This window comes from Rhinopithecus bieti, unplaced genomic scaffold (genome assembly GCF_001698545.2).
Source record: "Rhinopithecus bieti isolate Rb0 unplaced genomic scaffold, ASM169854v2 scaffold_12049, whole genome shotgun sequence".
NCBI lineage: Eukaryota > Metazoa > Chordata > Mammalia > Primates > Cercopithecidae > Rhinopithecus > Rhinopithecus bieti.
The window spans coordinates 2,908,861-3,048,569 of record NW_016807278.1 but is presented as its reverse complement, the minus strand read 5'-3'; the positions used below and the strand labels follow the sequence as shown (position 1 = coordinate 3,048,569).

The 139,709-nt window shown below is 48.7% G+C and overlaps 1 protein-coding gene and 2 long non-coding RNA genes across 9 annotated transcripts; 2 read left to right on the top strand and 1 right to left on the bottom strand.

Moving 5' to 3' along the window:
* The first annotated feature begins 22,217 nt into the window (after positions 1-22,217).
* LOC108535186 (uncharacterized) lies at positions 22,218-55,412 on the top strand. Of its 3 annotated transcripts, XR_001887158.1 has the most exons (3): positions 22,218-22,320; positions 53,623-53,691; positions 53,821-55,412. It is a non-coding gene; the product is annotated as an uncharacterized LOC108535186 (long non-coding RNA). The 3 variants fall into 3 exon arrangements; XR_001887156.1 differs by lacking the exon at positions 53,623-53,691; XR_001887157.1 differs by lacking the exon at positions 22,218-22,320 and having other exon boundaries at positions 53,010-53,691.
* Positions 49,631-118,337, bottom strand: LRRN2 (leucine rich repeat neuronal 2). Of its 3 annotated transcripts, XM_017881018.1 has the most exons (4): positions 117,937-118,337; positions 68,575-68,695; positions 66,947-67,216; positions 49,631-52,677 (listed from the first exon to the last, which is right to left on the bottom strand). In XM_017881018.1, exon 4 carries the CDS (start codon positions 52,449-52,451, stop codon positions 50,310-50,312), a length of 2,142 nt encoding a protein of 713 aa, XP_017736507.1. In that variant the 5' UTR covers positions 52,452-52,677; positions 66,947-67,216; positions 68,575-68,695; positions 117,937-118,337; the 3' UTR covers positions 49,631-50,309. The 3 variants fall into 3 exon arrangements, with proteins under 3 accessions (XP_017736507.1, XP_017736508.1, XP_017736506.1); XM_017881019.1 differs by lacking the exons at positions 66,947-67,216; positions 68,575-68,695 and adding an exon at positions 112,919-113,009; XM_017881017.1 differs by lacking the exons at positions 66,947-67,216; positions 68,575-68,695 and having other exon boundaries at positions 49,632-52,677.
* LOC108535185 (uncharacterized) lies at positions 91,456-97,533 on the top strand. Of its 3 annotated transcripts, none has more exons than XR_001887155.1 (5): positions 91,456-91,909; positions 94,407-94,461; positions 94,934-95,022; positions 95,215-95,578; positions 96,617-97,533. It is a non-coding gene; the product is annotated as an uncharacterized LOC108535185 (long non-coding RNA). The 3 variants fall into 3 exon arrangements; XR_001887153.1 differs by having other exon boundaries at positions 94,404-94,461; XR_001887154.1 differs by having other exon boundaries at positions 91,463-91,909; positions 94,404-94,461; positions 95,215-95,285.
* Positions 118,338-139,709: the final 21,372 nt, after the last annotated feature.

The following is a 139,709-nucleotide window of genomic DNA, read 5'->3' as shown; positions in this document are numbered from 1 at the left end:
TTTTTTTTTTTTTTTTTTTTTTTTTTTTTTTTGAGACAAGGTCTCACTCTGTCGCCCATGCTGGAGTGCAGTAGCACAATCTCCACTCATTGCAACCTCCGCTTCCTGGGCTCAAGCAATTCTCGTGCCTCAGCCTTCCAAGTAACTGGGATTACAGGCGCACACCACCACACCCAGCTAATTTTTGTATTTTTAGTAGAGACAGGGTTTCACCATATTGACCAGGCTGGTCTCAAACTCCTGACCTCAAGTGATCCACCCGCCTTGGCCTCCCAAAGTGCTGGGATTACAGGCATGAGCCACTGTGCCTGACCATAAACATCTTTTTTTTTTTTTTTTGAGACAGAGTCTCACTATGTCACCTAGGCTGGAGGGCAATGGCATGATCTCGGCTCACTGCAATCTCTGCCTCCTAGGTTCAAGTGATTCTCCTGCCTCAGCCTCTCGAGTAGCTGGGATTATAGGCGTACACCACCACATCTGGCTAATTTTTGCATTTTTTGTAGAGATGGGGTTACACCAGGTTGGTCAGGCTGGTCTTGAACTCCTGACCTCAGTGATCCACCCACCTCGGCCTCCCAAAGTGCTGGGATTACAGGCATGAGCCACCGCGCCTGGCCTCATAAATATCTTTATAAGATGTTTATTGCTCACAATTCTAGAGGCTGAGATCAAGATCAAGGTGCTGGCAGATTCGGTGTCTGGTGAGAGCCCTTTCTTTATGGGTGGTGCTCTCTATGTGTCCTCACGTGGCAGAAGGGCAAACAGCCTTCCTCCAGCCTCTTGTATAAGGGCACTAGTCCCATTCATGAGGGTTCTGCCTTCATGATTTCATCATCTCCCAGAGTCCCCACCTCTTAATACTATCACCTTGGGAATTAAGTTTCAACATATGAATTTGGGGAGACACCAATATTCAGACCATAGCACAAGCCATGCAGCACCATAGACGGAATGCATGTGGAGGCTAGCACCAGAGAAGGTCATTTTCGGAGTTCACTCCATCTGGACCACCCTCTGGCATCCCCAGGGTCAGTCTGTAAGTCACAATTTTCTTATGTCTTTTCTATTCAGCCTCGGTGTCTGGATGCTCAGCCTAACCAAGTCAGCTTCCCATGTTTGGCTGAGACAAAGAGAACCCTGCTGGGCTAGGGGACCCAGGTAGTGTTGCTCAGGCATTGTCCCTTTTTTCTTTTCTTTTCTTTTTTTTTTTTTTTTTTTTGAGATGGAGTCTCGCTTTGTCGTCCAGAGTGGAGTGCAGTGGCACGATCTCGGCTCACTGCGACCTCTGCCTCTCGGGTTCAAGTGATTCTTGTGCCTGAACCTCCTGAGTAGCTGGGGTTACAGGTGTGCGCCACCACACCCAGCTAATTTTTGTATTTTTAGTAGAGACAGGGTTTTGCCATGTTGGCCAGGCTGGTCTCGAACTCCTGACCTCAGGTGATCCACCTGCCTCGGCCTCCCAAAGTGCTGGAGTTATCAGGTATTGTTCTTTAACCAACTTACCTGTAATACAACACTTCAGAATTGTGAATGCAGCAGTGTTTCCAGACTTTGGACTATCACAGATGAATAAAATAACCAAATACAACTATAAAAACCATATAGATGTATATATTTAATGGGGGCTTACATAGGATTGCCAGCCTTTACTTCATCAAACAAGTACATTTAAAAAAGAACAACAATTATTACTACTATCGTATATTATCACCATCCTTTTAAAAAGGAAAGGACTTTTATTTATTTATTTATTTATTTTTGAGAAGATGTCTTGCTCTGTCCCTCAGGCTGGAGTGCAGTGGCGCAATCTCAGCTCACTGCAACCTCCGCCTCCTGGGTTCAAGTGATTCTCTGCCTCAGCCTCTCAAGTAGCTTGGATTACAGGCACATGTCACCATGCCCGGGTAATTTTTGTATTTTCAGTAGAGACAGGGTTTCGCCATGTTGGCCAGGCTGGTCTCGAACTCCTGACCTCAGGTGATTCACCTGTCTCATCCCCCCTAAGTGCTGGGATTACAGACATGAGCCACCACACCCGGCTGGAAAAGACATTTTAATGCTACAAATGTAGGAAGAATATAATCTCCAATAATGGACAGTCTTTTGAAGGAAATCATTTAGCTTTGTCGAAAAACTGACCTCATTCTTATTTTTATAATTTCATCCCCCATGTGACATTCTTGTTACACACGCCTCAGCCCTCGGATGGGACTGGCACTTGGGTGCCTCTGGACTAGATTTCCACTTTTCATTTCTACTTTCTGTGCCTGTCTCCATGCTTTCTGCTTTGTGATGAAATGAGGATAGTCGCAATGTTAGAAAAAGTTGTGTGAGACTTTGAAATGGCAAGAGAAGATTGTTATTGGGCTTCCTGTCTGTTTGCCTGTGGGTTACCTCTGCCTTTCTTTCATCGTCTTTGAGCTATTTTATGACTCTGAAAACTGTAGAAAACTGATGATAATGCGAATTATTTTGTCCATAGAAATGTAAATTATATCAATTGGAAATGCAACTGATTATTGCTCTGTGAATATTGACCAGTTTTGTATCTATTAAGCAAATGTGAGCATTCCTGATGGCTTCTGTATGCATCTGCTCTTTGGATTCTTTTTTGAGCAGTCGTAACATCTTACTGGTTCCCTTACTAATCGATGAGTTAAATCATTGGCATGTCTGAATTTCATGTTTGTAAGAGGTTGTATTTATACAAGGGCCTTGATTCTTACCTTTTTTTTTTTTTTGTTTTTTTTGTTGGAGACGGAGTCTCACTCTGCTGCCCAGGCTGGAGTGCTGTGGCCGGATCTCAGCTCTGCAAGCTCCGCCTCCCGGGTTCACGCCATTCTCCTGCCTCAGCCTCCCGAGTAGCTGGGACTACAGGCGACCGCCACCTCGCCTGGCTAATTTTTTGTATTTTTTAGTAGAGACGGGGTTTCACCGTGTTAGCCAGGATGGTCTCGATCTCCTGATCTCATGATCCGCCCGTCTCGGCCTCCCAAAGTGCTGGGATTACAGGCTTGAGCCACCGCGCCCAGCGATTTTACCTTTAAACAGTTCTTTAACAATAACTCCCTCTGAAGGTTGTTTGTGAGGTAGAATGAGATCATGGATAAGAGAGTGCCTGGCTCAGGGCCTAAATTTGCCTCTCATAGTTGGGACTATCCTTGCTTTCTCTTGGTTTCTGGGCTCTAGGGCACCTTGCATTCTCACAAAAATAAGTACAATCTTTTAAATTACACTTTTCACATTGCAGCATTAGTAACTTTCACGAGAATTTTCACCTTTCAAAAGGAGACCCTAGGGAGACTATAATGCTTACCCAGAGGAATTCTTGCAATGGTGGAAATCCAGAGGGGTGTAGTACACAGGTGCCACAGATATTGGAGGCCACGGGCCTTTAAAATAACCTGCCTAGGTGCTATTCAGCTGCAGAGGGCAGTTCAGTTCCCTGACCTTCACCCCTTCCCCGATGTTGGAAGTGCTGACCTTACCATGCTAAGGAGAATGGTTACAACTTTATACCAGGATTTAAAAATACACACTTTATTAAATCCTCTCCTCAGCTAGGTGAACATGTTTATCCCTGTTGTTGAGAAACTAGGACAGGTTAAATGACTCACCCAAGGTTATACAGCTAGGAAGTTGTTGCGTCAGGATTTAAATCCAATGCCAGGGGCTGGGCCCAGTGGCTCACGCCTGTAATCCTAGCACATTGGGAGGCCGAGGAGGGTGGATCACCTGAGGTCAGGAGTTCGAGACCAGCCTGGCCAACATGGCCAAACCCCGTCTCAACGAAAAAAATACAAAAATTAGCCAGGTGTGGTGGGGGGGGGGGTGCCTCTAATCCCAGCTACTGGAGGCTGAGGCAGGAGAATCACTTGAACCTGGTGACGGCAGGGGAAGGGGTGGTGGAGGTAAGCCGAGATTGCGCCACTTCACTCCAGTCTGGGCGAAAGCGCGAAACTCCGTCTCAATAAATAAATAAATAATAAAATAAAATAAAATAAAATAAAATAAAATAAAATAAATCCAATGCCTGAATCCGAATCTCATGCTGTATCTGTGATTTGAGCCATGGAGCAGCCATTCTAATCAAGACTCTTTTTTTCTACTCCAAACTCATCACCGCTGCCGAAATCCACTGCCCAGGGTTACACCTGGGCAAGGACATTGCTCCAGTTGAAACTGAAATGACCTGGGAGACAAAACCCACTTTTGTGAAAATGTGTCAGAAAGAAATTGATCTGAACCTGAGAACAGGTTTTGATACAAGGACTGGGGTACAGCCCAGGGAGGGCCAGCAGAGGTAAGAAGACAGCTCCATCCAGCAGGAGCCTCTGTCCTCAGGGGACAGCGGGCAGGGGGTGGGTTGCCAGGAGAGGGAAGAAGCTGGGGAGGATCAAGGGAAGAAGTTAGCGGAAGAGCACTGAGAGTTCATGCCCGCTCTCCTGCTTGGGCCCTGATAACTGAGGAAGATTCAGGACAGAGAAAGAGGAGTTTACAGGTCTCAGGAACTGAGGTAGGCTACACCCAGTAAATTACTTCATAAAGGTCAACTAGCCAAAGCCACGCCCTCCTCTGTGGCCTGGGTCAAGTGGGGCAGACCAGGTGGATACTGGGATGGCCCAGAGGGCAGATAATGGACAATGAACCAGGCCAGGGCAGCGTCTCTGCTGGGCAGGGAAAACAGGAAGCCCAGGCACATGCAAGCCAGGTAAGTGGGTGTCTTGAAGATGGATGGGAGTTCCCAGACAGGAGTGACCTTTCCTTTCACCTCATCCAGCTAGACAGATGCAGTGGTTCCAAGGCCCCTTGTCATCTGCTGATTGCTTTGTGATTAATGCACAAGTCACTTATTCCTACCTCCTATCCCTGCTCCATTCTCCCCCAGGTCCTGGGCAGACTCTTCTGCCCTTAGGTAATTTACTTAGAAATGATTGTCCCTAGAATCTCTCCATGTGCTTTGTGTACAGATAGTGACCAGGTTCTGCATGTGATTTCCCTGTGGAATTCCATCCAAGGACAGACAGGTGAGTCACAGCACTACGGAGAGACTTAAATATCTGCAATGAACAGAGCAAGGCTCAGCCAGGGGCAGACTCAGTCCTGCAGGAATTGCCCTACTTCCTGCACAGTTTTGGGCTCAGCTGGAGAATAATGAGTTTGCACATGCTGGTCATTCACCAGAGCTGCCTGTGGGGTCTCAACAGAGTTCTACCTGGAAGGGACAGCTTAACTGTGGTTTATTTGGGAACCAGAGAAAAGCAGCTGGAAGGCTACTCTCAAGTCACCAACACCAAGCCAGGTAGACCCTATCCCCTACAAATACAAGAAGCCAATGTTCTCCAGTGGACATTATCACTTCGTTTTCACACATATTTTATTCACTTTGACCTGGGGCTCAAAACACAGACTGCATATAAAATGGGTTTGATGCTGATTTGGCTACATGGACTTCATAATTTATCAGAGCAGGAAAGACAGAATCATAAGCTGTTAACATTCATTCATTCAACAAATATTTACTGAACACCAGACAGGAGAGAGGGATTGCCTGTGTTAATTCATGGGGAAGAGCACATGATATTAATAATACTTAATGCTGTTCAGTTTTTCGTGCTGCAGCAGAAATTATTTAATTACCCTTTACCTCCACCCTGGCCTCCCTATCTTCCACTACAGAGCAGTTGAAAATGTTTTTGTTTGGCCAGGTGCAGTGGCTCATGCCTGTAATCCCAGCACTTTGGGAGGCCGAGGTGGGTGGATCACGAGGTCAGGAGATCGAGACCATCCTGGCTAACACGGTGAAACCCCATCTCTACTAAAAATATAAAAAATTAGCCGGGTGTGGTGGTGGGCGCCTGTAGTCCCAGTTACACGGGAGGCTGAGGCAGGAGAATGGCATGAACCCGGGAGGCGGAGCTTGCAGTGAGCCGAGATCGCGCCACTACACTCCAGCCTGGGCAACAGAGCAAGAATTCGTCTCAATTAAAAAAAAAAAAAAAAAAAAGAAAGAAAATGTTTTTGTTCAATATGGGGAAGCTTTGCAAGGTAAAGGACAGGCAGGACAGAAAGAATGCTCTATTTGCAAAACAAGGCTGCGGTGTGAGCTCTTGAAAGATAGAGCAAAGTTATGATAGTTGGAGGAACGTGAATTCCTCCAACAGACCAAACGGGAGCTTCAGAAAAAAATTAATCTGGTCACAGAATGTATCTGGCTTCAGACTTTTAAGGATGAAACTAGCTGTTGTGAGGATAGGAAGCCCACACTCAGAGCTCGGCCTGCCCTCTACAGAGCAGGCAGGCATTCCTTTCCCTGGGGACTACGCAGAAGACAAGGGCTTCTGAAGGTGTCCCACATGCAGACTCCCTCCTTCCCCACTTCACCCTCCTGCTTCCACACTCATCCCTCCCCCAGTGAGTGATGGCCAAATCCTCTCCACTTGCAGATGTGGCCTTGGGGGGACAGCACAAGGGGATGCACCCATGGGGCAGCAGCAGGTGGGGCCCATCTGGACTCACCACTGCTGTGGAAAGGGGCCCCGGCCAGCTGGTCCTGCGGGCTGGAGTTAGAGCAGTCGTAATGGGCTGTGTTACACAGTGTGCTCTTCTAATCAGATAGGTGTGGACATTAACTAATTAATGGCAGCACTGTGAGTTAAGTACCATGATGAGTGAATTTGACAGATGAAGTACAGAGAAGTTAAATGACTTGCTTGGGGTCTCACAGCTAGCAAGGGGTGGAACAGGGATTTGAATCTGGGCAGTTTGCCTCCAAAGTTCTCATAATTAACAATGATCCATTCTGCCCTCCTATCTGACCAATTCTCTTATGTTAGACTCTTTTGAATGCAAGTGACAGAAACCCAAGCTAAGGATGCTCCAGGCAAGGAAGCAGCATTTGCAAGGCTTGGAGACCCAAAAGAAGGAAAGCGGTCAGGGAGGGTTCTAAGTTACTGGAAAGAGAGACAGAGGGAAGTCACAGGAGGACCTTCAATTGGGTCAGGCACACAGAGGCAGGGGCTCGCCGCCATGGCCCGAGTTGAGGACGCCAGTTGTCACTGGGGCTGGGTGTGAGGAGAGACACCAGGGGACCAAGCATGGCCTGGAACCTGCTGCCTTCCTTGGCCTGCACTCTCACACCCTCCTCCTCCCAACTCTCCTCTCTTTCCTCATTTATTACTATTATATTTTTATTTTGTTGGTGGTTTTTCCAAATCTTTTTCCTGCTGCCAACTCCCCTGAAGAATGAGGGCTCTACAGAAGTAGCTTTGATCTGTTTCAGTGGCTCCCAGAGGGGCTGTCTCTGGTGCAGATTAAGTGTATAGTTTGACACCCGTCCCATTAGTCCTGTTCTTTTAATTAAAGATTCAGTAGGAGGATGGTGCTGTGGCTGGCATTGGGAGCCGGCAGGGGGCCACCGAGTACATTGAAGCCTTCTTTCTTTAGTAGGATTGCGTGCCTTGATTCATCTTTTTCCCCCTTTGCCACTCCCCACTTCCACCTCTGCTGGTTTTGACATTTGAATTCTCCCTTAATCCATACGGGATGCTGGCCATCTCAGGGAGGAGGGCAAGGCCAGCTGGCAACTTGGCCGAGCTCCTGTTGGACTGAGTGGTTTCCTCCTCGGGCTGCTGTGTGTGAACTTGAGTGAGTCATTCAACCTTCCTGGGTTTCTGTGTCCTAATGCATCAGGCAGGGCGACTTGTGACTGCTCCTCCTGACCTCCTGTACAGGGAGAGGCTACAGGACAAATGGAACCAAGAGGAGACCCAGAAGGCAGAGGCCCGAGCAGTGTGTCCCTGAGATGCCCAGGTCAGGGCATGCCTTACCCCTTCCCACCAGCAAAAGGTCCAGCTGCAAGGAGGTTCCAGCTCTTCCCTTGGAATCTGTTAGGCTTCTGTGGTTGGGCAATGGGTGCAGGGAGAAGAGACTGGAGATGATGCAGTGGCAGAGCATGGGGTGGTGCGGTGAAGGCTGTGGGCCCACAAACTTGCTCATATATACAATGCAGCTTCTCCTTCCCTCCCCTCCAGCCAGCTGTAGTGCTGATAATTGGGGTGGACAGTTGGTTTGGGAGCAGGAGGCAGGGAGGAGATGGGCAGAGCAGGAAGCAATAGGATGGGCCAGATAACCCTGGGACCTTTGTTCTATGACAGGCAAGTCAGCAGGATGTCAGGCCTGGCTTGGTCTTACACCCCTTCACTGAATGCCTGGGAGTCCCTGAGCACTGGGGCAGGAGCAGCCTTAGAGACTGTAAGGACAGTGTAACCGCCCAGTGGGTTCACCTTACCTGCTGCCTAGACAGCGGAATTACAATGGAGAAAGAGTAATTTATGCAGAGCCGGCTGCGCAGGAGACGGAGTTTTATTATCACTAGTATTATTATTATTAGTCTCCCCACGCATTCGAGCATTCGGGGATCAGAGTTTTTAAAGATAATTCGGTGGGTAGGGGCTTGGGAAGTGGGGAGTGCTGACTGGTCAGGTTGGAGATGGAATCATAGGGTGTCGGAGTGAGGTTTTCTTGCTGTTTTCTGATCCTGGGTGGGATGGCCGAACTGGTGGAGCCAGATTACTGGTCTGGGTGATGTCAGCTGATCCGTTGAGTACAAGGTCTGCAAAATATCTCAAGCACTCATCTTAGATTTTACAATAGTGATGTTATTCCCAGGAACCATTTGGGGAGGTTCAGACTCTTGGAGCCAGAGGCGACATGACCCCTAAACTGTAATTTCTAACCTTGTAGCTAATTTGTTAATCCTACAAAGGCAGACTGGTCCCTAGGCAAGAAGGGGCCCCCTGGACGCGCAGCCTATTAGATGGTAACTACGCAGAGAGGAAAGGGCCAACTTAGTCTGGATTCTGCCCCTCGTGCACTGTGTGCCCTTGGCCCAGACACTTTCCTTTTCTGGACCTGGTTTCCTCATCTGGGGTAACTACACCTGTCTGCTTGTGCCGCATGGGGTCAGAGGCTAAAATGGGGTCATTCTCTCTTTTCCGGGCATTAATAATTTAATTAAAACTAGTTCTTGACCCTGCTCAATAAGAGAGATTCTTAAGAGAGACTCTTAAATAAGAGATTCTTATTGAGAGAATCTCAATAAGAGAGATTCTTAAAAGAATAAGAGAGATTCTTAATTGATTCTTAAATCAATAAGAGAGATTCTTAAAAGAGCATTAAATTCTTAAATGCTCAAAAAGAGAGGCTAAAATGGGGTCATTCTCTCTTTTCCGGGCATTAATAATTTAATTAAAACTAGTTCTTGACCCTGCTCAAAAGAGAGATTCTTAAATTCTTAAAAGAATAAGAAAGATTCTTAAAAATAAAATTTAGAAGGTCTGAGTTTTACTAACCTACATCATTTTTCTGGGAACCCAGGAGGGTTCCCAGACTAGAGGGTGGGGCAAGGCCCTGTGAGATGTCTGACTAACACACCCACAAGGCCTAGAGTGCACCCACCCCTGGCTGCAAAGCCAGGAACATAGAGTCCATATGAGTCCTAGAGGGAAAAATGGTTTACGTTTATTGAAGGCTTTTAAAAGAATGTTCCAGATTCTCCATATCTGTTGTTTCATTGAAGTATGACCATCTCACCAATGGCTATTGTTGTACTCATTTTATTTGTGTTATGTTTTTGTTTTTTTGAGGCAGGATCTCACTCTTGTCACCCAGGCGAGAATGCAGTGGCACCATTACAGCTCACTGCAACCTCGACTTCCTGGGCTCCTCAATTCTCCCACCTCAGTCTCCCAAGTAGCTGGGACCACAGGTGTGTGCCACTGCACCTGGCTAAATGTTTGATTTTGTGTATCTTACTATGTTGCCCAGGCTGGTCTTGAACTCCTGGCCTCAAGCGATCCCCCCGCTTCAGCCTCCCAAGGTGCTGGGATTACAGGCATAAGCCACCATACCTGGCCTGGCCTCATTTTATACACAAGGAATTTGAGGCTTGGATAAAGTGTAATATGTCTTCACACGACCGGCAAGTGGCAGAGCCAGGACTCAAACCAGGGTTTGGTGGACTCCAAATCCCTCAGCCTCTGCTGCCTTGAGGCCTTGGCCAGATGGAGTTGTAGCAGGCGTGACCCTGCAGGGGCCTCAGAGCAAGGACTCCCCAGGTTTGCCAGATGGTGGCCTCAGAGAGGCCCAGGGAGCTGCTGGCCCCTCAGGAGCGGCTGGGGGCAGGACACGAGCTCTCTTGAGTCATCGCAGAGCTGAAGGAAGAGATGAAGTGAAGGGCACAGGGCTGTGGGGAGGCTGGTCAAGGCAGAGCTCAAGTCAGCTCCTCCTTTAGGAGCCTCCTGACACCCCTGGGGAGCTGTGCCTGACTGCACTTCTGCAACAGGCAGCCTGGCCTCTTTTAGGGCACGTATGTATGTTACTACATTTATGTTGTCATCTGTGGGTCGTAAAATTCCTCTAGGGATTCTCCCTCATTCCCTCGAAAAGTCCTTGAGAGCAGAGACCCTATTATGTGTTGCCCTAGGTACCTGGTAGACGCCTTTCAAAGATTAGTAGGTGATCAATGAATATTGTTGAGTGAGCTATTAATAATGATTATTCCTAAGACTGTAAAAGGTGACTTCCTATACATGATCTTATTTCCTCCTTCATTCAAATCCACGTACATTTGCTGAGCTTACAATAATATGCCTGGACTCTACTAGATTCTGGGCATGCAATGACAAATTAGACACCCTGTCTATGCCCAGGAACTTATGTCAAGGTGGGGAGAGTGCAGGAAAAAGACTGAAAAAGACAAAACCAAACCAAAACCGAAAGCACAGAAAATTGCAGTGTGTGCAGCCAGCGGTCAACAGGTGCTGGTGAAACCCAGAGGAGGAGGCTCCAGCCCAGTCTGGAGGGTTAGAGAAGGCTCCCAGGGGAGAGGAAGCTTTGTGTGCCAGGAAGGAGAGGGTCAGCCAAGTGAAGGGGAGGGAATGGGAGTGCTGGAGGCAGGGGAGCCTGTGGAAGACAGGACATATTCAATAGCTCAGTCCAGCAGCTGCCTGGTGTGCAGAGGGGAGTTCTGAAAAATGAAACAGGAAGAGGGAAGAATGGAAACCACACCTTTTATTGGAACATAGAGTGCTGTGTAATTTCTCAAAACACTTTCACATCAGTTATCTCCAATTAACCTAAAAACAACAGCAGCAGCAGCAGCAACAACGATGCTGAGCACTGACTGAGAGCCTGGCTTCCTCAGAGGGAGTTTACTGTGTGCTGCCTCTTTGGACCCTCACCACTGCCCTGCGAAGCACACGCTTTCCTCGCCTCCTCTGTCTGGAGGAGGGAACTGAGGCACAGAGAAAACCGGGCAGGGGAGGCCAGAGAAGGAGAGGGTGGCACCGTCATTCTCACTTTCCAGTGGAAGACACAGGGGTAAGTGGCAGGCGTCTGCTCCTGTGACTTACAGAATTCCCGGGACTCACACTCAGGCCTCTGGACTCCTAGCCTGGTGTTTTTCCTTGGGAGTTTCTGAACCCAAAAAAATGTCTGAAACAAAGCACACAACCAGATCGTGAGTGGAAATCCAGCTTCAGCTTCCCTGGTGTTTCTCCACGGTGATCCCCTGTGTCTGTCACTGAAGGAGCCAGGATGTCACCACCAATGGTAATGACCTGGGCTTTGAGTGGAGCATTTAACCTGTTCAGCAAGCTGTTGGAAGTGCAGACACCAGTCCTTCCCAGTCACAAACTACTCCAGTTGTTCCACCATCTGCATCCAGTTTCATTACTTAATTCACTTTGCAAAGTTAATCCAGTGATCCAAGCTCCTAAGTCTCCAGGTTGACTTCTACAGCTTCGCTTTCCCTCCACATCCAGCCTATGGCAGGCTTCTGGGTCAGCAAAGCAGCAGGAGCCTTTCTGTTGATTTCTTCTGGGAGGAGGCCATCTCAATAACCCTTTACAACCCATGAGGTCTCCTGATTTCCATGTGGTCTTGGAGTCCCCTGAGCTTTGGTTCACAGCACAAGCTCATTCCCCTCTGTGCTCCCCTCTCGCTGTGTGGAACCTTCTCTAATAGACTCACCTCTGGGGAGAGGATGTGCTCCTTTCTGGCCGCAGCTGCAGCCATTCCAATCTACATCAAAGCTCTCTTCTATCTCCATTTCTAAATGGTTTTGCTTTTTCTCTCTTTCTTCCGTCTCATGGGCAGCTCAGAGTACATCTGTGACAGTTCCACCCTTCTGCCCCAGCCCTGACCCCAACACCTTCCCTAACACTGCAAACAGCTTCACCCTTGGCCTCCTGCTGGATATGTGGTCAGTGGCCTACATTCCTCCCATTCATGCCCCTTTCTTTTCTCTCTCTCTCTTTTTTTTTTTTGAGACAGGGTCTTGCCCAGGCTGAAGCCCAAGTGGCATGATCAAGGCTCACCGAAGCCTCGACCTCCCAGGTTGAAGCCATCCACCCACCTCAGCCTCCAGAGTAACTGGGACCACAGATGTGCACCATGATGCCTGGCTAATTTTGTCTTTTCAAAAAATTTTTTGTAGAGCTGACAGGGTCTCACTATATTGCCCAGGCTGGTCTCGAACTCCTGGACTCAGGCAATCCTCTCACCTTGGCCTCCCAAAGTGCTGGGATTATAGTTGTGAGCCACCATACCTGGCCTGCATACCCTTTTCTATCTGGCTCTCTCAACTTTAAAATCTTTCTTGGTGGCTCCAGTTTGCCATGTCTCATGGTCCTGAAATGACCCCTGTCACTGAGGCAGGGAGCAGAGGAGACAGGGAATTTGTGCTGATGGTAAATGGATCTGGTTTGAATCCTGGCCACTGCCCACCAGCCATGTGACCAAGACTTAGCCATATTTTTTCCGGGTGTTATGCAGAGATAATGAGATCAAAACTGTAAGGCATCTAGTACTGACATAATAGGCTCTCAACAAATTGTAGCTATTTAAGTGTTAATAACAAATCCTTTTCAGATTGTTTCTATAACAGTGAATTTGCAAATAGTTGGAACCTCTGAAGTGCCTCCTCTCCTGGAATGGAAACCCCTTGAGGGCAGGGGCCTTGTCTGCCTATTCACAATGTCTGTCTAGCACACGGTAGGCTCTTAATATATATATTTATTTTTGATGAATGAATAATCTAGACTATCCTCAATTCTGATATCACGATTTCTTTCTAGTATTAAATTCCGAATTATAATACATGTTAATTGCAGAAAAATTGGAAAATATTTTTTAAAAATAGGAAAACAAAAAAATAGCTGTGATCCTAGTCCCTGGAGATAGCCACAGTTAGTATTTGGATATATTTCCCTGCAGCCTTTTTTTCTGTGCTTATGCATATTTCAAAAGGTTTATATTCTGACTTTTCAGTTAACATAAGGAGCATTTCCCTGTGTTACTAAATAATCTTCATAAACATAATTTTAAGTGCTACATACATTATTCTGTGCTATGAATGTATCATAATTTATGTAACCAATACCCAGTGGTTGATATTTAAGTTGTTTCCATTTTTCACCATTATAAATAAAGCTGCACTGAACATCCTTTTGCACAAATCTCTGTGTATATCTCTGAATTAAGATTTACTACCAAGAATAAATTCTACAAGTAAATTACGGATTTAACAGTGAACATGTTAAGACTCCAGGTAAATGTCTTGTTAAATGACTCTTCATAGAGGTTGCACTCATTGTCTGTCCTCCTGCTATCAAGGTATGAGAATTCTCACCTCCAGAATATTGTTTAAAATGAAAGACTCTTTGCCAAATGGAGACGTGAGACACAAAGTCTATTTTTTCATGATGATCACTCCTGTTTTTGACAAGCATGGTGCATTGAGGGGTCCTCAACTTGACATTTTGGACTAGATGGTTCCTGGTGTGAGGGGCTGCCCTATGCATTGTAGGACGTTTAGCAGCATCCCTGACCACCTACTAGATGTTAGTAGCACCCCATTTCCCCCAGTTATGATAACCAAAAATACATCCAGACATCGCCAAATGTCCTCTGGGGAACAAAACCACCCCTGCTTGAGAACAATGGAATTACACTGTATTAACTCTATTGGTTACAAGTAACAGAAACCAACTCTAAGCAAAAATAGGGACTCTGTGAGAAAAGTCTTAGGGTATCATGGAACCCAAAGGCATAGATGCAAGTGGGCCTCCCTCCTCTTTTCAGGGCTGCCTCATTCTTTTCTCTTGCTGTAGACTGGCTTTCTCTCTATTCTTGACTACAAGGAGGAAAATGGCCACCACTAACATTTCTGAAGTTTATATCCCTGTGTTTATGAGAAAGCCAGGCTACACTGGAGTCTCTCGGTTCCAAATGCTCAGGGAAGGACTCCAAGAGGCACAGCTTAGGTGGGCTACGCACAGCCGGTCCGATCAGTGTGGCTGTCGGGGGACAGGAGGGACACGTGGCTCCTGGAGATCTTGTTGTATCCATGTGGATGTGCCTGTATTTCTAGAAAAAGGCTGCTGGGCAGCTGATCCCTCAGGAGTCCTCTAGATGCCCACACAACAGCACACTGGACACTTTGCCTACAAGGACAGGGACTGTCTATCTCAATGGTGTCCGCTTCATAGTTCAGCCTAGACGTCCAGGCTTGGCTTGACGGTGACAATGCTCTGCCACCCAGGCTTTGGTTTAGGGGTCTCTTGGGGGTGGAGGGGCCAGTTCCTCTGTGACTGACTGGCTGACGCAGCTTACTTGAACAGGTCCAGCCTAGAGAGTCAACTTTAGAGACTGGCATTTGCAAGTGCGCAACGGTGTTTGACGGGGGACATAGATGACTGCTGGTCCTCCTTCATAAACTCGGCCTTGGAGTGTGCAGCCACTGAGGTACAGGAGTCCTGTGCTGTCCCTGCACTAATCAGAGTGCTCAAAATCCAGCCTCTGCCTTCAAGAAGGGAGCAGGTCAGTGTGCAGTCAGCACGACCCTGAGACCTAGCCCTGAGGACAAAGACTGTCCCCTGTGGGCACCTTGAGCTGTTGGTAAATGGGCAGAAAAGCAGGGCTGTTACCCAAACTCGTATTAGAGGAAGAGCATTCTCTTTCTCTCTCTCTCTCTCTCTCTCTCTCTCTCTCTCTCTCTCTCTCTCTTTTTGAGACAGTCTTGCTCTGTTGTCAAGCTGGAGTGCAGTGGCACGATCTCGGCTCACTGAAACCTCCGCCTCCTGGGTTCAAGTGATTCTCCTGCTTCAGCCTCCCTAGTAGCTGGGACTACAGGCATGCGCCATCACACCTGGCTAATTTTTGTATTTTCAGTAGAGATGGGGTTTCACCATGTTGGCCAGGATGGTCTCCATTTCTTGACCTCGTGATTTACCCGCCTTGGCCTCCCGAAGTGCTGGGATTACAGGTGTGAGCCACCATGCCCAGCCTAGCATCTTCTTCTGAAAGTCTTTCCAGCACACAGACACTATTCCTGCCCTCACCGCTCTGTGCCGTCTAGGACGGTCATTTCTCTCAGAGCTTCAGTTTCGTCATCAGAAATGAAATGATACCCGCCTTCGCTTCTTCATAGCATCTAAAAAGACATTTGATAGAAAAGTGCTTTCAAAAGCAGATTGCGGGCCGAGTGCAGTGGCTCACGCCTATAATCCCAACACTATGGGAGGCCAAGATGGGTGGAGTCCAGGAGCTCGAGACCAGTCTGGACAATATGGCAAAACCTTGTGTCTACAAAAAATACAAAAATCAGCCGAGGATGGTGGCACATGCTGGCAGTCCCAGCTACTCGGGAGTCTGGAGTGGGAGGATCACTTGAACCCAGGAGGCAGAGGTTGCGGTGAACTGAGATTGCACCACTGCACTCTAGGCTGGGTGACAGAGAGAGACCCTGTCTCAAAACAAACAAATAATAACAACAACAAAAAAAAGCAGATTGCAAAAGCAGTGCACATCTTCTTGTAATAAAGACGCTTATGATCATTATTTCACTTCTGGGGAAATTCTAACTCCTTGGTGCCACTTACTGCACAACAGAGGCAGAGCCTGGGGCAATGCTGCTTCTGAGCCATCCCTCTCAGACCTGGAGCTGGCTCCAGATTTCTGCTGCCTGAGAATATTTCAGGGAGGTTTGTCCTAGAAACTGAAAAACCTAAACATGAGTTGGGTTTTTATTCCCTGCGTGATCGTGGCCATGTTAATTAACCTCTCTGGGCTTCTATCTCAGCATCTGTGAAGTGGGCATAATAGTGACATCTATTTATAGGTCGTTTATGCCTGTCAAGCGCTTGTGCCTGGCACAGGGTAGGTGCTCACTCAGTGGCTGCTCTGCTTATTTATATCACAATGTGGCAGGCCCTGGGCCAGGTGCCAGGCACTGACAGATGAATAGAATGTAACCAGCCCTTAGGACACTTATGATTTACCAGAGGAGGTGGCACAAAAAGCATATTAAAAAGCAATGTGGCAAGTTAAATGGTAGTAATCCTACCAAGTGATAGTGCTCCTGGGATTGGGTTCCTCTCAGATGCTCCCCAGGGGCTAATGGAATGATGTCAGGTAAGGCAGGACACCAGGTAACACCCATTCTCCCAGGCTCTCTGCAGAGCAGGCAGCTTTTGGACCTACCTGCTTCAAGGAGCTGAAGAAATGCCTTCCTCCTCACCTCTCAGGCTCACAGGGAACATTTTTTAAAGTGAAAAACTCTTTTTTTAAAAAAAGTAGTTGTTCAATGTTTTCAACCCTAGGGTAATGGTTAGGGAGAGAGGACACCTTGTGGGTGGCCCACAACACAGTCAGTAACCTTATGCCACAAAGATTGCATATGACATAGAAAGGTACTTACGTTGTGCACCGAGGAGGCACTGACCTGTGCATTCCCAGCACCTCAGAACCGCTAGCTCTGTGCAAACCTGCCAGCCACCTGGGGCCCAGGAAAGCGGGGTGGGGGCCTTGATTCAGAAAAGGCAGAGACACTGCAGTCCTAGGGAGGGGTGGTGTCCACAGTCTGAGAGGGGCAGTGGAGCCCTCATGGGAAATGCAAAGCAGATGCAAGACCAAGCCCAGAGCCTGGCGGCAGTGGGAAGGGGTGGGGCAGGTGTGAGGCATTAGTTGGGGAGGGGTTTGCTAGGAAGAGGTGACTTCAGAAGGCATCTGCAGAGTGTGGTCTGGGACTCTGCTGGATGTGGCATGGCTTTGCCTCCCTCAACTCTGGTGTGTTAAAGAGGTAAAGGTCACACGTGCACATGGATGAGGACAGGGAAGAGACACAGGAAACCAAAACAGATTGGTTAGGGCTGTCGAAGAGTGGTTTGCTTATTTCGAGGCCTCTCCTCATTTCTCTTTTCCTTATCAGGATGTGTATGGCACCCACGTCCTCTCCATCTGCACCCGCAGCCACAGCCACAGCCACAGCCACAGCCAGTGCTATGTCCTGTTGCCACTCACATTCATACCTGCAACATGCACTTATACATGTGTTCGGATATTGGCGAAGAAGCTCCCTTTCCCACCTGGGTAAATGCTACCTTCCAGAAATTTGAAAAAAATGAGTGTCATTCCTGCTGGGTTGGTTCCCAGCAGGCCTTTGTCTTTCCTTCCCTCTCCTCCAGGCCCCTTTTCTTTCCTTTCCCTCCTCCACCTCTTTTCCTTTCTATTCTTCTCCTCCTCCTCCCTCCCAGCTGGTTCCCTATTTCCCTTGCCCCCTCAAACATCTCCCCTCTCTGCATCCCCACTCCCAATCTGCCAAACCCATCCCCACCTAAACATGTGGGCCGTGGAGTCTCTGACCAAGGTTTCCTTTCCCAACAGGGGGAGCCCGGGCTGGCTGCGATTTCATGGGGACAGGTAAGAAGGTGCAAACTTGGGGTTCAGAGGGAAGGTGGAGGGGTGGCTGGGATGCATGAGCTAGGGGTGGCAGTTTTTCCAAATTATACATTCAGGTCATGCGTGGAACCCTTGCAGAGACCTGACTTGCTGTTTTTCTATCTCTTCCTGGTGTGCCGGGCAGTCTCTCTGTGCTCATGGTTTAACTAGTCTTTCTTTATTTTTATTTTATTTTATTATGATTTTTTGAGACGGAGTCTCACTCTGTTGCCCAGGCTGGAGTGCAGTGGTGTGATCTCGGCTTGCTGCAACCTCTGCCTCCAAGGTTCAAGTAATTCTCCTGCCTCAGCCTCCCAAGTAGCTGGGATTATAGGCGCCCACCAACACGCCCAGCTAATTTTTGTATTTTTAGTAGAGACGGGGTTTTACCAGGTTGGCCAGGCTGGTCTTGAACTCCTGACCTCAGATGATCCACCCGCCTTGGCCTCCCAAAGTGATGGGATTACAGGCATGAGCCACTGCACCCGGCCACTCTTTTCTTTTCTTCTATTTCTTTTATTGGCTCTCTCTTTCTCTCTCTCTTTTTTTTTTAGATAGGGTCTTGCTCACTGTGTTGCCCAGGCTGGTCTTGAACTGCTGGACTCAAGCCATCCTCCTGCCTCAACTAACCGAGTAACTGGGATTACAGGTGAATGCCACAGCACCTGGTTGCTCATTTCCTTTTAGCGCTGAATAATATTCCATTGTCTGGATGTACCACAGTTTATTTATCCTTCCACCTACTGAAGGACACCTTGGTTGCTTCCAAGTTTTGGCAGCTAGGAACAAAGCTGCTATAAACATCTGTGTGTGGGTTTTTTTGTGGACATAAGTTTTCCTCTCATTTGGGTAAATACCAAGGAGTGCAACTGCTAGATTATATGGTGAAAGTATGTTTAGTTTTGTAAGAATCCGTGAAACTGTCTTCCAAAGTGGCTGTACCATTTTGCATCCCCACCAGAAATGAATGAGAGTTCCTGTTGCTCCACATCCTTACTAGCATTTGGTATTGTCAGTGTTCCAGATTTGGGGCATTCTAATGTATATAGTGGTATCACTTTGTTTTAATTTGCATTTCCCCAATGACATGTGACATGGAACATCTTTTCTTATGCTTATCTATCATTTTGGTGAGATGTCTATTAAGGTGTTTGGCTCAGTTTTTTCTTTTTCGTTTTTTTTTTTTTTTTTTTTTTTTTTGAGATAGAGTCTCACTCTCACCCAGGCTGGAGTGCAGTCGAGCAATCTTCGCTCACTGCAACCTCTGCCTCCTGGGTTCAAGCGATTCTCCTGCCTCAGCCTTCTGAGTAGCTGGGATTACAGGCACATGCCACCATGCCTGGCCAACTTTTGTATCTTTATTAGAGACGGGGATTTGCCATGTTAGCCAGGCTGGTTTTGAACCCCTGACCTCAGGTGATCCTCCCGCCTTGGCCTCCCAAAGTGCTGGGATTACAGGGGTGAGCCACCATATCTGGCCTTGGCTCAGTTTTTAATCAGGTGTTTGTTTTCTTATGGTTGAGTTTTAAGAATTCTTTATATAGTTTGGATCAGATATGTCTTTGGCAAATATTTCTCCTAGTCTGTGGCTTGTCCCCTCCTTCTCTTGACAGCGTCTTTTGCAAAGCAGTTTTTCATTTGAATGAAGTGCATCTTATCAGTCATCTCTGTCACGGATTGTACCTTTGGTTTTGTGTCTACTTTTATGTGGACTGTACCAGCCGCGGCCTCCTGACTCCCAACTCCCAACTCCTCTGCATTGCTTCATCTCCTGCCCTCCCTGCTCTGCACTTTGAGGATCTCTGCAGACTCCACTCACGTTGGCCTTTCAGTTCCAGACGGCCGGGCCTCTCCCCACCCCAGACTGCACCTGCTGTGCCCTTCTTCCCCAGTCAACTCCCACCATCCTTTGAAACTCAACTCAGTATCACTACCTCGGGATAGCCTTCCCTGATGTCTCAGTCCAACTCAGGCCCCGATTATATCTCCCCCAGCCACTGTACTTCCATTTCCTTCCATGTTTCACAGTCATAAGATGCAGTTTCCCTACAGCTTCAAGGGTTAAGTTCCATGAGAGCAGGTGGAATTTCTCTATTGGTTACTGTCTTATCCTTAGAATCTAGCACTGTGCTTTGCATATAGAAATAATTATCATTTTAATAGCAAAAGTATCTAATTCACCACGTGCCAGAAACCCTTCTAAACAGGTTATATATTTCACTCCTCTGCTCTTCTCAATACCTCTATGAGTATTTGGTTATCGCCAGTTTATAGACAAGATATCTGAGGCCCAGTTTGCTTGAGATCATACAGCTTGTAAGTGGAAAAGCTGGGTTCAAACCCAGACAATCTGGCTCCAGTGTTAATGTTCTTTATAATACTAGGTTGCTTCTCAAATGCAGTATATCTTCGTTGACTGAATGACAGCATGAGAGAGAAAGAGACAGAGACGATTAGGATATGGTAGGAGAATACAGTTGGTTAAAGACCAGAGTGAATGAAATTGCCATTTGCCTCTAGAGGGCCCCTGATGGTGGTTGGTTGACTGACTGATGTAGTCTGGAACAGGGACATGTAACCTGGCCCCAGCCTCTCTTTCCTTCTGGGGATGAACAGCCTGGGTCCTTCTCAAGGGACATGTTGGAAGGATGCCACAGGGTGCCACAGTACTGAGCTGCCTGGGGTAGAGACAGCCTGGGCTGCAGGTAATGACCACTGAGATGTGCAGGACACCATTGAAAAAGCTTCAGTCCATTGTCTCTAGCAGTTCTGACTCAGTTCCAGCCCTTTTTAGAGAAAGATACTGGATTGTCCAGGGGCCCCAAGGTCCTTGCCCCATTCCTGCATCTGATCCAGGCCCTGGCCACATCTGGGGCCTTGTTACCAACTTTTAGGGGCATTTCCTCAGCCTTCCCCAGTCACCGGGTGTTAGGAAATGTTGCTATCCAATTGTAATGTCCAAAAAGAATTTTCCCCGACAGTGAGAATATAATTGAGGGGCTTCAGGGAATGTTTTTCTCCTCCCCAGAGACACCTGGAGAGCATAACCTCCATCTACAGGGCTGCAGGGCTGGTTTTCCAAGCTTGTTCATTCAGCAAGTCAGGGCATTTCAGTTGTCCCTGCTTTTTTCTGCTTTTTCTTTGGAGACAGGGTCTCACTCTTTAGCCCAGCTGGAGTACCAAGTGGTCCTCACTGCAGCCTCGATCTCCTAGTATCAAGTAATCCTCCCACTTCAGCCCCCCAGGTAGCTGGGACTACAGGCACATGCCACCACACCCAGCCTCAGTTGTCCCTGCTCTTTAAAAGAGAAGAGAGGCAATTTTCATGCAGGAAGCAGGGACTTGGTGGGCCTCCAGAATGAGAACACAGGCTTTGAAAGGTACAAGAGGTGTGGAGAAGGTGCTGACTCACAGAGAAGCTGATGTGAAGCCAGAAGACCCCAGAAAAGATGGTGTTCACCTCAGAGCCTGCCAAGCTCCTAGAAAGCCTTGACCAAGATGGTGGCCTAGGATCCTGAGGAAGAAGTCAGGCCTCCTGAACCAGTCTAGATTCCTGGTTCCTGGAGTTATAAGGAAGGTGTGGCCAGGAAAATATAGGACAGGCAGACAGGCAGGGGAGGAATCTTGAGCCCGGATAAGAACCAGCTTTCCTTACCCAGGAATCTGGAGTGAGATTCCTGAGTCCCATTGCAGGAGGCCAGCAGATGGCTGGCACACACAAGTGCACAAATGCTCGCACCTTGAGAAGAGTTAAGGGAACAGGCTCCAGGAAGGTCAGATGCCTTTGGACCCAGAATGTTGGCAGCCTGATCCCTGAGCTTCTGTGGTTAACACCTACCCCTTAGAGGGGTGGGGCAAACAAAAGGAACTATGGTTTTGCGTGGTCTGGCAGTGCCAACCAATCTAACCATTTCTTCAGTGGGGTCAGAACTGAACTGGAACTTGGTGATAGGTCAGTTCACTGCTTTTGGATACTTCTGAGGAATTGTCCTTAACTTCTTAGAAAAGTACCCCTCACACCCTTTTTTCTGAGCTAGAGTCTCGCTCTGTCACCCAGGCTGGAGTGCAGTGGCGCAATCTCGACTCACCGCAACCTTTGCCTACCGGGTTCAAGCAATCCTCCCACCTCAGCCTCCTGAGCAGCTGGGATTACAGGCATGAACTACCAAGCCTTGATAATTTTTTTTGTATTTTTAGTAGAGATGGGGTTTCACCATATTGGTCAGGCTGGTCTCGAACTCCTGATCTCAAGTGATCCACCCACCTTGGCCTCCCAAGGTGCTGGGATTATAAGCCTGAGACACTGTGACCAGCTTGAAAAGTCTCTTTTAAAAATCTTGTTGTATTAGGGCATTCTTGCTATAAAGAAATGCCTGAGACTGGGTAAGTTATAAAGAAAGGTTTAATTGGCTCTTGTTTTTGCAGGCTATACGGGAAGCATGGCAGCATCTGCTTCTGGGGAGGCCTCAGAAAGCTTCCAATAAAGGCAAAAGGCAAAGGAGGAGCAGGCACAATGCATGGCAAGAGCAGGATCAAGTAAGTTGGTGGTGGGGGTGGGGGAAATGCCACACTTTTATTTCATTAATTTATTTTATTTTTTTGAGACAGTGTCTTGCTCTGGAGCACAGCGGCATCTCAGCTCACTGCAACCTCCACCTCCCGGGTTCAAGCAATTATCCTGCCTTAGCCTACCAAGTAGTTGGGATTACAGGTGCACACCACCATAGCCAGCTAATTTTTGTATTTTTAGTAGAGACAGGGTTTCACTATGTTGGCCAGGCTGGTCTCAAACTCCTGACCTCAGGTGATTCACCTACTTCAGCCTCCCCAAATGCTGGGATTACAGGCGTGAGCCACCGCACCTGGCCCACACACACTTTTAAATGACTAGATCTCGTGATAACTCATTCACTATCTCAAGGACTCACCAAGCCATGAGGATGATGAGAGATCCATCCCCATGACTCAAACACTTCCCACCAGGCCCTACCTCCAGCATTGAGGATTATAATTCATCATGAGATCTGGGTGGGGACAAATATCCAAACTATATTACTTGTCTTATTATGTTAAGAGAAAGAAGCCATTCATACATTAAATCCATTTATATGAAATTCAAGAACTGGCAACACAAATCTGGCAACAGAAATTAAAACAGTGGTGGTCTCTAGTGGAAATTTTCTAGGGTGATGTAAGTGTTTCCTACCTTGATTTAGATGTTGGTTACATGGGTGTATACATTTGTCTAAATGTGTTGAATGGTACACTTAAAATCTGTGCATTTTGCTGAACATAAATTATAATTATATCTCAAGCAAATAAACAAAATAACCTTTTCTCTCTGTCCTTGGGAAGAGGAGATTTTCCCACTCTTCTTCATTGTAGAAGGGTAGATGGCTGGGCCCCCAGGAAGCAGTTGAATGCAGTAGAAAACACAGGCTCTGATTCTGATTCTATTTTGCCATTTGTGGCCTTGGACAAGCTGATCTCCAATTTTCTAATCTTTAAAATGGGCTGGGAGAGTGTGGTGATGATGAAATGAGCTAATACAGTAAAGTGCCTGTCATATAGCTGGTGCCCAAGCAGCTCCTCCTGCAGGAAGCCTTCCCTGACTTCTCCAGACCTTGTCAGGTACCTTCATGTCCACACACCAGCCTTAATGCATGTGTCATTCAAAGCTATGTGTCAACAACAGTGCAGATCTTTGACAGTCACAGACTTTCGTGGGTATTTACTGAATAGTCAAACTGCAAATATGGAATCTGCAAATGCCAAGAGCCTACTATATTGGAATATTTTTATCTTTCTGGTCCCTACTCCCTCCTAGGCTTTCAGATCTTGAGGGTACAGCCTGGCTATTTCTCTGCTTTGCTTCTCCCCAGTTGTCAAAAGTGCTCAATAAATATTTGACCACCGAGTAAGTAACTTTTAAGTAAATTAGCACATGCATGAGTAATTGAATAAGTGCATGAAAGAATGTATACACTAGTGAATGTATGAATAATAGAATGAGACAATTAGTGCATAAGTGGGGGAAATAGATGAACGGTGAATCAAGAAATGAATAGAGAATTAAAGGAGTGAAGGTGAAGGAATGAATGAAGCAAAGCTGGTTGCCTTCCTTCCAAAGGGCTATGTGCTGGTGGTAATCAAAATGGGCCCATTCCAGAGCCCTGGGAAGAGTCAGAGCTGGTCCACTTGACAGGCAGCCACGAGTGACAGCCCAGACACTGGGGACCTCCAAATGTACTCATTCTGGAGACTTCTTCTTTCCTTCCAGACACTATCTGCCACCCTTCCATGGAGCTAGTGGTGCCAAGGGACTGTGAGGCAGGCCATGACTCCAGGGGGCAGGGACCTAAGTGTATGGCTGTCCTCTCTCTTCCCAAACCCTTGTCACAGGCCGTGAGGACCCGCTGCCTCCCCCGACGCCATGTTCCTGAGCAGATGTTTCTCCTGTCTTGTCAGCAACAGAGCGGCTGTCAGGAGTCTGCATTATTTATCTGCTCGGTAACGTTTACTGGGATTTAGTGTTTAATAACTGTCACTCCAATATATCTTTTCTTAATCCCTTCAGATCTGCTGCTGTAGCAACTTTAAATATTTATCAACACGGTTCGTGTGTTCGTTGGTTGGGTTGCAATTTTCTTGTAATTAAAGATTTACAAGACACTGCTCCAGACTTAGGAAGGATTGGTAGAGAGCAAAGCGGGAGGGGAGGAGAGCTCTGGCCTTGGAATCTGTTGCTTGGAATCCAAAGCTAGAGTTCATTCTCCTGGGAGAGGTGGAAGCTCATTCACTGGTTCCCATAAGCCCTCTCCTTTCCCTCTCTTTCACACAGCCCTGTCTTCAAAGTGGACTTCATGGTAAGATATAGACCAGGGTGTGGTTCTTCCTTCAGCTGGAGCCCCTGCTATGTGCCAGGCAGGGGCTAGGTGCTGAGGGACTGCAGGGAGCAGACATAAAAGGTCCCTGCTGACATGACGCTTCCATTCCAGTGGCAGAGACAGACAATACACAAGGAAACAAAGACATGTTTTAAAATCAGTTTAGATTTTGAAAAATGCAGATGTTGACTGAAGATGGGACCCTAGTATCAGAGTTCTTTATTGCAAGCAATAGAAATTAGTTCTGGAAAACTTAAGCAAAAAGAAATTTCTGGAAGGATAAGGGGAGTTCACAGGATCAAAGGAAAGAAGAAAAGAGAAAAAGAATAAAAGAAAGCAGAGGAACCAGGGTTATTTTGGGCATCTTTATGGCAGGGACTCAAAGACAGTCTCTTCAGGGGGTGGCCACTGGGACAAATATCTCCCAACAGTGTTCTGGGTTTGTGACACTTTGTTTAGAATTTGCAATCCAGGGACAAAGGGCTCTCACTCTTTGACCAAGAAAGAGCAGGATGTAGACCAGAGAATTGTGATTGACAGTTTCATCAGGACCGTATTCACTGGGGGAGGAGGAGTTATCCAAAGCAAGATCTGGCGATGCCACAGGAAGGGGTTCCAGGTGATGGACCTGGGCATGCTGAAACGTCAGTGTGCACTGTACAACAGGCCATTCTAAGCTATAACCAGGACAATGAGAGGAGCTGGGCCCATTAAGAGCTGGGGGAAGAGAGAGCAGCAGATGCAGAAGCCCCGTGGTGAGAAGAGCTCAGTGGATTTTCAACGGCCAAGGTGCTGGATTCTGCTTTCCCCCGCAGACTGAGCTTGAAAAATAAGTCCATCTCCAGTTTTCAGGGTCTCCCTGGGCCATGTCTGGGGACCAGAATTTTGTTTATTCCAAATGGAATAGGATAGAAGGCCCAGCTCTAGAGGGCTTCTCCCAGCTGCTGTGACAGGGAAGCCAGGGAGGGTGGAATTCTAGTTAAGTTGTGTTTCTGGGGGCCTGCAGTGGACCAGGTGTTAGGTTCTGTAGACCAAGAATGGATGAGATATGTCTACAGTTCTTAGAGCTCTTATCTTGTGGGAGAGGTAGCAATAGATTGTAGCAGGGCAGTGATAGAAGCTGGAGAGTTGATTTGAAACCTTCTTTCGCAAAACAAGTGTTTAATGCTACAAATTTCTCCATAAGTACTACTTTTGTGGCATCCCAGGGTTTTGCTGTTGTTATTGTTTTTGGTTTTTTAGGGACAGTGTCTCAAATCTCTATCACTCAGGCTGGAGTGCGGTGGTACAATCATGGCTCACTGCATCCTCCAACTCCTTGGCTCAAGCCGTCCTACTGCCTCAGCCTCCTAAGTAGCTAGGACTACAGGTACGTGCCAAGTGCCTGGGTAATGTTTTTTATTTTTATCTTTTGTAGAGATGGGGTCTTGCTCTGTTGTTCAGGTGCTAGTTTCAAACTCCTGGCCCCAAGTGATCCTCCTGTCTTGGCCTCCCAAAGCGCTGGGATTACAGGTGTGAGCCACTGTGCCCAGGTCAGTCCCACAGATTTGGCTATATTGTGTTTTTATTTTCACTCAATTCAAATTTTTTCCTAATTTCCCTTATCCTTGGCCTGTGGATTGCTTAGAATTTGTTATTTAGTTCCCAGATATTTAGGGATTTTCTAGTTACCTTTCTGTTATTGATTTCTAATTTATTTCCACTGTGGTCAGGGAATATATTTAGTGTGACATAAATCCTTTTCAATTTATTGAGTTTTTTTTTATGGCTCAGAAGATGATCTCTCGATACAAGTTGCATGTAGACTTGAAAAGAACGTGTCCTCTGTTGTTGGATGGAGTGTCCTTGAAATGTTCATTAGGTAAGTTGTTTGATAGTGTTCAAATCTTCTATATTCTTGCTAATTTTCTGACTACTTGCTCTATCAACTATTGAAAGAGGATATTAAAATCTCTGACTATAATTATGAGTTGGATTTGTCCATTTCTCCTTGCAGTTCTATCAGTTTTTGCTTCATATATTTTGGAGCTCTGTTAAAGGGTACATAAATGCTTAGAATAGGTATACAATAAGGAACTATTCAACCTAAGTATTATTGAGAAAGTTGAGAAACCAGGGTCTAGGGCTAATTATTACCCACTACGGAAGCAAGACTCTTGTATGTACTTTATCTAATGCCCCATGAATCATGGGGCTTTCCATTCTGGCCTGTAGGAACAGGCGCCATTCCCAGCTTGTGTGAGTGTTGAGCACTGTTCCCTTTCACTCTTTTTTTTTTTTTTTTTGAGACAGGGTCTGGCTCTGTTGCCCAGGTGCGAGTGCAGTGGTGCAATCATCACTGCAGCCTTGACCTTTTGGGCTTCAGCCTCCTCCCACCTCAGCCTCCCAAGTGGCTAGGACTACAAGCATGTGCCACTGTGCCCAGCTAAACTTTCATCCTTTCTTTTTCTTCTTTCTCTTTTTTTGAGATGGAGTCTTACTCTCTGGAGTGCACTGGTGAGATCTTGGCTCACTGCAACCTCTGCCTCCTGAGCTCAAGCGATTCTCCTACCTCAGCCTCCCAAGTAGCTGGGACTACAGGTGTAGTTCAGCTTATTTTTGTAATTTTAGTAGAGATGGGGTTTCACCATGTTGGCTAGGCTGGTCTCAAACTCCTGACCTCAGGTGATCTGCCCTCCTCGCTCTCCCAAAGTGCTGGAATTACAGGTGTGAGCCACCACGCCCGGCAAACTTTCATCCTTCCAGATGATTCTTTCCCCAGCTTTGCATAAATTCCTGACCTACATGTGCTGATTGGTACTCAGCTGAATACGTAAAGTCGGCGGAGGGGGGAGTCTCTTTAGATCTCCAGCATTCTCTCACTGTGCAGTGCTTTCCCCTCCAGTTTTCTTTCCTGTGAATTCTAGCTGCCTTGTAGCTAGAATCTCAGCATTGTCTCCTCCACTCAGGGAATCCATCAGGCCCCACTTGGGCCCCTCCTGCCTACCTGGAAGGTGGCCTGGAAACTCCCTTAAGACAGTAAGCTGGGGCAATCACAGGAGTGACCTTGTTTCTTTCCCATCTCTCAGGCATTATTGCCTTTCATTATCTGGTGCACTGTGTCTTATAAATGGTTGTTTCATAGATTTTGTAGGTTTTTGGTTGTTTTAGGTGGGAGGGCAAATCCTGTCTCTCTTACTCCATTTTGGTGGAAGGCCAGTCTCTTTGGATTTGGTAGACCAGTTTTCAGATGCTGTGTGGAACCTGCGGCAAACCCAACAGGAGAATCCCAGTGGAGATCCTGAGGCTTTGTTTGTTTCTTTTTTCTTTTTCTTTCTTTTATTTTTTTTGAGACAGAGTCTTGCTCTGTCACCCAGGCTGGAGTGCAGTGGCACAATTGCAACCTCTGACTCCTGGGTTCAAGCAATCTCCTGCCTCAGCCTCCTGAGTAGCTGGGACTACAGGTGCATGCCACCATGCCTGGCTAATTTTTAAAAATATTTTTAGTAGAGACAGGGTTTCACCATATTGGCCAGGCTGGTCTCGAACTCCTGACCTTGTGATTCACTCGCTTCGGCCTCCTAAAGTGCTGGGACTACAGGCATGAGCCATCATCCAGACTCACTCTTTCTTTCTTTCGTTCTCTTTCTTTCTCTCTCTCTCTCTCTCTCTTTTCTTTTCTTTCTTTCTTTCTTTCTTTCTTTCTTTCTTTCTTTCTTTCTTTCTTTCTTTCTTTCTTTCTTTCTTTCTTTCTTTCTTTCTCTTCTTTCTCTTCTCTCTCTTCTTTCCTCTTGCTTTTTATTGCCTATTCCGCTCATGTATAAGTCCCGAGGCTTTGTCATCAAGGACATACTCTCTTTCTCAGGTCATTATTCTCTTTTAAATAAATAGTTTAGGCTTTTTATTGGCCCTAATAAACTAAACCCCTGACCATTGGACACCACATGAGCATGCAACCCAAGCTACAGATCGTGATGAACCATGCCATGAATTCAGGCATGTCCAGTCACACTCTGTAATCAAGTGCGAGTGATATGAGTGGGACTCGGCCAAGCAGGTACCAATGGCTGGTGTAAATGGGATGAGCCACTCCCTTAAGCTCCAGTGTGCCTACTTCTGCTGCTCTGCTGCCTCTCCCTCAATCTGCACCTACGGCGGCACGCAGAGTTGACTGAGGAGGAAAACACCCACGACTACTTTGCAAAACTCTTCATGATATGTTGGTCCTCACTCAAAGTAAACTGCTCTAGCCTTCTAGCTCCATTCAGAAGAGCCTCTAAGTAGAGACCAGAAATCCTTCTAGTGGGCCATGCTTTGAGCAGTGCTGTTTGTTGACTACTTTACTTGGAAGGAGAGCTCACCTGAGGTAAGGCTCTTACTAAGGTACGTGCTTTGCTAATGGTTTGGCCAGATGATAAAAAATGTCGAAGGGGTAAGATTCAAGGATTGGTGACAAGGAAGTTTAGAAAAAAAGAGATGTGGATGGGCCTCCTAGAATGGCCAAAGAATATGAGAATATTTTTGTTTCACGTGGACATCTATGAACCTCCTATTGGTAGTCAGGTAGACAGGTAGACAAGGTGGTCTACTTTGAGGATGCTGATTAGCCTCTTCCTGCAGTGACCCAGGGTTTGCTCAGTGGGCTTATGGACAGAGTGGCCCTGATGGCTCAGTGGAGGGCTTGGTATAGGCTTAGCCACATGGACTCACCAAGACTAACCTGGTTACAGCCATTGTTGAATGCCCAACATTCTACAGCAGAAACCAACCCTGAGCTCCTGACTTGGTGCATAACGTGGGGGGACCAGCCTGCTGCTTCAGGCCAGGTTGGTTATTTCAGATCCCACCCATGGAAGAGTTATGCTTTGTCCTTCTGAAACATACACTCCCTGTGGAATGATGATCTCTGCCAACCAGTCACTTTTGTAATGATGGGGCCAGTCTGCAGACCATTTTTTGTTGCCTTTTTTTTCTGCCCAAGGAATAGATATCTGGTACACCAGGCTGTGGCAGATAGATCTTGCTACAATGGGCACATCATCAAAAGGGTCAAGCGACAACCTGTGAAGTGGTATGTCATCCAGAGCCAGCTACAGGAAGAAATGAATAGCCAAGTCTTGATACATTCATGCTTTGCACGGGGCTTAGTGTTTGTCATGTTGATGAGGTCATGGCAGCGTGGCAGTGTGTGTGCATGCATGTGTGCATGCCAACATCTCAACTTTCTGATCAGCTGGGGATGGTTCTTTTTTCTTTTCTTTTCTTTTCTTTTTGGAGATGGAGTTTTGCTCTTGTTGCCCAGGCTGGAGTGCAATGGCACAATCTCTGCTCACTGCAACCTCTGCATCCCAGGTTCAAGTGATTCTCCTGCCTCAGCCTCCCAAGTAGCTGGGATTACAGGCACCTACCACCATGCCCAGCTACTTTTTTGTATTTTTAGTAGAGACAGGGTTTCGCCATGTTGGCCAGGCTGGTCTTGAACTCCTGACCTCAGGTGATCCACCTGCCTTGGCCTCCCAAAGTGCTGGGATTACAGCATGAGCCACCGCACCCTTGCCTGGGCATGGCTTTAAGGCAAGGAATGAGTGAGGTAGTGAGGCAGTCTCTGACCCTTTGTCTATTCAGGGTCTAGTATACTTTCTGTCACAGGGTAGTTTCATTTGTTGGATGAGGAAAAGAAAAAAAAGGAAAGAATGAATGTATATATCCTTTGAGTCAGATGGGATCGCAGAGATTATCTAGTTCCTCCCCAACCACCGTGGGAGTCTCTTTGTTGGTATCCCTGACTGGTAGCCATCTAGCTTCTGCTTTTTATTTGTAGTAATAGTTAGTATGAGGCACTCCAGTTTATATGCTTTAATCTCACATAAATCTCAAAACCCAAGGAGGTATTATTACGCTTATGTGCCAACGCAGAAACTGAGTTTCCAGTAACTTCTTCGAATTGAAGCCACGTGTATCTGACTCTATAGCTTAAGCTCTTAAGCACTGTGCTGTACTGCCTTAATAAATACTGCGACAGAGGTCTCACCACCTCACAAGACACCCTGTGTTATCATTAGCCAGCTTTGGCTGTTAGAAAAATTTCTTCCCTTGAGTCGAAACAGAGCTCCCTGTAGCTCATACACACTGTTCTAAATGTCCCCTTTCAAACTTCTGAGAATGATGCCCCTCCCCATTCCATGTGATCATCCTACACTGTCTAAGGATGGCTCTCACGGGCCATCAAGGATGGAAGAATCCCGTCTAGACCTGTATGCTGGGGACCCTTGCTGAAGGAGCTCGAGTTTACCAATGTCCTTAGTATATGGCTCTCAGGCTGTGCAAGGTGCAGGTGGACCAGTACAGAGCATTTTAGGACCATTACCTCCTGTCTAGACACTGCGCTGTTATTAATACCATTTCACCTCGCATTAGCTTTTTTGGCAAGAGGAGTTATTCCATGGGTTGGCTGAATGACTGGAGCTTAGCTCAGAGCAGGAAATAATATGAGAGGGCAAGAGCAGCAGGCTCCCCTGGGTCTGGCTGGAGTCATGTGTGACTGTGGTCTCCAAGTCTAAGTGCTGGGGCAGTGAGGGAGGAGAGGGAGGTAGTGCACGAGCCGGGGGCTGCTCCTGGCTTGTGGGGTGATGCTTGACTATGGTTTCTTCTAGAGGGGAGCTGCAGTCTGGAGGACCTGTACACGTGTGTGTGTGCATGTACTGGCATGTCTGTGCGTGCGTGCGTGTGTGTGTGTGTGTGTGATGGAGCAGGGTCAGTTCCTAGAACAGCTGTGGAGCAACTGTCTTAGCCTCACCTATCTGGGACTTTCTGTTTTCACTTTGGGTGTGACTGAATTTCATTTCTCCGGGAAAACCATCTTGCAGACTGAACTGAACTCTGCTCATGAGATGGCTCCCGGATCTTCCGCCATTCTTCTGAGCCGCAGTGCAAAGAGATAGATAAGGAGGCTGCACCTACCTGGACGCCCAGCAGGTTCAAAAGGCCGGCTCTGGCAGCTTGCAGCACGCCTGTGAGGACTCGCCTGAGCCCTAGGCCTCCGCGCTGCCTGGGCTTGTCCCCCCAAGCCTGTGCGAGTGCGCTGGGGGTTACTGCTCTCCTCCCATGGAAATGGCCTCGGATTTCCTCTAATTAAGATTTAACATGGCTCCTGACAGATAGGAAGAATGAGGGCGAGAGGTCTTGGATACTTTATCTGACTTTCCTAAGTCCCAAAATAGGGAAGGGAAGGGGAGCCACAGTGTACTCGGGGGGGAGGGGACAGGCGGCGCAGAGGAAGTATGGGTGGGGCTTTGCTCTTCCTCACCCGCCACCTTGCTCTGTCAAGTCCCTCTCTTCTGAGGGACCCAGAGTGGCCATTGCGAGAGGGAGTCTGAAGAGCGGCAGTCCTCAGAGACCTTCGGAAACTCCCGCTGGGCCTCCCCGCCTGGAGGAGGGAAGGGAAGTTCTGTGTGCTTTCTTATCACAGGCTTTGCGCTCCCGAAGCATCATAGCTCTGCAGCCTGGTGTTTTGCCTGTAACTGGAGAAATGCTTGCTGCTTTGTCAACAGCAAAGCAATTTTACGTGTGATAGTAGAAAGAGGCTGAGATTCCAGTCTCAGCTGTGTGACCGTGGGTGGATCACCTAACATCTCTGAGCCTCGTGTTTCCCATCTGCCAACTGCGGAGACAAATACTGCTCTGCTCACCTCATGGGATTGTGGTGTGGACGGAGAAAGGCTCTGTGAATGGCCTTCCAAATGTGGGGGCCGTAGGGACGAGGATGATTACAGTGGTGGTGATGAGAGTGTTGGCACTGACATGCCAGTTTGCCAGCGGATGGCGGGCTGGGAGTTTACCTTTTGTCGCCACGGCTTGCATCCAGAGTTGTCAGTTTTAACGACTATTGTGGGAGACAGGGTCCCTTAGACAAGGACACGACGATGAGGCTGGTGCCAGGTCAGGAGTAATTAAGAGCATGCATATGTGCACACCTGCATTTTTTTCGAGGGTGGGGAGTGGGCTAGAAGTACCTTTGATGCTAAACAAATCTGGCTAGACTCTGGCCCTGGCCAGGCCGCCTGGCCACTTCTAGTCTAGGCCCTTTGGCATTAGAGAACCTTGACATACATGATTCCTATGAAATTTGTAACCATCTCGCGCCCTTCTCAATGGCATAGAAAGGACTTGCTGTGCTCTGCCATGGTGGGACTGCAGGGCCTGGGAGTCAAGAGAAGGATGGACTTGAATTTCTCAGCCTGGCTTTAGCCCAAAAGGACACTGGGCGGCAAGGTTTTCTCTCTAAACTGAAAGGTCTGTTTTATGTTCTGGGATCTCTGATCCAATGATCCCAGTCTATCCCCGGGTCAGGGGTAATGCCTGAGGTTGGCCACCAGGGCAAGGAGGGATCCAGCAGCTATCTGGGACTATGGAAAGCATCTTGGGCTTCCATTCCAACACTGTCCCTGGCTAGCTGGGTAACGAGGGTCCACATTTCACACACTTGCCACGGGAGAGGTTGGTGCTAGAGGGGAGAAGGGCTTGGGCTCGGGATTATGAGACTCTGGTTTGAATCCTGGACCTGGCATTGGGTAAGTCACATAAACTTTCTGGACCTCTGTTTCTTTGTCTAAATGTGAGGTTAAAACCCTTGACCGCAGCACAGAAGATGTTTTGGGCAGTGAAAGTACTCTGTAGGATACTATAATTAATGGTGGATACATGTCATTATACATTTATCCAAACCCACAGAATGTATAACATCAAGAGCAGCCCTAATGTGAACTGTAGACTTCGAGTGACAACGATGTGCCCATGTAGGTCATTGACTGTAACAAATGGATCACTCTGGTGGGGCACGGGGGAGGCTGTGAGCACGAGGGCAGGGCTGTGTGGGAACTCTCTGTACCATCTGTTCCATTTTGCCCTGAGCCTAAAACTGCTCTAAAAAATAAAGTCCATTAAAAAACAAGCAAACAAACACAAAGCAAAATAAAACAAGATCATGAATTGTTCGTGAATCATGAATTCAGAATTATACTTACTCTTCTGGTTAAAAACTTAACTTTGTATACTGCTTTAGATGACACAAACAACTCCCTACCTCCTGGGATTGTTGGGAGGATTGAAGATAGTGTGTAATAAACAATGTACTAACAGGGGCAATAATAATAACAACCTATAATAGTAGCTCTAGTTGTACAGAGACCCCTCCCCACCCCTCCCATCCTCTCCGGGACGGCATGGGAGTGAAAGGGCTAATAGATGTGGAAGTTCCTTGGGCATCTGCATGCTGTCTTTAGTTAAAATGACATGACAATAGTACTTACGTAAAATTTTCTAATCCTTTGTGTCCCTAGAACGTGAAGCTCTGGTGCCCTGGGGTGAGCACGAGCACTTCTGGATGGAGCCTTTCCTCCCCTCCTCTCCCCTGAATCATTGCTCTTCCCTTCTGTATGTTCCCAGTTCAGGGACTTGCTATTTATCAGCCACAGGAAAAGATTCAGGATGCTATAGGGGAGATTTTTGTCTTGCTAAGTCTCCATGCTCCACAGGGAATGGCCAATTAGAGTCCAGCCCAGACCCATACATCACTGTCACACCTGGCTCGTTGGGCCTCGGGGCCAGGCCGGCTCCCAGGGAGGCATCCATAGATCACAGCCATCTCCTAGCAAGAGGAAGAGGAGGTGTGGGTGGGGGGTGGGAGGTCGTGAGGGCTGGAGGGGCAGAACATGATCTTTGGTCAGAAGCTGGAAAGTCAGGGAGGAGCTTGAAGAAACCATGAATTCTTCATTACCAAGTGCCGTGTGGCAGGGGAAAGCCAGATAAATTTAAATATGCCCAATGACCCCGATCTTTGGAGTAGCTTTCCAAAGAAACTCAAGGGTTTGTTTTTCATTTGTGTGGTCTCCACCCCTTTTTTTGCCTACCCTCATTATCCATAATTTTTGGGAGGCACCAAAAGTCAAGAAAGAAATCGAAAGGTCTGGCTAACTTTTAACTTGACATGGTGGCAGGTTAGAGCCCTCTGTGGTCGTGTGGGTGGGAGGGGAGGTGGGAGTCTGATGCCCATCCACCACTCCCAGCTCTTATCATCCTCGTAGTTCAGTCCTTCATGTATTCACTCATTCACACACTCTTCAAAAAGCTTTTAATAGACACCTACACTGAACCAGGCCGTGTTCTGGGTGCTAGGGAAAAAAGTGGACAAGACTCTGCTCTCCTCATGGAACCGAGTATTCTAAGGACACAGCCAAGTCAGCAGACTACATCCCCAATATAATAAGTCCTATGGCTGTACTGAGAGGGGGTCCTGACTCAGAATTGGAGGACATCATGGAAGGCTTCCTGGAGGAAGTGCCATCTAGGCTGAAACCTAAAGGATGAGTAGAACTAACCAGATGAAAAGGACAGGAAAGAGGGTGGTGTGGAGAATACTCCAAGCTAAGAGAACACTGTGTATGAAGGCCCAAAGGAGACAGCGAGTGTGGTTTGTTCTAGCAACTGAAACACATTTAATGTGGCTGGATCTCAGAGTGACAGAGAGAGCCAGCATGAAATACTGAGGCCAGGTCATGCAGGGCTGTAATTGTGCAAGGCATTTGGACTTTAGTCTGAAGACAGTAAGGAGCCTCAGAAATGTTTAAAGCCAGGACATGGTAGCACCAGATTTGGATTTTAGAATGAGACTATTGGCTGCTAACTCTCCACCACAAAGCAGAGAGGCTGGGTTGGAGGATGTCATGGTGGATGGGGGAGAGGTGGCAGCGGCATTGCACCTCCATACCTGTTCCTGCACTTCCACACCTGTTCCCCCAAGTCCAGCCTCTCCTTTCATCTCCTTGCCCTTGCTGTGGCCCATGCAGCCAACTCAGGAGGAGGTGATGACCCACTGCTTCCTCATCCCAAATCTGTCTCACTGCTGTGGGAGCTGCTGTCTGAGACCGCTGCTCTTGGATATTTGTTTTACTCGTTGCCTTGGAAGCCCTGGTTTTCTTTGTTCCTCTCAGGGTTGCTGGAGGTCATGACTCCTCAGGGACTGGATAATGGCCATGAGATTTCTCCAGAAATGAAAATAGGGGGTTCTGAAGAGAAGGCAGAAAAGGGCTGAGATTGTGGGCCAAATGAGGTCTTGGGTTCTCTTTTCAAGGCCAGAGGTGCTGGGGCAGCCCCTAGTTCTCAAAGACTCAAACGCAAAGCAGCGTGGAGAAATGGAACCCTTGTGCACTGCTGGTGGGAATGTAAGATGATGCAGCTACCGTGGCAAACAATAAAAAATAGAATTACCATATGATCCAATAATCCTGCTTCTGGGCATCTATCCAAACAAATGGAAAACAGAGTCTTGAAGAGAGATATTTGCATATCCATGTTGATAGGAAACTTATTCACAGTAGGCAAGTGGTGGAAGCAACTCAGACACCCATCGGCAGATGAATGGATAAACCAAATGTGGTACGTACACACCAGGGAATATTACTCAGCCTTAAAAAGGAAGGAAAGTCTGACATGTTCTACAACATAGGTGAACCTTGAGGACAATATGCTAAGTGAAATAAAAGACAAATACTGTATGATTCCACTTACATGAAGTATCTAAAGCAGTCAGATTCATAGAGACAGAAAGTAGAACAGCGGTTGTCAGAGGCTGGGGCTTGGGGAGATGGGGAGTGGTGGCTTAATGGATACAGAATTCAGTTTTGTAAAATGAATAATTCAGGCTATTGGTTTACAATAATATGAACATACTTAGTACTATTGAACACTTATAAATGGTTAAGATGATAAATTTTGTTTTGTGCTTTTACCACCATTAAAATAAAAAAAGAAAGAAATTAGATGATTTACATTTTTTAAAAAAAGCAAAGCAGGGCTGGGCGCAATGGCTCACGTCTGCAATCCCAGCACTTTGGGAGGCCAAGGGATCGCTTGAGCCTAGAAGTTTGAGAGCAGCCCAGGTGACATGGTGAAAACCCATCTGTACAAAAAATACACAAATTAGCCAAGCACGGTGGTGCTTGCCTGTGGTCCCAGCTACTCAGGAGGCTGGGGTGGGAGGATTGCTTGAGCTCAGAAGGTCAAGGCTATAGTAAGCTATGGTCGTGCCACTGCACCCCAACCCGGGTGACAGTGTGAGACCCTGTCTCAAAAAACACAAACAAGGCTGGGCGTGGTGGCTCACACCTATAATCCCAGCACTTTGGGAGACTGAGGTGGGTAGATTACTTGAGGTCAGGATTTCGAGGCTAGCCTGGCCAACATAGCGAAACCACATCTCTACTAAAATACAAAAATTAGCCAGGCATGGTGGTTGTGTGCCTGTTGTCCCAGCTACTTGGGAGGCTGAGGCAGGAGAATCGCTTGAACCCGGGAGGCAGAGGTTGAAGTGAGCCTGGGCAAGAGAGTGAGACTCTGTTTCAAACAACAACAAATAACAACAACAACAAAAAACTAAAACACACACACACAAGCCACACACATACACAAAAACAAAACATAGAAACTGCCCTTTCTTTTAAAAAAAATAAATAAATAAACCAAAAAAAAGCAAAGTGAGGGTAAGGGTGGGGATGGGGTATGGACAGCTCTCCTTTCCTGGGGGCTATAGGAAGTGAGAGGTCAACCCTGACTCAGACTCCCCTCATTTGAGTAGCATTGATTCCCAGGCACTCTTTCCCCTGCCTGGGAATGGATGGGGACCCAGAGAGGCAGCTGGAGAAGAAGGCCCTGGGTGCTTAACTGGAACCAAAATGGCCAATAATCACAGCTGCCGTTTTCCCTAACTGCACCTCCTCCACACACATACCCCACTTCTTCTCTCCTCTCTGCATGTATTTATAACTTACTTTCCCCTTGGCATTCACCTTAGCCTATTTCTTCTGTATAAAAATAGTGGGGAGGCTGAGAGGTGGGAAACGCAATGTTCCTTTGGGTCCCACACCCATGAAGGTCTGCCTTCCTATTCCTGCGACCTGTTTTGCCTCTCTGGGGTCCCACTGGAGGCAGAGGATGTAAGGGATGGAAGCTGGGAAGCCTCCCTGCCCATACAGGGGAACGTTAGCATGGAGGGAAAGGTTGCTAATTGCTGCCGATTTCCTTTTCACTGAACGAAATGTGACTTTGCACTTCTCCATCCACCTGCTGGCTGAAGCAGCCGGACCTATGGGGGACCCTCAGCACAGGCCTGCTGGCCACACACCCAGATGGGCTGGACATAGGGCACCCGGGGGCTCGAGTGGTTTCTCAGATGTGCCCTCCTTCTCTACCTCCAGGGGTGCCTCTAGCCCTTGGCCTCCTCTGCCATGTGACCTGGTCCATTGCACGTCTGCGTTCCTGAGATCTTGACCATATACATCACAGTTTAATTCCTCAATATGCCTGGCATGTTAGATGTAGATTTTTGGGCCTCTCTTGACTGGAGTATGGTGGGTATCCATATAGGAGGCTGACAGGAAGGTGGCAGTGGTGATGGTGGATCTACATCCTTCTTCAAAAACAAGCCCATTCCCTCCTCCTTGGCAAAGCCTTCGCCAATCATTCTAGTCTTCTTGGACCTCCCCTTCTGAACTGTTAATCTGCGTTCCCCTTAATCTAACTCTTGATCATCGCTGACTTGTACTTGACATAGTATAGAAATTCTTTCACTGGTAATACTGGACTCCTTAACCAAGTGTTAGATTCCTGGAGGGAAACACTCTTCATTGCTTCCTTGATTTTTTGCAGCAAGACCTTTTTTTTTTAAGACAGAGTTTCTTTTTTTTTTTATGTTTTTTTTTTTTTTTATTATACTTTAAGATTCTAGGGTACATGTGCATAACGTGCAGGGTTGTTACATATGTATATTTGTGCCATGTTGGTGTGCTGCACCATCAACTGTCAGGCACCCATCAATTCATCATTTATACCATGTAATAAACTCCCCATGCAATCCCTCCCCCCTCCCCCCTCCCCATGATTAGGCCCCAAGTGGTGGATGTTCCCTTCCCGAGTCCAAGTGATCTCATTGTTCAGTCCCACCTATGAGTTAGAACATGCGGTTGTTTGGTTTTCCTTTCTTGTGACAGTTTGCTAAGAATGATGGTTTCCAGCTGCATCCATGTCCCTACAAAAGGATCGCAAACTCATCCTTTTTTTATGGCTGCATAGTATTCCAATTGGTATATGTGCCACATTTTCTTAATCCAGTCTGTCACAGATGGACATTTGGGTTGATTCCAAGTCTTTGCTGATTGTGAATAGTGCTGCAATAAGTGCTGCAATAAACATACGTGTGCATGTGTTAAGACAGAGTTTCACTCTCTCGCCCAGGCTGGAGTGCAGTGGTGCAATCTCAGCTCACTGCAACCTCTGCCTCCTGGGTTCAAGTGATTCTCCTGCCTCAGCCTCCTGAGTAGCTGAGACTACAGGTGCCCACCACCACGCCTGGCTAATTTTTGTGTTTTTAGTAGAGACGGGGTTTCACCATATTGGCCAGGCTGGTCTCGAACTCCTGACCCTGTGATCTGCCTGCCTCGGCCTCCGAAAGTGCTGGGATTACAGGTGTGTGCCACCGCACCCAGCCAATGCAGCAGGATCTTAAAGAGGGTCCTTGTTTTGCAAAAATATTGAGATGCTTCATTTTCCAAAGGCCTCTCAATTTTTGATACCCAGATCATTGACTTGGAGGTAACTATGTTATCATAATCCTCGTTGGTCTTCTCTTCTTCAGTTTAGTTGGTCCCCCCTAGCTCCTTATCGTTTCAATGGCTTTGTGGATGATGTAAAAATTTCTCTAACATTGATTTCATCAACCTCATTAAAATCTGCATTTTGGGAGGCAGGATATGCAATTTCACTTTGCAATTGGCTCGTGTATTTGTTTGTGGTGGTAGCCACCCATGACTAGCAGAGACCAATAAAGACCTTTGACACAATAGATTGGGTCAGGCTGAGGCTGGAGTTACACCAAAAGAATCTATTAGTGAGGGGTAAAGGGTAAATTGTGCTTGGTTCATTAGTGAATATTTTTGTGTTATGTTGACTTTAGCTTCCCAGCACAAGCTGTGAGAGCCAGAAAGTAAAGTAAATTTTCTTTTCCTCTGCCTTTCCCTCCCTCCTTCCTCCCTCCCTCCCTCCCTCCCTCTCTCTCTCTCTCTCTCTCTCTCTCTCTCTCTCTTTCTTTCTTTCTTTCTTTGAGACAGGGTTTCACTCTTATTGCCCAGGCTGGAGTGCAATGGCGCGATCTTGGCTCATTGCAACCTCCACCTCCTAGGTTCACATGATTCTCCTGCCTCAGCTGCCTGAGTAGCTGGGATTACAGGGGCCCACCACCATGCCTGGCTAATTTTTGTATTTTTAGTAGAGACAGGGTTTCACCATGTTGACCAGCTAGTCTTGAACTTCTGACCTCAGGTGATCCATCCATCTTGGTGTCCCAGAGTGCTGGGATTACAGGCATGAGCTACCACGTGTGGCAGTTAATTTTCATAGAGAGAACTTCTGTACTTTGATGGGATTAATGCACCCTTGATTTTTAGGCTGTATTTTCTCCTTACCACAGAAGGAATTTGGATATCTGCAGTCTAGTCATGTGGGAGGCCAAGCCTGGGATGAGGAGCTTCCAGAGTTTAGAGCTAATGAGTGGGGGTAACAGGGCAGTGGGTTTCAGTTGTCTAAGGAAGAACTTTCTAACAAGTAGCATTGTTAAGCTGGATGGGCTGCCTTGTGAAGTGATGTGCTTTCTGTCACTTAAAGTATGGATGCTGGCAAGAGATGATGGGGAGGTTGTGAAGACAACTGCTGTGGTGGGTGGGAGGTGGGGCTCAGGACCCTTCGGAATATGAGAGTCTATTACTCTACATCTTTTGTTCTTTGTTACCAACTCCTGAGGACAGCACTGAATTTGACTCATCCCTGCATCCCCAAGCACTTTGTGGGTGCCGTAATGGCAGCTGGGTTAATGATGACTGAGTGAAGGAGCGCCTGAGTGGATGAGCCACCGAGTGAATGAACCAGAGCTCATTTTCCACGTGGTCCTCAGCATCCACTCTAGAAGCCAAAGCCAAGGTTAGGCTTCACTCAGGTCTTCCCATGGGAGCCAGAGTGAGAGATGGGACCCTGGGGAAGGAGGAGGAGAGGGAGGCTCTCAGGACGGGGGTGGCTGGGTAGTTTATAAAGGGCATTGTAAATTTATTGAGCACTTAATTCAGTGACTCTCAACCTTGGCTGCATATGTAAGTCACCTGGGAGCTTTTCAAAAAGTGGTAATGTATGTATCTCACCCCTAGAGACCTGGATTTGATTGGTCTGCAGTGCTGAGCATCTGGATTTTTTAAAGCTCCCCAGGTGATTCTAATGCACAGCCAAGGTTGAGACCCACTACCTTACTATGTGCCAGGTGCTTTACAAGTTTTCTCATTTAATCTTCACAACAAGTTCATGAGTTAGGTCACTAGCTCTTGGTGTAGTCGCTGAAACAGCAATCGCTTGGGAACTTGTGTTAGAAATGCAAATTTCCAAGCCCCACTCCAGACTTAGGGAATTGGAAACTCTGAGATGAGGCCCAGCAATCTGTGTTTTTGCTACCCTCCAGGTGCTTCTGATGTGTGCTCAGGTTTGAGAACCTTTGAGTAAGGTAGTAGCCACCTATGGGTGAGGTGGGGAGGTTTGGTTACTAGCCCAAGGGTGTTACAGTAAGGGACAGTAAGTACAAAGCTGAGACACACCATACTGCTTGTGGGGAGGTCACTAGGGTCTCTTGATAGCCCTTGGTTGACTCTTTCTCCTCCTCTTCACTTGGTAGCAAAATTTAGCTCCATCTGGAGCTCAGTTGCTCTTGCCCTGGGGAAGCAAAGGGTAGACCACCCCAGGATTCACTCTAAAACAGTTGTATTAGGTGCTGAAAATAGCTTCTGGCAGATGGTGTGTGTAGAATGGGGGACTGGAGCAGAGCTGCACATGACATCTACAAAGTTGTGTGTGTTTGTGCGAGCACATGTAAGTGCACGTGTGAACACAGCCCATGTATTTGCATGTGTGCATGGTGGGGTCAGCGAGGTTGAGGAATTGGGGTAGGGGCATAAAGGAGAAACGGAACAGGATGGGTGATTCTAATCTACCCAAGATTAAAGAAGAGAAGAGCTTTAGACTAGGTTTCTCAGGGCACTAGGCTGAATCCACTGCCCTCACTGGGCACATAGTGATGGGACAGGTGTTGTTGACTGGCTGAGTGAGCTCTAACGTGATTCTCAGGAGTCAGAGACCCATGGATGATGTGGGGGATTGCAGTGAAATTCCAAAAAGCTTGGAGGTTTTGATGGGCTGAAAGCTTGAAGGTTAAGAGCCGACATAGGAGCCTGTGTTTTGCAAATGAAAACACTGGGAATTCACTTCATTTTCCTTATTTTAAAGGAAATGTCTATATACATAAATCTGGGTCCCATTTAGGTGTAGAGATGGTGAATGTTCATCAATCTAAACCTCCCTGGCAGACCCTCAAATTGTTGTGGGTGGTTCTGTTTCCCTTGGCAACTCCCAGCTGTAGTCTCAAATCCTGCAGCTGTATGATTCTTGCACCCTTTAATGCAGTAGTTCTTGACCTTTCTGGGTTTTGGACCTGTTTCCAAATCTTATTAAATCTAAAGTGCCCTCTCTCTGAAATTTTACATCTACATATACACAGAAAAATTGGTCAGCAATTCATGGAAGTCCATCTTTGACCCACTGACTCTAGTGGAGGGCCCTGAGAAAAACGGCCACCTGTCTTCCAGTGATCCTTAATTCAGCCCTTTCCTGAGTCAGGAGACCTGGGTTCTAGTTCCTCCTCCATCACTCACTGTAAAATGAATGGAGATAATGGTATTTGAGCCATTAGAAGGTAGGGGCCTAAACCAGATGTCTCCTTGAGGCTGGCTTCAGCTGAGAGAGCTTGGATTTTACCGATCAATGGTCTTAGAGCTCTGGAATGGTGAAGCACACACTCAGCCGTGGCTCCTCTGCCTAGCTCAGAGCCACTCCCATGCATCCTGGGACCACCCTGTGGGCTCTTGCTTCTGCCTGCCACACACACAGCTCCTATAATCCCCATTGGTGTAAACGATACCATCTCTTCTTTATCCTCTGTAGTTAGCCCCTGATTATTTCTGTTGAGTGTTACACACCCCTGAGAGGAGTACACGCCATCCACATCCTTGTTCTTTATGTAGAAGGTAGCGCGGTAACTGAACAGGGCGTGAGAATTCGGAGTGAGAGGACCTGGGTTCAAATTCCAGCTCTAACCTTATTAGTTGTGTGACCTTGGTATGTTATTTAAATATTTCAAGTCTCAGTCTCTTTATCTATAAAATGGGGATGATAATATCTGTTGGGCCTAACTTATTGAGCTATTACTAAGAGCAAGTGAGAAGGTCAATATTAATGAGCTTAGCCGTCCTCCAGAATAGACCACACATGATCCTTTTCACATAGGTTGAGTCTGGGTCTTTCTTCCTCCCTTGCAGGCTGGCAGCCTGGCCCTTTTGATTCATAAGGGTGGCAACTAAAATTTAAGGAATAGCTCCTTAGCGTTTTCCCAACCTACTAGTGTTCTGTCACGAAGAAAATTGCCATTTTCAAACAATGGCTCTTTCAGAGCTCTGAGACATCCAGAAGCAACACAAACCAGGTCTCTTTAAGTGTGCAGTGTCACTGAAGGTGGGAGAAGGAAACTATGGTGACTGGAATTTCTACAACCAGGTGGAGGGTTCTTTGGCTGGGGGCTGTAGATAAAGGAACCGAGAGAAACACAAAGGTTTGGAGTATATGGTGGAGGTGGAGGGTGGGGGTACTGATTCATGTCTGTAACAGGGCCATGGAAGGTCAAGAAGAGGCAGAAACAGCCTTTGGATGAGGATAAAGGAGAATGGCTTGGGAGGGCATTGTGTATGAGAATAACACGGGCCACTTGGCTAGGGGGAGACCATGGAGACCACGTTTTCTCATCAATGCTATATAACAGGCATGTAGATTAGGAAGCAGTGAGGGGCGACTCCTGCCATCTAGGCACTTGCTTGGTGCAGGGCTGAGCTCAGCGTTAAGCCTCTGATGAGTTCCTGACTTGCCCAGCTGACATCTAAGCTCAAAAGCAAAGGAAGCCCATGGGCAAAAGCTGTTCTGGACTTAATTCAGACCAACAAAAGAGAACTCATTGTTGAGGGGAGTGATCAGAGCCTCCAGAGGAAGCCACTACAGAATTTTAGAGTTGATAGGATGCAGGGAATGAAAAGGTGAGAATACAGAGTCAGACTTCTACAAAGCATGCTTCAAAACTTCAGAGAACGGAATCATCAGCTATGGTTCTCAAGAGAATATAGTTCAAGAGGTTTTAAAACTGAAGTCCTGACAATAAAGTCTCAAATTATCCTGAGTTAAAAAAAAAAAAAAAAAAAAAAGAGGGCAGCCTGTAAAAATAAAAGTGGCTGCACAGGGAGCTCTCCAGTGCATACAGATCTTAGAAGTCCTTCTGCTCTCCAAAACTTCTCACATACTTTGAAAGTACATACTTTTTTTTTTTTTAAGTTTTGAGACAGAGTCTTGCTCTGTCACCAGGCTGGAGTGTAGGGGCTCAATCTCAGCTCACTGCAACCTCTGCCTCCTAGGTTCAAGCGATTCTCCTACCTCAGTCTCCCATGTAGCTGGGATTACAGGCGCCTGCCACCAAGCCCAGCTAATTTTTGTATTTTAGTAGAGACGAGGTTTTGTCTTGTTGGCCAGGCTGGTCTCGAACTCCTGACCTCAGGTGATCTGCCTGCCTCAGCGTCCAAAAGTGCTGGGATTACAGATGTGAGCCACTGTGCCCGGCCGAAAGCATGTAAATTTGAATGCAGTAGGGTAGAGTGGTGAAAACAGGGCCTTTGGGATCAGACAGCATTTGAATTCTGGCTCTGCCACCTACTAGCTGTGCAACCTTGGATGGATGAATCATTTAACTTTTCTGAGCTCTAATATCTAAATCTGTAAAATGGGGATAATTGTACTCACTTGATAAGTTAGCTGTGAATGAAATGAAATGGCACCTGTGAAATTCCTACTACAGTGGCTTGCATGTAGTAAGTGCTTCATCAATATTAGCATTATTGCCATTCTACAAAATATTGGAGATGTTCTTAAACAAAGGGTAACTGCAAAAGAATAGTGCAAATGGGTAAGAATATACTGGATGGGTTAAAGGACAGGTTGCTCTGACACTTGTGAAAGCTGTGAAGAACACATAAGAATTCTTTGGGTAAAATCATCAAGCAGGAAGGTGGACGTCATGCCTGGACCTGTCAAAGTGTTGTTGATACTGATGGAAGAGCAGGATAATGACTTGCGTGTGTCACTGCTGTCTCCCTTGGAATGACGTGCTTTAACAACAAACACAATTAAGATGGAGTTGAAGGCCAATCAAGATCATTCCTCACCACCTTAAGTGAGTGTCATTCTCACTGCAGGGCACTGATAGAGCTTACAAATGTGGTGGTGGAGGCTTGATCTACATGAACTACTTAGGATAAGTACTTTGAAAAATCCTGGGGAAACGGAGAGGAGTCAGAAGCCTGCAAAAGGGCAAATGTGGCTTCAATTTTCAAAAACAGGGGAAAGGATAGACTTAGAAAGTACAAAGGTGCATTTAGCGTCCATCCTGGCAAAGTTCTAGAGGAAATTATTTAACTGAGGTGACAGTCCTGGTAGCCTCTTATCTGGCCTCTTCACTTCTGCCCTTGTGCACCCCAGACTCCCATGTTCTGTTCTCAGTCTAGCAACCAGAGGGATCCCTTTAAGTCAAATCACACCTTGTCTGCTCAGAACTCTCCATGGGCTCCCCCTCTTACTGAAAGGAAAAGCCAGTCCTTCCAGTGGTCTACAGGGCCCAACACCGCCACCTGCTGCTTCTCTGACAGCAGGTCTCTCGGGTACTTTTCCTCCACCTTGTCTTGCTCCGGCCATGCTAGCCTCCTTGCTCTTGGCCTTCACTCTTGCCATTCTCTCTGCCTGGATCATTCTTCCTCCAGACAACTGCTTAGTTCACTCCCCCATGTCTTTGCTGAAATGTTAACCTTCTCAATGAGGCCTTTTATGATCACCCAATCAAGGCCCCACTTACCTTTCCTGACACTTTTTTTCTCCCTAGTACTTATCCCCATTCAACATATTATATATTTTTACTTAATTCTCCTGTTCATTAATGTTCTCGCCTTACTAAAATGCAAGGTCTCCAGTCTCTGAGACTTTTGTTTGTATTCTTAGTTCATAGAACAGCACCTATCGCATGGTCATCTTCATTAAGTATTTGTTGATTGGAAGGGAGGGAGGAAGATGGCTTGGGTAGACTTAGAGTTCACTAGACAAGGTGGCCAACCATCCCAGTTTCCCCAGGACTGAGAGAGTTCCCGAAACATGGGACTTTCGGTGCTAAGATCAGGAGAGTCCCAACTGGTCCCCTACACTAGACCAGTCGTTCTTCTCTACTTCTGTGATACGGTGATTAGACTGATGGTTCCCAGGAATGCCACACACTCATTGCATCCTCATTTCAGCTCAGCCTCTCACAAAGTCTATCCTGACAACCCTACAGATGAGATGCAGAAATACAGGCTGCAGGATAGTGTATTTGGGTGGTTTGTAGCTAGCTGAGCGGCCACATCAGACATGTTGATTAATGGACCCATGTCAGGCTGGCGGGAAGGCTACAGTGGTGAGCTGCGGAACTGTCTCCGGGCCCATTTCTGCTCTGTGACCTATCTGAGCCGTGCATGAGGACACAGAAGGCAGGACTGAATTTGCCAGTGCACTAGGGAGGGAAAACTAATACACTCAACAAATTGGGTTAGGTTTTGAAATCATTTCAATAGAAATAAACGATAGGCCGTAAGCTTAAAATTTAAACAGAAGTATCATTTTCTTTCTTTCTTTTTTGAGATGCAGTCTTGCTGTGTTGCCCAGGCTGGAGTGCAGTGGCGCAATCTTGGCTCACTGCAACCTCTGCCTCCCGGGTTCCAGTGATCTTCCTGGCTCAACCTCCCGAGTAGCTGGGATTACAGGTGCCTGCCACCGTGCATGGTTAATATTTTTGTATTTTTAGTAGAGATGGGGTTTCACCATGTCGCCAGGCTGGTCTCAAACTCCTGACCTCAGGTGATCCGCCCGCCTTGGCCTCCCAAAATGCTGGGATTACAGGCATGAGCCACTGCTCCTGGCTGTAAGTATTATTTCCTATTTAGGATTAAAAGAAAAAAAAAAAGCAATCTGAAATGTACAGAAGACACCAGGCTTAATAGCTGTTTTGTTTTAAACCCAGTACATTTATTTGCCCACACGCCTGGTCTAGTGTTGAAGCTAAGACTTCAAATGTTACCTGTTAGGCTGTGTTAATGGACACCTAGAGCCAGAGGTGGGCAGGGGATGGTCCCACAGTCCTTCCTCCTGCTCGAAACACACCAGAGCCACATGTCCAGCTCTGTACCAGGGGAGAGGCTGCTCAGGTTCAGCTGCTCCATTTCTGGCTATTCCAGGACACAGCAACCCACAGAGTGCCTTGTCCTCCCTCTCTCCAACTGGGGAGTGTCCCTGCGGTGTCATCTCTGTTTACAGAAGAGATGCCCTGAGCTACTTTCCTTTCCCCACCTCACCTAACTTATCTGGTGTAGCCTAACAGTTCAGGACCTGGGGATTCAGGTGAGACACAGATTAAGTCCCCGTAACTGACATTTTCTTCTGAGAAGAAAGCATTCACATTCAAGGGCTCGAGCAGCTGTGAGGCCCACAGCAGCTGAGACGCCACAGTGCATCAAGTACAGGCACATGGCATCTGGGAGCCAGAGCTGCATCATCTGGCTTGGATGATTTCGGCCTTTCTCCAGGGTCTCACAGCTTACAATCATTCTATAACCGAGGAGTCTGGTGGAAACGGGGGTAGCAGAGAGATCAGAGCAGGCGCATGGTCCTCTGGGGCTGGGAACACTCCCTCTTTCTACCTTCCAACTGCAGGCACATGTACAGGTCTCTTGAGCCTGAGAGATCTAAAGCCTTGGGACCTCTGGATCTGCAGGTGGTCCCTATTTTGGTGGCTATTGACTGACCAGGGGCTCTTGGGTAAGCTCTGGGGTGGCAGTGGAGGTGGTGATGGGAGGGTGTTACAGGCTCCACAGGCTCTTACAGGACTCAGGAGCTTATTTAAGGGAACACCTTGATTCTCCATGTCTCATGGGCCAGAGAAGAAAGGCAGCACTGTGGATCTTCTGGGAGGAAAGAAGAGGCGTTGATTTCTGACTCCAGTTTTCCATGATCAGCACAGGCTCTGTCCCACCTCCTCCCTACAGAGCTTCTGGATCCTGGAGGATAGAGAATAGGCTACATTGCACAGGCCAGCTCCAGTCCATTGGCAGGGCTGCCTAGAACATGGCTGTGATGATCCCAAAGCTCATCAGCAGAGAACCCTGTGGGGTGCTAGGGGTGTCTGCCAGGGTGCTGCAGGGAAAGGGGAGCATGTGTGTAGATGTAGAATCTCTGCCTTCCCCTCCCCTAAATAACATATACATGGCCATGCAGAAAAGCACTCATGAAAGGAGCTGCTGACCTCAGGGCAGTGTGTCATTGAAATGGGGGCTGAGCAACCCGTCAGAAGAGTGGGGAGGAGGGATCATCCTCCAGCCCCTTCCCAACTCTCTTCTGGAGACATAAGCGACAACACTGTCTATGAAAAAGCTGAGGCCTGGAGCAGAAGAAGTGAAAAATCCCAGCTACTGCAGGCCTACGCCCAGTGGTTGGTTCTCAAAGTGTTGTCCCCAGTCTAGCAGCATCAGTGTCACCTGAAAACTTGTTAGACATCCAGGTTCTCAGTTGTTACCCAGCTCTAGTAGATGGGAAACTCTGGGGGCAGGACCAGCTATCTGTGTTTAATAAGCCTCATAGGTGACTGATGTAGCCTTGAGTGAGGACCTCAGCCAAAAGGAAGAAGGCTCCTACTGTGGCTGTTTGCTGATGGTCTTCGCAGAGCCTGCTCTCTTTGAGCTTCCTGAGAGAGGGACGCTACCCTCGCTTAGGTGAGCACTCCAGATCCATGGGGACTCATGCTCTGTCACTGGTCTGGCTTCCGCGCATGTATACATTTGCAGTCTTGATGGTGGCTTAGGATCTGCTTCCAACAAGTCTGCCAAATGTACTCGGTAACACAGGGGGACCCTCCAAATGTGCATTGCTTTCTGTCAGTCTCAGGAAACCCATTCCCTTCCCAGCCTATCTCAGAAACGGAGAGTGGTGGCTCAGTGGCCTCTGGCTCTGGCACGGCCCCTTGATGGGCCCACAGTGGACCCTCTGCCCTTGGCCCTGATGGCCCCACAGTGGCCCCTCTGCCCTTGGCTCTGATGGCTTCCCAACAGATGTTCCTCTTCACATGTAGTCCTAATAACTCAATCAGTTTAAAAACGAAAAAACTAAAAAAGCAAACCATGCTCATTGCAAATTATACTGAAATGAAACAGACAGACAAAATGCAGTAATTTCCTTATCCCATAGCCCTCCTCTCCCTAAATCCTCTATCACCCCACGCCCTGCTCCTGCCCTAGCGAGCCAAAGTTCTTGCTGTCTTGATGATTTGCAATTCTCTGCATGACTCTGCCTCTTGGGTTTGTTTAATTAGAAATAGGCTGGGAAGTGCTTCCTATGCTCTGGCATGTTAATTGCTTATCAGAGAAGGAGAAGGGGTGACAGCATTTGGTGATGGAAATTTCCGCTCTCCCCATCTCAGGGTTTGTCTCCATGGTTCTCTCCCACCCCTCTCCTTGCCTCTTGCGCTCTGCCTCCCTCCCTTCCTCACTCTGGTCATTGTCACAGCCACGGAGACTCTTGGGGGCCAGAATTCAAACTGAAAAGGAAAAACTGTCCCCTCTTTCACCCTGTCCCTTTTCTTGTCCATCTTCTCATATCCCAGCTGGCCGCCATGCCCAGCTGACTCCGAGGAGATTCCGGAGCAGAGCTCCTTAACTGCACTCAGTACTCAGAGGATCATTTTCCTTTCATTCCTTTCCCCATATTATTGTTATTATTTACTTTTATTTTTTACAAAACAGGAGAAAAGAGTGAATCGGGTTGGGGGAGGTGACACATTTCTCCACAAAGGTACAAAATTGCCTATAGAAAGTCAGCTTCGGAATGCCGAGCCCGGGCTGCTGAGATGAGGCGTTCCTGGGCATCCCTCTCCCAAATGTCCTTCGGATCTGGCTGGGGTCACTCCCACATTGAGGGCAGCCTCCCCGAGGTGAGATGGAGAGGCCTCCTTTAGCCCTTGCCCAGGAGGCACAAGAGCAAGCAACTGAGACTGTACAGAGAAAGAGAAGAGGAAGGGGTGCAGCCCGGGGACACAGGCAGGGGACAGCCAAGCCAGGCCCAGGAGCCTCTGGGCAGGGAGAAGATGGGGAGGCAGGAGGCTCTAGCCAGAGTCCCTCCTGTTCCTTGGAGATGTTCCTCAGAATGGCAGCAGAGGTGCCCCTAGGAGGTAAGGGCAACTTTTTGGAGGCGGCAGAAGCACCCCCAGGGCCATAAAGCCCCATCTGTCTTGGCCCAGCTGCCAGGCCTCAAGCACGTGGGTCCGTGTCCCTTTTCTGGCAGGGCATCTGGCCCAGACTGCTTCTCTTTTGGTAAAAAGTAGTCCTAGTGGTTTCTCTACTGCTGAGAACAGGCTGAGCTTCAAGAATTTTGAGACAATGGTGGTGACAGTGTCTCCCCTTCTGAGGAGCTGGGCAGCTTCCTCCCTGGATTCCAGGGCAGGACGAGGGGAGCAGACACAACCCGGACAGAAGGGGCACTCCAGCCCCAGAAAGCCCAGGCTAGAGGGAGAGGCCGCCTCCCACCCACCCCCTTCCTGGGTTGGCCTGTGCCAAGGTGGGCCGCTAGCCCAGCTGCCAGGAGGAGGACAGCGAGAGCCAGGATGGCAATGAGCCCAGGATGGTCCCCTAAGGCTCTGTGGCAAGAAGTGGCCTCTTTGGTCCTGGCCCACACACAAGCCAACTGGGTGTGGGCATCAGCAAAGGCCACTTGCAGGCAGGCCCAGTACTCCGTGGCCTGAAGGAGGCGGGTAATGTTGTAGCTGTGGGTTCCCCGAGGCAGGCGGGCCAGGGCTGTGGCCCCCTGACCCCGGAGGGAGGAGGCGCTGGACCAGGTGAGGTTGGTGGACACTGTGTTGGGTGGGGTGACCCAAGATAGCAGGATGTGATAGGGGTGGGTCTCCTGCACCCGGAGCTCCAGCCCCCGTCCTTCGTCCCTGCCTGGCTGGAGGAGAGCACGGCCCACAACCACACTAACCGTCTTAGTGTCAGCCCCCACCAGGTTCTGGGCCACACAGGTGTACAGCCCTGCCTCTTCTGCTGTCACCCTCCGCAGCTCCAGGGTCCCCTCGGGGTACACCCGGTACCTCCTGCCTGCATGGGCAGGTGTCAGTCGAAACCCGGCTGGAGTGACCCAGTAGATCTCGGGTTCGGGTTCGGCCAGTGCCCGGCAATGCAGCACCATGCTCTCTCCACTGGCTACTTGGAGGCTTGGGGGGAAGCTTCGGGGGGAGATGAGGGGCAAACAGTGGTCTGTCATCTCCCGGAAGGGCACCTCACGGACTGGGCGGCGCTGGAGGTCCGGAGGCTCCGCGCATAGGGTGGATTGCGGCTCGATGAAGCGGACACGGGTGCCCGTGGCATTGGCCCAGCGGATGACACAGTCACAGCGGATGGGGTTGCCGTGGAGACCTACCTCCTGCAGGTTGGGCAGGGACTCCACCGTCTGCTGGTGCAAGGCACTGAGAGCGTTGTTGTTGAGCATGAGGGTTTCCATCTGGGGCAGGTGGTGGAAGGCGCGGGGGTGGATGAAGGACAGCCGTGGGTTATTGGTGATGTCCAGCTTGGTCAGCTCGGGGAGGTTCACCAGGGCGAACTTGTCGATGGAGACCAGCTCCTCCATGTTGTTCAGCCCAAGCTCCTTGAGGTGCAGCATGTTGGCAAAGTCCCCCGGCCCTACTCGCTGGAGCGGGTTCTTGTTGAGGTCTAGGAACTTGAGCCCGGGCACCTGTTCCAGTGCCCGCCTGGGCACCCGGGCCAGCTGGTTGTCATAGAAGGAGAGGCTCTCCAGGCTTTGCAGCCCCTCCAGGGCATAGTCGGAGATCTCCCGCAGGTTCATGCCTGCTAGCACCAGGCTACGCAGGTTGGCCAGGGGCCGGAAGTTCATGTCCAGGATGGCGTCTACCTTGTTGCCGCCAATCATGAGTATCTCCAAGTTGGGCAGCATTTCGAACCAGCGGCTGTCAATGGCCCTCAGCAGGTTGGAGTTGAGGTGCAGCCTCAGCAAGTTGCTGAGGCCGGAAAAGGCCCTGGGGGCAATGCGGTAGAGCTGGTTGTGGTTGAGATAGAGTTCCTGTAGGCTGGCCAGCCCTGCAAAGCTGTGGTCCTCCAGCCGGGTCAGCTGGTTCTCCTCTAGGTGCAGGCTCAGCAGCTGGGGCAGGGCATGGAAATCACAGTCTCGGGCATCTGAAAAGCTGTTCTGGGAGAGGTCCAGCTCTGTGAGATTGGCCAGGTAGCCCAGCTCACTCTGGTCCACACGGACAATGCTGTTGCTCTGCAGGAGCAGAGTCTGTGTGCCTGCGGGGAGCGCCGGGGGGACCGCCGTCAGGAATAGGTCATTGCAGTCCACAGTGGTAGCCTCGCGGTAGGACGAGCGGGGCGTATACCAGGGCCGGATCTGGCAGGCACACTGAGGGGGGCAGGGCACACGCCAGGGTACCACAGGCACAGCGGCAGTGGCACCAGCCACCCAAGCTAGCAAGAGAGGGGCCACGAGGAGCCTCATGGTGGAGCTGCAGGGCAGGGGACCATTCACGAGAAGAGTCTAGAGTCCTGCTCTTCGTGTTTTGCAGGGTAAGGGTCAGCAACCCTGCCAGGGCCCAAGGAACCACCCTCCCAGGGCAGTCATTCTACACCGGGTGTCACTTCTTGCCCTCCTGGATATGGCTTCTCTTCCTTGTCCACTGGGGCTGGGCCTGCTCACTCATTGCCAGGCCCCATCAGGGGCAGCCCTGGAAGAAGAGGATGCAGAGTTAAGGAGGTTGCAGAGAAGCAGTATCTACCCCTCCTCCCATGTTTGTTTGTTTGTTTGTTTGTTTAAAACAGAGCCTCATTCTGTCACCCAGGCTGGAGTGCAGTGGCGCACTCAGCTCACTGCATCCTCCGCCTCCTGGATTCAAGTGATTCTCCTGGCTCAGCCTCCCAAATAGCTGGGATTACAGGCATGTGCCACCACCCCTGGCTAACTTTTGTATTTTTAGTAGTGACGGGGTTTCTCCATGTTGGCCAGGCTGGTCTCGAACTCCTGACCTCAAGTGATCTGCCCACCTCAGTCTCCCAAAGTGCTGGGATTACAGGTGTGAGTCACTGCGCCTGGCCCCTCCCATGTTTTTTGACTCAACAAGCCAAAAGAGCTGCAGAGGTCATGGCCAGGACCGTCCTTAAGGCTTTAGTGTCCTTTTCTATGACCTGCTCACAGAGTCAGTGACTGTGAGTCTTCAGTGAAGGAGAGGAAGGTGTGTGTGTGTGTGTGTGTGTGTGTGCACATGCACGTGTGTGTCTGGGAGGGAAGGAGAGTGGATGGGCTGAAATTATTGTTATCTTCAGAGTCCTTCTGAGCCCAGAGAGATGTGAGGTAGGTTCTCTAACCTTTCTTACCTCTTTCCTCCCAGCCTCCTTGGCTCACTGGGTAAATGGAAGATAAAATGATAAGTTTCCAGAAATTCCTCTGGCAGTGTAAGCGGGAGGTGGGTGAGGACTGGTGGAAATAAGTACAACAGCTTCTAAAATCTGGGATGGCTCCCCAGGACTCTAGAGGTAAAAGGCAGCGCAAACCTGATCCACATCCAGGCAGGCTGGGGTGTTCTGCTGCCTAGGATCTTCCGGGTGGGGATACTGCTTTGGTGTTTGCCAACTTCCTCACCCTGGAGGCAGGAGGTTTTCTCCTTTCCCAACAGCCTGGCAGAGTTGCCCAGGAGGAGGCAGTGGAGTTAAGAAGCCTGGGTCTGAGCTCCTCAGCTGTGCAGGTAAGGCCTTCTGTGACCCGGCCCCATCACCTGGCTTCTCTTGTCACCACCCCGCTTACCCGCTGCACACAAATCTGAGGTTACCGTGACATGCCACCCTTCTGATGTCTCCTCCTCATTGTCTTCCAGACAACTCCTACTTGTTCTTCAACGCTCAACTTTAACTTCAGTCACCACCTGCAGAAAGCTTCTCCAAAACCTCCCCACCTGGCTAAGGGGCTGGCTTTATGCTCTTAACGTACTCACGCTTCCTACTGTCACAGTTCTCACCACACCATGGGAAAACACCTCTAACTGGAGACCTGTCTTGCCTCTTGTGCCTGTAGTACAGGATGGGTGCCCAGTGTGTGCTGATTGTATGAATCAATCTCTGTGACTCCAGAGCTCCTTTCCCCAGGAGATTGGACATCACCCCTCCAATCAAGAATCCAAGCCACTGCTGTTTCCTCCATCCTGAGTGTGAGGAACCTATCCAGTTTCTCTCTTAGATCCCAGGGCCATGGAGGCAAGTATAGCCTTGGCCTAGAACCAAAGATGGAAACAAAAAGGGGCCAGACTGTGTTGCCTTCTTGAGCCTGTTCTGACTCCTGAGTGGGAATCTGATTCCAGGTAAGCTTTTAGCTACAAGTGTCAAGGAAATGCACAAACACTTACTGAGCACCCACCATTGCTCAGGGCTCTTCAAAGACTCTGAATGTCTTTTTTCACATGACCCTCATAAGAGGTATATGAGAGAAGCACTCCAGTTTGCAGATACCTCCAGTTTGCAGATTAAGAGACTGAGGTCCTGAAGAGGTTAAAGAACTTGGCTCAAGTCACATAGCTGGCGAGCAGCAAGATACAAGAATCAACCCAGGTCCAGGGGGCTGTGTGCCGTTTACACTTCACATCTGTGCTCCCAGGTCTGTCTGGTCTGACTCTGCCCTGGGCCTCTGGAGGGTCTGGGATGTACTGACTGCCAAAGTTGCAGGCCGTGTGCCTGTTCTTGTCCCCTGGGGTGATGACTCCTTACCAGGCAGCTGCAAAAAGCTTGGAACTATGTCTCCTGCCACTATCCAGGCAGGTGCCTCTCAGTGGGCCAGAGGGGTTCTTCGCCTATCTCATCCTGCTTCCAGGATGCTAGGGCTTGGGAGGGGAGCAGTTGGAGGCAGGGTCCCCTTTCCTGAGCAGGAACACAGCAAGCCTATTTACATTTGACTACTTCCCACTTTCCTCTGCAGCTATTTCTGAAGGTGGGAAAAACCACCGTGACTTAAAAGGCATAGAGGTTTTGCGTAGGGGTGTGTGTGCACTGACACGTAAAACTCAAGGTAAACAAACACACGTGCACACATGCATGCATGCCTGCATACATGTCCAAGGGGAACCCAGCTACCCAAGCCAGTGTATGGGGGTCAGGAAGTGGGGAGGGAATTTTGTGGTGTTCTATGTGGGTGGAAAGGAAGGAGGGAACAAGCTGAGTCTCCAAGAGGTCCCTGTTGTGGAACTGGATCTATGGCCAGTAGTTGTGCCACACTTACATACCAGAGACCACTGACTGCCACCTAGACCTGCTGTGAGAGAGCAGACCCATCAGCAAATAGATCAGGACCCAAATCTCAGCCCTACCACTCACTACCCAAGCACCTGAGGCAAAGCTACTTGACTGCTCTGAGCAACCATTTCCTTCTGTATTACATGAGATTGTCACTGGAATTAAATGAGCGTGTTGCACACAGAAAGAACTGGACAAATGTTAGCTCCCTTCCAGCTCCGACTCATCCCTCAGGGTTAGGAGGTTCTCCAGCTATAGGACTTCTTAGGGGACAGTAGAAGTTGGCTCCTAGGGTTCAATAAGTTAGCAAGTGCCATGCTAATTGGGGAGGCAGGTTCAAAAACAAAAACAACTAGGAGAGCCCAAGACATTTCCCAAGTGGAGAGAAGGGTGAGGGCTGGAGGAGGTGGAGAGGGGTCTTCAGCTGGGCCCCAGCATCTCCCTGACTTTTAGACCCTACCTGAGTCCAGTTTCCCTTCTTCATCAACACTTGGTTCTAAGCGCTGAGTCAGTGCTCAACTGCACTGAGGGAATCAAGGAACCATTTAAAACTTAATTGAAACCCTCCAGGCACTTGCCTTTCCCCTCCACCCGAGACTGCTGCCCCTTCCTTCCCTCCCCTGGTTGGGCTGGGTGGAGGAGGCAGAGGTTGTGGCTCCTAGGCTAGGAGCCTGGGGCTGGGCCTTAGGATCCAGAGGCAGTGACTTGAAGACTCATGCTCACACGGCACCTCTGACCCCAAGGCTTGGCAAAGGCCCAGGCAAGTCCACCCCCTCACTGCTGAGCATGCAGCCCTTTCTGGGATGCAACTCAGAGCTGCCCACTCACCTGCCATCACCATCTAAGGCTGCCTTGCACATGGCCCGCTCATGCAGGCTGATTAGCAGTTTCTATCGGGGAGCTGCAGAGAAAGCTAATTGTCTTTCATCTGTAATTTCCAGGGGTGATCAGGAGTTCAGACTGTCACGTGTATACTTTCCCCGACTGGATTCCAAGCGGCCTGAGGCAGGGGCCATATCTTACATGCTTTTTGTGTCCTCAGAGCACCAAGTGTAGGATTGCGCATGTAGCGGGTGCTTGAGAGTGGCTATAGTGAAATGCATAGAGAACACGCATTGCATTTAATCCCCCCAACAACCCTGTGTGTAGGCAAGAAGGGATTATTTAGCCCCATTTTGCCAGTGAGGCAACTGAGAGAAACATTAAGTGATTCATCAGAGGTTGCACAGCTTCTATTCAAACCCAGGGGGTCTTTGACTCTACATCCTGCCTCACCAGCCCAGCCAACGTGGATCAGCACCTGTTTTACAGGAGCAGAGGGCAAGGCTGCCTCAGTTGCAAATCCCTTCAGAGAAAACCTGGGTCCTCAGGTCCTCCACCCCACCTGCCCCCTGCTGGGCCCCTCAGCTCCTGGTCCTTGACTCCTGCCCAGAACGACCCCCTTGGGGGACAGTGTGGGGAAGGACACTGTTCCTGTGTGTGTGTGGCTGGGCCTGGAACCACAGGGACAAACAGAGCCAGCTGCTGCACACAGACCTCAGCCTGCCTTCTGAATGGGGGCTGTGGGCTGCTTTTTGCGCAGTGACTGCTGGCCAGCTGTGGGCTTCAGTGACAGGAGACAAAAGCCCAAGAGCTGTATTCCAAGAAGCAGGGTTGGTTGCCCACTCCAAGGGCAAGTTTCTCTCTTGGAAGGGCTGGTGCTACAAACCCTATCAGGCCTATGTCCTCCAGGCTGTTTCTGTGGATTTAGCAGAAACTGTGGAATTAATCCGTTACGCTCCGGATTAAACTAAGACCTTTGGCAAAGGTCTGAAGGAAGAGTTTTGGAGATGCTGTCGGTGCTTTCTCCCTTCCCTGCTTCTCAGGCCCCGGCCCCAGCACAAGCCCCAGTGCTCCTGACTGGTATTGGTGGACACAGAGTCTCCTCTCCTCTCCTCCTCCCTCCTCTCCCTGGCGGTTCCCTGCCCAGCCCCCTGGGAGCTGAGGGTCTGGAGGGAGGGTGGCAGGCGGTGATCGATTGCCTGGCCTTGGCTGCTTCAGTGCCAGGACATCCCTCTCCCCACAAAGCTGCGGAGACAGATGGGCGGCATAAGTGAGTGTAGCGTTGATAAACTCCAGCCTCCTCACCAGCAGATAAGCGCTGGGTGGGAGGGATGCTGCGGGTGAGGAAGGCCAGTCCTCCATCTGCATACCTGGCCTCCAGCTCCTCCTGGGAGGTGAGCCTGGCCCCTCACTCCCACTTCCCATTTAATCACACATAACCAGAACCTCGGAGCTGGAGGAAACCTCAGAGCTGGAGGAGACCTCAGCCTCAGCGTTTATCTGCTCTTCCAGAGTCTAATTCCATAAATAACTTATGTGAAGGAGGAGTGGTGGGGCGTGAGCCTGGCTCTGCTGCTCACTGTGTGACCTTGGGCAAAGTACTTAATCTTTCGAGCCCCAAATCCCTGAGCTGGGAAATGGGGATAATGCCTGCATCCCTTCTGGAACTGCTGTGAGGAGTACGGGATGTAAGGTGCACGAAGTGCCTGTTAGTTCCCTCCATTGCTTCCCAGCATTGTGGCCTCTCCTTTCATCTTACCATGCATTGGGTTGGTGCAAAAGTAATTGCGGTTTTGGCCATTACTTTTAATACTAATACCTAATACTTCTCACTTCTCAACTTTTGTAATAAACTTTAAAAAATATTGTTGAGGCATAACATATGTACAGGAGAGTACATAAATGTCCCTGATCCCAACATGCATAGGTACAAGTACAACCACCACCCAAATCAAGACATACACATTCCCAGCAATCCAGAAGCTTCCTAGGTACGTGCCCCTTCCCAGTCAATATCCAGCCCCCACCTGGAGCTAACCACTATCCCAACTTCTATCGCCACCAAGCAGTTTCATCTTGAAAACCCAGAATTCCCCTTCCTTTTCCACGACAAGTTGGGACCAGGGTCTTTGGAATTAGGTTACTCTGGCATTAAGGCACTTTAAATCCACTTCATTCCTCCTCCTACTTCAAAATGGGCTATAGCTTCTCAGTCTCATGTTTAACCTGTGATCTCCAGGAAGAGAGGCTGATTCTTCTCTCTCTTTCTAGAGTTCCCATATCTAAAAATTGCTCTCAGCTTTGGGGCTTAGCTCTGGGCAGCATCCTCATGGCCTGGGCCTGGGAGTGCCATGCTACCTTGAGGGAGGATGATGTGGGTGACCTCCTGGCCCCCGTGCCCCCTAGGCCTTCTCATCACAGAGTTCCGGGACACTAGGCAAGAGGATGGATTGGAGGTGGCCAGGAAGGAGGGGCCCAGACCTGCACTCCTAACCATCCATCCCCTGGGCCACTCTACTTGGCAGTCTCAGAGGCTCCTCCCATTCTCTTGTCCTAAACACAACATCTCCTCCCACCATCTAGCTGTGCTGCATTGTTGCCATTGCCATCAGCACCATCATCCACCAAAGGCTGGAAATGCCCATCCTCTTCATCTGCCCTCTCCCACCTCACACCCCTCACCAAAATGCTCACACTTAACCTTCTCTTTTCATTTCTGGCCTTGTCCCGTACGGTGGCCTCTTTCAGGCTCTCCTGCTCACCTGAGTGAGCCACACTTCCCCTCACTGCCTCTCATTCCCAGACACGCCGCACTCTGGCTATTTTTCCTTCCACACCTTGGGCCTCTCACTCTGCTTGCCATGCCCTTCCCCAACTTCAACTCTTCAACTTCTCTTCAGCTGTGAAAACCCATCCCAAATGCCACCTCCCCTGTGACGCTTTCCCTTAGAGAAGAGTGGTTCCTCCCACAGCTGCCCCCGAGACTCTGAACAAACCACAGTGGCAGCTTCCTGTTAGGCCATGAGTCTGTCTTCCTAACCAGGCTGAGAGCTTCTTGAGGAAAGGATGGTTTGTTATGGATTTTTGTGTCCCTAGAGCCTAGTGTCATGCACTTTCCCTTGCAGGACTGAGGGGTACTCTGCCGGGAACTGTGAATCACAACCCATTAGTAGGTCATGAAAACAATTTAACATGGGTCACGATCTACATTAAAAAAGTGATAGAGAATATCAGACTGCATTGTATGCAGCCAGACTAAGCATTGTTTTGAGATGCTCCCCCTGCTATTTTATACACACACATTTGTGCACTGGGACATGATGCAAGGCTTTTTTCTTTTTTTTTTTTTTTGCCTTCGGCTGTAGCTATGAAAGCTTGAAAACCATTACTCTGAGAATCTCTCTTTTGGGAAAATGAGTCCCTTCAACTCTAGTTGACACCACTGGGATGCTAACAGAAAGCAAAGTCTCAGAGGAAAGATGTGGCATTCCTGAGTGTCTTCCATGTACCAGGACTTCTATTTGCTAGCCACTTTATATTCCTCATCCCATCCTTCTGCGAGGGACATAATTTTCAATGAGAAACCTAAGCTCCACAAAGCTAAGGGGCCGGACTGAGGTCCCACAGTGAGCGTGTAGAGGAGCCAGGATCTGAACCCCATCACCAGCCCTTGCCAGTTCTATGATTTCGGTGCCAGCGCTCACCTGACCTCCAGGGCTGTCATGGTGGGAAGGGACTGGAGGGCATCTGCTGGGCAAAGATGAGGCTTCTTTCTTCATACTTGCCCTCCCCTCCTTTCTGGTATGAGAGGGGTCAGGGTTCCAGAAAACCCCCTTGTTGGGCCTGGGAGGGGAGGGACTGTCCCCAGGCAGGAATCTCTGTCTTCCCAGGTCTCCTGGCTGGCCCAAGCAGAGAGTGTTAGAGCTCTGCTGCCTGGAAGGCAGCCTGCCTCGTTATTTCTTAATTAGGAGTGGAAGGTGCCAGTAGGTAGCACAGAGTCATTGCTGTCTGCGTGCACTGCACCAAAAAAGGTTGCAGGGGAGCCGAGCCAGCCTGCTGAGGGCACGGAGGCAGCTCTAGGCTGCATCTCACTGCCACTTGCTGCCAGGCTTTTGCTGATCCTCAGAGGAAATTTTTCTGACCCCCTGCACCCATCTCCTGGGCTCCCATGATGCCCTAGTGTGCCTCCATCCTAAACTGGCTGGCTGGCTGTCTCCCCGACCAGACTGTGAGCTCCTCTGAGGCAGGAACTGTACTCCAAGTTGCCAGTTCTTCCAACAGTCTGGACACAGTGGTAGCTCAGAGAATATCAGGAGAAGGAAAGAAAGAGGGAGGGAGGGAAGAAGATAGAGGCAAGGCAGGCAAGGCAAGTGGGGAGGGGGCTGGCTGCCTCAGAGCTCAGGTGGCTCCACTGCCTATGGGGTGGGCAGTGTCTGGGCTCAGACCCTCTGCCTCCTTCCTTCCTGACAGGAAAGAGACAAGCGTCATCCCAGAGCCTGTCTTCCCTGGGCAATACCCGGGTCACTACAGGCATGGCCTCTTTAGCCCTTCCTTGGTCACTGGCCCCTGGGTGAAGAGGGCATTCTTCTCTGACTCAAGTTCTTGCCTCCGGATTTGCCATGCTCCTATGACAGTCTTCGCCCTTTGAAGCTCTTTCGGGCTCCCCTACCAGAAATCCCGTAGGTTCCACTGACCTCTCTGAGAGCGTAGGCGAGTGGCTGAATGGCGGGCTTTAGAGACAGTGCGGCACCAGAGTCCTGTGCTGGCTGTGTGATCCTGAACCTCCTCACTGAGATTCTCATCTGCAAGATGGAGACAGACCTGCCTCATGGTGAGGGGGAATCTGAAAAAGACGTCTAGAGAGTGCCTGGTGCTCATTAGAGTTTCCTGCCCTTTTTATCCACTTTGATTTCTTAGAGGCACATTTCCCTGGCAGGGCTTCGAGACCAGCTTTGTACTAGGCCAGCATCAGGCTGGCCTATCAGGGTACGCAGTCTCTAAGGTGGGCAGCCTCTTCCTTGGAACCTTCCCCGTGCAGGTGACACTCCTTCCTAACAGAGCTGCCCTGTCTGATGTCAACTATAAGCACTCCCTGCAGTCTCCAACCGGGATCCTAGTTCTAGTCTTCAGGATGGCTCTAGGACTCAGTTTATTTAAAGATCACTGGTGTTGGACACAACGCTCACCCAATAAACAACTCAGCACCAGCTCCTCCTGGCTTAGGGGAGCAGCTTCTCTGCTTCCCCACGTGCTCTCCAGAAGGGTCAAGAGTGCCCCTCCCCTACCGGAAGAATTCTAAATGTCCCAGCTGATGGCCTCCCATAGATGTTCCACGCCGGCCACAGTTGCAAGCCTCAGATGGGCAGCCAAGCCCAGTGCTGACCCATGAGCTTCTCCACCTCTCTGCATCAGGAGTCAGGTAGGGGTGCTGAACAGACCCTGCAGCATGGCTCCTCCAGCAGTCTGGGCCCCAAGACATCCCTTTAGCCCCAGTGGATCCCTGGAACAGAGGCAAGGGCGGGGGGAAGGGGAAGGAAGACTCAAGAGCAATACAAGCGAGAGTCTCTCCTGTCCCATGCCTTCGCACATGCAGGGACCTTGCCCACAAGTCCCCTTCCTCACCTGCGTATCTGGGGAATTCCTTTCCATCTCTGAAGTCACAGTTTATGCTGTACCCCTATGTGGTCTTCCCTGACGACCAGGCTCTACCACCAACTCAAAATAATCAGTCCCTTGCTCCTTCCTCCACCCTCAAGAATCCACATCCGCAAAGAAAATGTGCTCTATATACACTGATATGATTTGGCTGTGTGCCCACCTAAATCTCCTCTTGAATTGTACTCCCATAATTCCCACGTGTTGTGGGAGGGACCCGTGGGAGATAATCTGAATCATGGGGGCAGTTTCCCCCATAATGTTCTCATGGTAGTGAATAAGTGTCACAAGATCTGATGGTTTTATCAGGGGTTTCTGCTTTTGCATCTTCCTCATTTTCTCTTGCCGCTGCCATGTAAGAAGTGCCTTTCTTTTTTTTTTTTTTTTAGACGGAGTCTCGCTCTGTCGCCCAGGCTGGAGTGCAGTGGCCGGATCTCAGCTCACTGCAAGCTCCGCCTCCCGGGTTTACGCCATTCTCCTGCCTCAGCCTCCCCAGTAGCTGGGACTACAGGCGCCCGCCACCTTGCCCGGCTAGTTTTTTGTATTTTTAGTAGAGACGGGGTTTCACCGTGTTAGCCAGGATGGTCTCTATCTCCTGACCTCGTGATCCGCCCGTCTTGGCCTCCCAAAGTGCTGGGATTACAGGCTTGAGCCACCACGCCCGGCCAGAAGTGCCTTTCACCTCCTGCCATGATTCTGAGGCCTCCCCAGTCATGTGGAACTATAAGTCCAATTAAACCTCTTTTTCTTCCCAGTTTCAGGTATGTCTTTATCAGCAGTGTGAAAACAAACTAATATATGCACCATGGAATACTACACAGGCATCAAAAGAACATGGCCTTTGCAGCCGTGTAGGTGGAGCTGGAGGCCATTGTCCTAAGCAAATTCACGCAGGAACAGAAAATCAAATACCACATCTTCTCATTTATAAGTGGGAGTTAAGTATTGAGCACATACGGACATAAATATAGGACCAGCAGACACTGTGGACTACTACAGCATGTGTGTGTGGGGGGTTTAAAAACCTATGTATCAGGTATATGCTCACTACCAGGGTGACAGGAGCCATACTCCAAACCCCAGCATCATGCAATATTCCTGAGTAACAAATCTGCACATGGATCCCCCTGTACACAAAATAAAAGTTGAAATAAAAAAAATTCACATCAAATATGACGCTCATCTTCTCTCTCTCAGACTGCGAGCTGCTTGAGGACAGGGACAGTGGCTTTATGGCCCTGGATGAATATAGGGAAGCACCACTGCTTTCGAGGTGAATAAGGCCTTAGCTAAGGAGGTGGGTTTCCTGCCTCCAAGTGTCAGTGGTACTGAGGAAAGGACCCTCAGGGCAGGGTCGGGTGGGGGTGAGTGAGGCCTGGTCAGAGGGGCTGGGCTCTGGTGGCTGAGGAGAAAGGGAGGCAGAGAATGGGGAGCAGCCCAGTTAAACACAGAGAAAGGCCAAGCCCCTTCTAACGGAAAAGAAAAATGAAATGAGAATGAAAATTGATGAGGCGGAGAGAAAAGGAGACTCATTTCATCAGCAGGTTTGCCAGATGAAGGTCTAGATAAATCAAGCTGTGGAAGGAGTCCTGGTCTCGGGGGCGCTGCCTGCTCCCTCTGTCAGCTGTCCAGGAAGCCTGGAGATAAATGGCTGCAGCTGAGGCCCTGTGGCGGGTTTGTCTTTCCTTCCCACTAACCGCAAGACAATGGCTTGCCATCCTGGCCACCTCCTCCAATGCCCTGGCCATTCCCTCTCCCAGGCCTTCTCCTGTGCCCCTCCTCAGTGCCACAGACCTCTCCCTGGGCAGTCCCTCTGCACCCCGCCTTGCCAGGGCAGGCCAATGGACAGTGTTTCTCAGAGACTGCTTCCTGCCTTCCACTCCTCACTCATCTCCAAAGTCAGATGGGGGAAGCAGAGCTGGTAGATGCAGGATGGGACAGGGCTGGCTCTACTCCCAGCTTAGGGACAGACTTTGGGTGGTTGGTGTCTTCTTCCTTCTCTAGGCCTTGGGTTTCTCATCTGCAAAATGAGGGGGTTGGGCTAGAGCAGTGGTTCTCATACTGTAGTCCATGGACCAGTAGAATTCACATCACCTGGAAACTTGCTAGAAATGCGGGTTCCTTGGTCCACCCAAGACCTCCAGAATCAGAAACCCCGAGGGTGGGCCCTAGTCACCTGTGTTTGAACAAGCGCTGCAGGTGGTTCTGATGTACGCTGAAGTTTGAGGATTGCTGGCTAGCTAATCTCTAACCTCCTCTCCAGCTCAGATTAGAATTCTACAAGCCAAGAAGAGTGACACCTAGAGTGTTCAATCTAATATATATATATATGTGTGTGTGTGTATATGATGAGCTGCTTATACCCTGACAGATTAGGTTGGGTATTCAAGACTTCCCTCACTTCCTCTGTCCTGGCCACAAGGGAACTCTTATCCATTGAGCATGAAATAGAGCCCTGACCTTATCTCAGGCACTGTAAGTATGTGAGGGCTGCAAATACAAAGTTATGGGGGAGGGTAGGTGGGGATTCACAGGTTAAAAAGAAAACCAAACCAGTCTACTAGAGGATGATAAAAGTTGTCACACAGCAAGGGCAGCAGGGCATAAGCTAGGGGAGATGGCCTGATTCTACCTTGTATAGGAAGTTAGACAAACATTCAGAGGAATTTACTAAAAATCACTGTACACTAAAAATGGCTGAATTTGATAGTATGCAAATTATACTTCAATAAAGCCATTGGAAAATCCACAGGGGTAGTGTTGCTGGAATCCACAGGCCAGTAATGCACAGACAGGAGGCACTAGGAGCAAAGGTCCCGAGATTCAAACATATGAAGTGAGTTCCAAGCAGTGAGTGGCTCCCCTTGGGGCCTGAGAGTGTGGGTGATGTGATGAAGATGGCGGAGCAGCACGCCAGCGGCAGAATGGTCTGGACACAATAGCCAGGCAGAGGCCAACCAAAGGAGGCATATAAGGCAGTAACCAGCTGGGTACAGGGGCTCACGCCTGTGATCTCAGTGCTTTGGGAGGCCAAGGGAGGTTCATTTGAGTCCAGGAATTTGAGACCAGCCTGGCCAACACAGTGAAACCCTGTCTCTTCCAAAAAAACAAAACACACACACACACACACACACACAAAACACCTATGTGGGGGTGGTGGCTCATATCTGTAGTTCTAGCTCCCGGGGAGGCTGGGGTGAGAGGATCGCTTGAGCCCAGGAGTTCAAGGTTGCAGTGAGCTATGACTACACAACTGTACTACAGCCTGGGCAACAGAGCAAGACCCTGTCTCTAACAATAAAAGCAAACTAAAACCCAAACAAACAAAAGGCAATAGCTACAACAGCCATCAATAATAATAGGTCGTTCAGATCAAATGCACCTTGCAATGAAAATTATTCCATATTGGCCGGGTGTGGTGGCTCACACCTATAATCCCAGCACCTTGGGAGGCCAAGGTGGGCAGATCACTTGAGGTTAGGAGTTTGAGACCAGCCTGACAACAAGGTGAAACCCCGACTCTACTAAAAATACAAAAATTAGGGGGCCTGGTGGCATGCACCTGTAATCCCAGCTTCTCAGGAGGCTAAGGCAAGAGAATCACTTGAACCCGGGGGGTGGAGGTTGCAGTGAGCTGAGATCGTGCCACTGCATTCCAAAGTGGGTGACAGTGTGAGACTCTGTCTCAAAAAAAAAAAAATTCTTCTGTATTCACAATCCTATGTTGCTGTGGTCTGAATATATCCCACAAAATCCATCAAAATCCACGTACTGGAAACTTATTCCCCAGTGCAACAGTGTCGGGAGGTGGGGCCTTTTGGGATGTGTTTACGTCATGAAGAAATAAATTACTATTATTAAAAGGCTTGACAGACAGAATTTTTTTTTTTGTCTGTCTACCTTCTGCCATATGAGGACGCCGCATTTGAGGCACCATCTTGAAAGCAGAGAGTAGCCTCACCAGATGCTGGCACCTTGTCTTGGACTTCCCAGCCTTCAGAACTGTAAGAAATAAATTTCTGTTCTTTATGAATTACCCATTCTGTGGTATTCTGTTAGAGCAGCACAAACGGACTACGATGTATGTGATTCACGGTAGCCCTCTGAAGTCAAAGGGGCCATTATCCTCATTTTAGTGGAAAGAAGATAAGTGACTTGTCCGAGTTCACACCTAAACAAGTAACGAGGCTGAGGCTAGAAGATACAGTATGCTTCCAAGACCAGTCTTTATTTTTCCAGTGAGAGGGCAATGATGTTAATGGTAGTCATTGACTGAGCACTGGTTAGTAGCCAGGCCTTGGGCTAGATGCCTCACCAGAGGGATTGTGTTGAACGCTCACAGTAACACCATGATGTGGAAATTACCAGCCCCACTTCTCAGATGTGAGAGGGAAGGTACCCAGCCCAGAACATTCAGCTGGTAAAGCCAGGACTCAAACTTGCTTCTGGCTGGCCCTAACACCTGTGCTCTAAACCCCAACCCCACATCACCCTCCTCCAGCCCCCACGGCCCAGTTCTCCTTCCACTTCCTCAAGCCTGGAATAGAATGAGGAGATTTCCAGTTGACTTATTCAAGCTCCGTTGGGCCTGGGCCAAGCCAAGAGAAAGAAACTGGCCCCTGGCCTAAGCTCAGCAGCCCTTCTTCAAGAGAAGGCCCTTTCCAATCTGGCAGAGGCTTCGTCTCCTCCACACCCATCCATGCCTTCTGAGCCCAGTGCACCCGCTGTGGGAGCAGCGGCTCCCAGGGCCTCCAAGCCTGTGGAAGGAAATGCTTCCATCTGTGATCAATAACAGGCATAATTCAATGACTGCCGCAAGTACAAAAGAGTGTAGGTTAAATCAATATTTAGAAGCTTTGAAATTAAACTAATTAAGAGCAAGCCTTAATGATTTTTACTGTCTGGGAATAAAAAAGACAAAAAGCCCACCAATATTTCATGATTTTACTTTAGTAGCTTGTAATAATTTGGGAAGAGCAGAAAATGAAAAGTGCTCTCAGCCAGCCCTACATCCTGAATTGCAGGGGAGGGAAGCACCTGGTCCTTGGGACTAGAAGACGTGGAGGAGAGAACGAATGGGATGGAGCCCACTGTGCAAACAGCATGTTGTAAAAGGCCCTTGGCTTGGAAGTCAGGGACTGTTATGGGTTGAAGTGTGTTCCTCAGAAAGATATACTGAAGTCCTAACCCCCAGTACCTGTAAACATGACCTTATTTGGAAATAGTGTCTGAAGATGTAATCACCTGATGATGAGGCTATTGTGGAAGGCCCTAATTCAATATGACTGGTATCCTTATAAGAAATAAAAAAAGCCATGTGAAGACAGAGGCACACAGGAAGGTGCCATGTGCCATGGAGACAGATGGAAGTGCTGCAGCTGTGAGCCAAGGAACACCACCAATTGATGGCCACCACCAGAAAGCAGGAAGAGGTAAGAAAGAATCCTCCTCTACAGGTTTCAGAGCAAGGATGGTCCTGCTGACACCTTGACTTTGAACTTCCAGCCTCCAAATCTGCAAGACAATACATTTATGTTGTTTTAAGCCATCCCAGTAACATAGGCATCCTGAGTTCTAGTTCCCACTCTGCTGCTTTCTAACTGTGCAAGTTTGGGCAAGATGCTTTATGAGCCTCAGTTTTCTCTACTGAAAAATGGGAATAAGACTAGTACCATTTCTTTTTCACAGAGATGTACAGCTAAAATGAAAATATGAGTGTGAAATACGCATGGTGAACTGAGAAGTACTATACAGATGGGACCTAGGCTCACTGCATAGTGGGAAAAATCTGGGAAGGGATTCAGGAGCCACTGGTCAGGTGGGCAGGAAGTTTCCTGCCTACTCACAGGACCATTCTAAAGATCCGATCAGATCACAGGTGTGAGTTCACTCTGTTTTGTTAGAGATATATGCATAAAAGATGTTTTCGTTGTTCTCAACAATGATCTGATTTGCTGACTACTGAACCCTAGTTTTCTCATCTGTAAAATAAAAGCATTGAACAATATTATTTTAAAGGTATTTTCCAGCATTATTCTCTGGGCTTATATATATTTACATATAAGTAAATATTAATATATAAATATTTTAAATGTAATGTGTCTTGGCAGCCCCAACCTTGTTCTCATCCTTAAGCCTCTCTCCGCAACCCACTACAATTCAGAGAGGGTGTCATCCCAGCTCATGGAGAGAGGTCAGGAATACTCTGGGGCTTTGCTCACCTCTGCTCCTTGCTGCAGGGGTTAAGGGAGAGAGAACCACAGCAGTTGTCCAGTCCTCTCTTGAGTGTACCACGCATGAAGGGAACAGGAAACCATGCAGGCAGCAAATATAATCTCTATCGATCACGAGATGGCTGGCATCCCAAGTCCAGCTGGCTCCCAGAACTGTTCATCTTAAATAAATGTTCCTAATGACCCACTCGTACTTAACACCAGAGCTCTGTCTTAAAGTGCAGTGGAAAAGGGCAGCTGAACAAGGAGCTGCTACTGCTGTGCTGAGCCTCTTCCTTAGCTGCAAGGGTAGAATGGGGTAGAATGTTCTCAGGTGGTCTCAGAATTTTGGAAGGAGCTGTACCTTGCAGCAGTGAGAATTCCAAATGGAAGGACCAACCTTCCTGCCATGTAACAACCAACATTCTTCCCGGACGAGTATCACTGCACGGAATGAGCATCTGTTGGCACATCGCCCTCACAGGGACAGGCAACGGCAGCAGCATCACCGGGATGACCATCTCATTATCACAACGCCATCGTGAGATTTACCTCCACCATCACTACGGTCTGCCCACCTGCAGCCGGCCATCTCTGTTAATGTCACCAGCCCCATCTTTGCCGTATGAATCCCCTGCTTGCTGCCATGACCACACTCACTTAACACCTTCCACGAGCATCATCATTCTTCTCCAGCCACTGTCACAATCCTGGTCATCATAGCTACCCTGATCACCATCAGAACACGCGTATGGCCTCATTGCTGTGATGTGTACAGAACCTGAAACAGACGCAGCTTCTGTAAATGGGAAATACACATTGGATAATGAGACCCCCAATAATGCCAACATGAAAATAAGTGGATTCACATGCACACAGAAGGGCACACTAAAAGAAGGATGACCATGGACATACAAATGACAATGATTTGCATCCTGTTATCTCTGTTTTTCAACTCTGGCTGCACCATAGAATTACATGGGGATCTTTTAAAATATACGAATGCTGGCCAGGCTCATACCTGTAATCCTAACACTTTGGAAGGCCAAGGCAGGAGGATTGCTTGAGCCTAGGAGTTTGAGACCAGCCTGGGCAACATAGTGATCTGGAAGACTTAGGGGCATCCGCACAGAGCAGAGCTGGCCAACTGGTCTTTCTGTGGGCAGTGGGCTACAAGGTGCATGACTGTAGTCCTAGCTATTCAGGAGGCTGAGACAGGAGGATTCCTTGAGCCCAGGAGGTCAAGGCTGCAGTAAGCCATGATTGCACGACTGCACTCCAGCCTGGGAGACAGAGGGTGACTCTGTCTTTTAGAATAAATAAAATAAAATATATTGATGACTACCTCCCACTCTAGACCAATTAAATCAATCTCTGAGGCGTAGGATCCACACATGGTGTTTTTGAAAAAAAAACTTCCCAGGATTTCTTTGTAAATTTTATATTTAAAAAAAAAACATTGTAAGCAAAAATTGAACCCCATAGTTGTTGCTACTGAAATATTTAGGGAAAAGTGTACTGATGTCTGTAATTTACTTTGAAATGCACCAAAATTAAGATGGATTGATAGAGGAATGGACAGATGGAGAGAGATGTGATAAGGCAAGTCTAATAAAAAGGTTAATGGTAGAGTCTAAGTGGGGGGTAGACGATTGCTCAATGTAAAATTCCCTTGACTTTGCTGTATGTTGGAATTTTTCATAATAAAGTATTGGGGGGAAAATCCCCAAATGGTTTGAATGTGAAGCCAGGACTGAGAACTATTACTTATGAAGGAAAAATCCATAAAGCAAATGAGCTTCTCTTTCCTCTACCGTCCACATGTGAAAGAACATTCCTACTTTCTCATCAAAGCAATCAGATCTAGCCCAATGCTTCCCAGTCCTTCTCAAGTGAGGGCACATACAGACGAGTGTAATTGTACAGTGTACCAGGGGAGAGGGTGGTGGCTGCTGGCAGCTAGAGGGAGCGGCTTGGGGAGACACTTGGTTGCCCCAGGCCCCACAGGGCTGCCCTGAGTGCCAAGGGCTGTGCCTGACGCCCACTGTCCACAGCCAGACCAGCTGACCAGCTCTGCTCTGTGCAGATGCTCCTGAGTCTCCCAGTTCTAAAACATAGCTCAGCATTCTTAGCAAGGATTAAATCCTTTCCCAGACCAGAGTCTGCCTACTGCAGCATGTGACGTGTGTGTGTGTGTCTGTGTGTGTGTGTGTGTGTGTGTGTGTGTGTGTGTGTGTGTGTGTCTGGGGGCAGTCACTGAGAGGGTGGTAGAGAGGACTCTGCGGGAAGGCCCCGACCCCCAGGCCTCATCTGTATGCTCCTCCACACCCCGCTCACCCTGTGGGGGAGTGCCATGGCAACACCGTGCTCTTTAAACACAGGAGTTTGTGCTGCCATCGCAAAGCAGCATTAGGCAATTTAATTAAGGAGCTGGCAGCAGACAAACTTTGTGAGTTAAAGGCATTTTATTAAATCCCATTGTATTATGCAGCTCAGTTCCCCCAGGAGTTGCGGAGCTGGGGGAGGACAGAGGAGAATGTGCTAGGGTTTTCTTTTCCTTTCCTTGCTTTTCTTCTGGTCTTCCTCCTGCTTTGTGAAAGCATTCACTGAGTGTAGAGGGACCCCAACAGTGATTGCCTGCTCTCCTCCCTGCTCCCCCGCTCCCCCACCCCACCCCGAGCATCAGGCCTTGGCATGAGGCCTGCAGGCAGAGGCCTGGGGAATATAATCACCAGCGCTGATCTCACGCATTACTGTTCGCAGAGCCCGAGTGCTGTCGTGGTGATCTGGGGCCAGGCCTCCGGCCTGCTTTAGTGTTCACAACAGGACTCAACTCTGCGCTTTTGTGCACCATTTCATTGAATTCCCCCACACCATTGGAGGCAGAACTACTGGCACCCCTATTTTGCAGGCAAGGAAACTGAGGCCTACAGAGGTGAAGTAACTTGCCCAAGGTCTTCTAAGTAGTACATAGCGAGGAAGCAATCCTAGACTTGCCAAGAGGTCATGTGGAGATCTTTAGGGCCCCATGATGCCTAATCTGTGCTAAGTGAAGCAGGGCTTCAGGGCTTTAGGGCTTTCAGTGAAATCCCAGACCGAAGAAGCTGTCTATCTGCCTGGCTAGTGGGACACCACCCCCAGGCTCCTGCTCCCAGGCTGGGGAAGGGTTGTTGGGCTCTGTAAGCCTGCTGAATGACCCTGCCCTGAGATGGCCATCCCCTGGCAGGGCAGCCTCAGCTCCCACCTTTGGAAGTTCTTCCCCTGTTTGCAAGTGGTGGCACGGCCCCCTGGGTAGCTCTGAAGAGGGCCATAGGCCTCCAGGAGGCTCCTGGCCATAAGGGCCCGCTCAACCTCCTTAGCTGGTCAGCCTGGCTTGATGAAGAGAACCCAGGCTAAGGAGGCCAGAGCTGTGCATTCCAGTGCCAGGTCTCCACTGAGCAAGGGGTGACACGTCTTTTATTCTACAAAGATTCATTGAGCCCAATCCTGTGTACAGGATCACAGAGATGAATATGCTGCCCTCCAGACATGTACAGAGGAACATCCTCCTGGGCTCAGTTTCCTCAATTCTAAAATGGGAGTAATGGCCAGGAGTGGTGGCTCATTTCTGTAATCCCAGCACTTTGGGAGGCTGAGTTGGTAGGATCTCTTGAGGCCAGGAGTTCAAGACCAGCCTGGGCAACATAGTGAGATCCCGTCTCTATAACAACTTTTTTTTTTTTAAATTAGCCTGTTGTGGTGGTGCACACCTGTAGTCCTGGCTACTTGAGAGGCTAAGGCAGGAAGATTGCTTGAGCCCAGGAGGTGAGGCTGCAGTGAGCTAAGAATGCACCATTGCACTCCAGGCTTGGATGACAGATGGCACTGTCTCTAAAGTAAGCAAGTAAATAAATAAATACAATTTAGGTAACGACATATGCCTTGTATAGCTAAAATAGATGCCATAAAATTAGCTAATTTCATTAAGGGCTTACTCTCTGCCAGGCCCTTACCATTCACTATCTCTTTTAATCCTCATAAAACTCTATTATATTATTATCCCCATTGTGCCGATGAGAAAACAGAGGTTAAAAGAAGTTAAGCCTCCTGCTGCCCAAGATCATACAGTTAGTAAGAAGCAAGAATCCATGCTCTTAACAAATCATACTACGATTTTCCACACATACATATATATGTGTATATATTATATAAATATATATAAACAATAGCTTTGAAATATAATTCATATACCATAAATTCACAATCACATCATATTTGAAAAGTAAATTAAATAGCTGGATGTGCCATGGTCTTAGTCCATTTGGGTGGCTATAACAAAATATTATAAACCAGGTAGTTTATAAACAACAAAAATTTATTGTTCACAGTTCTGGAGGCTGGGAAGTCCAAGATCAAGGAGCTGGCATATGGTGAAGTCTGGTGTCTGGTGAAGGCCTGCTTCCTTGTTGACGGATGGAGGGCCATCTTCTCACTGTGTCCTCACATGGCAGGAAGGGAGAGGGAGCTCTCTGGGGTCTCTTTTATAAGGACACTAATCCCACTCAGGTGGGCTCCACCCTCATGAGCTCACCGTCTGAAGGCCCTGCCTTGTAACACCATCACACTGAAGGGTTAAGATTCAATATAGAAACTTTGGGGAGACACAAACATTCAGACCATAGCGGCCACCAAACATAAGGATGCATTATTATCAGATAGAAGAAACAGGTTTCTGAAAGTGGGACTTCTCCTCCTGGAAGGGCGTTCAGGGGCTGTAGCAAGTGGAGTCTATGGAACAGGCTATGCAGTTCCTCCCGAGGAGACTGTAAAGCCTGGCTCTGCTCTCCCTTCTCCACCTCTTTCTTGACTCTCCTGTCTCTTCTCTACCCATTCCCCATGCTTGCTTTCCATCCATCACCATCTCTTCTGACCCCATGAGGCCCTGAAGTTTCCACGGGGTTCTGGGGTCTCCTCTACCCATCTCCACTCCCTTGCCCCACCTGGCAGAGACTGAGCAGCCATGAGGTGACACCTTCAGAAGCCCCAGATGGATGGATGTGTGGGGCAGGATAGGGAGGACAGAGCTGGCTGCAGGGGAAGCCAAAAAGCTAACTCAAGACTACACAGTTCCACACCATTACCGCCCAAGTCTCCCAGGAAAACAGCGGCATTTGAGGGTTTGGCATTAAGAGAGTTAATCTGGATCTAAATCCAGGAGTTCTAATAACAGCTCTAGCACTTACCAGGGTTAAAAAAGAAAAAGAAAAAGAAAAAAAAAAAGCCACCATGACAAATACAGCCAGGGAAGGCCATGAAGAGAGTTCTCATGCTTGGATGCCTGATAACAAAAACTATCAAAAAGATTGCAAAAGCCATAATATTGCACAAAGACCATTGAAACCTTACACAAAAAATATTTCTGCAAGGACATCTGTCCACAGCCAGCTATCCAACCTCAGACTGGTGTCACCCTTGTTATTGATCTTTGTAGCCAAGGATAATTATTTCAAAACAATTATGTAATCCTCCTCATCTTTTCTTTTAAAAATCTTTGTCTTATTTAACCTTCCTGAATACACACATGTAGTTTACCATGGCATGCGGATTCCCAGTGCAAAGCTCTATTCCCAAATAAGTATCTTTTTCTTTTGCAGAGCCTCTCTGTTCATTATTTAGGTTGACACCAGCTATAGGACAATCTCACTGATCCTAGTTTCTTTTCATCTATAAAATGGGGAGAAAAATGTCTGCCTTGAATTTTAATAGGTACCATTTATCAAATGCTAACTATGTGTCAGGCCTTTCACAAAGCTTTAAAAAAATTTTAATCCACACAACAACCCTACGAGAGTAATATTACATTTACTGATGGTGAAATGGAGGCTCAGAGAAGTTACGCAACTGACCCAAGGTCACACAGCTAGTACATGTATTAACAGAAGCCACAATGTAAGTCCAGTGCTGTGTGATGCTGAAGCTCTCACTTTTCACCACCACACCAACTACCTGGCTGTGAGGGAGCCTATGGGATGATGCACGTGAAAGTGTTTGTAAGCGGAAAACTCCAGAACAACTAAAGCACGGGTCTTCCCCCACCCCTTCACATGGTTCTACTATAGCTCAGTTTTCTCCCAGTGAGGTAGGAACAAGGGCCAAATCCACTCTCTAATGCTGCAGGAGCTATGCATCCTCCTCTCTGCAGCCAGGGCTGCAGGTGTGTAGGTGTGTGTGTGTTGTGTATCTGTGCACATGAGTGCACATGTGTATTAGGGGAGGTGGCAGGCAGAGGGGTGCAGTGGCAGACCAGGCAAAGCAGCTTGGAGGCGAGCAGATTTGGAGGCTGTAGTAGCCAGTGCTCTTGCTCTCCTGGGCACAAGGCCCGGATGGTGCCGGCTCATTTTCACAGCCATTTTCCCAGGGAATTAACAGGGGGAACATTCTCTCCTGTAATAATGATAAAAAAAAATAATAATTAACATGGCTGTAACTTATATTTCTCTAGCACCTCTCTCCCCAGACCTAAAAACTTTGGGCAAACAGCGAATCTACTGGCTTTATAGTCACACCCCTGGGACTGAGAAGCCTTAGGTATTGCCAGATTTTCTGTCTTCTCCAGCTGGGGGACAGGTGCAGGTGTATGTGGGACTGACCTGTGCCAGGAGCTATCCTTTGAGTGCCACTGGCAGAGGGGTGAAACGACCCCAGGCACCCTGTCTCCCGGCTCTGCACTCCCATCAGCCCTCACATTTGGGTCCATCCTGTGCCCAGGAGTAGCAGGGTAGGCAAGGCAGGGAAAGAGTTGCCAGCTCTCTTTGCCAAACTTTCAAACAGTCCCCAATCCACCCTCTATGCCCCACTACACAGCTGGCTCTGCCTCAGGAAGGACCGCCCCAGCCTCTGCAGCCAGCAGGGACCATGTCCAGCAGGACTCATCCCTACAGGGGACAGCTGATGGTCTTCTCTGGTCCCAGCCAGGAGTCATTACCCCCACAATGTCTAGTTTAAACAAGTGATTAGGCAGTCTATTAAGAGCACAGGTGCTCCCTGCCAGGGAGGAACAGGAACCTGCAGAGGTAGCTGAGGATGAGAGGGAGGAGGACCTCAGGGGTCTTGCAGCAACGGGCTCTTCTACAAAGCATTTTCCAGCCCATCCCCTGGAAGGTGTAGCACCTAAGTGTTTCACAAGCCAGCATCCTGAGGGGCTCAGAGCCTGATAGACTGATTTTCAGACATGGAGCCAAATCCTGATTGTCAGACAGTCCACCCACACCATGATGGAAATGAAGAACCCTGAGCCATTTAAACAGACAGACAACCCAAAGCTCTCATTGTGGCCAGTGCTTCAACCTCCCCACACAGGGCGTTGCCAACACACTCTTCTAAAACAATTACTTCATCTGAGTTACATTTCCTTTGTTTTCTCCAGGAGCTTAGGAACAGAGAAGGGATCAGAAAAGGAGACATCGTCAGAAACGATATATTTTGTAAATGTATTCCCCCCAGCATCTCCAGAGAGAAAGCCTTCTTAATCTGAAGTCCTCAGTTGGACTGCAGAGGCTGGGAATTATCTGAAATTGCATGCAAACATGTTTGTGTGTGAATGTGTGAGCACAGGTGCATTTTTCCGGCGAGAAGGTCCATAGCTTTTATCAGCTTCTGAGAGGGGTCTGTGGCCTCCCAACATGTTAAGTGCTGTTCTAGTCCTTGCTTGGTTCTGAAGACGGTGGGTTGGCCCCTTTCCACAAAGATGACTCCATATTTTGGAATTCAGGGGTGCATTCTGAGGCCTGGATTCCACCCATTTGAAGAGGGGGCAAGGATGAGGTTGGGGTGCAGCTGAGGCAGAATCATGACAGGGTGTGTGTGCCAGGCAGAGCCGTGGCCGCCTCTAATCCAGAGGCGGTGATGGAGTGCCTTCCTCATTGCCTCATTTTTCCCATTGTGACAGCTCCATATCTACTGTTCCCTGTCACCCTGGTGACAGCCTTCTAATGATGAAGGCAGCAACAATGTCATATAAATTCCTCCAGAAACCCTGGGGCTAGAGGAAGATCAGGCTCAGGAAGCTGAGAACCAAATGCTCTGCACCACAAAGTGGAAAGAACAAAGCCTTTAGGATGTGAAAGACCTGAGTTCAAATCCTGCCCTGGCCTCTTCCCACCATTGTGACCTTGAACAAATTACTGAACCTCTCTAGGTGTCAGTTTCTATATTGTAATATGAGAGTATTATATCACAGAGTTATCGTGAGGGTTAAATGTGATAATGCTGGCAGAGAATCTGACATCTAGCATGCAACAGGCACTCAATAAATGGGTTCCCTTTCCCAGGAGGCATGGGTGGGGACATGCATGCCCCTACCCATCTGCTGCACCACTGCAATATCAGAGAAAAGGGAGTCCCAGGGGGAACAGCTGTTTAGTAAAATGGGAATGGTGGTCAGAAGCCACATTCCCCCTACACTGTTGACCACATTCTACCAAATCCTCACATCCGGCCCCTTCTCCTCCATGAAGCCATCCTCACAGTGCTCTTCCCTGAGATTCTACAGTTGCTATCTGGGCTTTCCATCTGTACCATGCAGCCTCCCTCCCTCTCTCTCCTGGTGATGGGGGAGGTCACTTTCTCTCCTTTCTCAAAGGGTAGAGCTCTTGGCTGGCCTGGCAGCACTCCCCACAGCCCCATCCCTACCCACCTCTTCAGATCCTCTCCTCCTCTTCTTTTTCCCCTGCCCTGGTCAGGAGCTGGCTGTTCTCTTTTGTGATTTCAGGTCTTTAAACCTGTTGTTCTGGAATGTCCTTCCATTCTCTGCTTAGGGAGCTCATAATTATCCTTCAAGTGTCAGCTCAATTGTCATCCCCTTTGTGACACCTTCCTTCTCTCCTCTTGCTCCCGCAACACCTACCCTTGTTTACCGTGAGCCATGGTGAGTCCACCTGCCTCCCCAGACTGAGCTTCTCAAGAGCAGGGGCCGGCTGGGCCTCCCTCATCCCTAGCATCCCCTCACCTGGCATAGGGTCTGCACATGGTCAGTGCTCAATAAATGCGGCTTGGGGTAAAAGAACAAACAACATGGTTCCCAGGGCTGGCAGTGGAATCTCCTTAATAGAAGTTTCCTGTAAAGGTGGCAGTCCCTCCCCAAGGGTGGCTAGCTTGGGTCCTGCTGGAGCAGGCCTGTGTGTAGACTAGGTGTGTGGAGGTTGATGGTTAGAGGACTGATATGCTCATCCCATCTGGATTCCGCACCTATCTACTCCAAGCCACAGGGCAGGGCAGGGCAGAAGGCTTTTGCCAACCATCCAGGTACTTCCTCCACCTTACACCTGCACAGAGAGGGAGAGGGTGAGGGTGGGGCGGGGATGAAGAAGGGAATTCATAGTCATGAGCATTGACAGTGTCATAGGTCCAACTCTTGTGTGACTGATATTCTTAAATCATTATACAGATGGGGAAACTGAGGCGGCTTATTTGCCCAGAGGCATACAAGAAGTTGCACTGAGCTAAAATTGGAGCCAGGTTGGTCTGGCCCTAGAGTAACAGTTCTTTTCTTTATAAGACGCTGCCTTCTGCAGAAATCACAAACAACACCCCAAGGAAACAGGAACAGAGAAAGGCTCATGCTAAAACATGTGTGTGTGTTGGCACCTTTCTTTACAGAATGGGTGGAGAATGGGCTGGGTCAGTTGCTAAGGTGGCACTGGGCAGCCTTTCCTCCATCGTGTTGGGACATGGGTAAAAGAATGATTTCACAGTAGGGTTTAGGTTGACAAGGCACTTTCTCACATGTGTGACTGCATGTGGAATCATCATGGCAACTCTCTGAGGCAGGTGTTACCATCTATCTCCATGTACTGATGAGGAAACTTCAGAATGTCTGTGTATTAGTCCATTTTCACACTGCTATGAAGAAATACCCAAGACTGGGTAATTTATAAATGAAAGAGGTTTAGTTGACTCACAGTTCTGCATGGCTGGGGAGGCCTCAGGAAACTTACAATCATGGCAGAAGGAAAAGGAAAAGCAGGAACCTTCTTCACAGGACAGCAGGACATAGTGAGTGCAAGCAGGGGAAATGACAGGTGCTTATAAAACCATCAGATCTCATGAGACTTATTATCATGAGAACGGGCAATGGGGAAAGCCACGCCCATGATTCAATTACCTCCACTTGGTCCCACCCTTGACATGTGGGGATTATAGGAATTACAATTCAAGGTGAGATTTGGGTGGGGAGAGAGAGCCAAACTATATCACTAAGTTAGCACAGTGATTTCTCTCAGTAACAACCCAGGGCCTTTAGAGACCTGTCATCCCACCATGCTTGGCTACTTGCAATACCTGGCCAAAGTCTCAACCCCAAAAGAATGGGAGGAAGACCAGAGGAAAAAGTGGTGGCAGGGAAGGAAGACCTCCAAGGTGAGAGAAGATGGGGAGGGGGGACTCCAGACACGGGTGAATTAGGTGAAGGGGCGGGGACCAGGCGGCCTGGACTGAATCAGCCCATCTCATTAGGGACCTGACTGCCTGCATTTTAGATCAGAAATATATGACCTGAAAAAACTTGGGATTTGTTTCCACGCTTTCTTGGGGTAGGCTGTGTGTGTGTGTGTGGTTTTCTTTTAGTTTTAGTGAACGTTCCTTAAAAAAAAAAACTACTCTTGTCTGAGCTGAAATTCTGGGGAAACAGGGATAGTAGGCACCTGGGTTAGTACGGCCCAGGAGCAGTGCAGCCCATCAGAGATGGCAGCTACAGTGGCAGACTCTGGGAGAGCTGGGGGAGCTGTTGGGGAGGAGGGAGCAGTTACATCCAGGGAAAAACACTGTCAAGGCTGGATTTTCTCCCTTCATGAGAACCTGGGAGTCTGGATTCAGGCAAGATTTATGGGCCAGTCCAAACTGAGATGTGCTGGACATGTTGATGTATACCAGCTTTCAAAGATTCAATATGAAAAAAGAATGTGAAATATCTCATTCATGAATTTGTTATTGATTGCATTTTGAAATAATGTTTTTGATATATTGGGTTAATATATTATTAATTTCACCTGTTTCTTTTACCTTTTAGTGGGGCTTGCATTATATTTCTATTGGACATAGATCTCTATATTCTAACATAGACCGTGGATTAGAAAGACTTAGGTTCAAATCCCACATCCACCACTTACTCAGGGACACTTGGCAGGCAAGCCCAGCTACAGCCACCAAAGACAAGATGAGCCCAGCCATAGGGAAAGAGCAACTGGATTCCAAGCCAGGGTTCTGTCTCAACCCAGAAGCTTTTACCCACTTCCCGTAGGGATGGCAGAGCCTCCACGAGTGTGGCTGGCTTAACTTTTGCTGCAGTAGGCAAGGGGGTGCCCAAGAACTTGGCCTGCAGTGACTGGGATTGCAAGATTCTGATTCCAGGAAAGGAACCAAGGAGGTTAAAAAAAAAAAAAAAAAAAAAGGGCTAGAAAGTTAAGAGGAAAAGAAGGACTTAAAGAGACTGGTCTGGCAGGGTTAATAGTTTCTTTCCTTCAATAGAGATTTCATGCCATGTTGAATAAATAAAATACCACACAATTGCAAAAGATGCATTCCACAGTATATTAGATACCACCACACTGTTACCCACATCTGTCAGCCACCATCAGAGTGACTGATGACTTATCAAAAGCCACTCTGACATTTCCAAATGAGATGTTTTGATAGAGGTGCCATTCAACAGGGCCAAAAAAGCAGATAGAACTTGAATGTAAATGAGGAACATTTGTCACCTTTGTCTCACCTATTTAAAGGTTTCTTGTCTGACAACAAGGAGAGGGAGAGAAGGAGTGAGGGGAGAGGAGGTGGAGGATGGGCAGGTAAGAAGGTAAGAGGGAAGGGGAGAGAGCACCAACTCCAAAAGAGCCCAAAGGACAAAGGCTGGTCCCTGAGACCAGTAGGAAGTCAAAGAGAAGCAAAGCCCAGATGGACGGCTCTGATTTTTATGCCGAGTCACTCTATGACTCAGCAGGAAGGAGCAATATCAAGAACAAAGACCAGAGCTGTCCAAGGTGGCAGCCCCACATGAGGCCACTGGGTATTTGCAATGTGGTCAGTCCAAATGGAGATGTGCTTAACATGTAAATGTACTCCAGCTTTCAAATATTTAATATGAAAAAAGAATGTGAAATATCTCATTCATGAATTTGTTATTGATTGCATTTTGAAATATTTTTGCTATATTGGGTTAATATGTTATTAACTTCACCTGTTTCTTTTTGCCTTTTTAATGCGGCTTGCATTATATTTCTATTGAACATACATTTCTATATTCTAACAGACTGTGGATTAGAAAGACTTAGGTTCAAATCCCTCCTCCACCACTTACTCAGGGACACTTGGCAGGTGAGCCCAGCTACAGCTACTGAAAACAAGACAGGTCAAACCATTGGGAAAGAGCACACAGCTGGAACAGGATAGGCTGGGATTGGCAGCATGTGTGGAAACAGTGGGGAAAATGTGAAGAGGAGAATGTCAGAGAGGTGCAGCCAACTGCACCTTCCCACAGGAGACAGTGAGAGAGGGCCCGGGGCAGGGTGCAGAAAAAGCTGTGGCCTCTCCTAAGGCTGCCCTCACTACTGGGTACATCTCAATGCCGAATCCCAGCATGTCAAGAGTTGGAAGAAGCCTGAAAGAGGATCCAATCCAGCGACCCCAGGAAAATAGGCCCAGAGCCAGGAAATTCCTTCCATGTGCTTTCCACTGCCTCCCCCACAGCACCTCCAGTTTGTATGTCCACTGAATTGAGGGATGGTTTCCAAGATGCAACCACTGCATGCCAATAATGAGGTCCTCTTGTATGGCACTGAGAGTTTTATTCCAGGGAGCCTTCACCTGCATGGACTTGTTACCACAGTTTGTCTTCTAGCCTCGCCCCCACCAGCCTACTTTTTGGTTAGGTTGGTTTGATTCATTCATCCATTTATACTCTGCAGCTGTGTGCTGAGAACCAGGCCATGAGTTAGGGATACAGAGATAAATAAGACCCATCCCTGCCCTCCAGGACCACACAGTCTAGTGGTTTTGAAATGTGGAGCTGTTCAGACCACAGCCCCCAACCCTCAAGGTGGTGACCTTCCCCACTTTACAGCTAACTGAGGTTACCCAGTGGTGGTGGCAGGCCCAGACAGAGACAGCTCCTGACCAGAACAGAGGCCTTTCCACTAGCTGAGCTGCCTCCACTGGCACATGGAGTGAGAGGCAGCTGCGTGGAGCTGGGATGAGGTCAGGCCAGAGTCACCAAAAGACAGGTGGATGCACCAGAGCCGAGACCCTGACTTCAGAAAGGACACGAGGTAAAGGGATTTGTAGAAGGTCACAGAGCAAATTAGCGTCAAAGCCAGGACAAGAACTCAGGATTTCTGATTCCAAACTTAACTCCTTAAGCAGTGGTGACTCAAAGAGGTGGATGAGCACAGGGCCAGTCTGCAGCCAGGGGCAGAAGCCAGGAGCTGCAGTTGACTCCCTCACCTGCTGCTGCTCAGGGTTGATTCTCCCTCACCTGCTGCTGCTGCTGTTTAGGGTTGATTCTCGCCCCAGAGCAACGTGCTGAGGGTCAGGGGCTCTGGGCTAAAGAGCCCCACATTCGGAAACCACTAGACTGCGATTCTCGCCCCAGAGCAACCTGCTGAGGGTCGGGGGCTCTGGGCTGAACAGCTCCACATTCGGAAACCACTAGACTGTGAGGTTCTGGAGGGCAAGGATGTGCCTTATTTATCTCTGTATCCCCAGCTCATGGCCTGGTTCTCAGCACACAGCTACAGTGTGTGAACGAATGGATGCACACATGAATGAATCAACCCAACCCAACTGGAAACGAGACTAAATGGGGGTGGGAGGTGGTAGAAGAACATGGACAGGGTTGCTCGGGATGCATTCTTTTCTTCTTTCCTGCATCTCTGAACATGCCAGGCAATCTGCAGGCAAGAGAGGAAAGCAGGGTCCAGGTAAGAAGATAGACAATTAAGCAACCAATAAGAAGAAACACGAAGGGCTGTGAGTTCCTCCAGGGCTTTGACCCCTATGTGACCTTGACCAGATCCTTCTCCTCTCTAGGACTTAATTTGTTTAGAGGAACGGAAGTTAGATTAAACGATCCAAGGTTCACTTCCCACACTGACCCCCATGACTGGCAGACATGGACGTGAGCCCTCTCCCTGCTGCAGAGAATCATGGCCTACCCTGACCACGGCAGTAGGGGGTATGGGGAGAGCAAGGCCAGGCAAAGGCACCCTGGCGTGAAGGAGGCAGACACTCCTGGAAGCAGGGTCCCCAGAGACTGTGCAGCCAGACGTAACTGGCTGTGACAAGGAGTGAGTCAGTAGTCAATTCCATTCAATAAAACTTCGATTGCCTATGAGCCTTGTAAACAGGCAACTCCCCTGTGGGCCGGGTCGGAGGTGCTCTCTTCTTTCCTCCCTCCTTCCTGCCAGCACCTGCCCAGCCTGGCCCTGGGCCCTGTGCCAACCCGAAAACTTCCTCAGCCTCTGATGCAAGCTGGGCAGCTGAGGGTTAAGTGCCCGCTGGCAGGTGAGGGCTCAGGGCCTAGGGGCAGTGGGAGGGGAGGGAGCAGGAATCACTTAGCCCTCATTAGTCCAAATTAAAATCAGGAGTGAGGTGACAATTACAATTTGCAGCGGGCTAATTGTTTTCCCTCAGAAGCTGATCATTTTGCAGATTGGGGAAATTAATTGTTTGAAGTCCCAGGTGGATTGCCTTGAACCCAGCGCAGGCCAGACAGGCCCTGCCTTTACCTCATCACCACCCCTGAGGGACACACTCAGCAGTGGCTTCTGCCCTTTGGGATTCTCAGGCAGGGAGAGACTGAGGGTCAGGGGTGAGGGTAGGGATCCTACTAGTCTTACCTTCAGGTGGGAAGAGGGGAGAACACTGGCAGAGAGGTAGGCTGGGGGATGCCAGCCGCTGGGGCCTGGCATCCAGGAGGGGCGCTTTGGCCACCCGATGCCAGCTGCTCTGCGGAGGGGTGTATCTAAGAAGCCTCCTTGGACCTGCCGGAAGTTCCCACTTCCACTCTGCATCCAAAAGTCCCTGTAAAGTTCACTCACTCATTCAACAAACATCGACAACCCACTGTGTGCCAAGTGTTGCTTCAGGAGGGCTGGGGACAGGGCGCTGAACAGCTCAAACACAATCCCTCCGCTCATGGATTTTACTTGGGGGGCTAGATGGACAATAAACGTGTAAGTAGACATCAGAGAGTGGTAGGGGCTCGGAAGGAACGACAGATGGCAGGAGGGATGGGGCTCCAAAGACTCCCCATACCCTAATCCCAGAGCCAGTGGAATCTGTCACCTTCCAGGGCAGAAAGAACCCTACAGATGTAATTACAGTTATGAACTTTAGAGAATGTCTTGGATTATCTGGGTGGGACAAATCTAGTCACATGAGTCATTAAAGCAGCTTTCTCCAGTGGCAGGCAGAAGAGGGATTCCAAGCATGCGATGATCTGATATCCTGTTGCTGGTTCTGAGGAAGCTGTACACAAGGACAGGAGGGCGCCGCCTAGGAGCCGAGGACCATTCTCAGCTACCAGCCAGCATGGAAGCAGGGACCTCAGTCCTACAGTCACCTGAATGAGCTCAGGAGCAGATAATCCTAGAGTCTTCAGAGAGAGTCCAGCTGGCTGGCACCTTGATTTTGGCCTTTTTGAAACCTGGAGCAGAGAAATCGGCCGAGCCAACCCAGACAGACTTCTGGCCAACAGAGCTGTGAGATGGCAAATGTGTTTCTTTAAGCTGCTACGTTTGTGGCGATTTGTTATGGCAGTAATAAAAAGCTATTTCAGGAACTAAACAAGGTCACAGGAGAGTGACTTCGTGCTGCGTTAACATGGGTGGCCTCTTTGAAGAAGGGACTGACACCTGGATGATGCTGAAGCAGAGTGGGGTGACCAACTTGTCCTCATTTCCCAATTTCAGCATTTAAGTCCTGTATGCCCCCAAAATCCCCCAGCCCCAGGCAAACCGGATTTCTCGTTAGCATTTGGCAGAAGGAACGGCCTGAGCAAAGGCTTGGGGAGTAGGAGCTTTCAGGTGAGTTGCCACAAAAAGCATCCCAAGGGAAGTTCTGTCGGACATAGGAGCGGGTGATGGGGGCTCCTGGGGAATCGTGCAGAAAACTTGAATGGGGACTGAGCAACTCTACCCAAGGATAGGTGAGAACCCCATCCTCCTGCTATAGGGCTTAAGAATCACCAGCCCCTGCCTGCCCTGCCCTGAGGCTGCTTCCTTTCTCCCCTGGCCCAACTCCTTTCCCCAGCCGGCCCTGCCAGGGCCCAGGTGTCTCCCAGTGGCGGGGTACCAGATGCCTGCTGTGGCTTTCCACCGTGGGATGCTGGCATTCTGCCAAGCAGCACACAGCAGGGGGAATTTTTCAAGACGTCTTTAATTAGTGAGACAATAGGAGGCTGGGAAGCAGAGAAGACAAAGGTTGCAGATGGCTTCACACCCTGTCAAAACAGTGGCTGTGAGCCTGAAGAATGCCTGCAAGGCAAAGGGAGAGGGATAAACAGAGATGGGCCATGGGACTCTTCCCCCTCCTCTCTCCCCTTCTCCCCCTCCTCTCCACCCCTGCCCCCTCACCTTCTTCCTTGCCTCCCTGAACCACAGCTACAGCCGCCTTTACATTAACCCACCCCTCTCCCAGTTCAGCTGGTCACCTCCCAGCGCTGTTTCGAGTCAGGTAAGAGGCGGCTGTTTAGGAGCTCAGCAAGGAGGCAGAAGAGCAAAGACGGACCTGAGCTAAAGTTTTGGCTCCTTGTCTCATTATCTGGGTGATGCCTGGCAAGTTAATTGCTCTGGGTCTCAGTTTTCTCTTCCCTACAATTAGAGTAATAATGCCTACTTTGCAGGGTGGTGGTTGTAAAGATTAGAGATGTCAAAAAGTGCCCCACACGGAGTTAGGTACTGGATAAGTGGCAGCTATTTCTGCTATGACAGCTTGCACCTCCCATCCTGGATCCTAGCCCTCCAATCCAATATTTCCCAAACTCAGAGCGTGCTCAAGGATCACTCAGAGAGCTTGTTAACATGCAAATGTCCATCCCACTCCTCAGGGTGGAGCCCCAGACACCTGCAGATTGAAAAGCTTCCAAGCAGGTGATTCCAATGCAGGCAACTGGGCCTGCTTCCTGGGAAAGGAGCTAGCCCAGGGCCGTCCTGCACCTGGGTGCATTTCAGAAGCCATTCCCCTACAGATGGAGGGCACTGGCAGGGAAGTGAGGTCTTGCCTCTCCCACCAACCTGCTACCTTCACGTGAGTGTCTGTCCTGGGGGCAGCTTCCACATCTAAGCAAGGTGAGCTGGTCCTCAGGTCAGAGCTTCTGCGGAAGGGATCTCGGTATCCACCTCATTTTGCTTCCTTGTTTTTCAATGGAAGAAGCAGAGTCCGAGAGCAGGGAAGTGACTAGTATTAGATGGTGCAAAAGTAATTGCAGTTTTTGCCATTGAAAGTAACAGCAAAAAACTGCAATTACTTTTGCACCAGCCAAATATTAATATAAGGGCACACACTGAACTCTGGGCTTCTGATTCTCATCTGCAAGATACAAGTACACAGCTACAAGATGGCTAGCCCCTCTCAAATCAGAAGTTCTAAGTTCCTCTAGGAGTTGGTTCCGTTGAACCCAGGTTGGGAAACCGTGAAGGAAGCCTGAGGCTGATTGCCTTCTTGATCTCTAATCAACTTCTTCACACCTCTCTGATTTCTGGGCCAGGACGGCTGCTTCTCCCTTGCCAAATAATGACAGGCTGACCCTTACTGAACACTTGGTATGAACTAGGAACTCTTCTAACCACTTTACTTGTATTAACCCACACAAGCCTACAACAATCCTGTGATGCCTTTACCCTCATTTATAAATGGGAATCTAAAATACAGAGATTGGCCCGGGTGCAGTGGCTCATGGCTGTAATCCTAGTGCTCTGGGAGGCAGAGGCAGGAGGATCACTTGAGACCAAGAGTTCAAGACCAGCCTGGGCAACATAGTGAGACCCTGTCTCTACAAACAGGGTCTCTACAAACAGGGCTCACTTGAGCCCTGTAGGCTCTGTAAGGCCTAGCCTGGGCAACAGAGTGAGACCCCATCTCAAAAAAAAAAAAGAAAAGAAAAGAAAAGAAAAACTATTTAGCTGGGCATGGTGGCATGTACCTGTAGTCTCAGCTACTCAGGAGGCTGAGGTGGAAGGATCACTTCAGTCTGGGAGTTTGAGGCTGCAGTGAGCCATAATTGTTCCAGTACACTCCCTCTTTGGTGACAGTGTGAGACCCTGACAAAAAAAAAAAAACAAAAATCTAAGATTAAGTAACCTGCCTGAGGTCACATAGCTGAAGCTGGGATTTGAATCTCAGCAGTCTGGCCCCAAAGTCTGCGTGCTTAACCACTGAGGAACATTGTCCTTGAAGCCATACTTGTAAGTACATGATATACTGCCAACCCAAAGTCAGTAAGGACTGGTGTAAAGAGGACTGGATTAAGAATTAGAAGACCCAATTGCCTGAGAAGGGGTATGAGGAGCCTTCTGGATACTGGAATGTTCAAGCTGTTCACTTAAGATTTACGGGTTTGAGGCCGGGCGCGGTGGCTCATACCTGTAATCCCAGCATTTTGGGAGGCCGAGGCGGGTGGATCACAAAGTCAGGAGATCGAGACCATCCTGGCTAACACGGTGTAAACCCATCTCTACTAAAAATACAAAAAACAAAAATAAAAAAATAGCCAGGCGTGGTGGCGGGCACCTGTAGTCCCAGCTATTTGGGAGGCTGAGGCAGGAGAATGGCGTGAACCCAGGAGGCAGAGCTTGCAGTGAGCCAAGATCATGCCACTGCACGCCACTGCACTCCAGCCTGGGCGACAGAGCAAGACTACGTCTCAAAAAAAAAAAAAAAAAAAAAAAATTATGGGTTTGAATGCTATAGACAAGTTTAATCTAAATGAAAAATCAGAAGGCTTGGGTTTGTCCCAATGGTGGCCTATTAGCTGTGCGACCATTAGCTTGTTATGCCTTGGTTTTTTTTTTCATCTGCAAACCAGAACAATTAGAAAGAAAGCCTGCTTTCTTAGTCAATAAGGAAGTTGTACAAAGTTCTTTCTTTGTATAGCAGGTCCCATCCAGCTGTCTTCATCCTTTTTGCATCCCCCGATCGAAAACTCTCTGCCAAACTCTCCCTGGTAGTACTCACAGCACATGTGGCTACTTGCATCCTTCCCTGGACCAGAAGCTCTTTGATTCCATCCAACCATCCAAGTCATCCAACTTTGTGCTCATGCAGAAGTGGCACTTGGTAGTCACATCCATCACTGGCACTAACCAGTGCGTGCTGGAACCAGCTTGCACCAGTCCATGAGAGCTGACGGGGCTCACCTCGTCCCAGCTCCACCCTCAACAACATTACATTGTAGGTTGAAATTGGCTGTGATGGAAATACTGAAAACTATGAAAACTGGCAAATATTACAAATCAGGGCTTCCTTCCTTGCCACTCCCCCAGCACAACACCCCTGCCATGAACCCAAAGTGTTCCTCTCAAGTGGGCCCCAGGAGGTTTATGAGAGCTCTGGGACTACCAGTAGCTGGGGAACTGTGGTGTGAGTGTAGTTATTCTGAAACTTTAATGTGTGCAAAAGACATTCTCCATTCCCTAGCCCCTGTGGACATTCCCAGCTCCCCCAGGCCTTGGCTGAAGAAACTGCCGAGTGGGAGTGGGACACAGGTGGCTGGACCCAGCTGAGGCAAGTTCTCCGATGGTGGAACTGACCACCCTAGCAAGTGGTGCTACAACCTTGATGGCATCCCTACTTTAGGTCTCATCAAGTTTATGCTCTATGTTTGGTGGGTTTTCGTTTTTGTTTTCTTGAGACAGGGTCTTGCTCTGTCACCAAGGCTGGAGTGCAGTGGCGTGATCTGGGGTCATTGCAGCCCCCATCTCCCAGGCTCAAGTGATCCTCCCACCTCAGCCTCCCAAGTAGCTGGGACTACAGGCATATGCCACCATGCCCAGCTAATTTTTAAAAAAATGTTTTGTTTCTTAAAGAAGGGATCTTACTTATTTCCCAGGTTGATCTTGAACTCCTGGGCTCAAGTGATCTGCCATACTAGGCCTCCCAAAGTGCTGGGATTACAGGCATGAGCCACCGCACCCAGCCGGGTGAGGTGTTTTTTTTTTCTCCTCCTTCCTTTCTCTTCCTCTCTACATTCATTCAAACACCAATTCCATGTATTTTCTCTGCCAGGCACTGGGAATAGATACAAGATGAACAAGATCCAGCCTCTGTCCCGAGGAAGCTCTGTACCTAGCAGGGCAGACAGACTCACAAATATGACTGTGGCCCTGGGGGCTGCTGACAGGACAAGGGCACCAAAAGGCAGGATAACTGTGTTCAGAGCAGCACAGTGGCCCTCAGAGCTCCATGTCTTTCCTTTCCTCTATTCTTTCTTTCTTTTTCTTTTTTTTGAGTCGGAGTCTCGCTCTGTCGCCCAGGCTGGAGTGCAGTGGCGTGATTTGGCTCACTGCAAGCTCCGCCTCCCAGGTTCACGCCATTCTTCTGCCTCAGCCTCCTGAGTAGCTGGGACTACAGGCGCCCGCCACCATGCCTGGCTAATTTTTTTGTATTTTTGGTAGAGATGGGGTTTCACCGTGTTAGCCAGGATGGTCTCGATCTCCTGACCTTGTGATCCACCCGCCTCAGCCTCCCAAAGTGCTGGGATTACAGGTGTGAGCCACCGCGCAGGGCCTCCCTCTATTCTTTCTTTGTCTCTTCTCTATCTCTGGCCTGCCCCTGGCTCTCTGCATCCATGTATGACAAAGATACAGTAACTGGTAAGTAGAGTATGACATTCTTATCGAAAAATTAGAAGGCATAGAAAAACATGGAGAAAATTTAAATAATCCCCTTTTCTACCTCCTGGTGCTAACCACTGTTAACATTTTGATGCATATCTTTTCAGGCTTTTTCTTATGACAGCAAATATTCTTACGATTTGTCTTTCCCTGGGGTTCATGTCATCTTTCTTGTTTTCCACCTTGTTTTGATAGAGTACATCTTTTTTGAGTTGCTTTTGAAAAAGAGGTAAGTTTCTTGAAAGTCTTAGTGTTTGAAAATTTTTGCATGAACATTTTGCAAATGTTTGCATGTCTTTATTGAGCCTCCATATCTGACAGTTTGACTGGAAATATAATTTCAGATTGTACATAACATTCCCTCACATGTTGGAAGACACCGTTCCATGACCTATTTGCTTCTAGGGCTGCTGTTGAGAAGTCTGCTCTATCCTAAAGCCTATCTTTTTCTTCCTGGCTTGTGGAATCTTCACTTTATACCTGACATTCTGAAATCGCAAAATGTTGTGTCTTTGTGAGGGTCTCTTCTTCATTAATTGTGCTAGGCACCTAAAGGACCCTTGCCATCTGGAAAGTAATCATCTTCATTGAATGAAACAACATATTTTAAGTTTCCAAGAACTTGTTCTGTGCATCTTCCTTAAAAAATAAAAATCACCCAAATGTCTACCAACTGATAGATGGATTAAAAAAATGGTATATCTGATGGACGTGATGGCTCACGTCTGTAATTCCAGCACTTTGGGAGGCCGAGGCGGGTGGATCATCTGAGGTCAGGAGTTTGAGACTAGCCTGGCCAACATGGTGAAACCCTCGTCTCTACTAAAAGTAAAAAAATTAGCCAGGTGTGGTGGTGCAGGCCTGTAATCCTAGCTACTTGGGAGGCTGAGGCAGGAGAATCACTTGACCCTGGGAGGTGGAGGTTCCAGTGAGCTGAGATCAAGCCATTGCACTCCAGCCTGGGTGACACAGCAAGACTCCATCTCAAAATATATATCTGTGTGTGTGTGTGTGTGTGTGTGTAGTATATCCATATAATGCAGAAATATTCAACTACAAAAAGGAACGTAGTAATGGCACATGCTACAACCCAGATGAACCTTGAAAACATGCTAAGTGGAAGATGCCAGACACAAAGGCTACAAATTGTATGATTCCATTTATATGACACATCCAGAGTAAGCAAATCTATACAGACATAAAGCAGACTAGTGGTTGCCAGGGTCTGGGGGAAGGGGAGAATGAGGAGTGGCTGCTGATGGATATGGGGTTTTTTGGGGGCGATAATGAGAATGTTTTAGAGTTAGATAATGGCAATGGATGTACAACCTTGTGAATATATTAAAAACTACCAAATTGTAAACTTTAAAATGGTGAATTTTATGGTATGTGAATTATATCTCAATTTTTAAAAAAGGCCCCATGATCTTGTTTTGTGGGTATAATTTCGTCTCTCAACTCTCTGAGGATATCAGTTGAGGTGGCGATGGTGGTTTTTATTTGTTCTTTTGCTCCCTGCATAGTATTTCCTTTCTTCAAGTTTTTATTTATTGTTTATTTTGGCTTATGCTTTTTTAATATTAGATACCTCCCTTAAAATTCTAGTAAGCCTTAGCCAATGGTTCATTTTTTTTTTTTTTTTTGAGACTGAGTCTCACTCTGTCACCCAGGCGGGAGTACAATGGCGCAATCTCAGCTCACTGTAACCTCTGCCTCCCAGGTTCAAGCCATTCTCCTGCCTCAGCCTCCTGAGTAGCTGGAATTACAGGCACATGCCACCATGCAGGGCTAATTTTTATATTTTTAGTGGAGACAGGGTTTCACTGTATTGGCCAGGCTGATCTCAAACTCCTGACCTTAGGTGATTTGCCCACCTTGGTCTCCCAAACTGTTGGGATTACAGGCACGAGCCACTGTGCCCGGTCAATGGTTTGTATTTACAGATGAGGCATTTAAAGCTGATTGGAATGGGCAGGGCTTAAGTGAGAGGGAGGGGGTCTCCCAAATGTCATCACTTGTCCAACTACCAATATTTTTAGACCCAACTGGAAGAAATGACCAAAAGGCTTCCCCCTTTAGCTTGGAAACTTTGAGCAAATGCTCACTTTTCCAACATAGTGCCTCATCTCTACCCATACTTGTACCCATATCCCCAAGTCAGCACTTTTTGGGTTCAGTCCCTTTGGAAAGCAAAGTTTTCTTCAGGATGCTCGAGGTTAAAGCAGGGACAGTCATGGGGTGAAATGGGGTGAGGAAGGGATCTGAGGTATCAGTCTCCTGTTTCTGGCCCTACTCCATACCCTGTCTTCAGATGCCAACCATTTCTCAGCCTTTCTGTGGTTTTATAGCAGGAATCTGCCCATTTCTCATTGACTCCCAAAGAGGGGAGTCAAGAAAACTCTAGGTTTTTCTTGCTTTATCAAGCCTAGACAGTTACCTTCTCCAGTTCCAAAATTGTACTGACATTTCTTATTCGCTTTGATCTCCTCCCCTGCCCTTGTGGGCCTGCATCTTTTTTACTTCTTTACTCGTAGTGTGGTTTGGGGAGGCAGCGCAGAGCACCAGAGATGTTAGTCCATCATGTTTAAACAGAAGTCCCTCCTTGCTATTGTCATTCAAAAGAGGCAGTCACTGATATTCTCTGTTTATCATAAGGTGGCTTCTGCCATTATGACCAACCTCAGTCTGACATGACATAGTATGTAATGCTGACTTGCCAGTGCTGTGAGACCAGCAGGCGAACCTCCTGGCAAGCTGAGAGTTGGGTGACTTTGCCCTCAATAGCCATTCTCATTGTATTTCTCAGTCATACTTTACTGCATTTTATGGGGGAAATTATGTGGTAGTCTCTAATCCATGGATTCATGAAGGGCTATGATGTATCCCTTGAGAATGTCAAGGGCCTACTGTACCTCTGTCACTATGGAAACTAGTTCCCTGGTAGCAATTACGCTTAGCAACATCACAATAGTGCAATGCACATGGATTCTGGCTCTGGTAATGGACAGGGAGCAGTCCCTGGAGAGAGGGCCACACTTACCCTAATGACAGTCTCCAGGGTCTCCATCCAGCCTGAGCACCTTGCATGGAGCCTGGCCTGAAGTGCTCCAGCTCAGAGGAGGAAGAGGGGGAAGGTAAGCCTGTTTGGCCCACTGCAATCTGGAATCATTCAAGTGCTCCTGGAATGGCTTTCTAAACCCAGCCTCCCAGGACATCTGTCTTATGGCCACCTAAGAGAGAGAGGTTTAAGGTGGTCAACAGTTCATAACCCACTTTCCGGGGTGCGTGTGTGTGTGTGACGGATAGTTCAAAAGTCACTTGTTTGGCTTTGAAATGCATTGTAGGATTTTTTTCTCCAGTGTATTTACTATGCAAATGAGTTACTATGTGTGAAGTGTTTAGAAAAGCCTGGCTCATGGTAAGTGCCTTATAAGTGTTTGCTATTATTATTATTACTAAAACTGTATTTAGCTTGGATCCACATGAAAACATTGTATTCCTGGACTCTTTGCAATTCACTAAACTCAACAAAAAATAGATGAGACAGAGACCCAGGGACTAAGAACTCCTGGGTCATTGACCCCTCTTTACATAATAGAGAATAAACCATCATCCAAATATTTTGTTCATTGGTTTGCCCCATTCACTGGATTGGTGAACTCCCTGCCAGGCCCACTCCTTGACACTTTACCAAGAACCAAAGAGTTGATGCCTGTAAAGACATCTGTGAGCTGTCTCTTTCCAGAGGACCCTCAAGGCTGCTTCTCCCTGGTCCAGGGGGTGACAGCAGGCCAAGCTCCATGCCCTTGGCTTGTTCACAGGGCTCCTGCTCCTCTCCAGGTCTCCCGTTCACCCGCATTTCTCCATCCAGCTGGCCTTCCTCCTGTTGTAGATGTGTCTCCATCTCCCCTTGCCTTTTCTGTCATCATCTCCATCATCTCACTTTCTTTCTTTTCCTCCTCCGGGCTGGGAGTTCCTTAAGGGCAGGTCTTGTTCATCTTGACAATCTGAACACCTAGAATGGGGCCTAGTAAATAGCAGATGTCCAACATATTTTTTTCCTTTTTGGAATGATAAATCCTCATTCTTTATTGCCTTGCTTCTGAGGTATCCGCCTTGTGTCCTTTACTTTCCGCCTCCTCCCCCACTTACTCTCTCTCTCTCTTCGTCTTAGAGCCTCTTGGGCTGCTCTTCTGCCTGGCTGTGCGTGTGAAGGAGGTGGTGTTTCCCATTCTTGGGAAAGCCCTGCTGACTTCAGTGGCAGGGAGAGGCCTAAACAGGTTGCACAGCTCAGCATGTCAGGACTGATACCTCCTGATGAGAAGCAGTCTTGTTCTGTGCAATTTCCATCTCATTTGTCTTTTCATTTGTAGCTTAAATTGGCCAATTTCATCTGGAATGTGCCTGGACTCTCTGACAAGCCATATACTACAAATGAGTGTCCTAGTAGCGGTCTACAGAGGGACTGGCGGGGAGTGGGCCCAGGTCCTCCACAGCAGCATTGGTGACAGCTCCTGGGCCTCTGGAGACACTAATGCTTGGAGGATGGGGGCCGAATGTGATCTCCCCAAGGCCTGAGGAGGGGAGGATGGAGGAACCTGCCATAAGAGGGATTTAGGGCGAGGTCCTAAAAAATTCAGTTGATTGATTGATTGATTTTTTTTTCTCTATCAGAAGAGGGTAAGGTACATGGGATGGAAGAGGAGTTGTTTGCACGTTTAAGGGTGGGAAGCAGTGATACGATGTGGAGCAAAAAAGACAAATACTCCATTCCCATGAAATTCAAAAACAGACTAAACTAGTCTACATGCTAGAACGCTGAGTGTAAGATAGTCTTTTAGGGGGCTAGAAATGTTCTACATGTTGTTTTATATCTTGATTTGGGAGTGGTAATGTGGGGATATTGTATACTCCATATTCAAACTCAAGTTGCCCGCATGATTTGTTTGCTTCACTATATGAGTTCTACCTCAATAAAAACAGGGGAAAAAGTCACACCAATGGTTTTCAAACTTTCCTGTACATAAGAATCCTGTAGGAGCTTATCTACAATGCAGATTTCTGGCCAGCCTGGAATCTATTTAGTTGGTCTGAAGTGCTGTCTGGGAATCTGCGTCTGAGTGCCCCACACCCCCAAGGGTGATCTTGAGACAGGTGTTCCACAGACCAAAAAAGACCACACAGGGGCTTGAACATCTGCCCAGTTAGATGGTCTAAACGCCATGCTGCTGGGAGCCATGAGGGGCAGCTGGGTGGCTGAGAGCTCCCGGATGCCCTTGGCAGGGAGGGTTAGAGGTTGGCCACACTGCAGCACAGAGAAAGTACGGTCAGGACAGCAGAAGCGGTAGCGGGAAATGAGGGGCTGCTCTCTGGGCTAAGAAGGATTAGGACAGGGAGTGGATCCTCTCATCAGGGATGAGAATCTCTCTGAGCAAAGAATGCTCTCCTGTACCCCTGCACCCTGGGTACCCTGACGCAGGATGGCTGGGCAAACCTCATGGAGTGGCTTTGGCTCAGGAAGGGTAGCCGCTGCGGACAGTTGGTCCCCAGTAGAGGTGGAGTTTCACGGAATAGCCTGATCCCTCTGTAGGGTCTGGAGACTGGATGTGATCAGTTCTGTATCTTCAGCAGGCAGCTTCTGTCCAAAAGGAAGAAGGAACCCAAGACTGAAGAGCCACAGCTAAAGGTGAGACCTTGGGGAGGGTGTAGACAATGTGGCACTTCCATAGACAAATGCCAGGATAGTCTGAGCATCTGAAAATGTGGACAAATGATGACTTGAGCTGTCCTTGACTTGAAGGTCTGGGAGGGCTAAGAGGTAGTGAGGGGGAGCTACATACAGGGAGTGGGAAAAGGGGTGGGGGCATCTACCATATGCCAGACCCTTTACAAACACCATCCCATCTAATCCTCCAGTAATTCTCTGGCATAATTTACTTATGTCAGCTTTACAGATGACAAAACTAAGACTAAGAGATGTTCACCAACTTGTCCAAGGCCACAATTCACAGTGGAATCTGAACTTGGCTCCACATGACTCGAGTCCCACGATCTTTTCATGTTCCCTGCTACCTCTCCCTCTCAGCCTCCTACAGTGATGGGACATTTATGAACTTGCAAAATGCTTTCTCACACATTATCTTATTTGATTTTCACAGACATGTGTGAGGCAGGTATAAGTTCTGTTCTATGGATGAACAATTGGTCTTCAGGTAAAGCACAACTTGTCTAAGGTCAAATATAGCTGGTAAGTATTTGGGAACTGGGACCTAAATACATATTTGATGAGTAACTTTGCCACAATATCTTATCTGGACACTTGAAAACATACTCCAGCCCTGTCATAAACCCAGGAGAATTTGAAGATGTCCCTCCCTACTTACAGCCTGGTTTCATGATCACTAGAAACTGATTTAACTAAACCCCTTTCTGTTCTCAGGATGGCTCAGGGGACTGAGCTGAAAAAAAAAAAAAGGCCTCAGAAGGGAAATGGAGGCCCAGAAAGCTTTGGTGAGCAGCTCGAGATTACACGGGACATGGAGACCAGAATTCATGTTTCCTCAAATAGTTCATTTCCAGAGGGCTTTTAGGCTATTCTATCATCTGCCCTCTGTCTGCCTCAGGGGCTCTCCCCTCCATCCCCCATTTGGACCATGAACTGATGCCAATGGCACCAAGGAAGCATCAACTGATACTGGGCAGAAGGTCAGGGCAGTGGCCCCTGGGAGTCTTCATGGCTCCTCTGGCAGAAAGTACCTGGAGGCATCAGCTCATGGACCTGGAGCATATCAGCAAGGGTACAGGTAGGAACAGGGATACACCGTACCAGATCATCACCCTGGCACTACTCAGGAGAAACTTTCCCAGCCATTCTACTTGGTTGACTTGGCCAGGAAGGAGTTAACACACATGTGAGGAGTACACTGAGTAGGGAGCTATGTTCTGGGGTGAACTGTGGGTATTTGGGTCCATTTAATGCACCAAGTCTTCAAATAGTGGCAGCCATCACAGACTCTCCTGTCTGCTTGTGCCTGCACACGGGGCTCTTTCACTTAGTGGCTTCTCCCCAGCAAACATTTTTAGCCCATCCTGGTTTCTCCTCACTACCCTCTCTACCGTGGGAAATGCAACCACATTGTCCAAGTCAGACCTAATTAGACCAGCAAATCGGTGGCACTCAAGTCATCACAGCACACTCCAAGCACAAGAGGAAATGCTGTGTAGGTTATCCTGTGAGCCGCTTGTTGTGTCTGTTTGTGTTTCCTCGGATTATCCATTTCTGCTCCCTGCCTTCCATCACCTCACTAATGGAGAGGCAGGTTGCAGTCCCCCAAAGGCCAGCATTCATCTTCCCAGTCTGACCCTCTCGGAGGCTATTACGCTGCTGTTGCAAGATCGACAAGGGGAGAAAAATGAAAACAGTGCACAGGGAGCAATGGAGGGCAAATGGGACTCTTTTAGAACTGGATCCATTGATACGTCAGGCCAAGGAGAAATGACCACAAGCTCTGAAAAATGGAGAGCTCCCCCAGACAGCAAAGCCAGTGGAGTGGGCTTCCCCACTGGGCTGCCCACAGGAAGCGGCCAGGCTGGTGGGGGAAGGAGAATGTTTCTCTGCAAAGACTGGGCAGCCTAGGTCCCACAGAATGAGGTGAGGGTTACTGAGGTCATTGCTGCCCCTGCCTCAATTAAAAAATTAGAAATCCTCCCCAACCAGCTCTGTTCCTCTCCCCGCAAAGCATTGCGGAAGAAAACACAGAAGCCGCCAGCCCTATTATGCATTCATGATTCCAGCTTCACCCAATCCTCTCTGCTGCAATCCCTTTATTCCTCCCCTGCAGCTGCCCCGGCACCTCTGCACAGTCCTTTTCTGGATCTGCCCCTCACCGTGCTCCCATCTGCACCCCGTCCTCAGAACAGATTGCCTTGCCTGACCTCCTGAGGCCGATGGAGATGGAGATCGTGATGTAACCCCCTTTGCCCTCCATCACTGTGCCTCCCACACCTCTGCGCAGCTCGTTCATTCTCTCTCCCTTCACTCTGACTTAAGGGAAGAGGAATTTTAAAACCAACCTCATCCCTTCCCACCTCCTCAGGAAACTCACTCCTTTGCTTACCCTCTCCCCACCTTTAAAATAACAATAAAAATGCCCCTTTCACCTGTGATTCCTTCTAAGCACAGACCCTTCTTGAATAAGCCCCTGTGAGTTAATTTTCAATCCCACAGCTCTTCTCAATCCAACAGCACTTTTGCAGCTTTCAGCCTCAGGGAGCTCTTGATGGGATCATCTGCCATGCCACCAACTTCCTTCTTGGAACTCCCTCCCCATCTTCTGTGCCTGCCTTGTGCCCATTCTCCTTCTGGGGTCAGTTCTTTGCCATTCGGCAGGCCCATCCTCCACTCCCCATTACGGTCCCTCTTTACAGCCTCATCTGGTCTCTCATTACACTCTGGAGTAGCCTGATGGTCAGCTCTTTAATCAAATCCCATTCAGTTCCCTGAAGTACCAAAGTTCCCCATGAGTCCCTAGAGCAGTGTCCTAAATCACACGTCACCCTCTCTACCCCAATACTGGCCCCACTTCCTCATCAGTCCATCCTCCCCAACAGTCCATTTTGTCTTCCCAGGTGAGGTTCCATTCTCTTTAGGAAGATAATGCTTCAACTCTCCCTCTGAATTGCCCCTAACTTGGATCACAGATGGACATGAAAGAAAAAAAAGAGGCCGGGCGCGGTGGCTCAAGCCTGTAATCCCAGCACTTTGGAGGCCGAAGAGGGCGGATCACGAAGGTCAGGAGATCGAGACCATCCTGGCTAACACCGTGAAACCCCGTCTCTAACTAAAAAAATACCAAAAAATAGCCGGGCGAGGTGGCGGGCGCCTGTATCCAGCTATCGGGAGCTGAGAGGGAATGTACACCCCGGAGGCGAGCTTGCAGTGAGCTGAAGATCCGGCCACTGCACTCCAGCCTGGGGATAGAGCGACTCCGTCATCAAAAAAAAAAAAAAAGAGAAAAAAAAGACAAAATTTTAAAAGAACTGCCCCTAACAACAGAGTGATCATGCATTCCTTGGGGGTCTGAAGGCACAATCCCACATGGCCCGCCGAAAGGCCAAAACTACTTTAAAGTCTCATTTTTCATTTTTTTTTTTTTCAGAGAGAGGTTCTCCTTCTGTCACCCAGGCTGGGCCTGAACTCCTGGGCTCTAAGTGATCCTCCCGCCTCCACCTTCCAAAGTACTGGGATTACAGGTGTAAGCACCCCCATAGCCAGCCTCTAATTGCTTTGGGGGTGAGTCGACATCATTAGTAGTTCCTTGAGGGCAAGGCCCACAGTTTTACCCTTTTTATCTGTCCCTCCTACTTGTGGCCTTAATTGGCCAAAACCATGGGTTCCCCCTAAGGCCACAGGGCACTCTCTGTGAAACGCCACCCTGGAGACTCCACTTATCTCCAATGTGTCCCTGGAGGCTGGGGTTGGCTCTCTTGTCACCTCACTCTTCAAAAGGACAGTGGGAGTTGCTCAAGCAAGCCCATCTCCTGGGCGCTGTGCCCAGGACAGAGACTAGTCCAACTTGTGGTTCCTTTCCAATCACTTAATCACATTTGGCTCTTCACACCTGAGGTTGAGGACTTCCAACAGCTCCACAAATCCTCTGCAATTAAACTTCCTGAGACCCCCGCTGAGTGAAAATAACTCACTGCTTCCACAAGCAAAAACACCCCAGTAGACTTTTTAGCTTAGCATGGACACTTTCGGAACCCAACCAGTTGTTTCTGCAGACTGCATTGGCACAGTCTGACCCAGCACCTGCTGGGAGGGTGGTGGTACAGGAAGAAGCAGGAGTTGGAAGGGTTGCTTTGCATTTTGATAAAATGAGCAAACTGCAAATTAGATGCAAAGTACTATGAAAAGATGGCATATATTAATTTGAAACCAAAAGCTCTGGGCATTTTAGGCAATAAAACGCCAGCCCTGTATGTGATCATATTTACTGCCCCAATTTTCCTTTCCTGATATTCTAAGTAAAACGGAAAGTGTACGCTATTGAGAGGGACATATTCCTCTCCTGTGAATGTCTAGGTATAGGAATAAGTTGGTCATGATGCTAGTTATGTAAATATAAATGCCATCTCATCCACATCCTTGCTGGCAAACATTTATTGAGCACCTACTATGTGTAAAACACCATGCTAGGTGTTAAGCAAAGAGCATAAAGTACCCTCATTCAGTTGAGCTCGTACAATAAACATCTGTTAGGTGCTGATTGCTAAACATTTATTAAGTGCCACTTGCTAGTCATGTGATCCTGGACCAGTCAGCTTTCTCACTTGCAAAACGAGGTAATGCCAATGTCCTTCAGTGGATGGATGGTTAAATAATTGTGGCATATCCCTATCATGGAATACTACAAAAAAGAACAAACTACTGATATAGGCAACTACTCGATGAACCTCAAGGAAATTATGCTGAATATAAAAAAAGCCGCTGGGTGCGGTGGCTCAAGCCTGTAATCCCAGCACTTTGGGAGGCTGAGGCAGATAGATCACTTTAGGTCAGGAGTTTGAGACCAGCCTGGTCAACATGGTAAAACCCAGTCTCCACTAAAAATACAAAAAATTAGCCAGGCGTGGTGGCCCGCACCTGTAATCCCAGCTACTCGGGAGGCTGAGGCACAAGAATTGCTTGAACCTGGGAGGCAGAGGTTGCAGTGAGCCGAGATCGTGCCACTGCACTCCAGCCTGGATGCCAGAGTGAAACTCTGTCTCCAAAAAAAAAAAAAAAAAAGACAACAACAAAAAATTACAGACTCAATGTTCCCATTTATATAACAACTGCAAAACAACATAATTATAGAGATGAAGAATAGCTGAGTGGCTGACAGAGTGCGAGATGCGGTAGCATGGCTATACAGGGGCAGCACAAGGGAGTTCTGTGATGGTGCAGTTACGTAGCTTGATTGTGGTGGATTTACACAAAACCAGGCACACACAAAGGAGTGCATGTATAACTGGTGAAATTCAGACAAACTCTATGGGTTATATCAATGTCAATTTCCTTGTTTTGACCCTACACTGTAATTAGGCACGATGTTGATGCTGGGGGATGCTGGATGAAGGGTACTGTGGACTTCCCTGCACATTTCTTTGCATCTCCAGTTAATCTATTCTTTTTTTAAAAAAAATTAAAAAACAATTTAAAAATAGGGTGCAAAACATACATCATATGGTTATTCTGAGGATTCAATGAGTTAATATAAAGCACTTAAATAGCATCTAGTACATAGTAAACCTTCAATATATGTTGTGATTTTATTACTACTACATGCGGGACACTGGGAGTTGCCCATATAAATAGCTCACAGTCTCTGTTTTTGAGGAGTTGCTAATCCAGCAGAAGAGAAAGACCCAGCAAAGAGAGACTTTTAATAGAATGTGCTGAATGTGCTCCGTTCATGGGAGGAGTTCTCAGGGCTTTAGGGAGGGTTTCCTGGAAAAGATGCCACTAGAGCTGAGTAGTGAAGTCTGGTAAGAGCCAGCCAGGAGAGGAGACTATGAAGGGCACCCAGGCAGAAGGAACAGTCCGAGAAAAGCTCAGAGGTGTGAAGCTGTGTGAGATTGCTGAGCAACTGGGGACCACTGGTTTAACTTGGGCATCTGGGAGGCAGTGAGGGGTGGAGGAAGAGGCTGGCAAAGTAGGCAGAAGCCATGCCAGGGAGGGTATGCATGTCTCAAGAGCTTGCATGTTATCCTCCTGGAGTCTGTGGTGAGGAGCCACTGTCTTCTCTCAGCTTTGACCATCCTCGTTCCTCACTCTGTGGACTCTCTGGGCACTCTTGTTCCAGAGTACTCCATTCCTGGCATAGAATGAATCCCCATAGACCTGTGAAGATCTGAGAAAAGCAAGAGGCCAGTGCTGGCCCCACCAAGCCAACTTGGTCTGCTCCAAACCATACTGCACATAACATTCCAGATCCACCTTTTTCCCAGCCCCTGTGGGTGGTGGTGGTTGTTTATGGTGCCACTCCTTCTTCCACTACTGTGGATAATTTGAACTTGCAGCAATCTCTTTTCTATAAAGCACGGATATGCAGCAGTAGAGACAGCATGGAAGGGCTGGGTGCGGTGACTCATGCCTGTAATCCCAGCACTTTGGGAGACTGAGGCAGGCAGATCATTTGAGGTCAGGAGTTTGAGACCAGCCTGGCCAACATGGTGAAACCCGATCTCTACTAAAAATACAAATATTAGCCGGGTGTGGTGGTGCGTGCCTGTGAACCCAGCTAATTGGGAGGCTGAGCTAGGAGAATCGCTTGAACCCGGGAGGCGGAGGTTGCAGTGAGCCAAGATCACGCCATTGCACTCCAGCCTGGGTGACAGAGCGAGACTCTGTCTCAAAAAAGAGCAAGGAAGTGGGGCCTGAGTACCAGGCTCAAGTCCAGCTCTTCACTGATCAGCTGTGTGACTGTGGGCAACCACCACTCCTCTCTGGGCTGCAGTTTGCTTCACTGTGAAACAGGTGATCATAATACACACCCCAGCTTCCTCATGGGTGTAGCTCTAGGGAAAAAGAAAAAATCAAACACCATAATATATGTGAAAGAGTTTTGTAGGTTGTAAATAGTTTTTCTTCTTGTTTTTGAGACAGGTTCTCACTCTGTTGCACAGGCTGGAGTGCAGTGGTGCTACCCTAGCTCACTGCAGCCTTGACCTCCAGGGCTCAAGCGCACCTCCTGCCTCAGTCTCCCAAGTAGCTGGAACTACAGGCGCTGGCCACCACACCTGGCTACTTTTTAAATCTTTTGTAGAGATGGGGGTCTCACTATGTTGCCCACGCTGGTCTTGAACTCCTGGCCTCAAGTGATCCTCCCACCTCAGCCTCCTCAGAGTTCTGGGATTACAGGCATGAGCCACTGCACCTGACTGTAAATAGCTTTTCACATGTGAAAGATTAATGCTATTGTTCCTGAAAAATCTATTGGTGAGGAGGAGCCTACATTGGAAACTCAAAGTGAATGACTTTTGAATCTTTGGTTGGGGAAAGACAGGGAAGGGAAGGGAGCAGGAGCATGGTCTTCTGGTCTACCAATGCCACACACAAGGAATAGCTTTCCTTTTGGACTTTTTCATGGATCCTTTTTGTATTTAAAGACTTCTCATGGATGAATTCACTCTCCCAAGATTTTCTGGAAAAGCCAAATCTGTGCCAGGCACCAATGATAACAATAATACAATGGATAGGGTCTCTACCCTCATAAGGTCACAGCCTAGTGGCAGAGATGGACATTTCTCTAATAAGCACCTAACTGTATAATTAGATATAATTATGTGTGTTATGAAGAAAGCCTACAGGACATTGTGTTTAACTGGGGCCTGGTAAAATTCTGAAGGCACAGGGATGCTTTTCTAAGGAAGGGCTACTTGAGCTGAGATCTGCAGGATAACTAGTATTTAGGGAGCAGAAGTAAGGGATGGGAAGAGTGATTAAGGGCCAGGAAACAGCACATGCGAAGGCCATGAGGCCAAAAGGAGCTCAGCAGTCAAAGAGCTGAAAAAGGCCAGGGTGCAGAGTGCAAAGCATGAGGGAGGGGAGTGGGGATGCCGCAGTGCAGGCACGGGTCAGATACCACAAGGGACCATCCCACTGGTCATCCTAAAGAGCGCGGGAATCACTCAAGAGTTTTGAGAGTACAACAGAATGTGACTAGGTCAGATTTGTGTCCTTAAAAGGTCATTCCAGCAGCAATTCAGAGACCCAATTACTAAAGCCAGGGAACATTTTTTAGTTCTCAGAAGCATTTCCACTCTATTTTTTTTTGACACTTTCTTTTCCCTTGGCTTCTCTGACAATTGGAGATTCAAGAGTGGATACAACCATACCAATGAGAAGATGATTCCACAGCCTGGAGAAGAGGCAAAGTCAGTCTGAACTAGTGTGGAGGCTGTGGAGATGGGGAGGAGTGGAGTGGATGGACCCAGGTGCTTTTTAGGAGGTAGACAGAGCCTGGTGATGGGCTGGATGTAAGCGGTGGAGAAAATGGAAGAGATAACAGTGACTCCCAGTTGATGGCGTGCAGAACTGAGGTTTGAGGTTATGCCATTCACAAAACAGGCAGCACTGGAGGAGGATCAGGCAGCGGGTGAGAAGGCAGTGGGAGATGTAGCAGGAGAATCACGACTCTGGCTTTCAGTATGTTAAGTCTGAGGTTTCTTGAGACATCCAACTGAGTCAACTAGGCAGGTGAATATAAGGATATGGGGCTCAGAAGAAAAGACACCGACTAGGAAGCTGGGTGTCATCTGCATGTGGATGACAACGGAAGCCGTTCGTGTGGCTGAGATGGCCCAGGGACAGAGTATCCAATCAGAAGAGAACACCTTGAGCCAGACCATAAGGAACACCAACATTTAAAGATCAAGACGGGAAGGATGAGTCAGCAAAGACGACTCAGGAGTACCAGAGAAGCCAAGAATGTGGGGTCAGAGAAGCCAAGGGAAAAGAAAGTGTCAAAAAAAAAAAAAAATAGAGTGGAAAATGCTTCTGAGAAGTAAAAAATGTTCCCTGGCTTTAGCAATCTGGAGAGCTGCTTCAGCAGAGTGACGGGGGAGGAAGCCAGACTGAAGCAGGGCTGGGGAAGGAGTGGGTGGCGCAGAGATGGAGAATGCTGCTGCAGCCAACCCTTTCAGACATTTGGCTTGTACAGAGAAGAGAGACAGTGTGGTGGCAGCAACTGGAGTCGGGCTTCAGGAAGGTTTTTGTTGTTGTTTTGCTTGTTGAAGGCATGAGAAACTTGAGCATGGTGAGAAGGCTGTTTCTGAGAAGGCAGAGGAGAGGATCTAGAACATGGGTGGTGGAAGAACTGGCCTGTGATGGCCATGCTGCGGCCTCTGCAGACACAGGAGGGAAGGAGGAGAGGACTGGCCCAGAGGCAGGTAGTTTGTGGGTTTGGTGGGGACAAGTTGGGGAGTTTTGCCTGGTGACTTCTCTCTCTCTGTGAAGTGGGAGGTGAGGTCCTCAGCTAAGCATGAGAGTGGAGGCGGAGGTTCAGGAAGGAAGGTGTGAAATAATCATTGTGGAGAGTGAGGGGAGAGAGAACCACAGGAACGTGGTAGGGAACACCAGGCACTTTTGAAGAGCAAGTTGGGTTGGTGATGGTGAGTTTGTAGAAGTAGCAATCTGTTTCGTGTGTGTGTGTGTGTGTGTGTGTGTGTGTGTATGTGTGTGTCCCAGCAGGTCCACATTCCTGAATGCAGGTAGCAAGAAGCAGAGAGAGCAATTAATCCAGAACTGGGACTTGGTCAAACTGGGACAATAAAAAGACAGAGGCTCAAGAGAGTTCACGATATTGGCAGGAGGATTCTTAAAAATAATGGACCATGGACTCCACCTGGACTCAGAGAAGGGAAGGCAGAGGAAGGTAATGGATGGTAAAAAGAAAAAAAGCAGAGGTGCCAATGGAGCAAAGGTCCCAAGGAGGTTAAAGAGGGGGTGTCATACAACCCTCCCACTGCTAAATTTGACTGACTAAAAAAAAAAAGTGGTGGTGTGAGAGTCCTTGGACAAGCAAGCTGGGAGACCAAAAGGTGTAGAAGATGGTGGCCAGAAAGCTGGGTACTCTACTAGGTAATTTTCAGGGGATGGCAAGATACAGAGTATGAACTTGCAAGTGAGTGGCTGAGATAGGTGAGCCCCTGAGGGTCTGGGTTAGAAGAAGCTGTCCGCGTCATCACTAATCTCACCCAGGATTATGGACAGACACAGACTTGGAAAGGGAGAAGGTCTATGGGCACATGCCAGAGGCTTTCCTGAATGAAGAGGGTGGCTAGTGAGAATAAAGGTAAGTGGGGAGGATGTTGCCTTATTTTGGGAGGTTTGGAGTATAATGGTGTCTCAGAGACATTACATTCTCTTGCACATGAAGTAGGCCCTCCAGGGTGAAAGATCAGGAAAAACAGTGGAAGAAGGAGTCTTGAGGTAGTAGATATAGCACAAAGCCAGAAGTTAGGAGCTTTCTCTCTAGCCCCAAGGGCACTAATATGCTCTGTGATCTCAAATCCTTCCCCCTTCCCAATGCTTAAGTTTCTCATAGATAAAAATACATTGGGAGAACCGGCTAAGGTAGAGCTTTCCAAGTGGTGTTAGGGAGCAACAAATGGGTACAGGTGTGCTGAGATCATGACCCCTTAGCCCTTGGGTCAGTTGGGGTCCCTGAGCCATTATCACTGTGTTTGTATGCTATAACGTGAATGAGGACGGCGAGAAAGCAGTGGGAAAGACGCTCTCCAAGGCCCCAGCTATCTCTGACGTTCTGTTTGCACGTCTCTGTCGCGCCGTCTTGGAGGAGGCTGCAGGGAGGCTGATAGAAGAACAGACAGACTCCTGCTGCAGGCAGAAGTCCATCTGCTGGCAGAGATAGAAGCCAAGTTTCTTAGCTCCCTCTTGCTCTCCTTCCCTCCCTCCCAGCACTAGTTGAGGGAGCTGTGATCTGCTCAGATGCCCAGGTGAGAGCAGGTGCACCTTGCTCCTCTTCCAGCTGATAGTTGGGTGGTCACTGGCCCCCTCAAGCCTCAGCAGCAGCTTGTGAAAGTGAAGGAGTGACCACCCACTGGTTCCATCAATCATCCACTTCATCCAGCTCTAAAAACAGACTCACCATTTCTGAGAAACTGGGCAGTGTATCTCACTGCACACACCCAGACAGAGCCTTCACAATGCAGATCTTTCTCTTAGGGCCAGCCACTTCTCAGAAGTCCATGTAAGATCCACCTACATGGTTGACCGAGGGCCACCCCCTCTCTGCTACTAGCCTTCCTAAGGGCCCTCCCTCTCCCTCTGTCAGATCATACATGCTTAGAGAATGCACCAGCAACTTAAATTCACCCTAATCATAAAACACCGGGAAACACCCACTTGGCCCTGTACTTTGCACACAGATGTTCAATAAACATTTACTGAACTAAATGAAGACTATTCTCAAATATTTAAAAAATACCCTACCAAGTCTATCAGAATTATTTAAATTATCCATCACATTATTCCTGTTTATTTGGGTAGATAATTAAAAGATGACTTTTAAAATTCTTTAATATTTATTGGTACCTGCTGTGTGCCAAGCATTTTATAAGCATGAGCTGGTTTCATTTTCACAACACTGTGAACCGGGTGTGTTAAACCCATTTTATAGATAAGTGAAATGAGACTCAAAGAGAGACTCAGACATGTCCAAGGTCATAGAGCTGGGAAGCAGAAGTCACAGGATTCTAACCTAGATGGATCCAACTTTCAAGAGGGTGCTCTTTTCAGCACATCAGGCTGCCTCCCACAAATGCACAACAGATCGCAGCATCAAGAGTGACCTAAAGAGACAGAGGCAGCAAAGTAGTATGTAGGAAGACTGCAGCCACACAGCAAATCTGAGGCTTCCCACTGCCTTGCCCAGGGGAAATCGTTTTGAGGTTGGCTAAGCTTTGCCAAAGAAAAGTGGAGAGGGGACTGGCCCCTGCTCCTCTAGGCCCCTGTGATTGCTAGGCTGGTTCTCCCCCTCCCTGCTTTCCCCTACTACCCACATGATCTGGCATTTCATTTAGGGCTGCCCTGCTTGGTTGTCTGAGTGTGTGAGAGGCCTAGAAGCAGCAAGGATCTGTCCTTGGATACTCCACTCCCACCTCTCTCCCCACAGGACCAAGCGACTCCTAGGCCCAGGTACCCCTTTGTTCTCAGGGCCCAGGAGAGTGGTGGAAAACATGAGTGGTCTGACCTGCCACGTTTGAACATGCCTGTCACCCCCCATGCCTGCCAGAATCTGCCTGACAGGTGAGCAGCTGTGTACCACATCTGTCTGTCCATCTGTCTCCCTCTCAGGGGCCTGCAGAGAGCCAATACTCCTCAGGGAGGGGAGGCCCTAGACCTGAAGCAGCTCCCTTACTTTGGATGTTACTCAGCAGGGACTAGGAAGGGTGGGGCAGGATAAGTGTGCCTCTATCCCCATCCAAAACCCGACCCCCGGCCCGCCAACTGCCAAGTCCCCTTCACTGCCTCCCCTCCCCTCCCCTCCCCTCCCCTCCTCACTACTCTCCTAGCTCTTCCTGCCAAGCTCTGCAAATCACCACACATGCCAATAAGTCATTAGAAACCAGAACGGCAAATGTGGGGTTGCCATGGAGACCAACACCAGGGAGCTGGCAGCCCTGGGGGCCGGCCGGTGGCTCAGGTGTGCTTCAGGGAGAGCTGGGAAGGTCAAAATGCCTGGCAGAGGGTATATGCACTACTGGGGTGCTGATTTTAGGCAAGGCTCTGCCTCTGCCTGCTTTTCCTCTCCCTTCCTTCCCACGGCCCTGGGTCCTGCCCACCTGCAGCTTGTTATGGGTGATAAATGCTGCATAGGCTTCACGAGGGCAGGTGCAGCCGGGGCCAGTGGGCTGGGTCCTCTCCCTTCCCAGAGCTGTGTCTCTACCCAGAGCAGGTGGCTGTGAGAAAGCCCACCTGGGGACCAGTTCCAGGACAAAGAACACAGACAGATCTGAGCAATCTGGGCTGGCTGCGGATGTTTGGAGAAAGCTGAGGCGCAGGGAGGGGCTGAGGTCAGGACTGGAACTCAGAGCTGCTCATCTTCCTGCGCCGGTGCTCACGTCGCCTCTGCCCAGTTCTTAGCACAGTGCTTGGGCCTTTATATGCACACGTTTGTTGAACATGTAAAAATATACACATACAATTGTTGTAACAGATGAGTTCATGAGAGAATTCATGTAAGCATCTGGGATTTCTGACAAAACAGGAGTGGACCGTGGGTTGCAGTCCCAGCTCATCCACTAACTCAGCGTGACCACATACAAAACCACTCCTTCCTGGGCCTCGATTTCATTGTCTGGAGAATAAGCAGGTTGCATTTCAGACACAGTGTATTTCAAACCATGTTCCTTGGAGCCACCAAGTTATGAAGCAATCCCTCCAGGGTGGCTGGGAGGTCAGAAGGAGGCCAACTGGGTTCTGATCCACCACTTGGCTTTTGCTTTGTATTTAGTTTCCTGATGCTGCTGTGAGCAAAGGACCGCAAACTTAGTGGCTAAAAACAACACAGACATATTCTCTTACAGTTCTGGAGGCCAGAAGTCCAAAATGGGTCTCCCTGGCTTCAAGCTAGGTGTCGGTAGGGTTGTGTTTCTTTCTGGAGGCTGGAGGGGAGACTCTGTTTCCTGGACTATCCCAGCTTCTTAGACAGGGATCTACAGGCTGCCCACAGGCCCTGGCCCATGGCCCCTTCCATCTTCAACACTAGCACTGGCAGGTCCAGCCTTTCACACATGGCATTACCCGGATGCTGACTTCTGCCTCCCTCTTCCACCTTTAAAGGACCCATGTGATTACACTGGACCCACCCAGATAATCCAGGATAATTTATTCTTAAGTCAGATATCAGCAATCTTCTTTCTCCCTTGTCATGGAACATTACATATTCACAGGTTCTAGGGATTAGTACATGGACATCTTAGGGGGCCCATTATTCTGCCTACCATACATTGAAAAATGGATTAACTTCTATAAATGTTTGAAAGCCACAGAACCAGAGGGCTTCCTGTTGCCATCAGTTCTGAAGCACTATGACCTAGGCTCTTCTCCTTTTCTCCATGGGGGATACGCAGAGGAGCTCTGGGTCTGCCCATCAGAGGTGAATGTTGGCAGGCTTAGGCTATTTTGTGGGCTGTGCAGAGATGGGTCTCTATGCCCACCAGCAAAGAGGTCTCTGGGGAGTAAAGAATGAGGACTGTTTTAGGGGATTGGCCCTGTCTCAGCTTCCTCACCTCCATTCCCTATATACCCCAAAATTCAGATGACCCTGCAGTTGTCTGCTCATTTTTATTTCCATGCGAGGTTACATGCAGCAGTGTGTGTGTGTGTGTCTCTGTGTGTGTGTGTGTGTGTGTACCCACCCATGCACACTTTACCTGTTGCAAAAGGCATGCCAATCTAACAGTCATAAAGGTGAGATAGCATCTTGTCTTTCTACACTTTGACCTTCAACGCTGTCCTCTTCCAAGATTCATGAATGGTCCCAGATTGTTTAGAACAAATTCTAGAAACAGCAGCTAAGCTCAGAAAGCATAGGGTCTTAGACCTTTCTGAGCTTAGGTACTGTTTCTGCTAGCAACTTTCCAGGTCCATAATGCTCAGCTCTCACCTCTGCAGGTGAGACAGGCTCTTTCTTGCCCCTGGGGGAGATGGTGGCCTCTCATTCTTCCATACAGCATAACCTCTGTTCTCATCTCCACAAGACACCCTCTGCCAACTGCTTGGGACCCAGTAGGAATCAATAACTCTTATGGGCAAGGCGCCCTGGGCAGTAATCACAGCCCCGCAGTTTTATGATTGTATGCAAATTACTCACCTCTCTCAGCCTTATTTTCTTCCCTCAGTATAAACTGGCAGCTCATTCCCATTCCCACGTCTACCATATGTCCCAGGGGATCCCGGAAAAGAAATGTGATGAGGTAGGGGACGCTGTTCTCTAGAGGAGTGGCCCTGGGGAAATTGAGAAAAGGAACTAACGTTTATTGAGCTTCTACTTTGTAGCAGGTACTTTACACAGATTAGCTCATTTAATGTGGTAGTTGAGAATCAGGGCTCCGGAGTCAGAAAGATTTGGGGGCTGAATTCTGGCTCTGCCACTTGCTGGCTGTGCATGGCCTCCAGGCTTTAGTGTCCTCCACTGCAAAATGGGGGAAAATAATACCTACTTCACAGCGTTACGTGGATGAGACAAATGCAGTGAAGTTTCAGGCACTTCATAAGCACTCAATAATGTTAGCTCTTATTATTATTGATAACCCTAGGAAGTGGATGTTATTAACTCAGATTTATAGATGAGGAAACTGAGGCTCAGAGCGGTTAAGTAAGATGCCCAAGGGAAGGTGGCTAGGGACCGTGAATTCTGACCCAACGCCAACTGATTCCACTTCCTCTGGATTGTAGCCATAAGGACAAAAGCCTCAGGCTCAGCCTCTGCGTCTTCCAGGGAGTTGTGCTGGGGTACCGCGGTTGTGCCCCCCTTTCTCAGGCTCCGAGGACCTAGAGGAGGGGAGAAGTCTGTCTAGTAGTGGACCGCTTTGCCTATGGGTCTCTTGGCTCCTGCATTTTGCCTGGGGGCTGGAGGCAGGGAGGAGAGCATCTCCCCCCACCGTGTCTTGGGTGGGTGAGGGCACTACCAATGGATCCTAGTCTGCTCCACTCTGGCGATCTCTCTCTATACTTCAGAGGTGAGCTCACACCCCCAAGATCCAGGGAGAGGACATACTCACCCCTCATGGGGGAGGAAGGTTGCTCATTTTGGTGCAATTTTATTTCCAGTTCACGATATCTGGAACGACCAGGAATGTCACAGGAGTAACCTACCCAACAGGGGCCCATCCAGGCAGTGAGAGGAAGGGAGAAGAGAAGCTGCTGGAGCCTGGGTAGATACATGGAGCCTAAGGGAATTCCAGAGAACATGGCTCCAGACACCAGTGAGCTAAGAGGCCGAGATTTCCAGCGTGCAGACCTGGGACAATGGCCGGAGCTGGAAATGGGACTCCCTGAAGCCAGAGGACTTCCAAGATCAGAGATCATCTGGTCTTGGGCAGGAGAGGGCAAGGACACTAGATAATGGATTTCCTTCTGGAAAGGGTGGCTTTCCATGTCTCTGGAGAGAGTACAGGGGGCATCGGAAACCCAGGTGGGAAGCAGGGACTGCTCAGAGACAGAAGACCCTGCCCTTGCAAGCTGCCACGTGGGCTGCCTTACTCCCACTCAGTGCCCTCCCCTCCAGCGGCGCCACCCTTCTCTCCTCTCACCCTGCCAGCTCCAAGTTCTCTGTGCAAGAATCCTTCCCACTGCAGAGTCGAACCTACTCCATTTTCCAAGCCTAAATCAGCCGCGCCACCCTGAGGAAGCGTTCCCTATATAACTCCCACACAGAGCTCACAGTTCTGATAACATTTATAGTCTAAATCACACAATTTAGCACTCGGTTTTAAATACTGTCTGGTATTATTCCCTCATTATTTCGTGTGAGTATAAGTTCTGCCTCCCCAGCTGATCAGGAGGTTTCCTTACCAGTAAAGACTGTGTCCTGTGCTTTTTTATTTCCTTCCCAACCTCACACCCCACACTGCCTAGGACAGTGCTCAGAGAATCCTTGGTGGGGATGTACTGATTGGCTGAAACAGCTCCAATGGCTGCAGAGGGCAACCAGGCAGCACTTACTGACTAGCTGCTGAGGGAAACGCTGGAATGGATGGCTGACGATCAGGGTTGTTAAAAAGTCAAATCATGCCGCTCCAGGCCCCAACCCTGCAAGAGCCCATCTTACTCCGAGGAAAAATTCCCCTCCTCACCAGCTCCAGAACTTTCCCAGAGCTAGCCTCCTTCTGACCCTCTGACTTTATCTCCTGCAACTCTGTGCTCACCACATTCCAGCCGTGCCATCCTCCACGCCGCCTCCCACTCTCCAGGCATGGCCCTGCCTCCCTGCCCTTGCACCTGCTGTCCCCTCTGCCCAGCTTGCCCCAACTGCGGTGCCCCCTCTCATCTCTCCTCAGATGTCACCTTCTCAGTGAGGTCTCTGCAGCCACCCTGCACAAGATAACAAACTCCCCCTCTCCCAACTGACCCTCCCATTTCCCTTCCCTGTTTTTTCTCTTTAGCATTTACCAGCCTCCAATATGCCATTTCCTTTATAAGTTTATTTTACTGCATCCCCAGACAATAAACTAAAAGCTCCTGAAGGGCAGAGGTCTGTCTGGTTGTTCACTGCTATCTGCCCTAAGTGCCTGGCTACATGCTTCACAAATACTTGCTGAACGAAGAGACTCCAGCCCCACCCCATGTCTGAGATGGCTGAGGCATGGTGGCACTCAGAGATGGGCAGCGGACAGGATGATTCTGCAGGTCCCCTCGCAATGTAGATTCCACCATTCAACCCCTGGGCCCAATTCTGGGCAGGCACTTTCTCAAGCTTGAGGCCTGAAGCTGTCTGAGCCCCAGCAGAAGGCAGGGGAAGAGGAGTGGTGACAGCCAGGCAGGGTGAAGTGTCAGATTCTCTCTTTGCTCTTTCCTCCTACACAGCTTTTAAATGTCTTGCTTCCCATCAGCTGCCCCTCTGTGGTCATTCCCCCTTCTGGGCATCACCACCTTTGCCCTCCCAGGCCAAAGACAGACACTTTCACCAACCACATTTGAATGCTTATTTTGAGAACATTGTAGAGAGGGAAGTAACCTTTGCTGCTTTTCTTTTCACTTCCTCCTTTTTCGTTCCCTCTGAAAAGATGAGATAGGACAGACCCATTCTTCCTGGGGAACCCAGGCTTGTTGCCTAATAATCAGTGCCCTGCCCCCTTCTTCCGTATGTTTTTCCCTGAAGAACCTGCCTTGTGAGATGTTTGTAAATAGAGACAATTGTACCTGTTTTTCCTGAAACACGAGTCTGCCTTGTTAGAGATATCCCACCGACAGCACAAATCACAAGCCTTCCCCATCTCTCTCCACCTTATCTGGGGTCTGGGCCCCATTCTCACGTCTCCCAGCGAGCCACCCTTGCATTGGTTCCCACCATGTGTCCATGCGCACTGACTCTTAAGGTCCAGCTTCTCTGAGGCTAGTGGCTCCATGTAGCCCAGAGGCACTTAGCTGAGACAGAAGAAAACAATGTTGGATCTTAAATATCACACCCTGCAGGAGCAGCAGGAAAAAAAAGGTCATAGAGACCCTCTCTGAAGATCCCAAAGAGGAGAAAGGCAGCCACTGGCTTGGACAGGGCTGGCTTAGGGAACTTCTTCCTGGAGGGAGGGAAGGAGGAGAATGGGCTGGATGACCCAGAGGACCCTCCAGGCCCAAGGAACACCAGATTCGGGGGTGGTGAAGAAGCAGGAGGAGTCCTAAAGTCAGAGAGAAGGGCTAACTCCCTCTCTTGGATCTTTCCTAGCTATACGTCCTTGAACAAGTCTGAGTCTGTTTCTTGGCTTTTAAGGTTAGGGATAACGAGAGTTAACTATCTATCTAATAGGGGTATTTTTGAAAACTTAATGGGATAAGGCAGGTAAAGCAGTTGGCGCAGTGCCTGGCACATAGTAAATGCTCAATAAATGCTAGGTATCATAATTAGTGTTCTTACCCTGTGAGAGGTAGAAGCTGAGAAACAGTTATTGCCCCAGGAACCTTCTGCCTGCGCTTTATCTTGGATCTCACTTCGGGTCCATCAAATGCTGAGCAGCAGGGAAGGTGTGGGTGGAAGAAACACACAGAAAAAAACTGAATTCCAAACCAAACCTGGTTAAACTCACCTCCTAAAAGGCAGCCCCCTCAGACCAAGGCGTCTCCCAGGTCCCGAGGAAGTGCCAGAAGGCAGAGTGCAAGGCCTAGCAGCCCTGGGTTTGGAGCAGAGTCTGCTTGATGAGGGTTTAGAATGTGCAGGAGACCAAGGTCATGAGACTAAACCCCAGCAGGGATGCACCAGGTCCCCTGCACCAAAACATGTGGGGATGTTCTGGGCGACCAGCCAGCCCCACTGGAAGCCCAGCTCCCAGCACTGGAGACAAAGAGGCTGAGGGGGACGTGTCAGTGGTGATGGTGACATCCACAAAGAGCAATCAACACATATATACCCTGGTATCTTTTCATACACAATGCCTGTGCCCCAAATACCCTCATCACCAGTGTCCCCAGACCCACCATCTCTGCCTGGTTGATTCCTTTTTCAAGCCTTGGCCCAAATATCACATCCTTTGGCAACCCTTTCCTAATCTGCAAACAGCAAACAGAGAGTCACTTTTTTTTTTTTTTTTAAGACAGAGTCTTGCTCTGTTGCCCAGGATGGAGTGCAGTGGTGTGATCTCGGCTCACTGCAACCTCTGCCACCTGGGTTCAAGTGATTCTCCTACCTCAGCCTCCCAAGTAGCTGGGATTACAGGCGTGCACCACCACGCCCGGCTAATCTTTGTATTTTTAGCAGAGATGGGGTTTCACCATTTTGCCCAGGCTGGTCTTGAACTCTTGACCTCAAGTGATCCACCTGCCTCAGCCTCCCTAGGATTACAGGAGTGAACCGCCACGCCTGGCTGAGAGTCACCTTTTTATCTACTTATCCCTATAGTCTAACACTTGTTTAATTATTGTCTATGGGACTGACTCCTCCATCTAATAATAATAACAATAATAATATTACTTACATGGCACTTACTATATATACCACATACTGTTCTAAGCTCATTACATGTAACACCTCATGTAGTCCTCATGACAGCTTTATGAAGTAGGTACTTTTATTATAGATGAGGAAACTGAGACAAAGAGAGGTTACATGACTTGCTCAATGTCACCCAGCTAGAAGTGGTGAAGCCTGGATTTGAACTCCAGCAGTGTGTCTCTAGAATCTCTACTCTTACGGTGAACTCCTTGAAGGCAGGGACATCTAATCTGTCTCTTTGTCCCCTGCACCTAGCACAGAGCCAAGCACACAGTAGGTACTTAGAAAAGATGGGTTGACTGAATAAGCAAATGCCTGATTGAGGCTAACTTGGTGAAATTTCAGCCTCTGAGCTGTAGGCCAGGGAGACCCAGGCCCCGCACCGGAAAGTAATAGATAAAGGCATCTTTCTGACTCGTCCTCTCTCAGCAATCTAATCACATGCTGCTGTCTGTCTTTTTTGCATATCTCTTGTCTTCTGTTTTGTTTTGTTGTCTTTTTTAGCTACTTCATTTTTGTCAAAAGTGTTTTTTGTTTCTCAGTTTATCTTCTGCCTTTGTCTTCCTTCTCTCCTGCTCCTTGGTCACTCTCCCCATTCCTGCCCCATTCCAGCCTCCAACCATTGTCCTTGCCCTTCCCTGGAGTCCTTGTGGGCTTGAAAGCTTCCAGTCCCCATCCTTTGTCTTGGAGCTTTTATAAAGAGTCCAAGCCATACAGATTAAGAACACAAGTGACACTTATTCATTAGACGGGCCGTAGACCAAGCTTCTATATCCTGACCCTGAATCAATTCTACCTGAATGCAGGTGGGGTGTGGGCTGAGGGACTGCCTGCCTACAACTTGTCACATACCTGTGTAGGATCACACAGTATCCTACACAGGGCAAACGTCATTGCCCTCCCTGTCTCCTCATTCAGGGTCCCAGTTCCTCTAGGAAGCCTTCCTTGATCACTTAAGAAAGCTTATTCACACAACCGTTCAGCAAATCCTTATGCATATTAATAGTCTAACTGGGAGATAAGGCCCCATGAAAAGGCAGGTTACAATGTAAGCGTTAGTATAAGTGTACAAGTTATCAGATGTCACAGATATCATAGGGCCAAATGAACTGCAGATATAAGTGATTTCAAAATGGAGATCTATATGACCTGGAGCAAGTGGTTTCTCTTCTCCAGGCCTCAATTTCCTTGGCTAGAAAACAGGGGATGGTAATGCAGACATCAGAAGGTTGTCAGCAGGACTGAGCAGAATAACTTTTGTAATGTTCCTCACATAGACTGGTGCATAGTAGGTATTTAATAATAAATTTGATTCCTTCCCCCTTCTCTGTCTGAAGCACCAGCCTTCTACTCAGCCCTGAGCTGCCAGATAAATGGTGAGATGTGACCTGGTCCATCCTTTCGGGTCAGAAAAGTATCTTAAGGACACGATGACTTAAGCGGTACCTGGCATTTTAGAGGTCACTCAGTGTGATAATTCACTAGCATTGTTCATGTTCCTCACCTCTGCCCCCTCAAGCTGTGGATCTTTGAACGAGCCTGGCAGGAACAGAGCTAATCAGCCGGCAAGTCCAGATACAAGTGTAGTCTGCCTGAGATATAGAGGTTTGTTTACCCCTGTATCTTCAGCTTCTAAAATCATGCGAGGCACACAGTAGGCACTCAAGAAATAGTTGTTGAATGTGTAAAATTTTCAAAAAAGCAATGGAGTTTCCTTTTCCTTTCAAATAAACAACATAAGGTGTGGGGAGTAGGAGGGGCAGGTGAGTAAATGACAGGGTGCAAGGGACACCAGGGCCAGGCAAATGCAGCTGCCAGGCCCACCAGCCCAGGCTCCTCTGCAAAAGGGATGCAGCAAAGCCAACAGTGCGTGTGCTCCCACCAGCAGGATGAGCGGGAGTGTGTGCACGCCTGGCTTACGGTTTAAGCTGCAGTTTACAGGAGAAGCGGGGCAAAGGTGGAGACAGAAACTGGGAAGAAACGGAGATATCTGGGGAAGAATGAGGAGGGTAAGAGAAGAGGAAGAGCAGTGTGAGGGGGAAAAGGGAAGTCAAGAGTGTTAGAAGAGGAAAGTGAAGAGGGAAGGAGAGGATGAGGGGGAGGAGGAAGAGGGGAGGCACAGGAAAGAGGATTTGGAGTGGGGAAGAACTGTGTTGAATTAGAGAGGGAACCTGCTGTACTAGCCTGGGTGGAATCAGCAGATCTCTGAGTTCTTACTGCCACTCGGTGTCTCCCTGGGAGGAGACTGCATTAGGGAGAGGGTGTGGATTTGGGGGTGTTCCTAGGTGCCAGACCCTGGGCAGATCTCAATCTCCCAGGCACTGAGGCCTTTCGTTCCATCCTTTGCAAATAATGAGGTTCCATCCCAGGTCTAGAGAGCCCTCCGCAAGAAGGAGAAGTCTGAGTCAGCCCAGGGGAAGGAAGAAGGCCTAGGAGGCTCAGACCCCTAGCTCTGCCCTTCTGTTTCCATCGTTTCGCCACAACAGCACCCGGCCAGGAAAGTGGGTCAGGCCACCCACATGTGACTTTTTCTGGTAGCAACAGGGCCCAAAGGCAAGGGAACTCCAGTGCCTAGAACAGAGCCCATCCCCACTCTCCATGCCCAGTGCTCTTTTTTGGAGGAAGCTTTAAGAAGCAGTGGGCAATGGGAGGAGCTCCTGGCCTTCTTATTCAGGGACAAAATGCTGGGCCAGAGCCCATCCTAGACTGGCAGGAAAGGGGGGCATGGAGCCTGCTATCGGCCTGGGTGCATAGGGAGACCTAGATCTTCTCCTTTGATAGTGACCAAGCTGGCAGGAAGCCACCTCTACTGCCCTGACCTAGGGAGGCTGTTCTCCCCACCACCCTAGGTCCTGGGGTTCTCAAGCAGAGGGCCTGTCAGTACATCTCTGGCAACTGAGCGCTGTGCCCAGCCCACCCCCTCCAACCCTGCCAGTCGCCCAATTAGAAGCTGCGTTGGCTCCAACAGATGGGAGCTGCGGCAGCCTGAGGAACAGAGCACAAAGCCCAGCTGACATTTTCCTTCCTGTTCGTTTGGGTGGGGGAGGAAGGGTAGGGAGCACAGTACTACCCCCAGGGCCCCTCCCCAGGGTCCGGGTCTCCTGCACCTCTTTAGCTTCTCCGCTCGGCCCCAGATGGAGCTCAGTTCCCCCTCACCCCGCGGCTCCTCGCCGGTTGGGCAGCCAGAGCCTGCGCCACCCTTTGCCAGCAGGACAGACGGCCCACCTGTGGCTGGCCAGCCCATCCTGTCTCCTTGGTGCTGTGGTGGGCTCAGAACCACCCTTCCGTTTCCGCTTCCCCCTGCCCGAGTCCCCAGGCTGAGCCCCAGGCCGGCCCATCCCCCACCCCAAATGTCCCATCCCAGGCTGCGGTCGGACCCCAGCCGGCCGGCCCGGGAGGAGTCTAGCTCCTGGTTCCAGATACTTCAGGCAGACCCAAGGCCACCTTGTCCCTCCGCACAGACTCCTGAGCTCCAAGGTGGAGAAAGTCCTCAGGCTCTGGAGCGCTTCCAGCCTGCCAGTCCGCCCGTGTCACGCCCTCCCTAACCTCGCTGCCACCTCTCGGCTCCTCGACATCTCCAAGGGCCCCGCTCTACCCAGCAACAGTTTGGGGGAGGTTCTGGTCTCTCAGGGCGAAGGCCAAGGTGCCCCCTTCCTGGCCGCTTCCGGGCATTCTCCAGCCCTCCGTCCCTCTCCCCCTCGGCCGCCTCCCTCTCCCAAGTCGCCGGCTCCCCTGCAGGCGTCTCGGCGGAAGGCAGCGGCCGGCCCTCCCCGGGCCCCCACCCAGGTCAGGCGGAGCTGCGGTGCCGGGGCAGGAGCAGGGAGCCCTGAGGCGGCTGCTCCGGCTGCTCCCGCCGCGTCCCCCTTGGCCATGCCAGCGACCTCGGTGTCCACGACTCCCTGGCCGCGGCGGCGCTGCCCAGGTCAGCCCCGAAGCCCCACACTCACCCGGTGGGCGCCGTCCGCAGTCCGCCGCCCGCGCCGCCGCGCTCCGCTCGCCTTCCGCCCGGGGTCGGGCTGGGGACGCTGGTCCGCGACCTCCCGCCGCGCGCGCCGTCTGCACAGGCCCGGGAGGCTCGGCGGGCGCCCTCCCCAAAGTGGAGTTATCCTGGGAGCGGCTCCGGGGCCCAGCCGGTGAGGGCGATAGCAGAATTCCAATCCGTCCCCACCCCCTCTCCGCGCCCTGGGCGCGTCGTGGACAGAGGCTGGCGGGCGAGAGCCGGGCTCTCCTTAAGAGCGCCGCGCGTTTGCAGGTGCCCGGAACAGGCCCTCGCGGCGCCCGGCACCCCCTCCACGCGCGCCCCTCCTCCCGGCTTCGCGCTCGCCCTCCTCACTCGCTTCTCCGCCGCTCTCCCAACCTCCCCAGCCCACTCCGGTCCCCTCCTCCCAGTCTGCATGCCACGCCAACCCCCTCCAGTCCCGCTGCCATTTTAACTCCTGAGTGGCCAGAGGCCCCCTCTACCTAACGCACACACGCCCGGGAGGAAGGAGTTGGGTGGGGCCAGACGCTAAAGCTTGAGCTGTCCTTGTGCCTAGAGACACAAGGCTTGGCTGAGAGAAAGGGCACAGCCCTTGGGTCCGGGAAGAGAAGGGTTGGCTTCTCTCATACTGCCTCGGACCCTCTTGCAAAGGCCAGGAGGACAAATGGGGAATTCAGCAGCTTTGTGAGGACAGGTGCAGCTCAGTCACAGCATTCACCTAAGATCACGTTTTTGCTTTGCATAGTGCTACCCTCCCGAAGTTAACAGAGGACTAAGGAGTGTAGTGGGGTGGGTGAGAATTGTGTCACTGGGCCCAGGCACCTCTCACCCTAAAGAATGAAGTGGAAGACCCCTTTAGTTGTCATGCTTTTCCAGCATTGCATCCTGAGCCGGGCAGCTCTAGCATTCTGGAAGATTCCATCCTAGCTCTCAATGAAGGAGGTCAATTTCAGTCAGGAACCAGCAGGCCCAGTCAGGGGTTTGGCTTCAGGGTGCCTCACTCGGCCAGCTAGACATCATGAAGACTGGGGAAAGAAAGCAAGAAGGTACCCGAGGTGAGTGCTAGGCTGCTGGCTGCTGCCTGGTGGCTTAGGAAAGCTGGGTGACTGCCACTAGTGGGGGCTTAGGACAGTGGAGCTCCTGCTGGGACAAAGGCCCAATGCCCAACGCCCATGCCTTGGTGGAGCCTTCAGCCTGGACGACTCAGAACAGACATCACAAACTCAGCTCCGTGGCAGGCCACACCCTATTGATGGGTCTGAACCAGAGCCTGCAGAACCAACAACAGAAGAGTGGATGAGGTGGAGCCCAAGGTATGGAGTCCTGTGAGGAGTGGCTTCCCTGGGCTGCCTGCCATCATCCAGTGCTTGAACTTCTGGCCCTGTCTTTTCCAAGAGTACAGCCAGTGGTGACTGCCACACCTGGTGGCTTGAAGTTGGCTTGAAGGTCTGTGAGTTCTGTATGCACAGAGGGGATTCTCACCTTCATATATTAAATGAGCACATATTAAGTTCCCACTAAACCGTCCCCATGTTCCCACTCTCCATCCCTGCTACGGAGCATAATGGCCTCAAGGAGCTCAGAGTGACAGGTTGGAACTATATGAAACCAATTTTAACATTTCAAGGCAATGGAAGTGCCATAGAAATACAAAAAGAAACCACCTTAATGTACTGGCGTTATTCACAAAAGGTTTAACAGAGGAGCTGAGTCTCCAGCTGAGCCTAGTTGGAGGGATAGGATTTGAACTGGAAGAGAATATGGGACAAGCAAAAGCAGGAAAGTGGAGACAAGCAGAGTAGAATGGGTTATCTGGAGAGTAGGGGGCAAGGGAGGAAAATTATAGAGCTACTATTAGATACCAGCCTTTTCTCATCTCTCTCATCTTAGACTCTGAGCTGACTAATATCCCCATTCAACAGACCGGGGAATGGAGGCCCAGAGAATTTAAGGCAGTAGCCCAAAATCTGTAGGCAGAATGTGAGACCTCATTTTCACAGTGTGACAATGCCACATTGAGTATACAGGGTGGGAGCAGCTGATGAAGGGTCTGAATTGCCAGGCTCAGCAGTTTAGCTGTGGCCCTGTGCTCAAGTAATTTGGGATGAAAGAGGCAGGGAGATGGGAGACTATTGAGGTAGCTGTTGCAGGAATCTAGGAGGAGGGGAGCAGTGAGAATAGAGTAAATGCATGGCCTTGGTAAAGAGGACCTGGCAGAACTGTGAGACTGACTGATTGAAAGGGGTCAAAACTTGACTCCAAGCTTTTAACCTGAGCACTTGAGTCCCTTGTCAAGTCACTGGAGCCACCTTTCCAGTCTAAGGGCCAATGTCAATGTAGACAGGCTGATGGTGAAAAGGAGGACATTTTAGCAGTCCTTTACCAACTGCATGACCACAGAGAGCACTCATGCCAGCACCCCAGCTTCCTAATAACTATGCATACTCATATGTCTTATCTCCTAACTAGAGGGTAAGCTTCTGAAGCCTACGACTGTCTTACACCTTAATAAGATAAGACCAGTCTTTTATAGTAGATGTCCAATAACTGATTATTGAAATAATAAATGGAATAAATGCAAGTAACATTCGCTAAGTGGTTGACCCTGAGTGGCAAAGCCTGTGAGATATACTAGGTGAGGCATAAGGGAATTTCATCAGCTGTGGGAAGAAAACAGGGAAGCCTTCTCTTGAGCTGACTCCAAACATCTTAGAACCCAATGAGATTGGAGAAAGAGTGTAGCTTTTAGAGCTGGAAAGATTTGGATTTGGAACACTCTACTTGTCCATTTACTCTGTCTTGCTTCAGGAAGAGTATTGACCTTCTCTAGCTCTGATTCTTTCCTGGGTAACGATATTAATTCAAGTAATAGCAGTTAACATTTATTGAGCACCTACTACATGCAAGACAAGGTGCTAGCACATTTATGCATCATCTCACCAAAAATTTGACCAATACCAGGACTCTAGTGATAGGAGAAAAACAAGGTCCAGTGTTTACCTAACCAGTATGTAATAGAGCTAAGATGAGAACCCAGGGTCCTCAAATGGCAGAGTTCAAACACCAAGCCAAGTCTCCCTAGCACTTCTTTAGGATGAGGATAGCAATAATGGAATAGATTCATACTTATAGGTTGCTGTGAGATGTAACGGGGACTATATGGTTGGCATGAGCACGGTAGCTGGCGCATGGTACATGGTCGACATTTTTCTCCCAACCCTGCTCCTATTGCTGCCATTCTGAGTCTCATACTTTCCTGGGAAAATCTGCCCAAATTCACAGTCCTTTGGAAGCTCTTAGGTCATTACCCAGAGGATTTAATGGCCCTGTTATTGACCTTTCACCCTCCAAATTTAATTTCTGGGCTTGGCCATGCATAATTTCCCGCCAGGAAGCCTGGGACTCTGTGACATCAGAGTGTCTTGGGAGAAGGATGCAGGGATTACATGCTGCTAAAAATGATCCTTAACTCAATTCCAGGTGGCTCTCTCATACAGGGGTCAGGACACGGAACTGGTGGGCATGCTGTTTGTGTGGTGGGGGCTGTGAGGAGGGGATGGCTTCTACTGGCGCCTGGCAGATGAGCCGAATCAGAGAAGGGAAGCCTGGGATGTAGCATGGGTCACTGAGGGTCCCTCAGTGGACCCTCCACTGCTGTGTGTTGTATGCAGCCTCTGCTCAGCCTCCTTGGGAGATGTGGGGTGGGGCCTGGGGAGTCAATGAGGACTGTTGTCTCACCAGTGACCCAACTAGGCAGAGAGTAAGGCACTAGAACAGTGATCCTTGGAATCACCTGGAGAGTGTGGACCAATGCAGGTGCTGAGGTCCTACCCCAGCGTCAGATTCTGTAATTCTCAGAGTCTACATGTCAGATAAACCATCCAGGGGATTCTGATTCAGGTGATTGGATGGACCTCACTGTGAGACAGACTGGCCTGGGGGTGCCCATTGCTCTCTGGCCCTACCCTGCCCGAGCACACCATGTGCAGAGCCTTGTTCTCTGGGCTATTAGAGAACAAGTGAAGGCAGAGGCAGAGATGAAGGGAATGAAGCTCAAGCTTTAGGGCTTCTCGACTTGCAGGATGGTGGGGAGAGGGTGGGCTATGAGAGCTGGGAACTGCAGAGTGTTCTAGGTGAAGAGGGGAAGCCAGTTTACGAACAGGAAGCATTTTTATGTAAGCATTTCTGGTAAATGGAATGAAGAAATGTCAGGAGAAAGGTACCCTGAATGTCCAAGGCTCATGCAAATTGTTGTCTTTTTTTCCTGGCTGTAAGTAAATATCACCATTGTACCTACTTTTGTATTTGGAATTTTGCGGGTTTTTTCTTAAGACGGCCCCACAAAACTGGAATCTTCCCCGACCCCTGCCCTCAGGTAGTTCCCAGGATCCACAGACACCCTTGCAACACAGAGGAACCACAAAGGCAGAGAGACACACATTGCGGATGGCAAAGCTGTGTGGAACTGCAGGGAGTCCTTAAATTTATCTTGGGTTATATTCCTGGAAAAGGCACTGCAGGTAAAAACTATGTAGGTTGAACCTGTTTTTGCCCAGAAACAATGTGATGATAAAAATTACATTCCTCACCAACGTCCCAGTGCCCAACTTTTTATAGGCATAAGCACAAACACCACAGACACCATATTTAATCAACCATAAATGATACACCTGTACTCCGTTTGTTTGTTTGTTTGTTTGTTTTGAGATGGAGTCTCACTCTGCCACCCAGGCTGGAGTGCAATGGTGAGATCTTGGCTCACTGCAACCTTCGCCTCCCAGTTTCAAGCGATTCTCCTGCCTCAGCCTCTCAAATAGCTGGGACTACATGCACACGCCACCACGCCCAGCTAATTTTTGCATTTTTAGTAGCGATGGGGTTTCACTGTGTTGGGCAGGCTGGCCTCAAACTCCTGATCCATCCGCCTTAGCCTCCCACAGTGCTAGGATTACAGGTATGAGCCACCATGCCCGGCCCTGTACTTCTTTTTCTTTTCTTTTTTTTCCCTGAGACAGAGTCTTGCTCTGTCACCCAGGCTGGAATGTGGTGGTGCAATCTTGACTCACTGCAACCTCCACCTCCCAGGTTCAAGCAGTTCTCCTGCCTCAGCCTCCCGAGTAGCTGGGATTATAGGCGCCTGCCACCATGTCCGACTAATTTTTGTATTTTTAGTAGAGATGGGGTTTCACCATGTTGACCAGCCTGGTCTTGACCTCATGATCTGCCCACCTCAGCCTCCCAGAGTGTACTTTGTATTCTTTTTTTTTTTTTTTTTTTTTTTTTTTTGAGACGGAGTCTGGCTGTGTCGCCCAGGCTGTGAGTGCAGTGGCACGATCTCGGCTCACTGGCAAGCACTCTGCCTCCCGGGTTCATGCCATTCTCCCGCTCCAGCCTCCGAGTAGCTGGGACTACAGGCGCCCGCCACCACGCCCGGCTAATTTTTTGTATTTTTAGTAGAGATGGGGTTTCACCATGTTAGCCAGATGGTCTTGATCTCTGACCTTGTGATCCCGCCTCCGGCCTCCCAAAGTGCTGGGATTACAGGCTTGAGCCACCGTGCCCGGCCTTACTTTGTATTTCTTAAATCGAATTTGAGTATCTAAAACAGTTAAACTGGGCAATGTGGTAACCAAATCCTCTTCTGTTTAACATATTCAGAAGATTCCTGAAAGAAAAGCTAACTTACGTAGAAAGGACCGTGGGAAGGACTGGAGTAACCCCTTTTCCCCCATTCAGAACCTGTGTGGGCAAAAAGGAAGGCCTCAGAGGTCTGAAGTTGGGGGACAAGGGTTTTGTACGCCATGGCACATCTGAAAACAGATCAGCCAGCCAGCACCATTTGCGAGTACATCTGGCCTACTCCGAAGTGCATGACTTTTAAGTCAAGGGCTGCCATGCATACATCAAAACCAGGGGACACTTTAGAGGGCTCTAAGAGCTGATGTTGGAATGCCATTTGGAGTGCTCATCTAGAAAGGCTTTCTGGAGGAGGAAAATCTTGAGAAGATGCTTGACGACGGCAGGACAAAATAGGCTTTCTGAGACGTCAGTCCCAGGGACCCTCAAGTGTCTCTTGAGTTGACTTTTGACCCACCTCACTGAGACCCATCATAGGCTGTCAAGAAGACTTCGTCCCCAAGTGCTCATCACCCACACCTCCCTTCTACTTTATTGGTTTTCAGACTGCAGGTAGAGACCCATCAGTGGGTTGCAACAAGCACTTTTTTAAAAAATGAAAAAAGGCTGGGTGTGGTGACTCACGCCTGCAATCCCAGCGCTTTGGGAGGCCGAGGTGGGTGGATCACGAAGTCAGGAGATGGAGACCAGCCTGGCCAACATGGTGAAACCCCATCTCTACTAAAAATACAAAAATCAGCCAGTGTTGTGGCACCCGCCTGTAATCCCAGCTACTCAGGAGGCTGAGGCAGGAGAATCACTTGAACCCAGAAGGTGGAGGTTGCAGTAAGTTGAGATCTCACCACTGCACTCCAGCCTGAGCAACAGAGCGAGACTTCATCTCGGAAAAAGAAAAAAAAAGAAAACAAATTTTTGTTGAAATGAAAATGAAAGAGGACATATTTCATGAATACTTTTGTTGGTTTTTTTTCATGTAAACATATGTGTGTGTGCTGAGTCATGGTGTTCAATATATATCTTTCCAGAAGTCACTATCAAGCCTTGGTTCTTTATTTCGAAAGCTTGCAAATAAAATACACACGGGGTATCCCACATGTTAAGAATAAAATATTTGCCCAAATCCAGCCTTTTTATTTCTGTTGATTGTCTTCTTTTGTAATCAGATTCTACTCATTTCTGAACATTTCACTTCAGAAATGGTTCACAGGACAGAGACACTGCGACTTCATGTATCCTAATCCTGTTCTTTTCTCTTTGTACTGTCTCTGACCTCTATATTTTCCTTCTTATTTTCTGTCAGAGAAAGAAGTCTTTGTGGTCTTATTTCCAATATCTGAATTAATTCCAGCATAGATCTTAGAGCTCATGGGGATGTCCAAAGATCTTTCCTAAGGTCTTTCCCAGCAGCTACTGCATGGATCAATTTTATTTCATCTAAACTAGTGTTTCTGAAACTGTGTGTGCAGAAGAACCACTTGGGGAATTGATTAAAATGCAGATTCCTGGGTTTCACCCAGTAGGTCTCAAGTGGGACTCACGAACTGCATTTTTGACCATCTCCCCAAGGGATTCTGATGCAGGTGGTCCAAAGACCCCACCTGGAGGAACACTATAAACCATGGAGAAAATTCAGCTCCTTCCAGAAAGCTTTCTGCCATTCACTCCTGATTCTGGTCACACCACTCCACTTCCCTTCTGCAGGAATAGTCTTGGTCTATGCCACTTTATGTTTATTTGCAATCATTTGCATTTTGCCTGAAAAGTTACTTTCTCTGGGTATCCTGCCTCCCTATTAAATGGTAAATTCCCCCAAAGAACTGTATCATTCATTGCTATTTCCCTAGAGTGCCCACTGGAGGGCCTTGCTCATGGCAGACTTCCCATAAACTCTCTCTGCCTGGGACGGAAGCCTCCCTCTACCCCCTGCCCCTACCAGCCCCTACCTGCTGAGTGGGGATCCCTATCCAGGAGTGCTCAGAGCAGGGGAAGTCAGTGTTATTCGCTGGATCAAATAGCATTGTTGATTGGGTGCTTTGGCTCTGACTTTGTCCCCTCCTCTCACCTCCTTAGGAAGAAGTGAATCGGTAAAAACTATTGAGTCCAGATGACCCCCTGGGGACTGTAGCTTCATCAAGGGCTATTATAGTCTTTCTTGTGTCCAGAAACACATCTAATAGTAGCAAAGGCAGAGGACTGAGCTGCAGGGCTAAAACTCGGTAAGGCAAGCTAGATGCCCGGGGCACAAAATTTAAGGAGGCACTTGCTTTGAGGTACTGACCCTGTGCTTGCAGAACCTGAGGGTTGAGTGCCTCCTTAACTTTTGGCCTAGGCACAACTCCTGCCTCACCCTAGTCCCAGCCCCACTGGGCAGCCTAAGGCAAGCATCCTGAGGCCTGGATCCAGACAATGAACACAGAGAGAGAAGGTTGAGGGAGGTGTGGCCTGGAGACAGTCTTGTTCCTAGATGAAGTGGTTCTTCAGGCAGTGGTCAGCTTGGCCCATTCTCCTGTCCGTAGGAGCTGGCCTGTATGATAAGCAGCTTGGGTAAAACTGACCCGAGTCCCTGAGTCTGTGCTGGGAGCGGTTGGTGTTGCCTCGTTGGTCCTGATGAGGCTCACATTGCCTATTCCCCCAGCCAGGAAGAGGCCAGAACAAGCCTCAGGCCCATGTCCTCTGACGCTGAGTCCACTGGTTTTGTTTTTGTTTTTTCCCTTCATTTTCCTTCCACAGCTCTCCTGCCTTTCATGGAAAAGAGATCCCATATCCCCGAGAGCTGCTTGTTAAAGGGATTAAAATCTTGACTGTCAAAAAGCTCATCCTTGTATTTTATTCTTACTCCTGCCACAAACCACATTCCTTCCTGTTTTACCCTCAGGGGACATGAAGAACAGCCCGTCACTGGTCACTGGCCTTGGTATGTCGTATGTTGGCACCTGGGGACCTTTTGGTTCGTGAAGTCTTTCCTGTCTTCTTTTTTTCAGGCACATTAACCCATCTCCTTTGCTGAAGATTGTTCTTTTTTTTTTTCTACAAGAAGAAAATTAAAAGAGAAGAGGAAGAAAAACAGTGGGAGAAAGAAGAGAAAAAGAAACTCCCATCTCCCTGAGCTGAGGGAGACTGTCTGAAAGCAGGAGATGAGGAGGTGACTCCCAAAATGCTGGGCAGCCTCTGTGCAGGCCAGGACCCTGGGCAGAGTGGACAGGAGCTCTGCCATTGCTGAGCCTGTCCACATAAGTGGCTCTTGGACCAAATCCCTTCCCAGGTCCCAGATCCGAACCTCTGCCTTGGCAGGTCCCACCGTGAAGGAAAGATGGTAAAGTGGCCACTGGAGAGAGATGTCTCTTCCCACCTGGCTTACCTGGCTCATTTGGATGCCTCTGCCACGGAGGAGTGGGATTTTCAGACTCCAGACGAGAGAACAGAAAGCTGAAGACCGGGGTCAGGAACCCTTCCCCTTTCCTTCTGGCAGCCCTGCCATCAGAGACCGTGTGGCATCCCCCATACATTGAGTCGGGTGGCTGGAGTGAATGACTAATGTATGTCATTTTCAAGCTGCTCTCTCTGAACAGGAAAGTACATTCAGATCCAGGTTTTAATTGTGTGTGATTTTAGCTGAGATGGCGTTAATTTATTTCCTTTGCTACTTCAGCACTTCTTCCTCTTTCATCACGTGAAATTATCTGGAATGTATCTTTTTTTCTTAAGGACAAAGAGAAGAAGCTGATCTTGCTCCTTTTCCACTGATGAGGTTTAGAACATTTTAGGGGCTGCCAGATGCTGTTTAGTGGGTGCTTCAGGATGGAGACCCTATGGTCTCCTGCTGCCTGCTTCCTGCTCTCCTACTACCGTATTTGGCGAAGGGAATGCTTCATGCTGCGGGACCCCTACTGCCCAGGCGAACCCCCTGACAAATCCCCAACCCAGGGGAGTTTTCAGTCACGTCTGGATCCAGGCAGTTTCCAAAGCAAGGGGAGCTTTCTTCCTAGTATGACTTTCAGAGAATAGCAGAACAACCTGACACTCACAAAAGACTTCTTGGAGGAAGGAGACAGCATTTCAAAGAGAGATGAGAAGAGAGGCATCCTACGCCCCCGACTGGTGTTCCGAAGGTTGCACTTTCTGACTTTAGATGGGAGAGGGTCTGTCATTTGAGAAAGTGCGTAGGGCTAGGGTGATTATGATAACCTCCATAATACAATATTAAATTTTTTTTCTTTTCACTCAAACTTTATTTGTAATAAACAAAAATACTATACATACTTTTGGGGATTCTACTGCATTTTGCTCCAGAATTTGTCCTCAGTTGAGAGTTAGTTCTTTTCTATATCTCTGTGCTAGCTAAGACCATTTTATCAAGCCTGACTTACTCTAGTTTTATTATAAAATGAAATTAAAATACTTTTATTTTAATATTAATTTCAAATATAGAATTATAGTATCATGTTGGATATGCTTTTTCAAACTCTACTTAAATCCCAAATTGGAGATTCAGCTCCCTCACCCCTCCCTACTGGAGAATTGCTGAATGGCTGCCTTAATCTCTAGCACAGGAAATCAAGAAAGCATTGGCCATGTTGGGCTGGGACTATTAAAGCACCCTTTTGTCTCTTGTCCAAGTAGCTCTCCCTATTCTGTGAAATCAGCGTCTTCTTTGGTTATTCTGGCACGTAGTAGGAAATTCAATAAACAAATGTTGCATAAATGTTACCCTTTTAAATTATTGTGCTGTGCCTGGCACAGGGCAGGCACCTGGCACCTGACAAGGTGCTCAGTATTAGCCATTGTTCCTAAGGCCCTGACACACTGCCTCATCCGCATGCCCTATAACCTGCCCTGTGTTAAGAAGCTCTAGCTGGTGGGATGCTAATTTTCCTAAGGTATCCTAGGACTTCAGAACCAAAGCCCTCAACATCCTCTTGACTGGCACAACTTATGCTTCACCTCTAAATGTGACCACTTGTCCAGATACTGGCTTCTTTTGTTTTGGTCTGAGGCCTGTGCACATAGTAGGGCCTCAGCAAATGTTCACTGAGGGAATGAGGGAATGAGCTGGTGTCCTCCACTTGGCAGCTCCTCCAATCACGTGAGGTAGAGACTGAGGGAGGCTGGGGCTGGACCACAAAACTCCTTAGTGAACAATTAAGCCTCTTTGATTATGCTTTTTGTTCACAGGGCTCTGATTTACCAGTACACTATTATGGCTTGAGAATCATTCTGGGCAGCGTATCTTTCTAGCATGGTTAGAGGTTTGTTTGAGGCCAGTATCACTCTGCTGATTAAAATTTGTTTCTGAGTTCTCCGTAGGTTGCTTTGAATAGCTTTGGAGTTCAGATAGCTCTTCCTTCCAATTGCCTTTGGTCATGTCCCAGCTGTGTCAGCTGCAGTCTCAGTCTCTCTAGGGCGATCATTATCTGTTCTCTTCCCAGCTAGGCCCCAGCCGAGACTTAATGGACGCCTCTGACCTGCAATGGAGACCCCCTACCATGGTTTCCAGATGTTCCTAACTGTCCATTTACTCCCAGCTGCAGTTTCTTAAAAACTAAACATATACTTAACCATATGATCCAGGAATCACCTTCCTAAACATTTGCCCAAAGAAATGAAAACATGTACACACAAAAACCTGTACATGATGGTTCATAGCAGTGTTTTTGTAATAGCCCCAAATTGGAAACAACCCAAATGTCATTCAATGGTTGAATGATTAGACAAATTGTGGTACATATTGCCACTGGATACTATTCAACAACAAAAAGGAATGAACTATTGATACGTGCAACAACTTGGATAGATCTCAAGGGCATTGTATTGAGTGAAAAAAAGGTAATTTCAAAGGTACTGCATGACTCCATTCATATGACATTCTCAAAATGACAAAATTACACAGATGGAGAACAGAGGAGTGGTTTCCGGGGCTTGGGGATGAAGGATATGGTGTGACTATAAAAGGAGAGCATGAGGGATCTTTGTGAATGGAACAGTTCTGTGTCTTGATTACAGCGTGATTACACGAATCTTCACACGTGGTAAAATTACATGGAACTAAACACACACACGTGCGCGTGCGCACGCACAGACACACACACACACAATTGAGTTCTTTAAAACCAGCAAAATCTGAATGAGATCTGTGGATTGTATTGTAACTGTAACAGGTCCATGGCCCGATGTGCATGGCAAGTCAATATGCTGAGACACTAGGCCGCAGCTGAGAAAGAGGTTTAATCTTGGGGCCACCAAATAAGGAGATAGGAGAAAACCTCCCCAAGGAGTCCAGGGCTAGGGTTTTTAAGGGTTTTGGAGTGAGCCAAAGTGGGGAGATTGGTCAAAGAATACAGAGTGAAGTCAAGGGACAGGGAGATAAAGAAATTGTGTTCTCGGGGTGAGTCTGTTCCTCGGTTGGGGTCTTCAAACTGACTAACACCAGCTGTTTCACTGGAATCTGGGATCTGAAAAAGCATCTTGAGCCATTCTTAAACAAAAGCGGAGTGAATCTAACATCAGAAATTTCATCTATAGGAACGACGGGGATGCAAGTGGTCAGTAGCCCGTGTTGCACGACTTTTGGTTACAATGAAGTGGATCAAAGTGCAGCCTGATTAATGTTTGATTATAACTCTATTTCTGTCCGGAATTCTTGTTAACCCTGTGAGGACAGATTCAGTTCAGATGTCCCTTTGCTGCTTTTGATATTTTAACCAATAAAATTAGTAAATTATATTTCTCAGTATAATTCAATATATTGTACTATAGTTATGTAAGATATTACTGGTGGGGAAAATTGTGTGAAGGGTACATGGGACTGCTCTCTACTATTTTGCAATTTCCTATGAATCTATAATCGTTTCAAAATAACACGTTTTTTTAAAAAGAAACTTCAGTTTTTATATTCCCACTGTTTGTCAGCCCCCAGTCTGCCTTCGATCTTGGCATGACGTCCGGGATGGTTTCAGAAGAGCCAGATCCTTCTGGCATTCTCAAATATTAAGAATATAGCTAAAATGCTTCACTTCTCCTAACCTACAATGAATCTATTTTCCCCAAGTCATCATAATCTCATTTGGGAGCCCTGTATGTTTCTGACTCCTGCCTCCTCTTGGGGTGTTGTATTCTAAGTGGATTATTTACCCTGTGAAGTAGAACTATAAACTTATTTTGCTTATTTGTTTATCCTAAGCCTAATCACCTTCACCTTCAAGTTTAAGGAGGATCCTGAATTCAATTACTATAGGACTTGCCTTCTGCTGCTGCTTTGTTTTTGGGCCAAGTCTGCATTCCTTGATCCCATGATGTGCTTCTGGTGATGCCAGACTTGGCCCTGCAGTTGGCAGGGAGTATATAATGCTCCCTGCCCTGAGCACTGAAAGAGCCATTCCAAGGCTTGATTCATTTAATCACCCTCATCCCCTCCCTACAACCCAGGAACAACCTAGGAGCTCAGAACTCTCACTTTTCTGCCCAAATGTCTGGAAGAGAAAGACATAGGCTTTTTCCTGTTCCATCACACTTTGGGCCCGTGCATCACTATCTATGCCCACCCGCATCTTTTGAATCCTCATCTTGTGGGGCTCCAGGAAGGTAGACAATCAGCCTTTCAGACAGACTAGACTTACCTGGACAGAGCACCTCATTCTGTGGGGAGGACAGTGAGACCCCACAGTGATTTAGGGCGGAAATGGTCTGCAACCAAGCATGCAACTTCATGCTGTCTCTCTTGGAGTACAAGTTCCAGAAGTTTATTTCCAGTGGACAGTTCTGGTTTGTTAACTGGGAGAGTTTGGTGACAACAGGACGTGGGACTCTACCTGAGCTTCCCTGGCAAAAACTTAGAGTGCCTCACTCTCTACTTCCCATGGGGCCAATTCTTCAGGAGGGGTTGAGGGGTAGGAGAAGCTCAAGAAAAAGGAGATGTCCTTGGCCTTTTGGGAGCTGATTTGTCTTTCGATACTCTGGCATTTTGAAGCACTGGGTTTATACTCTGAAGGATTACTCCTGCCAGGGGCAGGAAGACTGAGCTGCTGAGAGTGTGGACAGTTGGTGTGACACTGAGGAGTATTGTGGGCACACTAGAAACATCCCTTGATGGGTTAAACACACTCCCAGCACACACACACACTCTCTCACACTCACACACACTCACACTCACCTGATGGGCCTGGGCATGCTTCTCTCTGCCATCTAGCCTGGCGAGTGGCTGAGGACACAAAGGGTAAGGTCCATCTGACCTTGTTTGAGCCCTGACCCTGCCACTTCCTGGCCATGTGACTTTGGGAAAATCTTGTAAACACTCTTTACTTCCATTTCTTTATGTTTAAATAGGCGTAATGAATAGCATGCATCTACCTGATAGGGTTGTCATGAGTATTAGAAGAGAATATATATAAAGTACCTAATCTGGTCCCTGGCACTTAGCGAGGCCTCGATAAATGTAAGTGATTTTGACAATGCTGATCATGATGATAGTGAGTACGAATGTTTTGAAATCATTCTGTATTTGCGTCCCTCATGTTTCCGCTTAGACACCACTTCTAGGAAACCCTGCCAGACTCCACAGGGATAGATCAAGAGCCCTTCTTTTGGGTCCCCTACCACCCTATATTGTCTACCCTAACATTTTCACATTGCGCTGTTTTGCTAACTAGACTGAGATGAGAGCTGCATCCTTGTTTATCTATTGCCAAGGTTTCGAACAATGCCTGACAAATAGTACGTGCTCAAGAGATATGTGCTGAATGGGTAAAGAGATGAATGAGTGAACGAAAAGATGATATGTAAATGTGGGACTCAAGAATCCCTCTCCTGGCTGGGCATGGTGGCTCACACCTGTAATCCCAGCACTTTGGGAGGTTAAGGCAGGCGGAGACTAGCCTGGGCAATGTGGTGAAACCCCATCTCTACCAAAATACAAAAATCAGCCAGGCATGATGGTGCACACTTGTGGTCCCAGCTACTTGGGAGGCTGAGGTTGAGGATCGCTTGAGCCCAGGAGGTGAAGGTTGTATTGAGCCAACATCACACCACTGCACTCCAGCCTGGGCAACAGAGTGAAACTGTCTCAAAAACGAAAACCAAAACACCCTCTCCTGGCTGGGCATGGTTGCTCATGCCTGCAATCCCAGCACTTTGGAAGGCTGAGGCAGGAGGATCAGTTGAGGCCAGGAGCTGAGACCAGCCTGGGCAACATAGTGAGACTCCATTTCTACACAACAACAGCAACAAAAAAGAGAAAACAGACCTCTTTATACTGGCACTAATCCTGCCTCTGGGCCTTGGCTCATGCGTTTCTATCTGCGGGAATGTCTATCTGTGTCTCCCCATTTTTCTATAATATTTACATTCTTCAAGGCCCATGTGGAGTCCCTGCCTCCTCTCTGAAGCCTTCCCTGACTACTTCAACTCCCTGTGAACCTTGAGGGCCAGGACTTTACAGTGTTCTGCTCCATATCCCCAGAGTGCTTGTAAGCCCAAGGGACTCCATACATGTTTATAGGTTGAGAGTCAGAGTAGGCCAGCAGAGCCACAGGCAGGACCTCAGGGTGGGACCCACGATGGTGCCTCTCCCCACCTCTTAGCTAGGTAACCTTGGGCAAGTTCCTTGCATTCTCTGATTCATTTTCTTCAACTGTCCTAAAAATAAAAAGTGCCTGGTTCAGAGGGCTGATGTGAGAAGGTATGTGTGGAGCCCCTGCCCCGCAGTCATGTTGGCTATTATCATTACCCTTCCTTCTGCCACAACTACTCCTGTACGCTACCTCCTGAATTCATTATGTTGCCAGGCACTTTCCAGCATCTTACCCTGATCCTTCTTCTTCTTCTTCTTTTTTTTTTTTTTTACCAAGACAGAGTTTCACTCTGTCACCCAGGCTGGAGTGCAGTGGCACAATCTGGGCTCACTGCAACCTCCGCCTTTTGGGTTCAAACAATTCTCCTGCCTCAGCCTCCCGAGTGGCTGGGACTACAGGTGCATAGCACCACACCTGGCTAATTTTTGTATTTTTAGTAGAGAGTAGGTTTCACCATGTTGGCCAGGCTGGTCTTGAACTCCTGAACTCAGGTAAAATATCTGCCTCGGTCTCCCAAAGTGCTGGGATTATAGGCGTGAGCCACCGTGCCTGGACACCCTGATCCTTATTCTAATCCTGTAAGCAAGGCATTGCTCACCTTGTTTTACATAGGAAGAAACTAAGACTCAGACATGTTGGGTAACACTTTAAAAGTCACACAGCTAGGAAATGGCAGTGCCAAGAGTCAACGCCAGGTCCATCTGATAACAAATCCATACATGTTACGATATGATTCTGGGAAGAGTACAGTGGTCCAGCTCCTTCTCTGCAGTGTTGTTCTCTGATGTTGCAGGTCATTTAATCTTTCCCTATGTTCTTGTAATGAGATGGTTCAGACAGGTGGTTTTTGATACCACTCTTGACCATTGCGTCATGATTTTCTACTCAACTGTGAACTCCTCAAGGGCAGAGACTAAATATCAGTCAAGGTTACCTCCCTAGCATCTATCATTCTCCTTACACGGAGTGGACCCATATGTGGTTGTTGAATGGATATTAGACTAACAGAGGCTGTGGTAGATGGATAGGAGAGGGGTGGGGGACTTATTGCATGCAAATAAATTGACATTGAGGTGTAGGACACAAGTCTAGCAAGGGCTGGTTTTTCCCAGGCACTTTAGATTTTTACTTATTCCCTTATCCTGCAGGGCAGTTGCACTCACACCTCACCCTGGTCCAAGCTTAGGAGGTCTTACAGGGGCAAGTTCCTGGCTGTATTAGACCAATGTTAGATAAGTGAGTGTATATTAGATAAGTGAGCTGCACTCTGGTCCATTTCTCTGGTTAAGTGTGAAGGGTTGTAATGAAGGGAGACAGGTGACACCAAGTGCAGTTGCCATTGGCAGAGGGATGCCCAGGCTGGGACAAGAGGAAAGAGAAGAGGGGGTTCTATCATCCATCTGTGTCTGAGATAAAGAAGGCAGAGCGGAGAGTTGCTTAGGCTGGCAGTGCTAAGGAGAGGGATTTCTGAATGGCTGTAGGTGAGCTTGTGGTTTGGGTGGCTATGGAAAGAGAATAGTCTTGACCTTGAGCTGTGGCGGGAGCTGGTTATCCGTGGTGGGCAAATAGGATTCAGCAACTGAGTGGCCATGGCCCACCCTGCTTTTCATGATTTGAAATCGCTGTCTCCTATTCTGTAGGCAGGAAACTCAGTCTTCTATACTCTATTCGAAGTGTTGCCTCCTCCATGACGCATTCCTGGAGGCCCTGGGAGAGACGGCCACTCTCCTCTGTGTTCCTCCAGCATGATTAATGGGAGGCTGTGCTTGACATTTCTCACTGCAGAGACCTTTTGGAGCTCTCAGCACCTGACCCAACACATCTTGTGTTCAAGGCCCACCATGGAAGTGAAATATAGAAGAGTGACTGTTGGAAATGGCCAGCTTCTCCCCAAGAGTCCATGGCCGTGTCATTCCTAGTCCTTGGGATCATTCCTAGCTCTTCCCTGGGTGGTTCCCTCACACTCCACACTCAGCACTCTCATGCCTGCCTGCTACCTTCTTCAGGGGCAATGCTGTTGTCCCCCTTTTCTTTCCAGAATCGCTCAGTTCGCTCCCTGTGTATTTATTGATCACCGGCTTACTGTGGACTGGCCCATAAGTGATGAGAAAGGGAACACCAAAGTGCCCTGAGGTATCACGGTGTAGAAGACAGGACTCATACACCATTCCCCACAAAGGAACAGCATCATGCCATCAAGCACTGATCTGGCCATCAGGTGCTGACTGTGGTGTGGACCATGGGGGCTGTGGGTGAGCAGGGTGATGGTTGGGCTTTCCCATGAATGGGATGGAGCCCCAGAGTGACCATCACTACCTTCCTTCTGCCAGACATCATCACTGGCCCTTCTCCCCTTGGCACCAGGGAGAAGTTGGTGAGGTAGCCACATGGGCTCAAGAGCAGTTTCCAGGTATGCCTGGCTAGGAGGCAGCAAGGTTTGAACCTGTGCCCCTTTCTCTGGAGGGATCCTGGGAGCTTCCCACCTGGCGGTCCCATGCAGTTGGCTTTTGTTTCCCCACTAGCTTCCTTAAATGTGTCTCCTACCCTCTCAGGGCCCCAAGAGAATCACTTTAGAAGATATGTCACCAGAGGACCTCGGCTCTCCAGCCTTGGAGACAGAGGACCTGACACAGCAGACAGGCTGGGAGGGCCAAGGTAGAGGGGAGACATTGTTCCTCTGGCTACTTTATTTCTTTGGTTTGTGGCTGTTTGACAACAGCAGTAAAAACAGCTTATAAATTAGGTGCCTGGCTGTAAACTGCAGCACCAGCCATGGTGCAGGGAGCAGAAGTGCTCCCCACCCTCCAGCTCCCTGCACGCTCTTCAGACCCGTCAGGGCCTCATCCTCTCCAGCACCCCCAGGCGTCGGTCCTGAGACTCAGACACAGACAGGGGCAGGGGTGGGAGGGCCCATGTCTCCCCACTCCCAAGTGCTTTCTCGGATCACAGAAGGACCAGAGAGCTGCTGTAGGCTCCTCAGAGACTCTTCAAACAGAGAGATGTTTATATCCTTTCAGGGCGATCCAAATTACAAGCAGGGAACTGGAGCCTAGGGAAAATAAACCAAGGGATACAAGGTAGGGATTTTTTGTAAAAGCTTGGTTTAAATCAACCTCCAGAAGACGTCAAATGAGGCCAGTGGGGAGGAGGAAGTGCCAGAAGAAGAAGGCTGGCAGGTCTGGCTCTCCAGAGTCCAGCACGACCCAATGCCCAGTTCCTTTCTGCCCCGGGCTTAGTTTCCCTCTGTGTACAGTGACCTCTTCTCTCCCAGCTTGTTCAGGAGGACAGTTAATCTAATGGAGAAGGAGCCCTGCAGAACTGAGGATGGAGTCTTGGTGCAGCTTTGAGGCGCTGCCAGGGCAGGCCAGATCTTCTGACAGCCATCGATTGCACCGGTGGCCACAGGAGGAGGCTGGCCTGAGGCCTGTATGGAGGCACTTGTTCTACCCCTTGGCAGAGACAGTCTGTCTGGTCTCCTGCCACTTCACCTTTCTGCTCCAGACTTCAGAGGTGCCTCGGACCCTGGGTCAGAGCCCATGGGGTCTAAGGCATCCATTCAATAGTGCTCCATACCAGGCTATGCAGGAGACCTTGAGGCATAGGTATCAGCTAGAGCTTGCCCTTACAGTTCAGTTCCTGAACACAGAACACAGCTGCTTTGACTCAGCACCCCCGATTCTGTTTCTCCACTCATCCGTCCGCCCCCTGGCATGGCTGTATAAAGCTTCTACAGCTGGGTTATTACTCTGCATTTGTTTGTGTGTTTTCTTTGACGGTGTTAAGTCATTTTGCATGTGCATCCTGCCCACATGAGGACAGCTTGGAGAGCAGGAACTGAAACTGCTCCCTCTTATAGATCTGGGATGTGCTCTGGGAGCAGGCCTGGTCACAAGGATGCCAATAGACAGGGAGAGGACACCCAGGGCGCACAGGGAGAGGGCACCCAGGCTGTGTGTGTATGTGCATGCATGCAAATAAATTGACATTGAGGGCTGGGGCACAAGTCTAGTGGGGGCTGTTTTTTTTCCAGGCATTTTAGTTTTTTACTTATTCCCTTATCCTGCAGGGCAGCTGCACTCACATCTGACCCTAGTCCAGACTTAGGAGGTCTTAGAGGGGCAAGTTCCAGGCTGCATTAGACCAATGTTAGACCTGTTGCATATTAGATGAATGAGCTGCAAAGCAATGTACCATTTCTCTTTGATATAGATGACATTTCTCACCTACTGGAACCGTCTAGGTAGTACTTTGTTAAATCTAAGGAGCTGTGTGACTTTAGGCAAGTCACTTAACCTCTCTGAGTTCAGAACTTTTATCTTGGAATTTAGGAAACGAATCCCTGTGAAATTGTTATGAGGATCAAATGAAGTAATAGATAAGAAACAGCTCTGAAAAGTCAAAATGCTCTAGAATGACTAAGATTCTATACCAACCGTTAAGATTAGCAGAGATGGACCATGGTGAACACTAGCAGGAAGCTAAGAACTCCATAAGGCCTTAGATAGGCTATGCTTTCTTTCACCACTTGTGCTGGCCTGCCCATTCTTCTCTAGTGCTTTTTCTCTGTGTAGTGTGTGTGTGTTTCATTTTACACGTGCGCGCGCACACACACACACACACACACACAGAGTTGTCCAGATCCAGCTGTACCTACATAGATTCCCCCAAACACAGATATGTAAAATATGTACATAACTACACCTTTTCACACTGATAAAAAACACCCACGAACATGCACACACAGATAAACAAAGACTCCCCCAGTCACATTTAAGCCAGTGAGGGCAAGTACGTACATGCACTACACACACGCAGCCCCAGCAGCGGATGATTGATGGCTGACCACAACCCGCCCCCTGCTGCCTGCGGCACCCAGAGACCCATATTTTTCTACAGTGTGGGGTCCTGGAGCATAAGTGAAGGCTCTTGGGGCAACAGCCCCATTTATTACCACACTCAGACTGCACCTGGACCCAGGAGATGTTCAGGTGACTGAATGTCAATTTGCATGCATTTGAAGGAGTTTCTTGGGTCAAGAGTTTCCTTTGGGGCACCAGGCTGACATCCTGGGGCACCCTTTGGCTAGTCTATTCCTAGTATAGCTGTCTGCAGTAGAGGGGCTACTTGGTGGGTAACTGCTCCTCCAAGGGAGGGTCCTGAGCTCCAGGAAATGTGTTTATGGACCTTTAGGAACAGCCTCCATCTCACTGGGTGGGTTTACAACATAAGAAGGAGTACCATATTAGCAGAATGAGAGTTAAAAGATTGTCCGCATTTCTGAACTTTGGTTTCAGTTCTGAAAATTCTTCTAAACCAACCTGTTCAGCTCCAGATGTTCAGGCCCACCTCTGTCCTCCCAGCCCCAAGCACATAGGCCATCAAGCACACAGGCCTGGGGCAGGTGTTCCAGCCACTCTGGGACTCCCCAGGAGCAGGGACCCAGCCCTCCTCCCACCATGGTGATGAGTACACAATTCATTTGTGGGGCAGGGGCGCGATGACTCAACTTTGGCTTTGGACAAATTACAAATGGCAGAATACCTAGGGTTTCTATGAGGCTTGGCCCCAAGATGAAGCAAACTTAAGTTCCACTTTCCTCTTGGGTTTGGAAACAAAATTGGCTGTGGGGTACACAAGAGGGGACTGGGTGCGACCACTGTCTCCTTCCCTGACTTCTTGCCTCCTGCCACCTGACAGAGGCGGTATTGGCTGGGTGTGGGCTGTGAGTGTGGGGAGGTGCGTGGGTGAATGGTAATGGTTCTCAGGATCTCTGCTCTGGTTCTACTGTGGCAGGAAGGGAAAGGCCTAACGACAAAACGTTCCTCCCTGCTGTCCCCAGTGCAGTATTTTTCCACCTACTCCTCTGGCTTCAGTATCGATTTAAATAGAGAGAAGCCAGGTGGGGATAGAGGAGAGAGACCAAGGGAACTAGAGACAGATGACAGTGGAGAGGGGAAGAGGAAGAGGAAGGAGGACAGGGTGGGCAGGGAGAGAGGCAAGGCGAGTAGAAAAGAAAACGAGAGCTGAAAGAAGATAAGCAGAGGAAGTGGGGGCAAGAAAATGAAAAGGGAGAGAGATAAGAAGAGTAGGGTGGGGGAAGCTCAGCTTTGCGGGTGCTTGGCAGAGACTCCTCCTCCAGCCAACTGAGGAATCTGCCTTCCTAAAATCCATCTGGAGCCCAGCACGCTCCAACCTGGGGAGAAGGAAGCAGGGCTGTACCTCGCCTGGTGGTATGGTCCTGGTGGTGAGCTCCTGGGCTTCATGGGGATGTGTGAGCATGGCCGTGCCACCCTCTGTGCCCACCTGATGGGAGACCTCTCCCCTGATCCCAGGGCCCAAACCCTGCCTCATGCACAAACCACGTGCCTACCATTATATTCCTTTCTGCAGCAAAAGACACTTGGCATGGGAAGCATTCCTGTCTGCTCCCAGGGAGAGGTGACCTCTGAAAGGAATCACCCACTCTTGCTCCTGGCAGTGCCCAGCCAGGAGAGGTGCAAGCTCTCTGAGGGTGAGCTCCACACCTGGGGCTCTGTTTGTT

Excerpts from the sequence above, each read along its gene's own strand:
- LRRN2 (XM_017881019.1), bottom strand. The coding sequence starts at position 52,451 with ATGAGGCTCCTCGTGGCCCCTCTCTTGCTAGCTTGGGTGGCTGGTGCC.